General features: G+C 38.9%; 1 protein-coding gene across 5 annotated transcripts; it reads left to right on the top strand.

Moving 5' to 3' along the window:
• The first annotated feature begins 48,413 nt into the window (after window positions 1-48,413).
• Window positions 48,414-137,630, top strand: LOC100564704 (transducin-like enhancer protein 1). 5 transcript variants are annotated; one of them, XM_003216470.3, is made up of 20 exons: window positions 48,414-49,210; window positions 52,521-52,621; window positions 54,566-54,629; window positions 54,980-55,024; window positions 72,642-72,704; window positions 73,837-73,941; window positions 90,196-90,400; window positions 91,199-91,215; window positions 109,852-109,968; window positions 111,727-111,780; window positions 113,159-113,311; window positions 114,281-114,425; window positions 116,537-116,727; window positions 118,734-118,810; window positions 122,915-123,164; window positions 126,850-127,097; window positions 134,784-134,931; window positions 135,662-135,812; window positions 136,660-136,736; window positions 137,015-137,630. In XM_003216470.3, the coding sequence occupies exons 1-20, from the start codon at window positions 49,187-49,189 to the stop codon at window positions 137,120-137,122; spliced, it is 2,343 nt and encodes a 780-aa protein (XP_003216518.1). In that variant the 5' UTR covers window positions 48,414-49,186; the 3' UTR covers window positions 137,123-137,630. The 5 variants fall into 5 exon arrangements, with proteins under 5 accessions (XP_003216518.1, XP_008101474.1, XP_008101472.1 ...); XM_008103267.2 differs by having other exon boundaries at window positions 48,414-49,258; window positions 73,837-73,911; XM_008103265.2 differs by having other exon boundaries at window positions 48,414-49,258.
• Window positions 137,631-144,179: the final 6,549 nt, after the last annotated feature.

Below are 144,179 nucleotides of genomic sequence, written 5' to 3'. Positions count from 1 at the left end.
CATCCATCCATCTTGATGATTAAAGACAGACAAGATAGTGATAATTCACTTTTGACTTTTATCAATCATGGCTCTCTTGTCATTCAATAAAAGGTATTCTACGAAAGAACCAAATAAATGTATAAAAGTTTTTAATATGTAAGGTAGAATGTCATTTAAAGAGAATAGTGGTTAATGTTCTTAGGCATTCCAATTTGTCAACCAGCAGAGAGAAGCTTATAAAAACTGATTATGATACATAATTGATTATACAATAGCAAAAATCCTTTCTGATTCAACAAAATGTTATGCAATCATGTTTACATTTTTAATTAATCCTTTGATAGAAAATGTGAGTTGGCAAAACTGGTTAGCAAAAACAAATTGGGCTCTTAAAACATTAGAAATCCTGAAATTTTGCAAAGCCCAGTGCAAGAATATAGGCTCCCCCTGGATGGATTGTCACCTTGTTGTGGTGAGGGGGCTTGCATGTTCCAATTAACCTGTGGGCATAACCACCAGAGTCGTGCATTTCGGGGGGGGGGGGGGCAGGAGAGGTTTCAGACTGAACACAATCCAAAGACCTCAACAGCAGATCAGGTGGATGATAATATGGTACATGTTACAATGGCTGTGAAGGCAGAAGAAAGCTGCAACAGATTGAGAAGCCACCATCGTCGTGTTAACCAGGCCACTGGTTGGGATCCTCACTCTGTAAAGACTGTGTGTTGATCAGCTGTGCACCGACCTCCACACATTAAAAAACTGACACACAAACTTCTTCCAAGAATTTGGAAGGCCATCATACTCGGACGAGGGATCGCCTAAGTAAAGTATAGGCTTGTAAAAACTAAATAAGGAACCTCTAACAAGACAGTCTTATATAGTGAGATTAATTCCATGTTAAGTATGTTTGGTTTTGCAATTTACAAAATAAAAGTGTAAATATCGATGATACATCCTGACACTGGTTTACATTAAAATAAGTTTATGGATTCTACGGGTTTGTGGCTTTTGAAAATGTAGATCTCATTAATTAGGTGTTTATTTGTGGCCTTAGATTTGATTCATTAAAAAAACAGCATCATGTCAGCATTTGAGTGTTCACAATCTGTGACACTGAAAGAAAAGGTCATTAGATTTCTCTCTGATGGCAAAGCACATAGTTAGGATGTGGTATCTATAAAATTCTTCAAATCCACCATGCATGGATGGGGCCTATCTTTGGTCATTTTCTTTTTTATAAGTAGTGATCAGTTTATGGCCCTTCAGATGTTATTTGATTACAAATTCCATCAGCCTTATCCTGAAGGACCCATAATAAAGGGTGATGGGAGTTCCAATCTAGCTATATCTGGAATGCTACAAGTTGCCTACTTCAACTTGGATATATAATACAGATAAATAGCTAAAAAGATGAGAGTGAAATTTGATTGCAATTAGTGGTGAAAATGGTGGTAAAGAAGAATAGAAAGTGCAGAATGTGAAGATCCAGAAATCCTGGGTGGAGATGCTTGGTAATTCTCTTTAATTTCTGTATGAATCATATCATTGAACACCTTCAGAATGCAAACTGTTTCCTAACATTTTTGGAAGTTTTTAACATTTGGAAATTTTAAGAAAACTGTCCAGGCACATTTAATACTATAAAATATGGATCTTTCCAATTAAAACCTAATTCATAAATCAGTCACAATGTCTTGAATCAAACTAGCAGATGATCATCTAAAAAATGCAATACTTTTCATCAGCCTTTGAGCATTTTAATAGTATTACTTCCAAAACTACTATTTATAAAGTAATAACGTGTCAAATTGTCTACTGCTATCCTTAACATGTGGGAAATTTTCCTTTATTTTTTATTAAAATTATTTTTTTGGACAGACCTTATCTTTTGTGCAATTATATTATAATTACTTTGCCCTTTGCAGTGACGTTTTATTGTCAGGATGCTTATATAAGGATGAAATAATAATGACAAATTTGATTTATCTATGCAATGTGAACATCCAGTGCTTAATTATGATTTCTGTGATGAAGACAACTGACTGTGAGACAAATAATGGATGAAAAGTGGAATGTCTAATAATGATATTCTCATTCAATATGAAATTTTGCAAACTACTCAACATGCATCATTTTTTCTATGATATAGATCTTAGCTAGTAAAACTGTGGGGCTGCAGAGGTTGCTGGGCTACTGCATTTGTTGCCCTTCATCATCGGCTGGGTTGGCTGTGATGGGAACTGGAGCCCAATATATGCAGAACCATTCATTTTTCCATCCTGGTATAATTCCTTTGTGCATATATTTCTGAAGTTATCTCAAATGCCACATTTCACTTACGGAAAGAGTCTTTTCAGTTTGGATGCCAAATTCCTCAGTCTATTTTAATGCAAAACAATAATATTCTGGTCAATCTTATTTCTCTGTATGTGTCTCTAAAATGTTTTGGGGATTACATTTTGCATGGATTTTACATGTTTCTCTTCATTCGCAGTTTTATAACACGTATCCTACTATGTCCAATCTGAGAGGCATTTGTAATTTTCTTAATCATCAGAATAAATGGGACACCATTCTTTGTAATATCTCCATTAAATGTATTGCAATCTGGACACAGAACTGAAAAGTTTCTATTCTGCAGTTTGGGATATTATTTCTTATCCAAGCTTCCATTTAATTTAATTTATTTATACCTATTTTATTGTGAACCTGGCTAGCGCATGTTTTTGATTAGCATATCATGGACTACCTTGGATCTCACTTTGAAAGAAAGCTGGGACACATTAAATAAATAAATAAATAAATAAATAAAATGGGCCCAGATCCAGCCAACCCTTCAGAATCATATTTTTCAACTCCTTGCCAGGAAGGTATTAAGTAATAGGCATGGACATTTCCTGTGGAATTTTCCTGCCACCTGGAAGTAAAGCAGCATCTTATATCAAAGAGTTGGTCATGACTCAGTTTCCTGTAGCCCATTGTCCCTTAAAAGGAGCCCCAAACTGGGTATGATAGGTATGCACAGATCTTGTTTTTTTTCAAACTGGATCAGGCCTCTGTGGCAAAATAACCTCAAGATATGAGAAATTAAGAACGATAACAAGAACTGCATAAATAAGCCTGATATAACATAACATCAGCCCGGTAGCACAAAAAAATATTTAAAACCAGTGCTTTATGATTTCTTGTATTTATGCTATTGACTTAGGCAGTCTGGTGAGTTCAAGCAAAAAAATGATGATGAGCATCCTATCTCTTCTCAGTGAATCCTGTTTCAGTGATTATTCAGTAAGAGATGGTACTATGTTAACATAGCTCAAGATTTTATCTACATAACCTTGAAATAAATCATTATATCTAGCTTTATCCCACTCTTTTTTGGAAATAGATAGAAGACATATCATCTCTCCCTTCTCCTCCTCCTCCTCCTCCCCCTCCTCCTCCTCCTCCTCCTCCTTCTTCCCATAGAAAGGAAGCAGAACGTATTATCCAAAAGACGAGTTCACACATTATTTTCCCACATGATAATTGCTGCTGACACTTCATAATTTCAACAAGAGAAACTGTTACCCCGAATTGCTGATCACAGATCCTTCTCTCTTCTGTCAGGACATTACTTTCCAATAAGTTTAAAACTGGAGGTGATGACAAACCTCTTTCTTCATGCTGTCACTGCAACAGGAAGTGCAAACACACACTTCCCTGTTGTTTTCAGTATCTGAACACTGAATATGCCCCCTAGGTCTGCCAACTGAATAGCTTATTTTAAGGAATGCTTCCTTACTGAGGAATTCTCCTTCTCCATTTACTAAATAAGGAATTATTTCTTGCAGTGAGGAATGACTTGCTGGGAAGTCTCATGTCAAGAGAACTGAAAGGTTCATGGATATCTTCTTTGTTGAGCTTCTAAAATAGAGGTGGGGACCACTGCCCTTTGGATAAGCTTCATGTCACACATGCCTGTAAGATGAGGGAGCAGAAATAGTGGGGCAAACTATATAGTGTCATGGTTGACTGGTGGTCAGTAAGAGCTGCTGAAAGGGCTTCTTTGTGCTCAGTTGCATCTGGTAGCTTCCATGTAGTAGAGTGGTTAATTGCAATGAACTTCACAGGAGTTTTTCAAGGTACTGAGCTTACTTGGGGTTAAGAATCAACATCTTGGATATCACCTTTAAACTCTGACTAATTCCAGAACATATACAATACTCCATAGCAGGACATTTATGTCACAATGCTGGAAGCTGTACGACGTCTGGAAACACAGGAGTGGACTTTATCTGCTGTGGCAACCCAGTTGTGGGACATCATTCCCTTGGAGGCCTATTAGTTGCTATTATTGTGAAGACATCTTAAAACTTGCAGGAAGAAGGAAGGATTTATCACCTCTTCTCTAGTAGCTGTTGGCTCTTCCTGGGTCATCGTGGCTTTAAATAATTCCAATTATTTTCTTTTTGCCTAATAGATTCTATCTCATTGTCTTATGTGCGTGTGTGCACAAACCTGTCTGTCTATCTGCCTCTCTTGGTGGTTTAGCCTTCCATATATTTTCTGATTTCCTTCTTGCTGTGCTTTCCTCTCAATATTCCAGTTTTCCGGTCTCTTTAGTCACCTTGGGTGGGAGACTGCTAATGAATAGTAGGTGCTGTGGGTGCTATAGTCCAGAGGAAAGAACTGGCAAAACTACCTCTTAGTATCCCTTACCTAGGAAAATTCTATGAAGTGCATAGTGTTGTCATTAATTTAAAAGTCATTTGAAACATGCACCTGCACACACATACACATGTATTTATACTTGCTTCAATCATGTATCACTATTCCATTTTCTTCAGACAGATGCCTCCACTTGAATACCAGCCTGCAATTAATTCCTCTATGGAGCATGTTTCCCAGGTTCTACCTATAGCTTCCCGCAGGATCTGACCCAAATTTTTACTCCAGTTGCAGTTGCAGTGTTGATAGGATATGTAGTTTTAGGCCAGCAGTCCCCTTTCTTTGCTCCCTAAATCCTGACAGTATCTGAGGGTGTGCTAAATTAGTTAACAGACTGGCTGAAAGAGAATCCAGCGCCTGTGCTCAGTGTAATCCTCTTCAGAAGGCTGTTCACTGCTACTGTAATCAATGTCAGAGTGTCAGTTCAGGTTTTTGATTATCCATGGCTTTATGTTTCATCTCATGCCTAATAATAACTTGATGGATTATAAATCAAGATTATTACTTTATAAAATGAGCTGGCATTCATGTTTAAAGTGCACACACTCATGCAAGCACTTTATTATTTGCCCTTCTGTTCTGCTTGCTAATATTGCTATACATTGGGTACTTGGGTAAGGGCAGCAAACAAGCTCCAAAGGACAGGCTCAAATTTAACCACTCTTAGATCCCACTGATTACATGATTTAACCTTTGTCACTAAAGTCAATGGGAGTTTTAGGTGTTTCACTTTGGCTACAGAGGGTTTTTAATAATCTATCCCGTTTTTATTATGATTTTACCATTTATGTGTTTTAAATGCAATTTTTTATCCTGTATTTTGTTTTAATTGATATATTGTATTACTGTTTTATCTTTTTATAGTGTGATTTGTATTATGTTGCCTATGTTTTGTTCTATGTTGTTTGGGCCTCTGCCCCATGTAAGCCGCCCCGAGTCCCCGTGGGGAGATGGTGGCGGGGTATAAAAAAAGTTTTATTATTATTATTATTACATTGTGATCTCAGAATCTAGTTTGTAGGACAGTAGGGTTGTAGGCTCTACAACTCTGACTCATTTGTTACTAACATAGTACAACTTCAACTGAAAAGATACCAGATTTCTGTGGTTGGCTCCAGATTCCAGCTTCAGACAGTATTACATGGTTTACTCAGCTCAAGTGGCTATTCATTCCCCACATAAGTGGTGTAGTGGTGAACAATGAGTTACACAATAACAAGAAGGCAATAGTGCATAATGGTTTATTGGTACAGTAGAGTCTCACTTATCCAACACTCGCTTATCCAACGTTCTGGATTATCCAACGCATTTTTGTAGTCAATGTTTTCAATACATTGTGATATTTTGGTGCTAAATTCGTAAATACAGTAATTACTACGTAGCATTACTGCATATTGAACTACTTTTTCTGTCAAATTTGTTGTATAACATGATGTTTTGGTGCTTAATTTGTAAATCATAACCTAATTTGATGTTTAATAGGCTTTTTCTTAATCCCTCCTTATTATCCAACATATTTGCTTATCCAACGTTCTGCCGGCCCATTTATGTTGGATAAGTGAGACTCTACTGTATTCAAATACTACTTATTATTATATTCTCCAAATTTTCATATTATGCATTTTTCAGATGACAGTTATGTAATAATACCACCATGATGACTATCACCAAAAACAATGATTTAATAATTACAATGTGCAAGCGTCAGCATAACAATCAGTAGAATGTGACAAGTAATATTACATTTTAAGTATGAAAAAAACCACATTACTGGGCTTGCACATTTTACCTGAGTTAAGGTTTCTTCCAAAGCTCTATTAATTTAAGTGGCCCGTATAACATAAGGATTTCCTTTCAGCAATTCATCATGTTAGAAAGCCAACACAGTGGGTCAGGGACTCTATCATACTGTATCATTATAAGCACTATGGATTTACTTAACTGTCATAGTTGCCTCCTATGAAATCCTTTGATTGGCAGGATTTGTTCAAAAGAGAGTTTGCTTGTGACTTTCTCTGAAACAGAGAGTGTGACATGCCCAAAGTCACCCGGTGGGTTTCAATGGCTGAGCAGGGGTTCAAACCCTGGTCTACAGAGTCCTAGTCCAATGCTCAAACATCATAGCAAACTGGGTCTCTATCCACAACTACTCAATTTGCCATCATATTGGCCTTCACCACTACTAGCTATGTCACCCAAATCCAGCCACCCAGTCCGAAAAATGTCTTCCTAGGTGCCAACAAGAGGCAAAACAGATTCAGTGTCTGCAACAGGGAAGGGCCTCACATTCAATGGACTATCCCCACAGCTCCTCAAACTAAATAAGTTACCCACCCTTGTTTTAGGGACATAGGTAATCTCACACAGATTAAGTTACCTCCATCTCAGTGTAAACACACCATGACCCATGAATTACTACTGTGGTATGGCTTGGAAAGGATCAAATGTTTCCATGAATCAAGCAGTTAGCTAAAACATTAGGATAGACTAGACAGGGCCAACATGCATGGTTCCATGTTCCTAAAATTAATTGACTGGTTCCTAAAATGATTTCAGGTTGCCTGATGAGGGCTTAAGTATCTCTTGGTTTTCATATAATTTTTCGCAGTGGCTGATGATATCATTAGACAACGTGTTAGCTTCTTTAGAAAGGAAAACATTGTTAACTGGACAGTTCCATAGAAACCATAAGGATTGCTGTATTTGATCAGCCAAAAGATATATCTACTAGTTTAGCATTCTGTTTGTGCAAAGGACAGACAAGAGGACATGAAGACAGTAGCATTTATTTAAAATTCCAGAACATCCAATGCCTTTGGTTACATCTGATTAGGAAAGATGAGAGTCGGAGACTGACATCTGGGGGTGCATGACACATTCCTCATCCTAATGTAACTCTGCATCATTGAAAAATGCTGCTACAGTTTAATGTTTTAAGGTTAGGGTTGCACTTGTATGTCAGGATTTACTAGGAATCTTATAGATGGAAAATTGTTCCCAGCAATTATGAGATTTAAAATCTAATTGTCATTTCATTATTCCGGTGTGATAACTTTCTGCTTGAAATCCCACTGTTACACTTAAGTACTGCAAATAATTTTAGTTCCAGGATGGTAATTGAAAAGGCATGTTTTTTTCTAATTAATGTTGCATCAATAAATATAGCCTAATTGAAATTGCAGCATAATAAATTTAACCCGGTAAAAGCAAAACATTGTGAGATAACATTCAAATTATGAGACAACGTTAAAATTATTATTCAATAAGCCATGAACAAGTGTTTGCATGCATGTGTATAGATATACGCATGTGTATATGTGCATTTAAAGTAGTATGCAAAGCTACATATTCATTCATGACTATTTAAATATATTTCACACTCTTTTGAAACAACTTCCTGTTCTATAATCTTCATAAGTAAACATATAAGCAAGAGAAGCACATCATTGCCCCAAGGAGGTTATAATATTTTTTGGACAGCCGTGTCACAATCCTTGCAGGTGGCCAACCCTAGAATCCATGTGTCCTCTGCAAATCATGTGAGTTCCATAGATCCATTTTATATCCAGCATTTGATAGATGTGGCATCATAGTCCTCAATAATACCCTTTCTAAAGTTTTTCCAAGTTACCTGCCTGTTCACGAATGTGTTGTATTCCTTAAAACCCTGCACACACATAAAGTGAATTTAATATGACATCAAGGCCAGTTCTATACCTTAAAAAAGAAAATATCCAGTGGAGCCAGCATGGTTGAGTGGTTTCAGCATTGGACTATGACTCTAGAGACAGATTCTGATCCCTGTTCAGCCACTGAAACCTCTTGTGTGACCTTGGACAAGTAGTATCCTCTCGACCTCAGAGGAAGGCAAACCAATTTTAAATAAATATCACCAATAAATTCCTATAATAGGTTTGTCTTAGAGGCACCTTAAGTCAAAAACAAAAAACAATCAGAAATCTCTTGAACACAGTCCTATCATAATAATAGTTTGCCTCCACAGAATCATAGAATCATAGAATTGTAGAGTTGGAAGAGACCTCGCGGGCCAGCCAGTTCAACCCCCTGCAAGAAGCAGGAAAATCTCATTCAACCCCCAACAGATGGCCATCCAGCCTCTGCTTAAAAGCCTCCAAAGAAGGAGCCTCCAACACAGTCCAGGGGAGAGAGTTCCACTGTTGAACAGCTCTCACAGTGAGGAAGTTCTTCCTGATGTTCAGGTGGAATCTCCTTTCCTGTAGTTTGAAGCCATTGTTCCGCGTCCTAGTCTGCAGGGCAGCAGAAAACAAGCTTGCTCCCTCCTCCCTATGACTTCCCCTCACATATTTGTACATGGCTATCATGTCTCCTCTCAACCTTCTCTTCTGCAGGCTAAACATACCCAGTTCTTCAAGCTGCTCCTCGTAGGGCTTGTTCTCCAGACCCTTGATCATTTTAGTTGCCCTCCTCTGGACGCTTTCCAGCTTGTCAATATCTCCCTTCAATTGCGGTGCCTAGAATTGGACACAGTATTCCAGGTGTGGCCTGACCAAGGCAAAATAGAGGGGTAGCATGACTTCCCTGGATCTAGACGCTATACCCCTATTTATGCAGGCCAGAATCCCTTTGGGTTTCTTAGCAGCCGCATCACATTGTAGGCTCATGTTTAACTTGTTGTCCACAAGGACTCCAAGGTCTTTTTCACACATACTGCTGTCGAGCCAGGCATCGTCCCCCATTCTGAATCTTTGCATTTCATTTTTTTCTGCCTAAGTGAAGTATCTAGCATTTGTCCCTGTTGAACTTCATTTTGTTAGTTTCGGCCCATTTCTCTAATCTGTCAAGATCGTTTTGAATTCTATTCCTGTCTTCTGGAGTGTTAGCTATCCCTCCCAGTTTGGTGTCATCTGCAAACTTGATGATTGTGCCTTCTAACCCTTTGTCTAAGTCGTTAATAAAGATGTTGAACAGGACCGGGCCCAGGACAGAACCCTGCGGCACTCCACTCGTGACTTCTTTCCAAGATGAAGAAGATGCATTGGTGAGCACCCTTTGCATTCATTTGCTTAACCAATTACAGATCCACCTAACCGTAGTTTTACCTAGCCCACATTTGACTAGCTCGTTTGTCAGAAGGTCATGGGGGACCTTGTCGAAGGCCTTACTGAAATCCAGATAGGCTACATCCACGGCATTCCCTGCATCTAGCCAGCTTTTAACTCTATCGAAAAAAGAGATCAGATTAGTCTGGCGTGATTTGTTTTTGGTAAATCCATGTTGACTATTAGCAATGACCGCATTTGTTTCTAAGTGTTTGCAGACCACTTCCTTAATGATCTTTTCCAGAATCTTGCCTGGTATCAACGTGAGGTTAACCCGGTGGTAATTGTTTGGGTCGTCCTTTTTCCCTTCTTGAAGATAGGGACCACATTTGCCCTCCTCTAATCTGCTGGGTCTTCTCCCGTTCTCCAAGAACTCTAAAAATGATTGCCAGTGGTTCAGAAATAACTTCCGCTAGTTCCTTCAATACTCTTGGGTGTAGTTGATCCGGACCTGGAGACTTAAATTCATTTAGAGCAGCCAGGTTTTCCTGGATGACTTCTTTCCCTATTTGGGGTTGGATTTCCACCAATCCTTCATCCACTCCATGTTGCTGAGGTTGAGACTGGCTTTCTTTTTGTGAGAAGATTGAGGCAAAGAAGGCATTAAGTAGTTGTGCCTTTTCCCTATCCCCTGTTAGAATTTCCCCATCTTCTCCTCGCAGAGGCCCTATCGCCTCCTTGTTCTTTCTTTTCCTACTGACGTAAGCAAAGAAGCCCTTTTTACTTACATACATGCTAGTTTTCTGTCCATACTAGCTTACTACAAAGTTCTTTCTATGTTTCGTCATGTTTAGTAGTATTTTTCCATTGGGACCAGAGAGCTCTCAGTAGGTGTACCCAAGCCCTGACTCTTTGATTCAACAGCAATTCAGCTTACCATTTGTTAATACAGTGAAGACTTCGCTTTTTAGAAAAGCTTGTGTAGATCTAGGCATAGGTAGAAAACTGCAGTAGCTCTGTTAAGAATTACTCTTAGAGGTTGCTCTTACCTTTCCTGCTCTTAGCTTTGTTGTTGACTCTATTTTTATATGTTCACTCTAATGTTGGGTCACTTTTCTATTGTTTTAGCCACTTTGGAATGAAAAAAGGAGTTTAAAATTATATAAATAGGTATAGTTTCATTTTACTCAAAACAGAGATCAAATACACATATTTTTAAAGATAAGCATTTTAAAGAACAGAGCTTCTTTTATTAATGGAGACTCTCTGCACTGTCAGGAACCATTTAATGTCATGGTTTTTGACCACATGGAGAGGCTCTAGATCCTCTCATCTTCAAACTGATGTTGTACAGTGAATGATAATGGAGGGGCCATGGTCTACTCATATTATTTACTGAAACTAGATAACATAATGATTGAAAAGTTTAGAATAAAAAGGGTGCATCAAGCATGCTAATGTACCTCTCAAATCTGACTGAATACCAATCATACTGCTATCTTTTATGACCCCATCTAATCCTTTTCTCTTATATAGCTAAGTTACAGTATTCACTTTTGAGGCTATTGTTAGGAAGGAATACCTCCAGTCAAGCATGTATTATATTAACTACTAGTCTGTCTGGTGATATTGTGCATTCATTCCATTTCTGTTTGTTCATCTGCAACAACACAAAGAGCTCTTATCCACCACATGCAGATCCCAACCAGAAAGATACTTTCTTTTCTGTGCATTAGTGAGATGCCACTTGACATGAAATGAAAAATCCTCTAAAAAGCATATTTTAAAAACAAAACAAAACAAAACATTTTGAGTACTCAAACTGTGGATTTTGTTCTTTCAGCATACCAACAAAGTGCATTCCTATGAGTCAGACTGCTCTTCTAGCCTTGATTGATGGCTCCAGCCTTTCCCAATCTGGTGTCATCTTCATGTATTGCATAACAATGCCCCACTAGCCGATGGAAGCTATAGTTCAACATATCTAGAGGGCAGCCAATTGTAGAAAGCTGGTCATCTTGAATAACTGCCAACTTCCACAAGCCAGTGGCAGTGGTGATTCTGATATTATTAGAATGGAGAATTTGCTCTGGATTTTATTCTGAACTTTATAGGAGTTTCCAAAGGTATTTACCAATATCCTCAAAATCTCAAGCAAAGGTTTAGACTGACTCTCAACTTTGCTACCTGAAAATATTTTAGCTGGAGCTGCCAAAGTTTAAAACTTGACTTTCTATGTGTTCTTCATTGAGATATTGCCCTTTTTCTTGGCATATCACAGTGCTGCATTTCAGACCTTTTCAGGGATCTCTTTCTGAGCTCTAAAGTATATTTTCTGACTTTGGATTTTGATCAACTGCCATCTCTCTTTCTATACTGCTTCTCAAAATTATGGGGAAGGTAAATGGGCTAAGAATAAGATACCATATTACATGTTGGGGAGAAATGTGCTAAGGAAATTAAAAATAATACGCTTCTGTAATGTTATTGTCATTTTGGCAAAAATTTACCAGATTGCCATATGTTACCAGTAAATAAAACTTCAGTGGATAACCACTGTCCCAAAAAACACAGACAAACACGTCTTACATTTTCTCTAATTAAGTCAGTAGCACACATATTGTGAAACATACTGGCCAATTAGCTAAACGAAGTTTCCTTAGCCAAGTTGTCAGTATTTGGCAGGTTGTTGACATCTCCATCAACACATGCATTATAAAGAGAAGATAAATGACAAAAATATCTCTGCTTTTCATAGAATAAATGTGATTTGCTGAGCCCTGGGAAGTGTTGCAAAGCTATGTCCTGATGTTAGATGCCTCCAGCACTGGATTCTCTCTCTATACCAACTTCAACTTGCTAGAGCAAATCATGTACAATAGCAGGAATACAATAGTATAAGTTGACATTGCTTCTTCTTTTAAAAAAGGACATAAGTACAACATATAAGTCTGTATAGCTTAGTGACAGCCAGAGACTTTCTGTTCCCCTTGGATATTCCTTATGTTTCTTGTGTATGATATATAGACTTACATTTATTATTATTATTATTATTATTATTATTATTATTATTATTATTATTATTTCCCATTCTCTTCTCTTAAAAGAGACTCAAAGCAGCATTCACCATCTCCATGTTTCAACATTTTTGGTTCAGCTAACTCTTTTTGGCATTTTATATGGTTTTAATGTTAATTGATTTATATGTGTTTTAATTGCTTATATATTTAGGTTGTTTATATATTTCTAAATAGTTTTATTGAAAGTTTTCCAGTAAAATGAAGTAAAAAAGAAATAAAGAAACAAAGAAAAAAGAAAAATGGGGCAGAGGGGATGGATATTGCAAGGATGCAGGGAGAGAGAAATATGGATAAAAATAAAAGAGACAGGGATTTGGGGGAATTCGGCGGGGGAGACAAGAATTTGTTGACCTCCAATCTCTTTCATCAAGATTTCACAGTCTTTAGTGGTAGTTTATTCTTCTTTGTTTCAAAACACCCATTCCTTTTTTTTCTCCACATGTGAGTCAATCTCCCACATGTTTTCCTTGTAGTTAAATCATTCTTTTCATTTTTTTCTTGTTTCATGTATTCTTTGACTAATGTCCAGTCTGTTGGGGTTTGTTTTTTTTTGGAACCCCCTGGATATTTTTAAATTGTTGTGTTAAGTTGTCCATGTTCATGATATCTAATATTTTTAGTAGCCAATCTTGGAATTGGTGGAATTTCTTTCAGTTTCCAATTTAGGTTGTTTATATTTTGATGAAATGTGATTTATTATTTACCTGTGCAGCATTGAATTTTTGCCAGATTTTTAAGCTGCCTTAAGTCCCCTCCGGGGTCACAAAAGGCGGGGTAAAAATGAAGTAAACAAGTAAATAAATAAATAAATAAATAAATAAATTCTTCTACTCAGGACAATTGATTCCAGCAACCTCTAGAGGGGAAAGATAGGCTTGGCTCAGCTGAAAAAGGCTACAGCAAATTACGAAGGCAGTTCCTCACTGTCTGCTGAATTAATGTGACCTCAGAGGGTTCATGAGTGATAGCCTCATTGGAGTCTTTCATTATGTGTTTACGTGGACACATGGCCATCTTTCAGGGGTACTTTGATTGTGCTTTTTCTGCATAGCAGGGGGTTGGACTAGATGGCCCATGTTGTCTCTTCCAACACTATAATTCTATGATTCTATGTCAAACAGCCCTAAAATGACAATGCGATCTAAATGCTAGTCAGCAAATAGTGACACGCCATACATTGAAATATTCACTTTGAAATGCCAATAGAAGCATTGTTCTGCATGAATTACAATTTACCATGCTCTGAACTTTTAAAACAGAACACTGGATGACAGGTGGCTAATCATGACTACCAGGCCAATGGTATGAATATGTACATGTGAATAATCCTTGAAAAGCACCTCGGGAGATGCCAGTCTTTTTGTAGATAAACCAACAGTCGCATAAGTGGTCACAAATGATTAAGCATACATTCCTACAATGACAAAGAACATCTTAATGAGGGCATTTGTGACCTGATCTTCAAACAGTACCAGGAATATAATGATGTGACTTCAAGCCAAAGGAAAACGGAATAGGGGACATTTTCACTGACTCAGAAATGTGTCATGTTAAATTACAAGTTGTTATAATGCAAATAGATGGTTCATAATTTTAAACTGATGTGCCCTGGCACAAGGTATATAGCACTCTGCGACACATTTGTTCATTTATACTTTTAGAAACTTAGGGAAAGTCTTTTCCCCCATTAAGATATTGATTGCAGAGATATTTCTATTTATATACCTTTTCCCCAAAAGCAAATATCAAAGACATATGCATCAAAGAGAGGGTGAGTCTGTTACAAATCACACCTAGCCTATAACTATCTTTATGGGAGAGGATAAATAGTACAAATTAGGGATGCATGAATCTCATCACATTCTGAGAAATTTTACTGATCTTGTACAATAACCCAATGGGGGAATGGAATCGATAGCAGAGAAAGGTTTTTTTCTTCTAAATCCTCCTGATATGCATTGGCCACAGCAAAGTGTGGGATGGAGATACCTCCCCTGTGGTCTTTTTTAAAAAAAATATCCTTGCATTGGACACAGTCCCCTTTCCATGGGAAAGTACATGTTAACATTTCAATTTTGTCCCATCTTTCTGAGAACCATGCTAAGAACAATGACTGATTCAAGAAGTGTAGATTTTGTCCTTCACTGAAAAACAGTTTCTCCATAGAACTCCAGTCTTTCCTTAGGGTGACAAACAATGCTGGGATGCTGTGGAGGGACTTAGACATGAATCTTGGACATAGTCTTCAGGAGTTCATCAGGAGCTCATCCATACCTTGCAGATTATTAGTCCAGTGTAAATCTGGCCCAGAGCAGTCCCAGATCCAGCACATATCTGAATCCATGGCTGTTGTCCAGATTGCTCAGGATAGCATATCCCATGTGGGCTGTCACCTCCTCCATGTCACAATTGTTCTCAGATTACCACAAAGCTCTTGACTGTCATGGCCACCTCTGCTGATATCTGAATACCTGCACAAGCAGCAACAAGGACAGGGAGATAGGGAAAAGCTCCAATTGAGATAGGGCTGCCAGCCACAAGAAAGAACTGAACAGGATTTTGTGAAGCTTTGAATGATTAAACAATTCAGGGGTTAATATGTAATCTAGTTCTGTTTTTATAAATATCTATTTAATTATTCTTTTTTTTACAACTGTCTGACTATTCCTATTCAGTTTTGAAAGGGAGTCTGGCCACACTTAACATAGTGGGCTCATACAACAATACAGTCATTCATTTATTTAGGGATCACAGCAATCTTTCAAGAACTTGACTTCTGAGCTATGTGGGGATTCATGCACTAATACTAACACGGTAACACCTCAAATTCCCTCCCTAGTCCCAGTTTTTAGTTTGAGATAAATGGATAAAACTGCCTGGATTTTTGAAAACCCAATGAAAGGGAATGAGTGAGACTAAAATAGATATAGGTGGAAGAAAAGGTTATTAAAGACTTTTCTTAGAGAAGTGGGATCAAGAGAAGTTAAATTAAATTCTAAATTAATACTCCAAACAATAAACAATAGTTATAAGCCAAGTAACAATTGTCGACCAAAATCCCAAGAGACACCTCTACAACACCTGAAAATCAGCAGATGCCTACAGCCACAATGATCTAGTTCTACACCCATCAATAGAATACAGGTGGATTCTTCAAGGGCTAAGTGTTTAAAAAGGCAACAATTGTGTTGCATCAGCAAAATTGGTATGCAGAGAGTGGGGGCGGGGGAGAGAAATCCTACCATTTGGATTCAAGACAAAACCAATGTGCTGCCCAAAATGGGAGCAGATATTCCAAAACATGGAAGAGAAGGATGGGTAGGATGGTGTGGATAAAAATGTAAAAAACTAAATTAACAAATAGAACAGCTGGGTTAAAGCAGCTAACGGGTGCCAAAAGGGAATCCAAAAGACAATATCCAGAGAGAGGCTGAGGAACAACCAAAGGCTGGCCAACAAAAAACTGATTGGTGGTCATAATGAAAATGCTTACTTTTAGCAAGAAAATTCACTGGGAGGAGAGCCAAAAAGTGAGCCCAGACAGTGCATTATGGGTTTCTTCTTCCTCCTCCTTTCTCATTTTAGTTGCTTCTGTCTATCACACTTTTTGTTGCGCAAAAATATCAGAAAGAGCATGAGGGACAGGGAAGATGGGAAGACAAAACGCAGTGGCTACTCCAGACCATCTTCTGGAAAGAGCCATAAAAATACAATAATCAACACTGCGAAGATACCTGCTTTATGCTTATGCTTTAAGGTTTTTGTTTGAAGTGAGCTTCAATAATATCAATACATGAGTTCCATTTTCATATTAGAAACCCTTCCATATGTTTGGGTAACAAGATGCTCTCAAAGATGTATGGACACAGACAAATCGAGCCATTCTTCTAGGTCCTCTTTGTCTACATCAATGATAGGTAACTGTAACCTCCAATATGTTGTTGAACACCCTTTATTACTCATCACTGGCTAGGTTTGTTAGGGCTGTTGGGAGCTGCAGCGGAAAGATGTCTGGAAACCCACAAGCGGCCCACCTCTGACCTATATATCTGCTATTTTTTTCTCCCTCTCCCTCACTTTAGAAATGAGCAAAATAGTTGAAAAAATAATCGCATACATGAAAAGCCACCTGAAGGTCAGGGCAAAAAGCCACCATCTGGCAATCTTGATGCAGCATAACAGCAGAATAGTTTTAAAAGAAAACAGTTCATTTCACTTACTAATGATTTCCCTCATGTGTATAATTATGCTATTAAAAATGTCCTTAATTTTTGCCAGTTTTCAGTGACTTACTGATAATTTTACACAAGAAAGCTATCAAAAGACCAAGTAAAGGGCAGGAAGCCATGGATAAACTATGAAAATTCTTTAAATGTTCCTTTCAATTAAGAAAAGAATCTGTCAACCCATGAGATTTAGAAAGAAAACCGACAAGTAGGAACAATTCAGTGCAGATGTCAGTATATGTTGGCTCAGAACTATTCACTGTGCTGAACAGTAAGCAGTGTATATAAGACACCCCATGCACTGACATATAAACAAGAGGCCAGTTAATGAAGTCTTATACGCATTGGCTAAGGGTGAATGGTCTTGAAACGATATGGTTCAACAACAGACATTTAATGTTTTACAACTTCTTCGAGTAGAAATAAGGGAGGGGGTACCTGTCACCGGGCATAAATCCAACAGTTTTTGGTCAGAATTGAAAAGAGAGGGTTGTGAATACACATGCTCGCCACATCAGAGCTTCTAGACTGCAGGACTAATACTATGGCTTCACAGAATGGACTGTCATGAGGTAGGCGACAGCATCATCCAGATGTTTTGGTATACAAGCCCCATTATCCTGTACAACTGGTCATCCTGGCTGGGTGTTTTTATACCACAATATGCAGGGAATGCCACAACAGTAGACTACATTACAACAAACAACTTGGTGCATCATTATAAACATACATTGATCCAACATTAACATCAGTTGAGTTCATTGAACTCAATGGGATTCAAAGCATGACTCACCTGTCTCGCTGATTTAAGTGGGAAATAAGTTCAGCTAATTCAGTTTGAAGCCAAGTTACATCTGCTTAGACACATATACAGTATAGGCAGGGAAATAACTAACAATAGGTGCGTATATACAGTAGAATTAATGCAGTTTAGCACCAATTGAACTGTCATGACTTGATGCTATAGAAGCCTGGGAACTGAGGTCTGACAAGGTCTACTCTTTAGTATTTTCTGCTGGTGCCTCACCAAACTACAGCTCATGGGATTCCACTGCAATGACCTGTGGCAGTTCAAATATTGTCACACTGCATTAATTTTAAGGTCTTTTCATTTTGTATCATTCTGTATTTTCTGGTTGTGGGTATTTGGTGGAACACTACTGATTCTGCATACACTAACACTTCTTCAAACAAGGATTAAAAAAAAAACAAAAAAAATTCCAGGATAGACTGGGATTCTTACTGAGGATAAAAAACACCACTCAATTCTTGCAAGATATCTCTTATCCCAGTGTGTGAGAGTTAAAATAACTGAAGTGAGAAGAAAGCAGGCCTGTTCCATCTGGAACAGCAAAAAAGTGGTTCCAGTCAGCTATTCTTTCCTTTAATGGAATAATCTCTTATTGAGTTATTTTAAAAATGAATGGATAAATCAATATATAAATAATTCTACTTCACTTTTGAGTGGCTTTTGGGGTTTCAGACCTTTGCTGTATGTTCTTGCCCTTTGGACTTCTGTGTTCAGAACCATGGTTTATTTTAGTATGAATTTGAAAAAAAGGACTTCTGTGTTCTACTGCTAACAGGGTGTGCCTGTGTTGTTTCAACATGATTTTGTTTGGGCAACATTGGTTTATAGTCTGCCCCAACAGCCAGAGCTTGGAGAAACATTGCCAGCCCGTAATGCATTCACAGAGGTCAAATATCCCTTTGTGGAAAGGAAACATGTCAAAAGGGATACAATTCGTAGTTTCCCTGACTAATACAGGACTTGGGACGTTGTCTTGCATCAGACATATTTTTATGCCATAATGTTAGCCCGTAAAATGGGTGGTTGAAAGTTACGGGTGAGCAATTGCTTGTGAAGCATAACGTGAATTACCACCTTGTTGCCAAATGAGTGTACATTTCACACAAACTGTAAAAAAATGTCATGCAGGGGGGTGAAGTCTGAGATGAAAAAGATAAAAACATCACATTGTTGGCATTACAAGTAAGGCTGGAAAGCAAGTGACAATAGCACTGTGTGTTACTATAAGACCTATAAAACATAATCACATTCTTCATGTATAAAGAGAAAATAAGGGGATTAGGAAGAGTTACACCATACCTGTCATCACAGGACTACAGAAATGAAATGTGAAGTATTTTTTTAATAAAAAAATAGCTACCCATGGGCCAAAAAAATGGAGAGAGGGAGAGATCTGAGATTGCTATATACAATTACTATAGCCCTATTTGGGCATACCAATTTCCCCCATATGGTTACAGTTATTCGAAAGGTAATGGTAGCATTATGTTAGCCTCACCCACTCCTTTGCTATTCTTATTTCCCTCTTAGAACTAGCTGTATGGATGGAAGAGATGACTGATTCAATATGGGCATATATCTTCATACAAAGATTCATCCCATAGTGGCCAAATATATTTCTTCTATGGGAAGACTGGAAGCAGGATGTGGACTTTGGAGATCCATTTTCAAGTCTCCACTAAGCTCTCTTACATAAATGTTGCTGTGAAGATAATATGGGGAGAGCAAAAGCCATATACATGGCTATAAGTGCATTAAAAGAAAGGCAAGATATAAATCTAATCATAAATAAACTAATAGTAGATAATATCTGTTGAGGATCCTCACAAGATTTAGAAATTAAGTTTTTTAATTTAATGGGAATCTATGCAAGCAGAGTAGGTTTCCCATTACTTGCCAACTCATGAAACTACATAGTGAAGGGTGTGTCTTGAGGGTTAGAACTGATAAGTTCATCTTCATTCTTTTTCATGCTGTTGGTGATTTCAAATGCCTGAAAGATAAAATTAAATGTTGTCATACCTCCTAAGCAATAGGACTGAAGGTTAGGAAGGAGGACAAAGAAAAAGTATTCTGAATCCTCTCTCCTTCTGATTGGGCTGGAATCCCATCTGCACTCCCATAGCAGTTTCAGAATGGTGTTTAACCGCATTTAACTGCATTATATGGCAGTATAGACCATATAATGTAGTTCAATGCAGTTCAAACTGCATGATATTGGTCTACACTGACCATATAATGCAATTCAAACTGCATTATTTGGCAGTATCGATCCAGTTTAAGATTACCTAGGAAGGAATCCCACTGGACCACTGCAGCATACCAAAATATTTGGGAATTATCCTAGACTCTGCTCTGACTTACAAGAAGCACTGCCTGACTATCAAAACAAAAGGTGGGTACTAGAAATAATATCATATGAAAGCAGACTGCCACATCCTGGGGATCACAACCAGACACAGTGAAGACATCTGCCCTTGCGCTTTGCTACTCTGCTGCTGAGTTCGCATGCCCAGTGTGGAACACATCTCACCACGTTAAAACAGTGGATGTGGCTCTTAATGAGACATGCTGTATCATCACAGGCTGTCTACACCCTACACCACTGGACAAATTATACTGTTTAGCAGTATTGCACCACCTGACATCTGCCGGGAAGTAGCAGCCAGCAATGTAAGGACCAAGGTAATGATATCTCTGTCCCTTCCCCTGTTCGTACATCAGCCAGCATGCCAATGCCTTAAATCAAGAAATAGTATTCTAAGATCTACAGAGATGCTTGCAGGAACACCTCAGCAAGCAAGAGTCCAAAAGTGGCAGTCTAAAACCCAGAACCTCAAGCCATGACTGATACCAAATGAGAGACTCCCTCCTGGGCACACAGAAGACTGGGTGACTTGGAAGGCACTGAACACCATGAGGTGCAGAGCCAACCTTAAGAAATGGGGCCACAAAGTGGAGTCCATGATATGCGAGTGTAGAGAAGAGCAAACCACAGACCACCTATTACAGTTCTCAACCTGGAGTCCCCAGATGTTTTTGGCTTTCAACTCCCAGAAATCCTAACAGCTGGTAAACTGGCTGGGATTTCTGGAAGTTGTAGGCCAAAAACATCTGGGGACTCCAGGTTGAGAACCACTGACCTATTACAATGCAGTCTGAGCCCTGCCACATACACAGTGGAGGGTCTTCTTATAGCAACACCAAAGGCACTCCAAATGGCCAGCTACTGGTCAAAAGACATTTAATATAATACCAAGTTTTAAAACGTTGTTTGTGTTTTTAAATACACTACAACTGTACCCTTGGTTCACTTCTGACATGATAGATAAATAAATAAATAAATAAATAACTGCTATGGCTTAGTGCTATGGAATCCTGACATTTGTAATTTGGCGATCTACAGAGCACTTTGACTGAGAATGCTAAAGATCTTGTGAAACTACACTGGCCATGATTCCGTAACATTGAGCCATGGTAGTTAAAGTGATGTCAAACTACATTCATCCTACAGTGTAGATGTACCCTATGAGAATCTTATGGTCCTTTACAAGGCCAGGAATTTTATGCTTCCATCGCATCCAGTTACTGAGCAAATGGCAGAAGGATGCTAGAGGTATTACATTTTGGAGACCAAACGTCTATTCAGAATAGATGACAATATAAAATGGTACTTGCATTCTGTGGGCCTCTGGAAACTACTATCATTAATCTTCACAACAGGAAAATGGAACATTGTTGCACTGTAATAAATAGGCTTCAAAATACATTTATTTTGCTTATTTTGTGACATATAGCAATGACATTGAAAACAAACTCTGTTATGCAATAGTTGAAGCCAGCATGGTGAAGCATGAACTGGGCACCTTTTTGATCCATGCCAAATCTTGCAGGGGAAGAGGAGAGTTGTAACTGCTGGCATTAGATATAGCACAATGAATCTAGTGTGGGATTTCATCTTTAAAGGCACTACCTATGAGGTTGAATCCAAACTCCCAAATAGGATTAGCATGTTGGATATCTCCCTTAATATATGGCCTAAAATCCAGAGCAGATTCACAAATCTCACTGGTATGGGAGTCCCAGCCACCATTCCTTTGAGTTTTGCATGTAACAGCAAAATGTCTTGGGATAGTAATGCTTAAATCGCTAAACTTAATGGGCCTCATTTGGCAGAACAAGGAAAAATTACAATTCCCAGAATAAATATCAGTAATTAATATATCCCAGTAAAGTCCCAAAGTCTCAATTGGCTCAGGATATTAGGTAGGGTTCCACCCATTTTTAAAGGACTGTCCCCCCCTCCCCCTCCCCCCACCTCACAAGAGCCTAGAAAAATTATTCTGGGAAGACTATACTTTCTGGGAAATATTTTTTTTTGCAAAGAAACTTTCACTGGCTCTTTTCATAATTTGCAAATTGTTTAGGAAAGTTTATTTCCAATGCTTCCCATAATTCACTGAAATTCTCACCCATCACTATTTATTGTTACCTTAGGGTGTGACAGATTTCCATCCATCAATTCATTTATATATAATGTTTCCTCTTGGAATTAAGGGCTGTGTCGACCATAAAACAGCATTAATATTTGATATCCTTGTACAACAGGTTTAAGGATATCTTTGAACATGTCCTGGGGCAGCCTGAAGATTATTTTTTAAAATTCCACTCCAGCACTAGAAGCAAATGTCATGCAGTTGACTCCAACCAACATGTCAATTTCAAAAAATAGCCTTGTTCTATTTCAATGCAACACAACATTGCATTTTGGGAAATTAAAATGGTAGCAGACCCAATACTCCCATTTCTAACATCAGTATTGTGGATGAGAAGGAAGGGGGCCCCATTAGGAATTACTTTACTTAAGGCTTCCTTAGGCCTTGGCTGAATCTACACTGCCATATAATGCAGTATGAACTGCATTATATGGTCAGTATAGGCTAGGCATAGTCAAACTATGGCCCTCCAGGTGTTTTGGACTTCAACTTCTACCAGCTGTTAGGAATTGTGGGAGCTGAAGTCCAAAACACCCGGAGGGCCTAACTTGGCCCATGCCTGGTATAGACTCATATAACACAGTTCAATGCAGTTAGCATGCATTATATGAGTCAATATTGGCTATATATTGCAGTTTCATTGTAGGAAGTTTCAAAGAAGGCATCTTGCCATGAATCATTGTGGTGGAAGGTTCTTCCACCATGATGATTCAGTATAATTTATTTTGCTTACACGAATTACATGATCTAGAACAGGGGTGGACAAAGTGCATCTGTGGGACCACATGTGACCTCTAGGCCTGTTTATCCACTCCTTCAGCCTCACAGATATTTTTGGATGGCCCCTTTCTGGCCAAAATTCAGAGTGATTTGCCTCTCTTGGACTGGATCTATACTGCCATATAATCCAGTTCAGTACAGTTAATCTGCATTCAGAAACTGGATTATATGGCAGTGTAGATGGGGCCTTGGGAACATACAAAAAGGGACTTTTAAATATACTGTATAACTTACATATCACCCCACGCATTAATTTTTTTTGGAGGGGGGCATTCCTTTCTTTGCAAGTCCATAAATGTGGGCTACAATGACTACTGGGTTCGTGATGGCTGTGGAGTAGAATCGGCTTTAAAAGATACCTGAATTTCACACCTTGATGGTTTTCTCTGTGCTACTGGTTTACCACACAATTGCCGAGCTGAGGGCTCAGGAAACTGTCTGGACGTGTCCTAACTCTGTGGTGAAAGCTTGGCATGAGACTTTAAGAAAGGGCTCTTTTTTTTTTTTTTTTTTACATTTTGGGGTTTTGGTTTGTTTTTAGAAAAAAGAGGACTGAGAACACAAATTCATTCTCCCCTGTTTGTGGTCTAAAGCCAGACATACTTCTTTTGACCCCATTTGTTAGTTAGAAACCACAAACAGTGTATTTATGGCCAGTGTAAATCATAAGCATTTTCTCCATATGAAACCCTTAATTTTTTTTTTTTTGGTGTACTTTTCTGCACGTGTGAACTTTTATATACAATTTACATATTTCTCCCCCAGAGATTCTTTCTGCATAGAAAATGATGAAACTTTGAAGTGTCTCTTAGGTTTTTAATATTTATTTTTATGGCTTGTTTTATTTATTAATTTTATTTCCCCCTATGATGTACTTCATTGCCTATTCAAGATGGAATACATCATGTTAAATGGAATAACTATGAACAGGAAAAGCAAACCAAGAAGCATAGCCTTTGAAAGGTCTGGAAAAACAAATAGGTTTTCCCAGTTGCCTAAGACATAACAAGTCAAGTATCTGGCAAATTCCCGTACAGAAGGAATGACGCAGGTGACAAAACCCAGCTCTATGTTTGTCATCTGTCTTATCTTCACAATAAAAAAAGACATCAGCACATCATCATTTTAAATTGCCAGGCTGATGTCATTGGAACAGGTGTTCACTTTTCAGCCTTTGTCCAAAGCCATGTAGGACTTTATGTGAATGCACAAACATCTCAGATTCAGTTTGGAAATCATCCGACAGCAAGTTCATTTATTTCAGCAATTGCAAGGTATGTTCTTAACAGGCAGAATAGGTATATCCAATAGTACCTGTAGTTTCTGCCCCATTCTCAAAGACAACTCCTCGTGGAGCATGCCTTAGTTGACAAAGCATATGTTCCTTAATAGAAGATTGCTTCCTTAATAGAAGATTTCATACCAGATGTACAAACAGCATGGAAAGAATAAGGATGGGTTCCTGTATCACAAAAAGAAGAAGAGCATTGAATGTTCAGACTTTTTTCTTGAGTACTAAGAATATGGCTATGTCAGCTCAGGTACACCTTTGTATAATATCCTTGTACAATATTTTGGAAGATACTTGTGGTGGTATCTTCCAAAATGCTTTCAGGATGACCTTTTCATTAACAACAATCCACTTTTCTTATTATTTCCATTTTGTTGGCTAAACATAAAGACTGTTGGCTTTATTTTACATTCTGGGGAAGCTTATCTGCCACTCTTTTCTCATAGAATCATAGAATAGTAGAGTTGGAAGAGACCTCATGGGTCATCCAGTCCAACTCCCTGCCAAGAAGCAGGAAATCGCATTTAAAGCACCCCTGACAGATGGCCATCCATTCTCTCTCTTTTGTTGTTTATAAATGCTCAATGGTGAAGTTTGTACACAGGCACATACAGTAGATTCAACTGGAATAAAATCTCATTATTTACCATATGAACTTTTGTTAAATGCATTGCTTATTGCAGACACCTTGTTGCAACCCGGTGCCAAAAATCTATGTTTCTCCTTCATAGAACCATAGAAACATAGAGTTGGAAGAGACCACATGGGTCATCCAATCCAACCCCCGTCATGCAGGAAAGCACAAAGTACAGTTGGCCATCCATTCACTATCTTTTCAAGGCAGATACTATTAAAAACATCCAGTTAGTCAGAGGACAAGGAGAAAAAAAGAGCTGGACTTGTTTTAAAAAGCCTTTGTAAAAAGGAGCTTCACAGTCAGAAGATTTGTTAAATGAGGTATGCCTGTATAGGTCAACCCACAGGAGGTTTTCAGAATGTTAAATGGCAATGATCTGCACCAAAATAAGCACCAATTGGCTTTTTCCAGCATGTATTTGCAATCTAATTTCAATATGACATTGTTATTTGCCAAACTAGCTCAGTACTTGGCAACATAGAGAATGAGCTATGCAAAAAGGCTCTGATTGTGAAGAGCAATCGTATGTACTAGTATTTTATCCATATACTTTTTAAAAACTGTATGCCAGCAATAGCCCCATTTCACCCCAAAGTGCATCCACTAGCAGAGTCAGAATTAAATGAATAATCTGCAACCAAATTATGCATAGATCAGTTATGGGGGAAAGTGCAGAGTATGTGCCACATGTAATCTGACTGGCCCATTTTGTTTGGCCCCTGAAGTCCTTGGAGCTCACTTGAGCAAAGCATAAACTCAGGACTGAGAGAAAACACAGTTTACCAATGGCAACTGGTGCCAAGCTGTGACAAATGTTCTTGCTTCCTTTTTCTGTACCGTAGATCAATGCCATCCTTTGTTGATACTGCAAACAACACCTTATCCCAATTCACAAGGGCTAATTACAACAAAAGACCACTAAGCTTTGTCAGCATGGCCAGAACCTGATGCTAAATAAAACATGTTATGCAAGCAATTGTGTTTTCCTAAAGGATGCACAAAAGTAGTTCCGCCTTCCTGACCTTCACAAAGAAATTAAAAACATGGATGAGGGACCAAGCCTTTGAACAATAATGCAGTGCAATAAGTAAAGATAGAATCATAGAGTTGGAAGAGACTTTGTGGGACATCAGGTCCAATCCCCTGCCAAGAAGTAGGAAAATCACATTCAAAGCACCCCCGGCAGATGGCCATCCAGCCTCTGCTTAAAAGCCTCCAAGGAAGGAGCCTACACCACAGTCTGCAGCAGTGAGTTCCACTGCCAAACAGCTCTCACAGGTGGAATAATAATAATAATAATAATAATAATAATAATAATAATAATAATAATAAAAAAACTTTATTTATACCCCGCCACCATCTCCCCAACGGGGACTCGGGGCGGCTTACATGGGGCCATGCCCAAAACAATACAATATAAACAGCATATAAAAGAACAGCACATCACAATACAATAAGCAAGACAATAAATAATAATATCTATTACAAAATAATCTCCTTTCCTGTAGTTTGAAGCCATTGTTCTGCGTCCTAATCTCCAGGGCAGCAGAAAACAAGCTTGCTCCCTCCTCCCTATGACTTCCCCTCACATATTTATACATGGCCATCATGTCTCCTCTCAGCTTTCTCTTCTCATGGCTAAACATCCCCATCTATTTAAGTCACTCCTCATAGGGCTTGTTCTCCAGACCCTTGATCATTTTAGTTGCCCTCCTCTGGACACATTCCAGCTTGTCAACATCTTCCTTCAATTGCAGTGCCCAGAATTGGATGAAGTCTTTCAGGTGTGGTCTGACCAAGGCAGAATAGAGGGGGAGCATGACTTCCCTGGATCTAGACACTATACTCATATTTATGCAGACCAAAATCCCAATGTCGCATTGCATTGTTGATTGATGTTTAACTTGTTGTCCACGAAGACTCCAAGATCCTTTTCACACATACTTATGTCGAGCCAGGTGTCCCCCATTCTGTGTCTTTTCATTTCTTTTTTCTGCCTAAGTGGAGTATCTTGCATATGTCCCTATTGAACTTTATTTTGTTAGTTATGAGCAATCATGACTGGAACTGCTCCTAGACCACGATTTCAGATTGTGTGGTTTTTAATAATTGGTTTAAATGTTTATATATATATATATATATATATATATATATATATATATACATACACACACACACACACACACACACATACATACACATATATATGACAAGTTTAATTTATTATATGTCTGTTTTATGTGGTATTGGATTATTGACTATTGTAAGGTCACTCTGAGTCCCCTTTGGGGTGAGAAGGGCAAAATATAAATACAGTAAATAAAATAAATAAATAAATAAATGAATGAATAGTGTAGTCCAATCTTTATGCAAGATCTCCTAAACTTTAGACTAGTGGCCTCAATTGTTTGCACAACTGTGGCGTGCAGGCTAATCCCATTATTGCTTATTTATGTTACACTGCAAGTGTACAGAAGCTCTGTTTGTTTGTTTGTTTGATAACCCAACATATTCCTTGGTAACCCAAGGAATCGCACTATTTGAATTATATACAATTAAAACATGGGAAAGTATGAAATAAAAAAACAAATTAAGCAAAAATCATACTAAAACAAGGATCTCAAATATTCCCAAAACATAAGATCCCATCTGATCTTGAAAGCTAAGCTAGGGCCATCCCTGGTAAGTACCTGAATGGGAGATCACCTGTGAATACCATATGTTGCAGGCTATATTTTAGAGGAAGGAACTTTGAAAACCACATGAGTATTCTCAGATCTTGCACTGAGTTGCAAGACCTGAGAAACAGGGTGACTGTCAGGATCAAGAGCAGGAGTGGAAAGAGTGCATCTATGAGACCACACATAGCCTCCAAGCCTGTTTTTCTACTCCCTGTTCTGCTAATCATGTAGCATACTTTGTGTACATAGATTTTGAGCACTCCCATCTAATCAATTAGGTATATGGGAGGATCAGAAGGAGAGGCACTGGCAGTCATTGTAAATTGCATACATACCTTACTCCAGAATGCTGGTATAAGCCAGCTTCTTATGTCCCACAAATGAATCAGTATTGGAAAAGTTTATCATTCTTAAATACACAAGCTGCATATTTTTATTTGTTTATATAACTTGACCTTTCCCACCAATTTAGCCTCTTTCATCTATGGACCTACCTGGTGGTTGAAAAGGTACATCTGAAATATGTTTACATGATTCACTTCCCAAATTTGCTTCATAAAAGATGTGTGTTGACATTTTCATAGGCAGGCAGTAAATGCAAATTTCATCTTCTTTTGATCTCTGCTATTCAGACTCATGCACCACACCCATTGTAATTATATCACGAGTATTCATCAGTAGTTTATTAAAAGGTGACATCTTTCCACCTGAATGCTGAAAAGAATATATAGATATTTTACAACATTGATGTTTAGGTATATAGCATTGCACCCATTCACTTACAGCAGAAAAGAAACTCAAAGAGACACCAAATGGATGTGGGATGGTCTCCACTACTTAAAAATTTCCTTAAGTTGACACATCCCAACTAACATAGACTGTTAGAACACACAGGGAAATTCAGTTGTATCATGAGAAAGAAATAAATTAGGCTCAGTTTGGCATAACTATGCAGATATAATATTCAACATACCAACGAACAGACTGAGGCAAATGCTTTTGGCGAAAGATACCAGGGGCCAAAGTGACAAGTATCCCCCCTGAGTCCCCTGACCATTATGCTTTATTGCAAGCTAGGGCTTTATGTGTCATATGTGTACCCCCTAAACTAGACTTTTGCCCTCATGATTATCGAACTGAAGTTGCACTGCAAACTAGTCAAATGTGGACTAGGAAATGCTACTATTAGATAGATCTATAATTAAGTGGCTGAACCCAAAGGGTGCTTACCAATAGTTCTCATCTTCATCCTGGAAAGAAGTTACTAGTGGAGTGTCACAGGGTTCGATCCTGGGTCCACTACTGTTTAACATCATTATGAATGGCTTGGATGAAGGTTTAGAGCATATGCTTATCAAGTTTGCAGATGACATCAAACTGGGAGGGATAGGTAATAATAATAATAATAATAATAATAATAATAATAATAATAATAATAAACTTTATTTATACCCCGCCACCATCTCCCCAATGGGGACTCAGGGCGGCTTACATGGGGCCATGCCCAGAACAATACAATATAACAAAATATAATAGAACAACAAATCATAACACATTAAACAACACAATAAAAGAAAATATACACTACATTAAACAAGATCAAAAGAACAATAAAACCAAGGGCGGGCCACATGAACACTAGGTTAAAACTCGGGGTGAGAAAGGAAGTAGGAGTAAAAACCACAGAGGACAGGGTCATAAAGTGGCGGTGCAATCTGGAGGACAAATATTGAAGGAGAGCAGCAAAAGGGATGTATGTAGTGATTACTCTCCAAAGGCACAATGGAAGAGCCATGTTTTCAGGTCTTTCTTAAAGGCTGCTAATGTGGGGGCTTGCCTAATCTCACCGAGCAGTGAGTTCCACAATTGGGGGGCCACAGCAGAGAAGGCCCTCTCCCTTGTTCCCACAAGGCGGGCCTGAGATATCGGCAGTGGCGACAGGAGAGCCTCCCCTGACGATCGAAGGGATTGGGCAGGTTTATATTCCAGAGAACATGATCAGAATTCAAAATGACCTTAACAGATTAGAACGCTGGGCCAAAACTAACAAAATGAATTTCAACAAGGACAAATGTAAGCTACTATACTTTGGAAGAAATGAAATGCAAAGATACAGAATGAGTGATTCCTGACTCAACAACAGTCCGTGTGAAAAAGATCTTGGAGTCTTCGTAGACAACAAGTTGAACACGAGCCAAGAATGTGATGGAGCAGCAAAAAAAAAAAAAAGCCAATGGGATTTTGGGCTACATCAAAAGGAGTATAATGTCTAGTTCGATAAACGTCACGGTGCCTTTCTATTGTGCTTTGCTTAGATCTCACCTGGAATAGCGTGTCCAATTCTGGGCAGCAATTCAAGAGGGATATTGAGAAGCTGGAAGGTGTCCAGAGGAGGGTGACTAAAATGATCAGCAGTCTGGAGACCATGCAGTATGAGGAGTAACTTAATGAGCTGGGAATGTTTAGCTTGCAGAAGAGAAGGCTGAGAGGAGACATGATAGTCATTTATAAATATTTGAAAGGATGTCATAAGGAAGAAGGAACAGGGTTGTTTTCTGCTGCCCTTCTAGAGACTAGGATTTAGAGCAATGGGTTCAAATTACAGGAAAGGACATTCCTCCCAAACATCAGGAAGAACTTCCTGACTGTAAGAGGTGTTCAACAGTGGAATTCACTGCCTTGGAGGGTGGTAGAAGCTCCTTCTTGGAGGCTTTTAAACAGGGGCTGGATGGCCCTCTACCAGGGATGCTTTCCTGCACGGCAGGGGGTTGGATTAGATGGCCCATGTCGTCTCTTCCAACTTTATAATAATATGATTCTATACACAGCCTTACACTGCACTGTAGTACTGTAAACACCTCCAAATTCATGTTCTTTCAAGGAACCTATTTATAAATAAGTTTGGAAGCCAAATAAGTTATAACACACTGTTAACACTTGAATAATATCTCTTTTTTTTTGTTCTAAGTGTCATCATCTAAATGCTAAGCTCCACAATGTAGCCCATTCTAAGTGTGACCTCTCAGTCAAAGGCTTGGTGGGTCATGAGAAAGTAGCTATTATTTAAAAGTTAACCTACCCCACTCCACAAAAATGGAACAGTCTTCCGAGAGGATCTCATTTGATGATTTCTGTTTTGTTATTTTAGTGCTAGGCAAAGATGTTTCTATTGTCTTGATATGAATTGGACAACCATGCTAGTATGTTTTAGCATTAAAAAGACATAAGGAAACCAGGAAAACTGAAAAAAAGAATTTCTAGCACAAGCTTTCAGGGACACAGCTTGATGAAAGCATCAGATCAAGTGGATTTTGTGCTAAAATGTCTCTTTCCAAATACTTATTTCTTAATTGTGCTAGTAGATTTCTTCATATTTTTCAATCTAGCCATTTCAATACAGTCAGACCTAGGTTAGTGGGTTCTGGACTGCCATTAATGTGAGGGGAAATCAATAAAAACCCTATTTTTTACTTGAGAGGACATGTCTATAGGAATCTCTAGATCCTCCACCATAACGCTATGTGCAACATCTGTGAATGATTAGATCACAGAAGTTAAGCTGTAAATGTGGAAGGCCAACTGTATTTGATTTTTTAAAATTTCTGGTAGCATAGTTCGATGGTCTGTTTAAATTGTTCTAAATGTTTCAACTCTATAAATTACAGCTGAACAACTAAGAAGCATAATACAGAATGTTTCCTGCACATAGTCTGCTGGAAATGGATATAATAAATTATTTTTAAATGAATATTTGGTTGGATTTTGACCTTTCTGCCAGCTGATATCTACAGATTGTGACAAATGACGGAAATGTGTATGCTTTTTAAAAAATATCAGAAATGACCTGTGATGGAAATGTTATATTATTATGACTGTTTAGATTAGTTTTGGCATACAAAAGCAATGAGGTGGTTCTGCTAAAGTAGCAAAAGAAATATGATGAACACAGGGCACATGTTCAAAAAGGGAGCATTTGTAAAAGTTTCTGCTGCCAAAATAAGCAGCTATACATATTTATTCCAAAAATAAAATATGTATAAATTATTTTGGTTGTGGTGTAGTGCCAGATTTTTAACAATAAATGCTTTCTTTATTTTTATGCACAACTCTCTCTCAAACACCCTGGAACTTATTATGCGAATACATTTGCAAGTAAGCATGGTTTACTTCTGAGTAGAATTATTTAAGATCACCAATTGAGCACAGAACCACAAAATCTTGGTTTCAAATCTTGGCATAACTGTGGTTGGGTTCCTCAACATCATACCACATTTACACAGTAGGAACAATAATACTTTGTACCAAAGAGAATTGTTGTAAAGATTGATGATACCTTGAACATAAAACACTTTTGGATGCTTGGCAGCACTATATAAATGTTAAGTATTGCCATTTCTAGCTATTACAAGAGGGCAAATGACCACAGGAAAGGATATTACATTTTCCCAAGAAATATCAGTACAAATACCTCATACGAAGCCCACAATATCACAGTTTTCACATTTAGTTACACTGAATGAGTGTATGGAGGAAGGGAATCCATGTGAGTTTCAAATATTATGTGGGGCTTCGGCAAGATAATCTTCCTAACTGGGCCCAGTATCTCCTCACTCTGTCCATCTTCTGAGCCCAATCAGGATAATCCAAAAGAGGAAAGGTTCAGAGCAAGTTAAGAATGTTCTTCCATTTTCTCACTTGTGCCACCATCTGCATTGTCAGATGGCTAGATTGATAAAATGGCTTCAAACTACAGGAAAGGAGATTCCACCTGAACATCAGGAAGAACTTCCTCACTGTGAGGGCTGTTCGGCAGTGGAACTCTCTCCCCCGGACTGTGGTGGAAGCTCCTTCTTTGGAGGCTTTTAAACAGAGGCTGGATGGCCATCTGTCGGGGGTGCTTTGAATGCGATTTCCTGCTTCTTGGCAGGGGGCTGGACTGGATGGCCCATGAGGTCTCTTCCAACTCTACTATTCTATGATTCTAGGATTCTAGGAGAGGACAAGAGGCAATGGCTGTAAGGAAAGAAGAACAACCCAAAAGGTGGGGAGAAAGCAATAGCGGCTACAGCCTCCAGATTTTGGGAGCAGGATAGGGAGATGGGAGACAATAGACCATGCCCTCTTCCATTCCATACTCAAAATACTGTATAACTGAACAGGCAGTTGAATCTTACTGTGACAGTTATGAAGGAACAGCATCCTTCACTGTACTTAATGAAAGCTGGTATATCATGCTGCACAATACTTACAAGCCTGTCTCTCAGTAATTCTTGTCCCTATTCCTTGTACCACAGGGCCATAGTCAGAAAAAATGGGGGATCAATTTAGAAATAGGCTCCATCAATAAACTTCAGTGGATACTCTTGGGGATTTGGTTAATCATTTAAAATTCATTAGTAAACCAGGTTTTTTTTTTTTAAAAAAACTGAAATGGGGGGGGGGGGTTGAACCCATACCCTCCCCCCTTGGCTACAGCCCTGTTGTACCCCTACCCTGATATTTTGTCAAACTGGAGGGACAACATGTAGAGATGACGATGCTGGTCCCTGATAGCAAATGCTGGTCCCTGATGTTATTCCTGGATTGATTCCACATATAGACTTACAAAATGTCCAAGATGTTTGGAAGGCACAAGATTGGAGAATGCTAAGATAAGGTTTCTAGTATTTCTGACTGGTCATTACTTTGCAAATTGCGACCAATTCAAGTTGCTCAGGAAGAAAGACAGATCCAGTTTTAAATATTTGGCTTTATATTTCATATACATAAACATTTTTCCATGGACAACATAAACATAAAAACTGAAAAATACCAATCAGTATCAGCAAACCATAAAAAAATTGTGAAGTTTGGTACTGTGAACAGAATGTTGTAGAACTTTCTTGGCCAGTTCTAGATCACATCACGCGAACACCATTCTACTAGTACTATTACAATTCTGGAATTAAAATAAAATCCAACTAGAAAGTAAGGCAGACAGTTTTATTTGGTCAAATCCAATTTGTATTGTTTTCAGCAAGGCTGAAGCATGGATAACCTTCTCTGTGTTACTGGATTTCAACTTTTGCTCTCCCTTACCATTGACCAGCCTGGCTAGGATTAATGGTTGATGCTGTTCAACAGCATTTGCGGGGGGGGGGGGGGGGGACACAGCTGTATCTGGTGTCTCCCTTTCTGAGAGAATGAGGGCCCTTCCACAGCCTTATATCCCAGAATATCCAGCCAGAAAATCCCACAATATCTGCTTTGAACTGGGTTATCTGAGTCCACACTCAGATAATGTGGGGTTTTTTGCCTTGATATTCTGGGATATAGGCTGTGTGGAAGGGTTCTGGGAGATCCCATTGAGTTTTAGTCTGAACTTTAAATCTGCTTTCAAAAATGCTGAAACATTTTCCCCAAAACACCTCCTAGATAGCTCTTTGAGGAAAAATCCCAACCAGTTTCACTGCCCCAATATCCCACATTTTAGCTTTCCAAACTCTGGGGGCCATTCCACACAGCCCTATATCCCAGAATATCAAGGCAGAAAATCCCACATTATCTGAGTGTGCACTCAGATAACCCAATTCAAAGCAGATATTGTGGGATTTTCTGCTTTGATATTCTGGGATATAGGGCTGTGTGGAAGAGCCCTGGGCATCTCAAATGATTCCTTTTTACTGGGTTGTTGTGAGTTTTTTGGGCTATGTTCCAGTAACATTTTCTCCTGATGTTTCACCTACATCTGTGGCAAGCATTCCCAGAAGTTTGTTCAGAGGTCTGTTGGAAATGAGGCAAGTGGGTTGTATCTATCTATCTATCTATCTATCTATCTATCTATCTATCTATCTATCTATCTATCTATCTATCTATCTATCTGTGGAATGTCCAGGGTGGGAGAAACAACCCTTACCTATTTGAAGTGTGACTGTTGCAATTGGCAAGCTTGATTGCAGTTGCAAAGTAAATCAGCGAGGATATCTGTTGGCTGTTGTTGCCTAGAGGCATTCTTTGTTTGGGAGGTGTTAACTGACACTTGATTGTTTGCTGTCTGGAGTTCCCCTGTATCTGAGCCTTCGACAACACATTGATCCCTTTTTATCTGGTAAGGATATCTAGACATACTATTAAAATCTTCACTTTATTTAAACTAAACATATTGTGATAATAGCCCTTTGTATATTTGCATGCAGATCTTATTTTGAATCTCATATTTTGCTTTGGAAAAACTGTACCTGGATTGGTGCAGAGTGTATCACGGATATCCAGTAGACCAGGGGTCCTCAAACTTTTAAAGCAAATGGCCGGGTCCACAATCCTTCAGACTGTTGAGGGGCTGAATTATCATTTGAAAAAAAATCCTATGCGCACTGCACATGTCTTATTTGTAGTGCAAAACAACAACAACAACAACAATGAAAGAACAATACAATATTTAAAAATGAAAACAATTTTAACCAACATAAACTCATCAGGATTTCAATGGGAATTGTGAGCTTGCTTCTCACCAATGATATAGTCAAGTTAATTAGGATTGTTGTTGTTATTGTGTGCCTTCAAGTCATTTCAGACTTTGGGTGAGCCTAAGTCTAAAATTACAGTAGAGTCTCACTGATCCAAGCTAAACGGGCCGGCAGAAGCTTGGATAAGCGAATATCTTGGATTATGAGGACTGATCAAGGAAAAACCTATTAAACATCAAATTAGATTATGATTTTACAAATTAAGCACCAAAACTTCATGTTATACAACAAATTTGACAGAAAAAGTAGTTCAATATGCAGTAATGTTATGTTGTAATTATTGTATTTATGAATTTAGCACCAAAATATCACGAAATATTGGAAACATTGACTACAAAAATGGCTTGGATTATCCAGAGGCTTGGATAAGCGAGGCTTGGATTAGTGAGACTCTACTGTATTTATTTATTCATTTACTGCATTTATTTACTACATTTATATCCTGCCCTTTTCATCCAAAAAGGGACTCAGAGCAGCTGTATGTACATACAATATATTATGTTATTAGAATAGCACAATTTTAGCATTATATATATTGAACTATACCACTATACTGTAATATTATATGTAATATATAACATATAATTAATATTATTATATGGTATTATTATTAGTATTATATTGTATAACATGATAATATTATTATCAACATTATATGTATATTCAATATATTATATTATTAAAATTGATATAAAAGTATTATATTATAAAACTGAGGGCAGGGGCCAGGTAAATGACCTTGGAGTGTCGCATCTGGCCCCCGGGCCTTAACTTGGGGACCCCTACAATAGACAAATGGCAAGTAACCATGTCGGTCTGTGAGAAGTGGGGAATGAAAAATAACAGAAGCATTCACTACATTTATTAAACAGTAGGAAATAATTCCTTTAGTAGGACTAATTAAAATGTCTTGAAGAAGTGAGCAAGCTTCCAAATTCCCCTAAGGCACATCTCCAGGCTGATGTTGAGTAAAACAACAACAAGGGGGAAATACCCAAGTAAACAAGCAAAAGCATCAAAAGAAGAGTGCGTGTGAGGCAGGGTGGAAACATAAATGTTACAGGCGTTTAGCAGCAGCCTTTTACTCAACTCAGGCAGATACCAGGGGAGAAAGAAAAGGATACATTGCCAGGTGGTCTTTATTACACAAATTACTCACTGTGTCAAGTATCTTCGGAAGGTGATGTTGCATGTAAAAGGTTATCAGTTTGGAGCCATGGAGTCTAAAACAATTTCTTTGGCAACACCATGATAGTTAATATCTCTGACACCTTTCTCAATGTTATTTATTTCATTTTTATTCTAAAACATCTATTCCCCACTATAATTTCTAGGGCTTTCATATGGCAAAGCAGACTCACATAGGAGGGGAAATCCTCTCCAAAGTCTAAGATTCTGTTCATCTTTTTGTCTTTTTAAATCTTTTGCATCTCAAAAAAAACCTCTCTATTCCTCTCTCTTTAAAAATGGTTTTTAAGTACTTTCGAAAGGTACTGAAGTTGTAAAGGAGCTGCTTTAATTATAAGTGCTACAGTAATGAATTCAAGTATACTAATTTATCATAAATGACTTCCCCATCTGTCTCTAAAGTATGCTCCAAAATTATGTGAATGTGATAATATTATGGTTCAAAGTTTACCACACTTTTCTTGTCATACATACAACACATGTTAGGATTTTTTTTTAAAGAATTATTATTACAGGAGTGAGTATCTGCATATGTGTGTGGTCTGTTCCTAATTTATTTGCACTTCAACCTATTAGGATCAAACGTCAGTTCCTGCAGTCAAAAAAAAAAAAAAAAAGACTAGGGAAAGGGACACATATTTTCACCCAGACACACAAAGGAGAGCAACCTCTGAACTACTAGGACTTCTTCATCTCTTTTGGACCACTGTACGAATTGTTCACAAACATGGAAGGCTTCCAAAAGACGTAATTAGCAACTAACTGCAAACATTTTTTGCATTAGCTAATGATCCAGCTACACTTGTAAGTAAACAGTCCCAACATATCTAATCAATGTCAGGGAAGAGAAGGGGGGGAAAGAATGAAAAAAAAGCCAACAGAATGCCTATTAAACATCTGGATGTAATTTTCCAGTTTGGCTTAGAACAAAATGAAAACATATGCAGCCTCTTTTGATCTATGCCTCAACAAAGAAATTGTTGGATTTTTTTTAAAGGGGGGGGGGGGGAGAGAGAAAATACCACACTGGCCAGTCAATGTGTCATTTTCACAAAACCAGGTCGTTTTTCTTCAAGTGTTCCCAATTTAATTCTCTTGGTTTCCTGCAATCTCTAATTTTACCATATTGTGTGAAACCAGAAGAGAGCCTTTGGATCTGATCTTATTTATGTTTTAAGTGCTTGTGATCCCTGCTACTGTTTCCTTCTCTCTCACTCTGACTCCTCTCTTTCTTTCCTTTTTCTTCCTTCCTATACCCATATCTCCCCCCACACACTTTTTCCTGAGATCAAAACATCGAGGTTGCATTGAGATGCACAATGGTTGACTAATGCTGCTAAAACAAAAGAACCAGGGGGTGAGAATGTGCTTTAAGGAACTAGCAGCACATGGCTTTTCATAGCAGTGTTTCATCTGGACTGTCACATGTGGTAATCTTGTTAGACTTTGGTCTGCCTTTTGGATTAGACTAGGCCATCATAGACACTGAAATGGTTCTATGTTAATAAAGCAAACAAACAAGAAAGAAAAGACTGAGAAGCATGACAGAAACAAGACAGAAGTTAGGCAAATGTCCTAGCTAACCTACTTTCCAGAACAGTTCTGAGAATAAAATGAACACTGGGGACTGTGGAACATCTTGGAAAATAGTTAAAATACAAATAGAATTAATAATGATTTTAAAAATGCAAATAGCACTGTCTTTCACAGGTTAACACAGGTCACAATTTATTTGCTAATCCTCCCATGTAAACTAGATTGAAATAAATTTACTGTGCTCTATTGTACTTCCCTTCACAGAACAACATACTGATTTGCTTCTATCCAAATTTATGACGTCTAGCCATGAACCAATTCATTGCTTTTAAAGTAATTTAAGGGCCCTTCCACATAGCTATATAACCCAGAATATCGAGGCAGAAAATCCCACAATATCTGCTTTGAACTGGGATATATGGCAGTGTGGACTCAGATAACCTAGTTCAAAGCAGATATTGTGGGTTATTCTACCTTGATATTCCGGGTTATATGGCTGAATGGAAGGGCCCAAAGATGGCCACTCCATTCTTATTTCTGGTAGAGGGTGCATCTACGCTGGAGAATTAAAGCAATTTGACGTCACTTTAACTGCCATGGCTCAGTGTTATGGGATCACGGAAGTTGTCGTTTTTACAAGTTTAGCCTTCTCTGCCAAGTAGTGCTGGTGCCTCATTAAACTAAAATTTCAAGAATTCCATCGCATTGAGACATGACAGTTAAGGTGATGCTGAAGTGTGTCAATTCTATGTTGTGGATGCAGCCACAGACCAAAGTACTGTAAAAATGGATTATAAAAAATGCTAATCTACTATTACTACCATTTTCTTTTCTTTTTAGTGGTAACAAAGTAGAAGATGAGAGAAAAAAACAAAAACAGGGAAGAAACAAAAGGTCATATAAATAATATGACAGTAATAAAAAAACAGGAGAGTGGAGAATCTACCATTAAAGATCCAACTTAAAAAATCCAAGTAAAATTACCACTAACTATAACCACAGATTATTACATTGTGAGATTTCTTATAGCTCAAAAAAATCCATAAACAGTTTCCTGTTTATTTACACAAAAGATTCAATGAGATTATTTATACTCAAGTCTGTAGTTACTGGTATGTCTCCCTCTCTCCCCCTCTCTCTCTCCCCGCCTTTTGAAATAATTGTGTGAAAATGTTGTGTGCTGCAATTATCCTGGCAGGGGAATCACGGAGAAGGTATGACCTTAAACTACATGACGTTTCAAATTATGTCCTTCATTAGTGTTCCTCCAGGCACCACAAAATCAGCCCAAGCAAGTTACAACCTTGTTAAATCAGAAAGTATTTGTGTGTTTATAAAATTGTAACAACTTTTGATTTAGGCCCAAGTAGTCACTCTGGAAAAACAGGCCAGTTGGCTGTAGCAGCTAATCGCAGTCATCGTGTTCATGAATAACCAAGTGGTTTTTGAGCAGACAGAAATAAACAAATCTGCATCAGGACATTCAGAAAAGAGAATAAAAATGTCTTTTGTCTCAAAAGTGTTTTTTCTTCAGGATTGATTCCATTAATCCTACATCTAATGTGGAAAAGAGTTTTTTTCAGACTTAAGTATTAACCTCATAAAATTGTATTTAAATCAAATATTTGATTTTAGATTTTGGATTTGTACATGCATTTCTGAAGATGTCAACATCTCAACATGCACTCAAAGATTCCCAGATGGGACTCAGAATCAAGAATAAATCTTGTCACACCAATTTATTTACAAATGCCTATGTAGAAAATACATCATACTCATTCTAATAAGCTATTAACATCTGAAAGCAACTATTACAAGAGCATTAAATCATGAAATCTGTACATATTTGCCAGCATGACATATACAGTATTGCCATTGGTCATTTCAAGCAACTGCATAGTAATAATTCAAGTTACTGTATTTTAAAGGAAGAGTAACCATTTTTTCCCCAGAAAGCCAGTCTGAAATCCAATACTCATTGTACTGTTGCCATCAATTCAGTTTTTGCCTTATCACAACCCTATGTTAGAAAGTCCTCCATGAGCACCTATCACCAAACTCAGAGCTGTGGTTTCTTTTATTTATATCAATCCTTCTGTAACTTGGACTTCCTGGGTGTAAAGCCCACTGATTAATGGAAAGGATGGCCACTTGAATTCTGGGTGAATGTATATAATATTTCACTGTCTGCCATTCTTAAAAGAGACTCTGTTCCATATAATGTAGAAATAGAGAAGTACATATTTTTTGTTCTCTGGGAATTATACTAACATGCCATTTAGACATTTTCATTTAAGTTATAGTCTATTGAGATTAGAAAAAATTCTCTATAGCATTTTTACATAATAGCGGCAACCATTATATAACTGTCAGACTATTCATACTTCAAGATGTAGCTAATTTGGTACAAAGACAAATAAAGGCTCACTGTATATATCTTTTAGCTCATAAGTGCAAAGTTACGTTATTTGCAATATCAGTATTAGATAGTGCTTTTAATTCACTAGACAAAATGACTATAATCAGTCTGTAGGTTGAATTGTTGACTGCCTACAAGTGCATGTATCTATAGATTTCCAACCTACAGAAAGTGGATTGAGATAGAATTTTAAATGTACCATAATTTGGTCAATTCCATATATTAAGATCAACCTATGTTCAAAATGCATGAATTCATTATATGGGAATGGGGTTTCTTTGTGAGAAGATTATTCCACTTTGGTTAATGGTTTGGTGTGGCTTCCATAATGCCAACATTAGTGCTGAATGATCACTTCTTTTCCCAAGGCAGCATCTAAGCTCAGCTTTTGAACAATAGACTCTTTTTTCAAAAATGGTCACAGTCTGAGCTTTACAATCCTGGTCGGTAGAATATTAATTATGCAAATGTAGAAAATGTAAATATTTGTCCTGCCATAATATGCAAATATAAGGTGCTTGGTTTTGAGAATAATTCAGTGTCCTTTCCCATCCATAAGAGGAACGCTGTTACTGTAGAACTGAGAATGATATAAAACTGGGATATCTGAAAGGCTCCAGTATGCAATAGACTTCATGGTCAAAACAGTGTGCTGTGTATTTAATCATATGCACAACCTATTTCCATATGTATATATCTGTTGTGTGGGTGGGATACACACAGGAACTTAACAGGACATTTAGCAGTGGTAGAAAAATGTATTGTCTAAATCCACTCATGGGTGAGATAACAACTGAAAGCATCTTGGAAAGTGCGTATGTGTGTGTGTGCGTGCGTGCTGTAGCAATGCTTTTATACTCCTTAATCGGTCACAGTAAAGCTGTCCCCAATTTAATGTGTGAATCAATATAATAAAGAACACATTTTTTACCAACCAACCATCAAATTATGTTGAACAAGAATAATTTGTTAAATATGTAAATGAGCCAGCATTTATGGCTTGAAATATCCCACTGTCACTTCAACAGCAGAAAATTGGATGCGGAGAAATGCTTTCTGGTATCAAAAATCTCAAGTAGCTCAAAGCATGTGTTTGGAGGAACACGACCAACAGGATATGCCATTAGGATGTGTTAGAACATGCCCTGCTAAAATTACACTCCATCAATAATTTCATCAAATTACATTTTGATTAATGACATAGCACCCCGAGAAGTATGAGCAAGTCTGGGGTGCGGAAGGGAGAAACCTCATCTTTATATTGCAAAATATGTTATTTGAATGATCTGTTGAGTTCATACTAGCAACGTGTGCCAGCAGGTTAAATGCTAACCCCAACTGAAACGTCACTATCATAACTCTACACTGAAACTGGTTCTTCATTCATAGGACTTCATTGCACAGAGATGGCAATCGGCACAGGAGCCTTTGATGACGGTCCCTATCACATGATTTTGTGAGAAACCCTTTGTCGGTCTGCCACCTCCCTGCAATGAAGTCATTTGGGTTATTGGTGGGAAAAGCCTGTCAATTGCCTCTGATTTTACCTCCCACATTAGGTCCAGATGCTTCTGTGGCAGCACTCATTTCTTCACACCAGAAGCGACTTGTTCGCAAGTTGTTCCTGAGACAAAAAAAAACCCCATTTGAAAAATGTTTATTTATTTCTCTATTCAATTTTAGCCAGCACTTTGCTATAAAAACAATTTAAAGATTTGTGTGTGGGATAGTGGGGGGACTAGTTATGGCACCCACTTGGAAGTGCTGCTTCGTACTTTTGAGGCCACGCAGTCAGCTATGTGATATCTCCCATCATCATAACGGCTAGTAGCCACTATCCCACATTATAGGAACACCACTGGATAGTTGCAAGCTTGTGCAAGTAAGAAGTAAGCCCAATTTATCTTAATTAGTCATGGCAAAAGTATATACGACTGAAGACCTAAGCATGTACTTACTCTTCTACCTGTTATGAAGGAGTCACAGGCTTGAATCCTATTGCCACTCCCAGCTAGAACAGACTAACTGAATGAATAGGATATATGCCTAAATGTCTAATTCCATTTAAGACTTGTGTTAGTGGGCCTTTAATTGGAACTGCAGTAGAGTCTCACTTATCCAAGCTAAACGGGCCGGCAGAAGCTTGGATAAGCGAATATCTTGGATTATAAGGACTGATCAAGGAAAAGCCTATTAAACATCAAATTAGGTTATGATTTTACAAATTAAGCACCAAAACATCATGTTATACAACAAATTTGACAGAAAAAGTAGTTCAATACGCAGTAATGTTATGTTGTAATTACTGTATTTACAAATTTGGCACCAAAATATCACGATATATTGAAAACATTGACTACAAAAATGGCTTGGATTATCCAGAGGCTTGGAGAAGCGAGGCTTGGATTAGTGAGACTCTACTGTATATGTAGGATTCATGTCAGCATTCACAGCCGAGCATTGGTAAAAAATAGCAGAGTGCTTTACATTCTTCATTTGGTACAACATGCAACATAATTGCATATAATATACAGTGCTTTCCCTCCTCAAACATCTGACTCTGTGATTCCAAACACAAATTTCTGTCTATTCTCTAAATGTTCAATGTCGTTTGTTGTATATCTCCTTCAGAACATTCTAGTTTTGCTGTGATGCTGTAGAATCATAAGACCATAGAGTTGGAAAAGACCATAGGAACCATGCATTCCAACTCCTGCTATTCAGGAGCCCACAATCAAAGCCCTCCTGATAGATGACAATCTATCCTATCTTTAAAAACCCCCAGAGAAGGAAATTCCACCATACTTCAAACTAGCACATTCCATTGTCAAACAGCTCTTGCCTTCAGGAAGTTTTTCCTAATGTTTAGTTCGTGGGATTTATTATTCTGCAATTAGAATCAATTGCTCCCAGTCTCTGCCTCCTCCTCAATGTGACATTCTCGCAGATATTTAAACATGCCTATCACATCCTCTCTCCGTTTTCTTTTCTCCAAGCTAAACATACCCAGCCAGTTCTCATAGGCTTCTAGAACTTTGATCATTTTGGCCGCTTTTCTCTGGGAATGTTCCATTTTATCAATATCCTTCCTGAATTGTGGTACTCAGAATTTGACACAGAGCCCTTTCAGACAGGCAGTGTAGACCCACATAATCCGGTTCAAAGCAGATAATGTGGATTATCTGCTTTGATAATAGGGATTACATGGCAGTGTAGAAGGGACCTAAGACCCCTAAATCCCCTAACATATTTTGGACTACAACCACCATAATCCTTTATTTTGACTGGCAAATGAATTTCAAAACAAACTCGAGGTCAAGGTTTCTTCAATCCTTTTCTGGCCAAGTCATATAAAGTACTTACCAGGCCTATTGGAGCTTATCATTGCATCGGATACACCTTGGAGCAAACTCAGCATTCCTTGCTATTGAAGATCAGCAGTGTTTGGTGCCAAGGAGTCTTTCAAAGAAATGTGTCTATTACCTCATTATGAAATCCCTGATAAGCTTCTGAGAAACCCACAACATAACTTGAAAACCACTGATTATAGTGATAAGCTTTAAAATGACTCAGCTGAGCTTTGTATGACTTGTTAAGACTAGTAAATATATTTTCCTTCACCGAGGTGTATGTGACAGAAATATGCAGCTTTCTATACTCTTTTGAATTAAAAGTGCCCTCTCTTTGCATCCCATACAGAGAATGTGGATGACTTTCTGCTTCTCCGTTTGGTCTGCATCTTTTTGGCAACACTTAGAGGCTGTTGCATGGGAACACTCCAAAGTGTCAAGTGTAGTGTCACCACCGTGACTCATTGTGTAAAATTAAACTCATACTAACCCCACTTGAGCATAGGGTGAAATGTTACCACAATACTGCTTTTTTCGAGTGGGGTTTTAAAGAAAAATGATTATTGAATGTGTCAATAACAAATTCAGCAAAAATGGTATAATTAGAACACCTTTGGGAAGGAATGGAATTTATACTAAGTGTAAATAAATAGGCGTGTGTTTTGGAGATTATGAAGAAAGATCCATGGAATACAATGGGATTTATTTCTGAGTAAATATCAAATGGAATTATATCTTGACCTCACTGCAGCATATGTGAAATTTGCCATTTACACTCATAAATGATTATATTTCTAAGACAATATTCAAATACTTTTCATCAACTTAGTTCCAAAGTAGTTTTTGTCCTCCTCCCAAAAATGAGTGTGATTAAGGCCCCTTCTACACTGTCCTTATATCCCAGGATCTGACCCCAGTTTATCTGCTTTGAACTGGATTATATGAATGTCCACTGCCATATAATCTGGGATAAGAAGATAATCTGGGATCAGATCCTGGAATATAAAGACAGAGTAGAAGGGGCCTTACTGGTAAAATCAGTATTTTTTAAAAAGAGTAAGACATTAATACAGCCAAATGAACATAGATCCAAAAACGGTGCCTTCTACACTCCCAGTTCAATCCAGTTCAAATCAGACATTTGGGTATAAATGTGTAGGCTCTCATTGGTGAATTTCTGGTTTTGAGAAAATAAAACTGACATTGATGCACTCTGCACACAATAGCCCTTTGGACATTGTTCTATGTAATAGTTTAAATATAAATTAGGCAAAAAGAACCACCAATATGTCCTTCAGCATTGGGCTTTATTTCTGCTTATGTGCTACACTTCTCTGAATAAAGTAAAGATGTTGGAACTTTCCTATCAAAAGCATCCTGTTATACTCATTAAAAGGTAGGTTGGTTTTTTTCTTTATTTTATACTGCCTCCTTCATGGAAGTTCACCAGATGAGAAGGTCTTCACTTGTTGGCCCTTCTGCACTTTACCCATTGTTTCTTCCATCACTGTGCTGGCAGGACTGATGACTTGAAAGTTAGGTTTCTGACCTGAAGGTTGCCGGTTTGAATTCAACCTGGGGAGAGCACGGATGAGCTCCCTCTATCAGTTCCAGCTCCCCATGAGGGGGCATGAGAGAAGCCTCCCACAAGGATGGCAAAAACATCAAAACATCCGGGCGTCCCCTGGACAATGTCCTTGCAGACGGCCAATTCTCTCACACCAGAAGTGACTTGCAGTTTCTCTAGTCACTCCTGACACACACACACACACACACACACACAAACCAAAACCATGAAATGATCCTTCTGGATGGCTCCCCAGCTTGGTCGAGCAATTCCAACTTCTTTTGTACTTTTTTACAATATTTTTGGAAGCCTTAATGAAGTGCAGGGACTGGAATGTGGTGGCTTGATGGCACCATAACAAGTCTTTTCTGAAAGGGGAGGACAGGATTCCAACAGTGATTACAGCGCAGCTTCCAGCATTCCCATTGCAGGCAAAGGAGGATGGGAGCTGTGGTGAGTGGTGCCATTCCTGCCCCTGGCTTATCTAATTTGTAGAATTAATACAGTTTAACAAGCACTGTTCAATGTTATGAAATCTTGGGATATGTAGTTTGGTGAGGTACCAGCATTTGTTGGCAGAGGTTAAAGGCCTTGTAAAACTACAACTCTCATCACTGCACAGCACTAAACCATGGCAGTTAATGTGGAGTCAAACTGCATTCGTTCTATATCAAACTGCATTCATTCTACAGTATAGACATGCCCTAAGACTTTGTTTACTTTTGCAAGTTCTTCAAGGGGTGGGAGGATCAACACAGCGCCTGGACAGGGAAGCTTACAAAGGATGAGTCAGTCTGCACTGAGATTTAATTTTAATCCCTTAAAAGATAGTCTCTTAAAAGATAATCCCTTTATAAAAAAAAACAAGGCCACGGACTAGTTAAGAATCTCTGACGAGGTCGTTAGCCTGAATATTCGAGAAATATAATTTTACAAGCAAGGAGGCCCCATACACACACACAGTGGACTCTCTGTCAACCAGGATCCATGGGGATTGGTAGAGGCCAGACAACTATAGTTTCTGGTTGCTTGAGAGTTATTATTAAAATAGGCCTAATTCTATATGCCTACCGTAAACTCTGTATTGATTATATTAATATTGAAATACAGCAATTAAAAATAAATTAAGGCAAATACAGTACAGACAAACTGAATGTTAATACACTTTTCCTGTAATATACATGCTTTTAATGTTTATTTAAAGTGTGATTTCTTCTATTTTTACCACTTGTATTTGCCTGGTTTTTACATTTTAGTGGGTTTTGTCATGTTATCGTGAGCCGCCTTGCATCCCTATGGGAAGAAAGGCAGGACAGAATTAGATAATAATAATAATAATAATAATAATAATAATAATAAAAAAATATGTGTGTTTCTGTGTGTCTATGTATGTATATTTTAAAATTGTTATTCATATTTGTATTTTCCTTGTTTTTTTATTTGAGTGCAGTGTGTCATGTTATTGTTAGCTGCCTTGAGTCCATATGGAAAGAAAGGCAGGATAGAAATATTATTATTATTATTATTATTATTAATAATAATAGTGTGTGTGTATATATCTGAGAGTATATATGTGTATATACGAGTGTGTATCCATATATGTATGTGTGAGTATATACATATAGAAATATACATCTATATGTGTGTAAGTGTGCACGTGCACAAATTGGGGCCTCATTCCTCTTGGTGGCCTCCTTGGTCGTCTGGCTCGTTCTGACAAATGAAAGGGGAATCTCTTCTCCTTTATCTCTTCTAAAATCAGGACAGTGAATAAAGAACAACACTCTGAAAACAGGGGAATTCCACACAGGAAACAATCAGGGCCAGCTAACACCTCCCAACAAAAAATTCCCCCAGGGAGGAAGCAGCCAGGTTTTGAGGCTGCAAGGCCATTTAATGCTAATCAAGCTGGTCAGTTGCACCATTCACTCTTCCTTCAAGCAGACAAGAGTTCTTTCTCCCATCCTGGACATTCCACAGATATATAAACCCCACTTGCTTAGTTTTCCAACAGACCTCACAACCTCTGAGGATGCCTGCCCTAGATGTGGGCGAAACGTCAGGAGAAAATGCTTCTGGAACATGGCCATGCAGCCCGGAAAATTCACAGCAACCCAGTAATTCTGGCCTATGAAAGCCTTCGACAACACAGGATAGAAATAGATGATGATGATAATAATAATAATAATAGTGTGTGGTTTTTTTGTTATTCATGTATATATTTGCCTCATTTTTAAATCTGAGTGGCACGTGTCATGTTAGGTGCCTTGAAAGGGAGAATAGAAATATAATAATAATAATAATAATAATAATAATAATAATAATAATAATGAATGTGTGTGTCACACAGAAATATACCAGGCATGGGCCAACTTGGGCCCTCCAGGTGTTTTGGACTTCAACTCCCAGCATTCCTGGAGGGCCCAAGTTGACCCATGCCTGGTATATACATACATATACATGTACATCTCTCTATGTAAATAGGGGCCTTCTTCCTCTTGGTGTCCCCCCTGGCCCTCCGGCTCCTTCTGCCCAATGAAAGCGGGGAATCCCTCCTCCCAGCCCTTCCAGGCCCTTGTCCTTCCATCCGCTTAAACAGAGAAACCTCCATCTGGCTCCCGAGCCCTTGCCTGTCCTGGACCAGGGATGCATTATTTATCTCCCTGTGTTATATTCACAGATTTCGAGAGAGAGAGGGAAGGAGAGAGAGGGAGCGGGGCAAGGTAAAGGAATAATAATAATAATAAAAGAGAAAGCGGGGCGGAGGTGGGGAGGAGAGCCCCATATAGTCATCTCTCTCTCTCTCTCTCTCTCTCTCTCTCTCTCTCTCTCTCTCTCTCTCTCTCTCTCCCTGCCCCACGTTACTTTGATTGACACCTCCGCCTCGCCACTCTCCTTCTCCCCGACCTTCCCCTGTCTGAGCGTTCCACCGCCTCCCATTGGCTCGCTCGGAGGGGTCCTGCCGCTCAGCCTCGAAAGAAGAGTCCGGGAGAAGGGGCGGTGTTTGCTTGCCGAAGCGGCTTCTCATTGGCTTTTCGTCACAGCCCCACGTTGGTTTCCGAGGATCCTATTGGTTCCCATCCCCTCTCGGGGCGGGGCTGAGATCCTGGTTAGCTCGAGGAGTGTGAAACCGCGTGTTAATGTAACCAGCGCGGGCGGAGGAGACGTTGGTTGGGTGCCGTTTATTGAGTTGCGTTGTCCCGCGGAGTTCTGTTTTTTTTTGGGGGGAAGGATCTATTTCGTCGATCTCTTCCTCGGGCCTGGTTTGGATGTGTTGTTTTCGAAGGATCCTGGCACGAAGTTGAGGGAGAGAAAGGCGGAAGGAAGGAAGGGAGAGATTGGAGCGGCCCGACGGGGATGAGGCGGCGGCTGCTGCTGCTGCTCCTTCAAAGGCGGCCTTTGCGTCTACTCTTGGGAAAAGGGAACCAAAGTGTGGCCTGGCCTGTGCGCGAGGCTTTTGTTTTGCTTTGATACCTCAGCCTCGCCGCTCGCGCGCTCCCTGAGCGTTCCGCCGCCTCCCATTGGCTCTCTTGCTCTCTCGGAAGGGTCCTGCCGCTGAGGAAAACAAGCCTCCCTTTCGTCCCGTTCTTGGCGCGGGCCTGACTTTTAAGTTGGAGCCGAAGGAAAGCTGCTTCGCCGCGTCTCCCAGGGCTCGGAGCCCGCTCGGGGCCTCTCTTTCCGCCCGAGAGGAGCGCAGAGGCCGCCCGCTTCTCTCTCTGTCTCTCTCCCTTATCCCGCTTGAGGGGAGCTTCCCGGCGAACAAAGGCCGCCAAGAGGATGCGCCTGCCGCCCCGGAGCCGCAGGAGCTCAGCTTGAGGGCTTCGCTTCGGGCCTGAAAACTTCGGAGGAGGAAGCAGGAGGAGGACTCCGGGGCTTGCTTTTGCCCCTTTCCCCCCCCGAGCCATGTTCCCCCAGAGCCGGCATCCCGTAAGTGGCCCCCGCTCTCCCCACCAACACGCGTGTCTTCTCTATAATGTAACGTATATCCTAACTAACTACCCTTTTACGTCTGCTTCTTCTGGGATGATGGTTGTTGGCGATCGTTAACTATTTGACGGGCGTAGAAAAATGTCTAGGCGCGCAACTCCCCCCCCCCCCCCCCCCCGGGTCGAAGGGTCCTTCCACACGGCCAAGATAACATAATTTGAATCCCTGTTCAGTCATGAAACCCAGGGCCCTTCCACGCAGCTTTATATCCCAGAATATCAAGGCAGAAAAACCCACAATATCGGCTTTGAATTGGGTTATCTGAGGGCCCTTCCACGTAGCCCTATATCCCAGGATATCCAGGTAGAAAATCCCACAATATCTGCTTTGAACTGGGGGCCCTTCCAGACAGGCCCTATATCCCAGGATCTGATCCCATGTATTCTGTTTATCGCAGATCATCTGGCAGTGGGGACTCATATAATCCAGTTCAAAGCAGAAAACCTGGGATCAGATACTAGGATATAGGGCCTGTCTGGAAGGCCCCCCAGTTCAAAGCACATATTATGGGATTTTCTGCCTCGATATTCTGGGATATAGGGCTGTGTGGAAGGGCCCAAAGATGATTATGAACCCGAGGAACTTGGAAACTTCCATCCCTTTGAAACATTATACACGTGGAATTGGAGCGGGTCACTCGGGTGAAATCTCTGCCCCCCCCCCCCCCCATGCCGACTGTTTAATGCGGTTCGAAGCGCAGCTCGCTCAGGGCCCTCCCACAAAACCATATAACCCAGAATATCAGGGCAGAAAATCCCACAGTATCTGCTTTGAACTGGATTATTTGAGTCCATGCAGCCATATATGCCAGTTCAAAGCAGATAATGTGGGATTTTATTCAGCTGTGTGGAAGGGGCCTCAGAAGAAAGGAAGCCCTTCGTTCAGGCATGGGCAAACTTTGGCCCTCCAAGTGTTTAGGAATTCAACTCCCACAATTCCTAACAGCCATCATTATCCAATATTATCTAGCTGGTAGGCTGTTAGGAATTGTGGGAGTTGAAGTCCAAAACACTTGGAGGGCCAAGGTTTGCCCATGCCTGTGTTAATTTGTACTCAGCACATTACCCCTGGCCCTGGCACTATAATCAGCTTTTTTGCACAAGTCCTTGCCCAGCCCTCTAATTCTGATTATGTCCACCATATCCCTGGTTACTGGTTGTTGAGGTTTGGCTTTGATACTTTTTAATGATGTTTTTATACCCTGCTGTTTTTAATTGTTTAATTAAATTGTTATATGTATTATGTTTTTAACTGCATTTTAGTTGATACATTTTGTTGTATGCTCTGGACTTGGTCCCACATGTACACCGTTCCAAGATGGTTGCAAGGTACAAAATAAAGTTAATAATAATAATAATAATAATAATAATAATAAGTCAGGCGTGGGCAAACTTGGGCCCTCCAGGTGTCTTGGACTTCAACTCCCACAATTCCTAACAGCCAGACTTCTAACTGGAGCTGGTTATAGGGAGCACACAATGCCACTATTAAAGAAGCTCCATTGGCTGCCAATAAGTTTCCGGTCTCAATTCAAAGTGCAGGTTATTACCTATAAATCCCTAAATGGTTCAGGCTCTGCCTATCTTCGTGATCACATCCCCCCCTATGTACCTGCTCCAGCGTTGAGATCTGCCGGGGAGGCCCTCCTCTTGGTCCCACCACCATCCCCAATGGTCTGCAATCAGTGGCAGCTTTGCACTTTCATCTCATGTTCCTTAGCTACATTTTGCACTATCCCACTCCCTTGTCTTGTTTACACTTTGGCCATGTTTTACAGCAGTTGTCACCATAGGTCATTGGGTGTTGCTCTGAGTTTTACATTGTTGTTTTTATATGCTATAGTTTTTTTATTTTATTGTATTGTACTGTGTGTTTATTTTTTTGCTTTGTGCCATATGTAAGCTGCCCCGAGTCCCTTCAGGGAGATGGAGGCAGGGTATAAGAATAAAGTTATTATTATTAAAGTTATTAAGTGCATCCATCATCCCCACCCGGGTCTCAAGCCTGGTTCCAAGATTTTCGATGTAAGCATCTGCAGACTTTCTTCAAGGCTATTTTGAAACTGCATTAAATGGTCAATAGAGACAAGGCCTATTATGCATCCTTTTAACAGTGAATGCTCAATATATACTTGGGATTTTGAAACATTGGCCTGAAGGATCTTGGAGATGTGACCCAAGTCTGAACATGAAATTAATTGCTGTTCCATACATATATACTTCATGCATCTAGTGTGAAGGTACTTTTCTATACAATCTTTTGTATTAAAAAATTGAACTAATTTTCCATACAATATTTTAAATTGTTTTGTGCATGGAATAAAGTTTGGGTATGCCGAGGCACCTGGAACGAGGGTGTCACTCATACATGGGATATATTTGGAGTTTGGAGCATTTCAGATTTCCTAACAAGAGATCCTCAATCTATATAACATTTACTCTTCCGTATCATGCATTTACTTTGCCTTCAAATAAGTACTGTAGCTGCTATTTGTTGTTAAAAATGTATATTTCTTTGTGGGTCAGGCTGAGTGTCTCAGTGTCTTGGTCTCCGTCTGGCTTGTGGTGAGCCCTGTGTTAACAAAACTGAACCAAAAGTGCCCCACAGGCACACATGGAAGAGAGGGAAGGGAGGCAAAGGCCTGGGAAACTTCTGGGAATTACTGCTGGTCCGCCCCCACCTTTCCTGGGGGCTCATTTGGAAAACCTCAAATGCCTTTTTTGGCCACCTCTCCTAGAAGTGTGTGTGTGGGGGGGGGGGGGGAGGGGGCTGGAGAGTCTTCTTTGTTTACTCCCAGACTTGTTTGTCTACCACCCTGTAATGACAGGGGAGGGGCTGGCCCCTTCTCCGCCCTCATGCCCAGAGGGTAGACATTGGAGAAGGATCGTGGTGGCAGCAGCCAGTGATCCCCAGACCCTCCCTCTACCCAAAAATCTGATAGATGAAATGAAGATGCCACAACTGTTTGGTGAAGGGGTATCGAGGTGTTTGGGAGCAGGCCTCTTAGCGGAATATTCTGAGCTTGTGTTTAAAGAAAGGGAAACAAACATCAAGTGCTCAAATCCCTAAAGGGATATTTGATGCCACCTTGGCCTCTTGGCTGCTTTGTGCCCTTAGGTCATGCTGAGTGGTTGCCTTCTGTCTTTCCTGTAGGGTAACCAGGGTCATGGGATTAAAGGATCGCATTCGTCTCCTTACAAGTTGACTCCTTTCTCTCTTTTTCTCTCCCTCATGGCACTCTGGACTTCAGACGCCACACCAGGCAGCAGGACAGTCCTTTAAGTTCACTATCCCGGAATCTCTAGACCGAATCAAAGAAGAATTCCAGTTCCTCCAAGCTCAGTATCACAGGTGGGTGCGGTCTGGGCAGTTTATCGAGACCCTTGTGCTCCTTTGCTCTTGCTTTGGGATTCCAGGTTGCTCTGCCTCATGGTTGTTCAGTGGGGTGTGTTGAGGTTCTTTGAAATGTACTTAATGTTTGTGCCCAGGTGGTGGCGTGTGGAGTCAGTTTAAGGCCTGTCACTCAGTGTTGGAGAAGGGAGGAAAAATTGTGAACCATTGTTTTTATTTGTAGGAGTTTCGGCATTTCAGGTGTACACTCCCTCCCCCTCCCCGGTGTGCTTTCAGAGCTTCACAGGAACTGTCAATATTTGCTTTGGAAGCCTTTGAAAGAGTCTGAGTTGACATTTGATCACTCAGTGTTCCTGTCCTTGTATTCCAGTATTCCACCACTAAATGTTTGAAAAATCAACTTAAAATGTTGTTCTAAATGTAGGGGAGGATACTGTTATGCCCTCAGTTCTAGTAAAGGAGTCGTTTTCCTGGTTGTTTTCAAAATGGTATTTGAATACTTGAATATCTTGACTTCAAACAATCTGACCCCGAGTGCATCCTTTCATAAGGGACATTCTACATTCAGTGAGATTTACTCCCAAATAAATGTTCATCACGTTATAGCAGAGTGGGCAGATATGGAGCTTGCACCCATAAAAATGGGCTTTAGATTTCACCAATAGTTATGGTTAATTGTTAACATGTCCAAGAGAAATTACTTCAAAGTAAACATGCCTTACAATCAGTTTTAAGAATGCTTTATGGCTCTCCATGTATTGTCTTAGTTTGTAACAACACAAAAAAACTGAAATCAAGTGTTTCACAGCTTGAGCACTCTGTGTACACAGGCTTGACTCAAAGATCAAGACCATTCAGATAAGTAATGATCAAACAGAAGTTTTAAGATGGTGTGAGCAGATCAGGTATTACAGTATATGACTGCAAATACCTTTTAATCATAGCAGCAAAACTTGGGTACTTGAATTTTATAAAGGATTTGTCATAATGGCCTTCAGGCAGCTATTTTGAGCAAGAGCACTTCAGTTGTAATCTCCGTTGTGAGAGTTTTACAAGTAAATTTCTATTGATGTTTATTCTGTGTAAAAGTGTTTGAGGTTGAACAACCACTGCAAAGTCAATGTTCTGTGTCTATTGAGGCATACTAATGAATAAAGTGCACATTGGATTGCAGCTGACCAGCATCAAACTATGTATATTTACTCAGAAATAAGTCTCATATAAAGTTCACTGGGAGACTTTGTCCTAAGTTAATGTTTATGGATTCCTAAGATACATTTCATTTACTTTCAACTGAAAAGCATACATGGCTAATGGAGGAGTTTAAAGCAAGTAATCATATGTATAAAGTACATATCTTAATGGTATCACTAAAATTATACTGCAGTAGTCATTATTAAAGGATTTTTTTAGAAGTTATTTTGATAAGGACAAGTACCTAGTGATTATTTATGGTCTGTTGCGAGGTACACATACAAATAGATCGTTGCTTTCTCTGTTGAAAAACCCAGCTCCACAAGGTTATGCTAAACAAAAATGTACTTTTGAGTTCTAAAATATGCAATTTCAGAGTTTCAGAGTAACTGCCCAAAGAACAGCTCTTTTATTCTGGAATAAGTGTTTTATTTTCGTAGTGGGGTGGCTATCTTCCTGAATATCACACAAGCAAGAATGTTGAAATTGTATTTCAAGCAACCATGCTTTCCCATTAAGTGCATGTTTTCTGTCAGTGTGGGCCTGTGTATGCAATTTGATCTGAATATATATTATGTACTTTTGTGTATTCAGGCTTAGTGTTCTACGTGAAAACAGTGTGCTAAAGCTTCTGTATATTTACACTGTATGTACTATGATTGTTTCCCAAACTAGTTTTCTTTTCAAAATGCAAATAGAAGCAAATGCCTGAACTGACATAGCTAAGAATGCCTGTTTTCCCCTTTCTAGCCTTAAACTGGAATGTGAGAAGCTGGCAAGTGAAAAGACAGAAATGCAAAGACACTATGTGATGGTAAGTATGACCTTGGCTACTTTTTTCTTTTATTATAGAATAAATTGCAATATGAGAAGCACTTTGGAGGCTGCCTAGTGCAACTCCTCTGCTCAGAGCAGGATCTAGCTTAAATGCACTGACAGATGGCTGTCTAACTTTTGCAGAGATATCTCAAGCAAAAGAGATCCCAATGCCTCTCGAGGCAAATTATTCTAACTGCCCGAAAGACTCAGTATGTTAATGTTTAGCTGAAATCTATTTTCCTGATTGCTCTTCGAGTGATACAGGACAGTTGTTCCATTTTGTGCATGACAGTGTTGCTATTCTGGATCTTATGTCTAACAGAGTTTTCTCTTCCTTCTTTACAGTATTATGAAATGTCGTACGGATTAAATATTGAAATGCACAAACAGGTAAGAAATGGCTAAAAAATTCATTTGGTAGTGTTTTTTTAAAACAAGAGATTCCATGCTTATAATTAAAACTGACCCTGTAATAGATGTGGGGATGATTTAGGTAAAACACAGCTTTTCTATAAGCTGCTTGTTGGCTGTATGAGCACTGTAGGAAACAATTAGCATTGCTGTAGTACTATCCACTGCTTCAATGACACTTAAAGTTAAATGCTTTCAAGGAAATGGATTTCTAGGAGGAAATTCCATTTTGGTGCAACCTTGGATCTGCTTCCCTAGTCTTTTATGTCCGTGCAGCATATGGTGATGGCTGCTCAAATCCTAGCAATTTAAAAGCATGAAAAGATTAGTGACTTGGAAAGCTCTAGTTATGACTGAGTTTGCAAGTTCCCATAAAATTCACACTTATGGCCACTATAATGGTGAATAAAAAGCGTATTGAACTGGAACAAGGCACTAAGGACCTCATAAGAGAAGAAAAGCTAAATGATTGCCCAGCCCAAAGGACCTTCAATTGAGTAGTTATTGTCTGCCAAAGAAAGCATTAATGGCAGGGTGTAAGTATTCTGTAGATATGCTGACATCCACTTTTTCATCAAGATGCTGGTACAATAAGTCTTTCAGAAATCGATGGCCTCTTTAAAAAATTATCATTAGATGAAGTTGCACAGTTGGACACATTTCAAAGTGCAACAATACAATTCTTTCTTGATGTATATGTGCTATTTCATCTAAAACTCTTGTTTCATTAAATTAAAGAGCATGGCTGACCGGCTAGGGCACAGCGAAGAAATTGATTAGTTCAGGCTTCACATCTTCAGTATATTCAAAGGCTTCCATTAAGCAAGTGTGTTTCAGTTCTGAATTCTGCTTTTGTAACTCTGAACTCTTTGATTTTTGCAGGGTGGGTGCAGTGGAGCTATAAAGTCTGTCATATTTGAAAATATTGTTTTTGGTAAAGCAAAGTTACCACAGCACACTATGTCATTTATTATAATTGCTTCTTTGGTATGGGCAATGCACTTGATAGCATATTGAATACCTATATCTTGTAGTCTATGGATTTGTGGCTGGATTTAGGAAGAAGAAACTCTTAATTCTCTTTTCACTCATAGTATTCTACCTACATGCATCCTAATTTTGAAAATATATTAGTCATTTATACATAAAATACTATTTTTTCTCTTGGTAGAAGAAAATATCCAAGTTATTTACGCACACTTGTTACTAAATGGGGGTTTATGCGTAGCATGTTGTTACATCTTTTTCTAGTGGAATTATTTGTTTTTCTAAAAGATTTTGATTAATCTTCTAATATAATTGAAGTAAATGGTAATTTGGAGCAAGAGAATCAACACTGAGTTTACTTTTAAAGATTAAACCAAAAAAAATTAAATTGTGGTCTTTGCTTTTAGCCTTCATGTGTGAGTTTATTGAACCAGTTTCTTTTCTTCTATTTTAGCAATTTGTAGGCAGTGTTCAAGTAGGAATTTCCATGTTCATTATATTGTATAAAGTAGTAGATAAAGTTTGACTTTAATACACAAACTAGTATTGTATAGTTGCTTTCATTTGCACAGAATTAAGTAAATCTCTTGTTACCTGAGCAATATCTTTCCAAGGGTGGATTGTTAGGGGATTTTTCTGTCTTGATAAGCTTAGACTTTAAGAAAAGGAGGTGGGTGAGTGGGTGGTTAGAATAAACTTTCCTGACTTTAAACGTGGACAGTATGTTCCTAAGCATTTGGTAGAGAGTAATCGTAATTCTTATTAAAACTGGTGATGTGTAGCCCCGAGGGTGTAGCCAGGCTCAAATTGATGCTTTTTGCTGGCTGATCACCAGCCTGGCCTAAGTGCTCATTATGTTGTAGAGAGAAGGGCTTCAGAGCTCTCATTACGTTTGACAGGAATTCTCTCTAGAGGGAAACTGGGCATTAGCTAGACTCCTGACAGGCTGAAATTATTCCTGCTTTATGGCTTATAACCAAATGCTTAGCAAGGCATCATCAGGGGACACAAAAGTTGTCATATCTGACAACATCTTTTTTTGAAAAAAAAAAAAACTGGAAACTGCTGCGATGTGAAAAGTTTTCACTGAGCTTTAGTGTTAACGAAGCCTGCTTCTCTATGTGTGTCCCTATCTATGTATGAATGATTGTTGAGATCTCCCTGTGGCCTTGTTTCTCAAAACTTTGACAAAGTAAACATTGCAGTTGCTTTGCTAACATGGTTAAGCAATTTATCTTGGCTGATGACTCAAGGAGAAAATTATTTATTGCTTCTGTAGTGGGGCTCTTCCATATTTGAACTGTCCTTCTAATGTCTAATCTTGGCTTTGTGACCTCAAAACATGTAAATAAAAGTTGTTTGTGAGTATGGACTTATATTCTGTTCTTTTCCCCTGTTACACCCATCTCCATTCAGAAGACACACAACATGGAGATAGTTTCTGATGTACAGATCAGTAGTGAAGAACTCTTAAACTACTTAAGTAGTATTGAAAAAGTATGTAGCTTCTGGAGGAGGTTTGGCCAAAGACAGTGATGACTGATTGGTTAATCCTATCCTTTATGTGTGCCTTCAAGTCATCTGTCATGTTGTTGTTGTTGTTGTTGTTGTTGTTGTTGTTATTTACTTTAATTATATTCCCCCTTTCTCCTTGTGGGGACTCAAGTTGGCTAACAATCTCACACTTAGATACTAGTTGAAAAAAAGCATTGCAAAAATTAAAGAATGCAGTGTGGATTAAGGTAAAAATGGAATAATAATAATAATAATAATAATAATAATAATAATAATAAATACACTTAAAATAGCCTTTAATCTCCCCTTCCCCAAATCCCACACACATGCCCCCAGCAGCATACCTAAAATGCTGCTGGCAGAGGAAGGTCTTGACCTGCTTATGGAAGTTATGGTGAACCCATGGATTTCATAGGGTCTTTTAAGGCAAGGCATATTCAGATGTGGTTTTGCTAATTCCTTCCTCTAAACCAGTGTTTCTCAAACTCCAGATGTTTTGGACTTCAGCTCTTGCAGTCCCTAGCACAGTGGTTCTCAACCTATGGGTCCCCAGGTGTTTTGGCCTTCAACTTCCAGAATTCCCAGCGAGTTTACGAGCTGTTAGGATTTCAGGGGGTTGAAGGCCAAAACATCTGGAGACACACAGGTTGAGAAACATTGCCCTAGCAGCTGGTAAGCTGGGTGGGATTTCTGAGAGCTGCCATCCAAAACACTGCTCTAGGCTACAGCACCTGCTATTCATTGAGAGTTCCCTGTCCAAGTTTTAACCAGAGCTGATCTTGCTTAGCTTCTAAGATCAGGTGGAATCTGGTATTTAGGTCTGTCCTAATGTAATCAACATGTATATCCCAGGATCCTGACTATTGAATTGCTTTTTAGAGAAAAGGGAAAAAGTTGTGAAATAACTGTTCAAATTTGGGATTGTCAATTAATGAATTTTTCAAATTTGGTTGTTTAAGGCTTGTTGTCTCTTTATTACGTATATATCTTGTGATGTGTGGGAGGGAATTTCTGGACCAGAATGTTTAGAAATCAGCCATGGCGAAATAGTGTTGTTTTCTGGGGTTTAGAGTGTACGACTCTCAACTCACCTAATGGGTTTCCATGGCCAAGTGGGGATTCAAAACCTGGTTTCCAGAATCAGTCCAACACTCAAGCCATTAACCACTGGCTGAAAGATTAATACCACAGTAAATGAGAGATTGGCAATATGAGTCAATATTTTTTCAAGAATATTTCTTGCTCCAAAATGACTTCTTAAAAAACATTTCTACCATGTTTGTAGGGAAGCTCGATCAAAATAGGTTTTGGCAAATACACACACACACACACACACAAACATTCTCTTTGGTCTCCAAATGCTCTCTAGGGAATCAGGAAGGCGCCTGTCCTCCTGGATATTATTTGGAAGAAAGTCTTTACTTTTTGTGTCTCTGTGTATTGAAAGCAGGTGCATTCTGTGTGTGTGTGGTGGGGGGAGCACCACTGTAAGCATTACTGTAAGGTTAATGTAGCCTGCTAGCCCAGATATGTAAATATAAGCAGATGTCTCCCTATTGCGGTATGTATAACAGTTTAACTTGCTTCTTGAGTTTATAAAACTGGTTTTGTTGCAATGGAATATCCTACATGGGATTTTCCATTTTTTAACCTGCTTTCCCTTGTCCTGGATTGTTTTGGGGTGTTCTCTGTCCTGCTGAAACAGATCTTTATGGCTCTTCAAGCAGAATGAAGAGTTGGCAAAAATTGTCTTCAGCCCTTCTTCAAATGGACTTTTCTTCTTGAGAAATCAATTTTCAGCAAAGCCAGAAGAAATTAGAATTACTACTTAAATATAAGTAATCTTATTTTTCCATCCAATTTAACATGGATATTCCATATTATGTTTAACGGTATTTTTGGAATATAGAATAACGTCCTAGTTTGTAGTGTTTTCAGTTATCTGCACAGTTTTGTATAGGTGAGGGCAGGAGTGGCATTTAACAGCTAGGTTCTTTTCTAGGTAGCATTCTTGAAACAAAATTAATCATTGATCTAAACCTGGTGTAAATCATTCCAGGCAACTGCTATAAAGGTTATGAGTTTTAAGCCAATATTTCATTTTTAACAGACTTACTCATTATGGCAGTCAGAATTAGCAGGCATTACTGTGGCAAATGTGATGCCAAGACACAGTTTCTTGGATCTTTGTAGCTGCATGAGAAGCCTTCTGTCCATCATTCTCACTAGTCATTTCTGTTGGCCAGCAGAATAAACCAGAAGGTAAACCTTCTTGTGTGTTAAAACCCCAAATTGTTTAGGTGTAAGATTAGCCTTTGTTCAGTGGCAGCCAGCCAAAGAAAGATTGATCACTGTTGAACTCACTGACAGACTATATAAACTACTACAGTGTTTGAGTCCCTGCCATCCTAAAAGTGACAGGTGGGCCTTTGTCTGCTTTGAGTAGATTGCTATGATCTTTCTGACCTGCCTTCAGGCAAGCTTGTCACTCTGCCCTTCTACGTTTTTCTATTTGGTTTCCTGCCTTCTCCCTTCCAAATAATTGCAGCTTCAAAAGCAGTGCACACCACTAACAGTGCTAATCTTCTCTTTTAAGGAACCACTCATGTATTCAAGATACTCCCTCCCCCTGCCACAGATGCTCATTGCATCATCAGTAGTGGATGACCACAGTAGTGGGTTAAACACAGTGTGAATTAATAGATCTCCATGGTTTTCCAAAGCTATTTCAAAAGGAATGAAAGTATTGGCCCAGTCCTCACCGAGGTGATAAACTTGAACTGGTCAGCATTAATTGACCCTTCAGGGAGAGTTTATAATGCTTGAATTTTCTATCACGCTAAACTAGATGTTAAGAAGACAGGGTTCTAGCTACCTAGATTTACATAAAGATAGTTTTGTGTGGAGAAGTCTTGTCATTTCCTGTCTGTAGCTTAAAGACATATAGGCTACATACAGATTTGCTATCTCAGTGAAAAGTAAGCTATTGTTGAAACAGATTTGAAGATAATGCTTCTATTGCTTACAATTTAATTATTGATATTAATGGGTTTCTGGATTTTTTGAACATCTTGATTCTTTGTTATGAAGTTATTAATGGGTTAATTTTTAACACTGAACTACTGATTATTGTGGGATCTGTCAACAAAACCAGACATTGTGCGGTTGACAGGCTGGAACAATGTTTGCAATGTAAATATTTTTATTTATTTTCCATCATTTCTATCCCGCCCTTCTCACCCGAAGGGACTCAGGGCGGCTCACAATCCAGCAGAATTCGATGCCAATATACAGTACAAAAGATTAAAACATGAACAATTAAAACAGTTAAACAGATTAACAATATACAATAAATAAATTTAAAACAATACAATGCAAAGTATGCTAGTTATGCTAATGTAAATACTTTTTGGGAATGTTGCGCAAGAACATATCCTTTACTACTTTGTGTAATATTTCTTCCTGTGTTGCATAATGGTAGTCAGATGGCATCAGATGCACTCTATTCTCCCAGTGTAAACAACCAAACATCTGAGAGAACAATGGGAGAATTCTATTGCACATTGCTCTCCCTCCTGAATCTCTAGCACTACTCTGCTTTATGCTCCGTGGGTTAAATAGGCACTTGACCAATAGGAGAATAAATTTATAGTCCAGTTGAGGGACCACTATAGATCTTCTAGATCAGTGTTTCTCAGAAGGGTCTCCAAAGACCATCAGAAAACAAATATTTCTGATGGTCTTAGGAACCCCTTTGGCAAAGAAGGTTGAATGTAGGTGAACTACAACTCCAAAACTCAAGGTCAGTGCCCACCAAACCTTCCAGTATTTTCTGTTGGTCATGAGAGTTCTGTGTGCCAAGTTTGGGTCAATTCCATCATTGGTGGAGTTCAGAATGCTCTTTGATTGTCGGTGAAATATATATCCCAGCAACTACAAATGACAAAATCAATTCCCCCCCAACCCCACCAGTATTTAAATTTGGATATTTGTGCCAAATTTGGCGCAGTGAATGAAAATACACCCTGCATATCAGACATTTACATTATGATTCATAACAGTAGCAAAATTACAGTCATGAAGTAGCAAAAATAATTTTATAGTTTGGGGGGGGGGGTCACCACAACTGTATTAAAGAGTTTCGGCATTAGGAAGGTTGAGAACCCACCCGATCGCTGAGATCTTCCGGGAAGGCCCTTCTCTCACTTCCACCCTCTTCACAATTGCATTTGGTGGGGACGAGAGAGAGGGCCTTCTCGGCCATGGCTCCCCGACTCTGGAACTCCCTCCCCAGGGTGATTAGGTTGGCTCCCTCTCTACCTTCCTTCAGGAATCAACTGAAGACTTGGATGTTTCGGCAGGCCTTTAGAGATACAGTCATTAATTAATCAGCCCCAGAGAGTTTTTAATAATCTATCCTGTATTTATTATGATTTTACCATTTATGTTTTAAATGCAATTTTTTATCCTGTATTTTTGTTTTAATTGATATATTGTATTACTGTTTTTTTTTAATAGTGTGATTTGTATTATGTTGCCTATATTTTGTCCTATGTTGTTTGGGCCTCTGCCCCATGTAAGCCGCCCCGAGTCCCCGTGGGGAGATGGTGGCGGGGTATAAATAAAGTTTTATTATTATTATTATTCCCACTGCTGCGTTACAGCATCATGGGTAGACATTCTGAGGCATGAAAAAACATAAAAAGGAATGTGCTTCTACAATCAATCTGCTACATTTGTTTTGAGATGTTACAATCATAGGACAGGATCATATCAGATGCTCCTCCCTGAAGTTTGAGTTGGATCCAAATTGATAGGGATAATATGTTATCTACAATGGGAGCATAGTCGTGGTTGGCTATGCCCTTCAGCAGAATGGAGAGCAATGATCTCTTTTGCTGAGTGTACTTATCTACAGTCTTACCTTGGTTAATCAAGGCACTCTAAACAATTAAACTGATTGGAAATGATTAAAGTTAGAGCATGACTTATCTGTCAGGTGTCATGTCTCTTCTGGGTTGGTGAAAGAAATTGTTGGCTAAATGTCAGCCCTATGTGGTAATGCTTTCAAAAATTACTGGATAGAAAATCAAGCCAATGTTGTTATTGGAGATTTTTTTTGGTTCTGTTTTTCAGCCTTTTGATATCTTGAGTAAACAGTCGGTCAAAGCTGCTTATGAAGTAAGGTGACCAGTCAGTGTATTGACAAGAAGAGACACAATAGAATACTGCATTAGCAGGCAAGCCATTGGGATTTGCAGTAAATATATTACAGAACACAAGCGAATTGCCAATACTGCTTGTTTAGCAGTTTGCAAGGGCAATGGCAGTATGGATTTTTGAATTAGAAGGGAAGGACTGTTCTTTCTCTGTGCTGGAACATCTAGTGGATGGCTGAGAGGAAAATTGATTTAAGGAACAAAATGCTGCAACCTCTGTTTTGTGCCATGTGAAAAGCTTCTATGGATTAGTGAGCGAAAACACAAAGGTAGCTTTCAGTTTTGTAGAAGGCGAGCAAAGCAAAAGGGGTCTTTGTTTGCTGGCTGGTCAAGATGGCATTCAGCTAAGCCTAAAAGATGTGGGGTGAGGCATACTCCCCCTTCCCCCAGGCTATTACAAGGCCTTTTTTAGTTTATTCCGCTTGGATTGAAAGTGCCTGAAACAAACTGAGTGTGTGAGTGTTGCAGTGAGCACTGTCACCATTTTGTGATTGTGGTGGAAAGTTCAGCCCCACATTGACAATAAACAAAGGGCTAAGCAACACCAAAGTAGTTGTGAGAATAGGCTCACAGAATTGACTCTTCTGGCAATGCTTCTCTTATCCATTTGTACACTTTTTAACGTATGGCCTGATTGTACCTACTCAGGTTTAGGTTCTGTTGGGTTTTTATTGGTTTGCTACCAAACAGTTTGACACAAGATTTTGCTTCTAGTGGAAGGTAACAGATCTTGTTTGTAACATGTTCACTGTGAGGAGATGTACCAAGTCAGATATTAAGAAACTATGTGAAGCATGACTAGAGTGATTGATATGTTTATCATCCCTGATTTGGTTTAATTCCCTTTTAAAGCTGGCCAAGTTGGTGCTACCTCTTACGGTAGTAAATGCCACAGTTTCATAATACACTGTGTGAAGAAACATTTTCCACCCACCAGGAATATCTGAATGCTCATCTTCACTGGATGATCCTGAGTTACCATTTTGTTTTACCTTGCTCCAACTTTTGTATTCTTAAGCAAAGGTTATATATTCATCTGAATGGCATGAATGATAAATCACTCTCTGTGTATATCAGTCCTCAGAGTGGAAGAAAATATCCCTGAGAGTTAGCTAGAAGAAATGTTGTCATTCTTGTGAAACTCCTGTTTAAGGGAAATCATGATCAATATTGCCTGACAGGATGATTATTAGGAGAAGGACTGGGATCTGTGTTAGTTCCCACTTTGACTGGGACTTGCATAGGAGATCTACCAGCCCACCAATGACTTTAACAGGGGTAGTATTATTTACTTCTGCTGAATATATAGTAAAATATAAGGAAGCTTATTTGGAGTTTCAAAGAGATACCACACTGACTTGTTGTGCACTATATAAAAAAAGAAATGCAGGCTTCATATATTTCCTATGCATATATTTCTTCATGGGAGGACCTGCATATGGCTTGCATATACCCATGGGACAAGCACAGAAATGTGTGCATAGAAAAAAAACAACAAAAGCACACACGTGTTGGGAATCCCTAGTTGACCTGGAGAAATGTTAAAAGGGGTTTGTCTGGGCTCCCAACATGTGACTTTACCCACAATTTCCTGCATGGAAGAGGTTCCATTGTCAGAAACTGATCATGCATGAAGTAGCCCTGACAGAGAGCAGAAAGCACAGAGCTCATAGACTGAAAAGAAATGAAAAGGTGAACAATTAACAGTCTCATCCACTAACCAGTTAAGAGAATTAAATCTGCTTCAATCAAATTACTCTGGTTTCCACTGACTTGTGAATCAGACTGTGAATGACTTATTGAGACAGACAAGAAGAGCATAATGCAGTTTGGATTCCTCTTTGAGTTCAGCATCTACTCATATTCACATACTCTAAACTGCATGGAGACATTCATAAAAATGGAAGGACATAGGCATATTTGCATTCTTAGCTGGGGTGAGGAATATATGCAATATTGAATTCATAATATGTGAAGGCACAGCTATTATATTGGGTGTGAGAAGCTTGGGAGATTTGAAGTGATGTGCTGTTGTTGCCAATCCATTTGGACAGCCACTGATCAAAGCTCATTTGAAATGGGTATATGTGTCTGTTTATCAGTTTGAGTTTAATCTATTTAGATTACGTTTTTCCACCCCTTTCTGTTGATGACAATATTGATGACAGCGCTGATAACTTGAAATATAGGTGAAGGCCACCTTCTATGACTTTTTGTGTAATGGTTAATATGGCTGTAAATAGGAGATGAATGTGGGTACTTTTCTAAGTCTATTACTCAGGAGGCCTGTAAACTTGATTGGCTGTTACAATTCTAGCAGAATCATTCGATTTGAGAGCAATAGAGAGATAAGATATCCAATTACCCAAATGATTTGCAGGGCTAGCCAATGTTGTCATGGAGACGTGAGTTGGAACAAATTAAATTTTACGCAATAAAAATAATCTTAAAGCACGTCTGGGAACAAGAACATTTGGCAGTGGCACTTACCTGAATTGAATCTTCATTTGACATGCTGTTGTTTGACATTGATATACTGTGGGGGCTTAAACAATTTGAAATGGCACATTGTATCTTAACGTGTTGCTGTCACTGCCAAAATGAGATGCTAGCATATTTAGTTTTAAATAAAAGGTTATAAATAATGCATGTTTATCGGGGGTGTCATGGGGGAGTGGGGCAGCAAAAATACATTTAATAATGGTTGTGTACAGTAGAATATTTTTTGAATCAATATCTTGTTTTATCTATTTGTGTTGAATATTGCTCTCACTTTCCTACTAAAGATTGCTCACAAAAATCACTAAAATAAGGAACAATCAAAAACAAATGAAATTGCATCAATTAAAGAAACCCATAAACTAATCAAAACATTTAAAAGTCCAGTTTTAAGAGATGTGGCCTCAGAAAACAATGAAGATAGGAGCTGAACACAACTCCTAAATGTAGAGTGAGTTAGCATTGATTGCAGCTGTAGTCCTGGTTGGGCATTTACCTGTGCACATGTAGAGCTAATGCTGGGGATGGAGATGAGGGTGGATGGATAAAATTGATCCCAGCACCCGCATGTCAGCTGGACCTTTGCACAGTGAATGCCAAGGATTGTAAATGCTTTTGGTTGGCCTTGCCAAAGTTCCCATTCATCAAAACATTGCAACCATGTTCAGGCAAATGGGATTACAGAGCCCCTTTCGGACATATGCACACATAACCTTCCAGTCCTTGTGTGATACTCACGTTCCCACTTCTAGATGTAGCTCACCTGTATCTTCTTGTGAATTCCCAAATAGATCTAGTGAGGAGAATGCATTTTGCAACTGAGAAGCAAAAGAGCAGAAAGACCACTTCAGCATGTCTGTCAAATAGACCTCTGTAGCTGTTGGTATTCTTAAGATGACCACCTGAAGATCTTAACATCTTGACAGGTTCATAACAAGACAGGGACTCCCTTAGCTATTTTGTTTAGCTTCCTAAAAGTAAATTGGCTCCAGATATGATTAGGATGACTAGATAGTAGTGTGAATATACTGTAAGAACCTACAAACTAACGTGCTGTCTAACCTTCTTTTCACCCAATGGCCAGCCAGTTGACTATGGAAAGAAGGACATGTCTGCAACTTCACCACTTTTATCTCACATTTTTAAACTACTGATATATAGGTAAATGTAAATGTTTCCCCTGATGTTAAGTCCAGTCATGTCTGACTCTGGGGGTTGGTGCTCATATCCATTTCTAAGCCGAAAAGCTGGCGTCATCTGTAGACACCTCCAAGATCATGTGGCCGGCATGACTGCATGGAGCGCTGTTACCTTCCCGCCGGATTGGTACCTATTGATCTACTAACATTTTCATGTTTTTGAACTGCTAGGTTGGCAGAAGAACTGATATATAGAGACATGTTATTCCTAGATTCTGTGAGTTTTAAGTTTTCTTCTAAAACTCTCCTTCAGCTTGAGTGTTTTGGTTTGGGTAGATGATATTTCTTGTGAGCCCAAAATACCTTTTAAAACACAATAGTTCAGATCAAAAGATCATATTGAAAAAGCCTGTTTCCATTGGGAAGGCTACAAGTCTCCAGTGTTTTCCCTTACGGTCTTTTTAGAAGACTTTCTTGCTTCCCCATTTGTGGGAAGTGGCAGTTGTAGGAATTCATATAACCTCTGTCTTTGTTTCTCTTTCCACACACCCACCAATTACCACTGCACCAAAAGGAAACATATTCCTCTGTTACAGTGAGATCATTGAATCCAAATTGTTGTATATAAACAACTTTTAAAAGTTAGGAGAGTAGACTTCAAAGAGAAGGGAATATTTTAGGTGATAAAGAATAATAATCTGAGTGTATTTTTGTGGTAGAAAAGCTTACTTTCTCTGATTAATGTTATATTGAGCTGATTCCTGGCTTGCAACATGTTTGTTTTTGTTTTTTTTAAAAAAACCCCACCAAGAACACCCTATAAAGAGCTTTTATCCTCATGTCTGTTAGACAGATGGAGACAAAAATTGGTCTGAGGTCAAGCCATTTGCTGCATAGTCGCAGCCTTCGATTTTCCTCACCACAGATCATCTCAAATGATTCAGTAATGACCAAAAGTGCAGCCTTGACCTTTATTCCCTGGTGGATTACTGTTACACAGTATAAATGACAAGAAGAACATTTTGTTCATTCGGATGGAGTTTTCATCTCTATTTTGCTGTGCCTTCTACTGCACAACTCCAGAGCATTAAACTCACTGGCTTGCTGATTCTGTGGCAAGGCTAAATGGATCATTTCAATTTCAATTAGGCGATCATATCTACATCCCCCTCTTTCTTACAAAGATGATTTCACAGTACCCTAGGGAGTAATTAATTTTTTAAAAAATTGCCTGTATTTAGGGATTTTATTTTTAATTGTGAGCAAACACCTCATAGTCCTGCAGAAGCCAGAGTTATAATTGTAGTTATTAGGCATTTATGAAATATCACTATCTCTTCTGTACTCCCCTTTCTCCCCACAACAGTGTTTCTTTTCTTTTTGGAGCCAGCACATTGTTTAGCATATGGATTTGTTTTTAATCAACCCTTTTATAGTCTATTAAAGTGGCTGATTATGGAGGGGTTAGAAGGCTGCATTTCCTGTATAAGCAGCCAGGCCCTAGCCTTTTAAAAATGACATACTTGGAAATCTTCTATGGCTCATCGTCAGGGAGATAAAATAATGACTTTTGGCAAACATATTTTTGGGGATTATAACTCCCTCTTTCTATGATAAGGGACAGGCAACTTTACACCCCCACGAGTAAGCCTTAATCATGAATATAGCATGTATATATGATGAATGAGTGAGATCTAATAGCTGTCAAGCCTATGTAAAATAATTAGTCCAGAGGTTATGGAAGTTACATCTGCACCTGGTACCTCTGCCAGGAAGTGGGAGGAAAGATTGTAAACTTCTGGGGCAGCTTTGAACTTGAAAGATCAGAGAATACAGGAAACACAAGTGACTTATGCCTGAGGAGTGTGTTGCTTCTGTGTCACTGGTAAGAGGTAAAACTTCCACCCACATGCTTGTAGCCTATTGTGTAGGAGAGGACCACACCTATAGTGTTGCCTGGCTCAGTTCAACCTCTTCCCCACCATAGTTTTCTGGATTGGTAATACATGAATTGGACTTTTCATGGTGAATTAATTGTGGAATGATCTACTCTGAAACAGATTCCAGTTGGTTGTTTTGGTTTCTTGACTAGGCAATCTCTCAAAATGGATGCTATAAGTAGATTAACCTTTCTAGAAAGCTGCTTAGTAATTGTTAGCATCATTACTATATTCTGTTCATTTATAAGATATGTGTTTTGCAACATTTAGAATTCTAATAAGCAAGAATTAGTAAAATATGCCCTGCACAAAAAGACTGGGTCAGCTCTAATTTGCATCTTTTAGCTATTTGTAAGTACCAAAAGTTGAGTCCAGGGTAAATGAGGAATTCATAATACAGTAGAGTCTCACTTATCCAAGCTAAACGGGCCGGCAGAAGCTTGGATAAGTGAATAACTTGGATAATAAGGAGGGATTAAGGAAAAGCCTATTAAACATCAAATTAGGTTATGATTTTACAAATTAAGCACCAAAACATCCTGTTATACAACAAATTGGACAGAAAAGGTAGTTCAATATGCAGTAATGTTATGTTGTAATTACTGTATTTACGAATTTAGCACCAAAATATCACGATATATTGAAAACATTGACAAAAAAAATGGCTTGGATTATCCAGAGGCTTGGATAAGCGAGGCTTGGATTAGTGAGACTCTACTGTACTCCTTTCACACAGAGGCTATCAAGTATATCTCATCTTCAGCCAATAATTACGCTACATAGAAAAATTATACATGTACTCTGAAATACATTACAACATTTTTAACATCATCTAAAATGTGGTCTGGAGTTTCGTTTCAGTTGTGTACACACCCCTACACAGGTATGTGTGCGCTTTGGTGGATGGAGACCGTCATGAAAGTGGTACACAAAAGTTTGTCATTGATTGAGACAGTGATCATTAATCAAAAGGAGTTAGGTGGAAATAGAGAAGTTATATCAAAGAAGCAGATTGTCACATACTTTGTGATGAAAAACCTCTGTCTTCTTCAGCTTACAAGAGATAGGTTTGTAACTAATGTAAGTTATTTAGAAAAAAATTGGTTAATTAAAAGAAAAAAAGCCACAATTTTAAATAATATTTAATCTTATCAACCTCCTGCAGAAAATATGAGAAAAATCGTACATATAAAATCATTTATTTGAGTAAGATTTCTCATGAGCTTATTTACAGCTGTTGTGAGCTCTTTTTTGTCCCCTCACTTCAGTAGTGAACTTTTGACAAAAGGCAGTGGCCCTTCCAGGTGGCTCCACTTTAGGTGAAAATACTTGATGTTAATACAAAGACACCCACACACGAAGACACCCCCCCCCACACACACACACACTCATAAATGAGGGACATTCTTCACTGTCACGTTCATTTTGTAAAATGTATCTGAATTCCTTCATGTTAATTTTCATGATGGTTCAAAACAAGGGGAGGAGCAGCACTCAAATCTGAGGCCCCAGGAAGGTTGTCATTTACAAATAAATCAAAAGGCCATCCTTGCTGATAGCAAAGACTAATGACTGGCATTGCTGTGTATTCTTGGATAGGCCCCACACTCAAGCCTGCTATTAAAAATGAATGCGTTTCAGAGGCCTTGCATTAAGAACATAAACAATTAAGGCCACTTGAGTTACTCCACAGAAAGCTGCCATACAAACAGAAGGGCTTTCACGTGACGCCCCGGCCCCAGCAGTCTGTTTTGCTAGCAAGCCACAGAGATGTGAGCAATTAATGTTGATGTATCTTCTATCTGCAAGGACTTGTTTCTTTTGTCCCTCAGTGTTTTAACTGTCCTCTTTATATTTGCAGATCAGAAATCTTAACGATAAGCTATGTCAATCTGGTGACAGCTCAGAAAGTCATGAATACTGCATGAACTTTTGAGACTGTGACAGGCATTTCACAGATTTAATGCTGTCTATATTATATGGCATGTCTCTAAACCGTGACTTATATTTTGATTGGCTGACCTGCTGGGACTCATTCATTCTTTTTCTTTTATAGGTTGAATTTCAGCCTGTTGAGTGTTTCTGGAACAGTGCTTGTTTTGTTTTTGTTTTTGAAAAGAAATTCTGTGAGCTTGTCTTAGTTCTGTAACTGAAGCTTTCATTTACTAGCAGCTAGAGATTTTAACCCACTCATAATCTTGGGTTGTGACAGATAGGGAAAGAAATGAAGTATATTCATATGTATGTGTTGAGTTAAAATTGGTGCTAATTTTTCTGACTCTTGAATGGAATAAGTTACAGGCATTGAGCCAGTGTCTTTGTAACCAAATACTGTTAGATTAACAAATTATTTTTGCTGTAGCCCTACAGCTGAACGCTGACAGTTCATTATATTTGCCAAGAAAAATGAGAAAATGTTGTAAACATGTGAATCACGCACCAGATATTGCCACCAATTTTGGGTAGTTTAGCACCAGTGAAAACCCACATGGAGATAAGAAGTGGGGGCAAGATTGTTTCTGGACACTAGGGCTACTTCTCATAGCAGGCCTGTGCCCATTTTGGAAAAGTTACTGGTAGGCGCAGCATGACCCAGGGAATATGCTAGCCATAGGCCCCATCTACACTGCCATATAATGCAGGTTCTTATTGCATTGAATTGTGTTATATGAGTGCCATATAATGCAGTTAAACTGCATTGTGAATCTGCATTATATGGCAGTGTAGATAAGACTGTGCTCTACTTTTTTCTCTTTCCTGGGAGCCTCTTGTAAACAAAAGCGGCAGTGAAATAGCTGGTTGCCCAGCTCTCCAAGGAGGTACAATGATGGGCCTATCATGTACTGCAATACTATTGCAATACTAAGGGAGCAGGAATATTGCCCCTCCCATGGCATACCCAGTGCAAATTGCAGAATTTTATGGCTGCAAAATGAATTGTTTCCTCTATTCACCCAAATTTTTGGGAGTAGAATTTGCAATTTCCAGTCCTGTCAATGTACTTCCTAAAGATGTTATGCATTTTTCCTCTTCCATAGTTTTTCCTCAAAGGAGGTCAGGATTGTTTGTAGCTTCATAGACATGTTGGACAGAAGACACACATAGTAGAAAGAAATGAAATGACAGGTTTACATAATGCTTAGTATTAAATGTAAGTAGAATAAACAATAGTATATACTGGCTTTGACATCCCGGTTCTTATTATAAATGCTATGGTAAACTGTCCTCATATCTGGAAAACCATGAATGAACACTCTTCAAGTTTAGATAAACTATAGTAAGCTGTGAGACATAAAAATAATTTCTGTCAGGTGAATATGTGATGAATATATGAAAGTTGCTGTGTTTTGATTTCTAGTCCTCTAAAAAACAATGCTTGTGAAGCAATTAGACATTGAGAGATAGTAGATGACTAGAAGTCTTTTAGTTGAATGTAGTGAATAGTTTTGAAAAGTTTCATGACACCTGGACTTGGATCAGATGTCATAATTTTAAATTCAGTGTGCCATCCTAATCCATTTATTTCACTCAAAATTCCAGGCAAACTTGATTTATTCTTTCTAAACAGTGTTCTACTGTCATAGGTTCACTCACTACAGCACATTGCCACAGAGTTGCATACAAAGTGAGTTGAGAGGGCTAGTGCTCACAGTTTTCCTGGATTATGAACCGGTTTATAACTGATCTAAAATAATTCTGTTAAAATTAAGACATAATATATAACCTACTGTAGTTTAAATAAACCCTGAATTTGTATTAAGTTTGGTGCATTGTCTTCTAGATTATGAATCCAATTTGTTTGGGACAGAAATAACAATACAGTATAACACTGTTATACGAACAAAGAAGTTAGTTAGGTGCATCAGACTAGCAAAACCTGCCTATTTTAAGGATGCATTTTATTGGTATGCTTTTGTTTATGTAAAAGTTTCATTTGCTCAGATGCTTTATCTTCCAACTTCTGTTGCAGTGTTATGAAGACACCTTTGTCTTCATAACAAATGATTTCATACAGTGGCCTAATCTCATGAAAAGCAATAGATTTGTCCATTTAAACGTCTTTCATTCATGCTTTACTTGCTAATGAGGTATTTAATGAAGAATAGATTTGTGCCCTCTTATATGGGGAGATGAAGGGATGGAGGCATAACAGATGTTCTTGATCAGATTGAACCCTGTTCTGATTAACTATACAATAATCTATAGGCACAGTTTATAATGTGGGGCTGCTTTAATTTTTTAAAATAATATTAATAGATTTAATGTTTCAATCAAAATATTTACTTTTCCTCTATAGACAGAAATTGCCAAGAGATTGAATACAATCTGTGCACAAGTCATCCCGTTTTTGTCTCAAGAAGTAAGTACAAATCTTCAGCTGTTTAAAGTGAAATTTTGTTGCATCTTTGTTTGTAAAGTAGTTAATTTTTAAAGATGTTAATTTTATTAAAATTCACAAGAGTGAGGAACATCTGTTGTAACTGAAGTATGCAGGCCCCCTGTTAATTTGGTCTAGCAGATGAAATGAGATACACCAACTGTATAACTGGTGAAATAGCTCAACCACAAAATTATTCTTTCCAACACAGGAGGAGGCAGTCTTTAAAAGATTATCAAGATTTTTTAATGCCAATGTTATCTTGGCAGCTGCTAGTCTAGCCATTTGTTAAATTCTATGTAAATAAAAATGCCGACATTTAATAGCAGCTTTCTAAAGCTTGAGTGGTATTTGTAAAGTATGATTTCTAGAAAAATCAAATACAATATAAAATAAGAATGCTGAGACCATATTGATGCATAATTTTAATGGAGACACAAGAGGGAGGATCATGTTTCAGCGGTTTTGTTGAATTGCTGTTACATAAAAAATAATATTACCATGTCTCTAGCCCACAGGCTTTTGCGATTTTAAAAACCTTGACACTTCAGAAGCTGAATTAACATGGTTCTATGCTACTAGAGTTGTGGGCACCCCTGAAAATACATGTCATATATGTGATAACAGTTTTAGTACAGTATCTAGAAAAATCCAACCATGCCATCTGTGAGGCGGAGAAGCAAGCAAAGAACAAATTTTGACTTATTTCTCTGGGTTGTTGGGCAAGAAACAGATTCAAGTTCTGCTAGTTGTAGGCACTGCAGGAGCAAACCGAAGGACTGAAAGCATTTTGTTTGTTTAGCCTCTCCTGTTGCAAGGGAAACAACTTGGCATCCTATGCTCTGGATTTTGGCTTTTCACAACATGAAAACCTACCAATTTATTAATTTTATAGTGAATACAGGAGATAAAGTATCTATATCAGATGGGACATCTTTACTTGTAGAAGAGTTGCATTTTTTAAAGCTATGAAATTGTAACTGTTAAATGGCAAGTCACATCCTGTCCCCTCTTCCACCACAGAGAACTATATACAGTACTAGTTTGCAGTTTAAGAATAATCCTTTCCTATTTTAAATACCTTTGTTGCAATAATTCATGTTTGTCTTTCCAGCATCAACAGCAAGTGGCTCAAGCTGTAGAACGTGCCAAACAAGTGACCATGGCTGAGCTGAATGCCATCATCGGGGTACGTGGCCTTCCAGGTCTACCTCCTACAGTGTGTATAACCAGCTTTCCTTTCTTACTGCTTTGGTATTTTTAATGTGTTAATGTTTGATATATAATAACTGCTTTGATACATAAGACTAATTCTTAAAAATAATTGATTTTGGTGCCCGCACAACTTTCAAATTGATAGAAATATTTAAAACACATTTTGTAAGATGATACAGGTTGAGAATCCTTTCTCTGGAATTCTGGACTCCAAAATACTCTAAAATCGGTCATGTACGTGACTGAGATAGTGATACCTTTGCTTTCTGATGAACTTGAGTCCCATTTCCAAGATACCCAATTATGTACATACAAGTATTCTAAAATGTGAAATTCTTAACACCTTTGGTCCCAATCATTTTGAATAAAGGATACTTGACTTGTATTACCTGATTGGACCTGTATATTCTCATCATATCTTTATTTAATTTGCTTTTTTAATTTATGTTTTTAGACTTGCAATTTTGTTCTATTTTGTGCCTTTGCATTTGAGATTGCCAAATTATTTTCATTGCATTTGATGGCCTGGTGGTTCTCCCCCTTCCTCCCCCTTCCTTTGGTACATCTCAACTTTCTGAAACAATTAGGGATGTTTATTTGCTTTTCTTAGCTTGAAAGGAGTGGTTGTGAAGTTTTTGGTTTCACTTAACCACAGTTGATCATGTTTTCTGGACCAATAAACTGTGGTTAATTTCAAAGCATTGTTTTTGAAGCTGGGATTTTAAAAATGACCACAGTTATTGGCAAACAGAAATATATGCCTAAGTGGAAATGAGTATTTCCAAACTCCTTCTGATGATATGGGAGTAGAGGGGAAAGTTTAAAGCCCAGAGAGTTTATGTCATGTTAATTTATAGTTTATTGTTATGTGTGAATACTGTCCTAGTGTATAGTTGTGAGTGATTGCTAATCCCAAGTAACTAATTTGTCTTGCCCTACTGAATTTCATAAACACTATATCTACTGAGTCAGTTCACTTCCCAAGTCCTGTTGCTGTGCCCAAGAACAATAAATCCAGTTTCTTGTCTTTCCAGAGTAAGCAAAAGGAGCTGAAACAAGAAGTGCTTCTCCTCCTTCTGATTTTATTCATATGCAAGTGCCTTGAGCAGATTCAAATTATTCATTTATCAATTTATGTTAATTGCTTGTGAGAAGATGCCCTGCTGGTCTTTATAGTTGCCTCAGACACTTTGTAATGATAATTAGACATGCTGCTGTATGGATTAACAGTGCCATAGTCCAATGACGTCTGCAGACAATGGGACCAGTTAATCCATCTGTGCTTAAAATTACATCCCAACTGGAGATGGAAAAAAAAGCCCCATAAGAGCGAGGGAGGATTAAAAGAATGAGCCTCAGCTTGAAAACTCTCCTTTTATCAGTTTCTCAATTGTAGATCTGCTGTTGCTTTGCCTGTGGTAAGCTATTGGCAGTCAATTAGGTGAAATAAACTGGAAGGGTGACCTTCATTTCCTTTTAATAGCTATTCCTCCCTGCAATGGGGAGTGTCAGTGGATTTTCAGCTTAAATTTTATTCAAGCTGCTTTATTACACTTGACAGATTAGCTCTGCATAAACATCCCCAGCTTTCAAACCAGGTCCTTGTTTCTCTCCCTTCCCTCTCCAATCATGTACTTTAAAAAATAGTAATTAAGTCTCTGTTTGCCTTCTGTCTTTGCAACCTTCACTTGTCTGATAAGTTCTTGACATGGAAGTTCTGCTCAAAAGCTCTCCATTCACCAAGCACCTCTGGATAATGGGCATAATGTAAGAATAAATCTCTGCTTCAGCTACAGAAACAAAACAGTGGAAATACATTTTAAAAAAAGAAAATGAAGTTTTGCACTTGGGCTGTGACACTTTTGTGACATCCATGGCTGGTTTATATTTGCTCTAAAGTGATCCATCTTTTCTGGGAAGAAGATGCAGTCCCTGACCCAAAAGAACAATACTCTGATTCTTATTCTTTTGCAAATTCTATTCACAGTGCCCTGGCTTGCTGCCTCTGCCGTTCCCTGTCAATAGTATATTTTAAAAAGAATCAGACTGTCATTCATTGACCTAAATCCAGTTGTTAGTCTCAACCAAAGAAGACCCATTGAATCAGTTTTACACGATTGTTGACTTAGCATCTAGCAATTGATTCACTGAGGCTGTTTTACTTGAGGCTAGCAATTGGATATCAGCCATTAGCTTTCATAAGCAAGTTGTATTTTAATCTGATCTGAAAACCTGTAATTGTTCAATTAGGACAGCTTTTACTAGGTGCTGTTTTTGCCTCATTCGATGCAACTCTCTGCAAATTTACTCAGAAGATAATTTCCTTGTTCTCTTAGGTTAATTCCTTGGTAAATGTATAAAGGATTGCAGCCTTACAGTGCTTGAGAAATTGATGTGTCACTTGCCAGTAGAAATATACTTCAGTTTTCATTGAGTGTTCATAAATGCTACATGCAATCCTGTCTAACCTAAACTACCCTAGTCTATCCCTTCTCCCTCATCAGCACAGCTGATTTGACAATTCTATTACAGCCTGAGGAATAATCTTGTGCATTGTGAAGCTCACTACTACTGCTACAGCTTGCTTTCTTTTTAAAAACATCCCCACCAAGTTGGTCCAATAAGGGATTCTCTCTCTGTCTCGTTCTTCTCTGCACATTTGTATATATCAATAATTATCCTAGTCTGCACAATAAGTTTCATGCTCTGACATATGCTTGATTTGTTTGAAAGGGATTGTGTGCACACTGGAAAATTGGAGTAGCATAAAATTGGGCTGACAATTCAATGGACCTTTGCTCCTCTTCATTGAACATGCACTGTGTCAGCCTGTCTCCCCAGAGGGGAGGAGGCATCAGGAGCCTGTCTGTTCCTACAAGCAGCAGCTGCACTGAAAGTAAACTACAGCCCAGTTTGATAGCAGCTGTCAGTATTGTTCAGGGACCCAACTTAGTGTAAAGAACAATTGCGGGGGCCATGCTCTTAAACTGCAGTGTCTTTCAAGCTAATAAAAGAAATAGCAATTTAACGGTTTAGACGTTTATTGTGAGCGTGAAAGGTTGTGAAAGGCTTCTTTTGAAAATGCAAATAGGCTGGTGCATTCTCCAACATTAGAAACACAATCAAGTAGCCATTGGCTTAATGCTGCTAAAAGATATTTCTGTTCCATGAAAGTAAGGGCAAGCAGAAAGGGCAGGGGAGCAGAAAAATTGCATTGGAGGATGACGGTTCAACACATCCCCAATAGATGTAGAGAATTGCAATAAGAGTTATGTTGATTTTTTTAAAAGCTAGGCTTCCTGGCACAGCACACTGATTCCAAATAATTGTTGCTAAATTCTTCCTCTGCCCCATTAGTTGAGAATAATCTACTATAGAGGCAAAGGCTGCATTTTTGTTTTCACTTGGCACATGGATTAGGAGGCAAGATGACTGTTTGTATATGTATGTGTGCAGGGAGAACAACCTCCAGTTAGCAAAAATGCGAAGTTGTTGAAAAATGGACATGTTTTGAAATAAAAGAAACATAAGTACAGTAAGTAAATGCAATGTAAAGAACAAATAAATGTTTTTGTGGTGGGGGAAAGGGAGGACCAAAAGGAGCTCTCTCTAACAGTATCTATAAAAAGACATCTATCTCCAATATTGATTTTATCCAAATAGTACCATTTGCAGAGTTATGCAACTTGGTAGTTATTGCTATGGAGGGAAAGCTGAAAGTAGGGTATGTGGGAACAAATTGCATTGGAGTAGAGATAGGAAAGAATGTGCATCCCACTCTTTTTGCAGGCAGTTATGTTCATCTTTGATGGATATGGAGAAAATGTCTCCAGTTATTTAAAAAAGTAAGTGAGGTAGTGACTTGGCAAGCTGTGCACTTAAATGCTTTAGTGTGGCCCCCTTTCTGCTTCTGTTATGTTTGGGCATGGCAGTAGATTTTCCTTTGAGTGGAGAGAATCTAGATTATGGCATGAAGGCTTTAAGTGGATTATCTTGGTAGAATTTGAAGGGATTGGAGAAAGACGGAGGAAGATGGTTAAGCAACAGGCAGGAAAATTAAAAGTTGTGCATGCCAAGAAATGTGAATGACAGTTGTAATTAGACCACACTGTTTGCCAATAAAATCACCATATACAGTTTGTGCAGATTGTCAGGCCTCTTTTTTTTAAAGCAACTTGATGAATTGTGAAAACATTTCTAAGTGTTGAACACAAGAATGAGGCAGCCTGTGAGGGCATTTCGGTTTAGCTTCTTCAAAAAGAATTTGATACTTGAGAGGTGTCAGGTTTCCCCTTGCCCCCCTTTGAGGTGCGCTGTTAATGGTTCTGTGAAATGTATCTCTTGGACTGACAGTACTTGTGAGACAGATTGAGTTGTCGGCCTCCAAACAGCTTTCCATCATTGCATGAGGTGATTGACTAAAGGATTAGCACGATGCTGGATTATTTTTCCTCTACTTGGCAGTGGTTGCCAGCTATCTCTGAGATTGTAGTGTGTGAAGCTTAAGAGGATGAGGTTAACCTCTTGAGGGTTTATTATGAGCATGCAGTTAATCTTTAGAAAGCCTATAAATAACTGGGGTGCATGTTTTGTTGTAAAATAGAAATATGGATGCAAAGAGAAGTGAAAGCAAAGAAGCAATGCTGCAACTGCTTAGTTCTTGCCTTGCATGGTTTCTGGGATCCTTGGCAGCAGTCGGTATTTAATGTCAAAAGCAATCCATGGTCTGAGTGTTGTTATTCTTGTTTTAAAGACAATGGGAGTTGGTAGGAGGACAAAATAACATCAGGTACCTGCTAGAGGATATGTGGGACAAAAGGCTTAAATCTTAGTGTATTTAGGGAATGCTGCTCTGGTTGAGACATATAGGAGAAGATATTGAATGAAATTTTTGGGAGACCAAATATCTCAAGCATATAAAAGACCTAAGCTGGATAATGTGTTTCTGCAATCCTCTACTATGATCCTCTACTTCTTTCTCTAACATTCCTACCATGTTTAAATATGAAACTAAATTTGTGCTGCAAAGTGAAACTGCCTGGTAATGGTAATATAATACAGAAACAGACATCCAGCCACGTTTTTGCCTTTCCTGAAGTTCCCTAGCCCGTTCATATGGAACCTAAGATAAAATAAATTTGTTTGGCCAGTGAAAAAGTAGAGCTTGGAAAGTTACTGTTTTGGACTACATCTCACAGATTCTTGCTTGGGGATTCTGGAAAAAGTGGTAAAAAGAACAAGAGCAGCTAAGTGATATTTCCAAGCTCTGCTAAAAAAACATGAATTCTATTCAACTTTTATTACTTATCTTTTCTAATGTTGTTTTCAGATTGTGATGTTGCTGTGTTTCGATTCTCTGTTCTAGCATTTAAGAAAATTCATTTGCATTGGTTGTTGTAAATGTTGTAAATCTGGTTTGCTAAACATACTTTGCTGTGTATACAAAGTTCAGGTTTCCTCCTTGGTTTTACTCCTCCCCTATTCCTTTCTTCCACAGAAGTGAACTTGAAAAAAAGATTTAAGTCCTGGACTATACTAGAAAACATTCCAGTGCAATGAAAAGCAAACATTGCATTACTTCAGTTATGAGTGTTTAATTTTGTTACCACTTTTTAATTTCAAACTGAAGAACTGAGCTTTTTTCAATTCTGTCTTGTGTCTGCCCATGACTGCATGCAGGGAGAGACATAGTAACTAGCGCATGGCCCTTCTTCCCTTTTTTGTTTTAGTAGGCTGGGCTTGAAGCATATTGAAACATTTGTCTGGACATCTCTTCAAAAGTTATGGTGGTATCTTGTGAACTCTTGATAAGTAATTTAAAAGTCACACAAGCAAATTCAACTGACAAATTTGATGGTGAATTATTCCTACATTAATTACTTCCTTGAATTGCATTTTAGTCTTCTCTGGTTGTAGTGCAATGTTTGTAAGAACAAATCTGCACACCTTTCTTATAGTACCTGTTTAGTGAGCCTATCGCTAGGAGGAGGATATGGAAAATGTGGTGGAATTGTTGTCCGCATTTGTTTGCTGTCCAGTAATAATCCCCTCCTTCCACAGTATGATTGACTGTAATTGAATGCAATATACAGTTAGGCTTGATGAAAAAAAAACATATAAATTCAGGTTGAGCATCCTTTATCCTGGAATTCCAAAATGCAAACTGCTCCAAAATTGTCCCCATGGATGACCATTTGTTTTCTGATGGCTCAGTGTATACAAATGTGGTAATCAAGAACAAAAATTATTAAACATCTATCTATATATATAACTAGCTGTGCCCAGCCACGCGTTGCTGTGGCGAAGTCTGGTGTTATGGGAAATAAAAGTATTGAGGAATTGGTGGTAGTTAAGGTAAAGGTTTTGCCCTGACATTAAGTTCAGTCGTGTCTGACTCTGGGGGTTGGTGGTTATCTCTATTTGTAAGCTGAAGAGCCTGCGTTGTCCGTAGACTCCTCCAAGGTCATGTGGTATGACTTCATAGAGCACCGTTACCTTTCCGCTGGAGTGGTACCTATTCATCTACAAGCATTTGAATGTTTTTGAAGTTTAGGGTTGGGAGAAGCTGGGGCTAACGGTGGGGACTCTGTCAGTTCCTCGAATCCAAACCTGCGGCTTTTCAGTCCAGAAGTTTAGCAGCTCAGCGCTTTAACATGCTGCACCATCAGGGGATATAATTTCCTAAAGGTTGTGAATATACAAAATTTTTGATTGTTTTTGTCTGTTGGAGGCAAGTATGAATGCTGGAATGAGCAAAAATGATTAGCATGTAATGGCCTTGTAGCTTTAAAGCCTGGCTGTTTCCTCCCTGAGTGAATTTTTTGTTGGGAGGTGTTAGCTGGCCCTGATTGTTTCCCGTGTGGAATTCTCTTGTTTTCAGAGAGGTGTTGTTTGCGATATTTGATGTGCTTCTACTGTCTGTGGTCCTGAGAAAACAGAGGATTTGCCAGACTTTGATGATGGGAATACTTTGTTGGGAGGTGTTAGCTGGGCCTGATTGTTTCCTGTCTGGAATTCCCTTGTTTTCAGAGAGGTGTTGTTTGTGATATTTTATGTGCTTCTAGTGTCTGTGGACGTCAGAGAACAGAGGATTTGCCAGACTTTGATGATGGGAATACTTTGTTGGGAGGTGTTAGCTGGCCCTGATTGTTTCCTGTCTGGAATTCCCTTGTTTTCAGAGAGATGTTGTTTATGATATTTTATGTGCTTCTACTGTCTGTGGTCCTGAGAAAACAGAGGATTTGCCAGACTTTGATGATGGGAATACTTTGTTGGGAGGTGTTAGCTGGCCCTGATTGTTTCCTGTCTGGAATTCCCTTGTTTTCAGAGAGGTGTTGTTTATGATATTTTATGTGCTTCTAGTGTCTGTGGGCGTCAGAAAACAGAGGATTTGGCAGACTTTGATGATGGGAATACTTTGTTGGGAGGTGTTAGCTGGCCCTGATTGTTTCCTGTCTGGAATTCCCTTGTTTTCAGAGTGGTGGTGTTTATGATATTTTATGTGCTTCTAGTGTCTGTGGGCGTCAGAAAACAGAGGATTTGGCAGACTTTGGTGATGGGTATACTTTGTTGGGAGGTGTTAGCTGCCCCTGATTGTTTCCTGTGTAGAATTTCCCTGTTTTCAGAGTGTTGTTCTTTATTAAGTGTTCTGATTTTAGAGATTAAATTGTTGTGTATTATTGTACCACAGTAATTATTTCATCTTACAGTAGAATCTCAGTTATCCAACATTTGGTAATCCAATGTTCTGGATTATCCAACGTAGTGTGCGTTTTAGTAGTCAATTTTTTTGTAGTCAGTGTTTTAAATTGTGATACTTTTTCTGTCAAATTTGTTGTATAACATGATGTTTTGGTGGCTAATTTGTATAACGATTACCTAATTTGATGTTTAATTGGGTTTTTCCTGAATCTGTTCTTATTATCCAACAGATTCAGTTATGCAATGTTGTGCAGGGATGTTTATGTTGGATAAGTGAGATTCTACTGTATATTTATAATTTTGTAAGGAAGGCGTTTGCGTCATCCCCCGGGCACTGGAAAAGGGTAAATAAATAAGAGAAGAGGAGAAGAAGGCGCTCTGTACCTGCTCAGGGGCCAGGCGGGAGGCGTGGTGGGATAAGGTCTGCCCTTCTCCTTTGCCCTTCCATCCCGGCCCTCCCTCTCCTACCGAAGGCAGCGCTGGTGTGGTCGTGGGTTGGCAGGCCTGGTAGGCCAGGAAAGAGCGGGCTCTGGTGGAGGCGCAGGCCCGGGGCGTAGCGGCTTCCTCCCCACCTCGCGCTTCCCGGTGCCGGCCTCCATGTTCTTCCCGCGGAGGAGGAGGAGGACAGGAGGAGGCCTGAGCAGCGGCGAGGAGGAGGAGGAGGGGGAGAACGGGGCCGGGAAGGCGGGCGATGGGGCGCTTGTCCGCCGCTGCAGGGCCGAGAGAAAGGAAAAGGAGTGGGAAAGGAACCTCCACACACACAGAGAGAGGCAGGACTCGCTTTCCCAGAAGCGCCTCACGCGGAGGTAACATTGTTGGCGCGAAACACCGGGAAGGTACTGAGGGAGGGGGAAAGTAGCCTTTTTTGTTTCCCAGGTGAGATGTGAGGCCAGGGACGGGCCAGCATAGGCCCTCCGGGTGTTTTGGAGTGGAACTCCCAATTCGAGGATGGGGAGCTCAGCCTCGTGAGGCGGAGATGTGCCTTCTCCTGGCGAGTCCCTGGCTTCAGCGGTGGAGGCGGCGATAGAGGGTGAGGGAGGAGGGACGGTTCTGTCTGTGTGTGTGGGCGCGCGCGGGGGAAGAGTTGGGAGGATTGTGTTTGTGCGCATGCGCACATCGCCTGTTGTGTTTTTTTGGTGTTGTGATTGTGTTTTTGTTTGTTTGTGTTGTATCTTACTGGAGGCGGGGATGATGGATTGTGTGGGTAATTTTAGAGTTTGAGGGATGTTGGGTTTTGTTGTTCTGTGCATCGCCACGATGCCAAAAGCCTTTTATATATATAGAAAGGATAAAGTTGTTTGCACAGTGACTATAACAACAAAACTAAACGTCCCAGAAATACGAAACTTGGCAACACAACACAAAAGCTTTGCCTCCTGGTTATAACAACACAACCACACCACAAAACCACAATCCGGACCCACAAAACTCACAACAACGCATCATGACTATAACAACACAACTAAACGCCCCAGAAATACGAAACCTGACAACAAATGCAAAAGCCTTGCCTCCCGGTTGTAACAACACAACCACACCACAAAACCACAATCCGGACGCACAAAACTCACAACAACGCATCGTGACTATAACAACACAACTAAACACCCCAGAAATACAAAACTTGGCACACAACTAAACGCCCCAGAAATACAAAACTTGACAACACAATGCAAAAGCCTTGCCTCCCGGTTATAACAACACAACCACACCACAAAACCACAATCCGGACCCACAAAACTCACAACAACGCATTGTAACTATAGCAACACAACTAAACCGGATGGCCATCTGTCTGAGGGGTTTGGGTGGGATCTTCCTCCATGACAAAAAGAAAGAAAGGGGTTGGACTGGATGCAAACTACAAATCCCAGCACCCCATGGCATGGAGTCCATGCATTTCAATTAGAGGCCTCTTCCTTCTCCCTTTCCCTGCCATCCACTGACCCAGTTCCACGGATAGAACGAAGGAAGGAGGGAGGGGAGGGAAGCAAAGGAACCCCAAGGACAAAAGCCCTCCCTCTCTGCCCGGAAGGCCAAGAGCAAAAGGGAGAGAAAGACCATTGATCCAGTTATATTTACCCTCCTTCTGGCCAGTGTGTTCTTATCAGCGAGCTCAGGATCGGAGCAGCGAAAGGGAACAGTATAGGAATAAAGGAAACAAGTAGAGCACCCACTCTATCCATCCACTCATCTATCCATCCACTCACCCACTAATAATAAACACCTACACAGGTAAGAATCAGCCATGCACTGAGGCTACAAGGTCATTCAGTGCTCATCCACCTCCCCAATCCCTACATTCATACTTGGCCTCCAAAAAAAATAATAACAATGACAACAACAAAAATAAGAATCAACCTCATCACAGGCAAGAAGCAGCCAGGCACTGAGGCTGAGAGGCCAGTCAGTGCTACTCTGGGCCTCCAAAAAAACAATACAGTAGCATCTAACTTATCCAACCTTCATGACCACTACAACAACAACAATAAGAATAAACACCTACACAGGCAAAACAAAAAAAAGACTATTGTACCACAATAAAAATATAAACTACACTCTGCAGAATCAGACATCGTGATTAACAACAAACCAAAGACAACAGGGATCTCAAGCAATTATCAATCAACACAAAAATTGAAGAAGGTAACAGACTTCAAATACTACTACTAATGTGAGTATAAAGAAGGTTGGATGTCATAGCATAAATACAACCTAATGTAGACTGACCAACACCACCAGACTAAGCCACAGCAACGCGTGGCTGGGCACAGCTAGTATTTTATATAATTATGGTACCTTCAGACTATATGTATAATATCTATATGAAGCCCAAATGATTTTCATGTTTAGATTTGGGTCCCATCTCCAAGTTATCTCTTTATCTACATAAAGAGCCTAAATGGTTCTGGCCCAGCTTACCTGTCTCAACGTTTCTCCCTCTATGAATCATCTAAGATCTTCTGGGAAGGCCCTGCTCTCTGTCCCACCTCCTTTGCAGGCGCAAATGGCAGGAACGAGAGACAGGGCCTTCTCAGAGGTGGCGCCTTAGCTGTGGAATTCTCTCCTCAGGGAGATTAGATCAGCCCTCTCCCACCTGACTTTTTGTAAGAAAGTGAAAACACGGCTTTTTGAATAAGCCTTTGGAGAACTGGTGCAACAAATAGATACAGAATGATGTGCAATGACTATTAGAACAGCCCAGACTACATTTTTGGATCACATGATTAATTGTGATGTTATTGTTTAGAATGTTTTTAATTGTTTTAATTGTACTTTATAATTCCATTTAAAATGTTTATTTTATTGTACACTGTTTTTAAAGGCATCAAATAGTTGCCTATGTGTAGAGCCGTTGTGAGTCCCCTTCAGGGTTTGAGAAAGGCGGGGTAGAAGTGTCTTAAATAAATTCATAAATAAATGCAAATGAAGTATTTCAAACTGCAAATAAAATAAAAATTTAAAAATCTAGAACATTTCTGGTTTGGATAAGGGATGCTCATCATATATATATATATATATATTTACTGTGCAGGCAGCAGGATGGAATATTTTAATTCCCCAGAATCATAGTTTTGTTTAGAAGCTGCACAGAGCTGAACCTGTAATAGACATTTTTCATTGTCATCTGAAAGCTGTACCTTATTCTTTCCCTCTAGTTTTTGAGCCACAGCCATGATACCTCCCTTCTTTTAATGGCAGTGTGACCCAAGGATTTTTTTATGTAAGACAGGAGATTCTTGTAATCCATCTCTTCATTTGTGGTGAACATATGTTACAGTCTGTATTACTGCTTATGATAATTTTTGTATGGCAGTAATTACAATTAATGCTGTTGATAGTAAATCTGGTTGGTAGTCCCAACTAGAATTCAAATCGCTGAATTACTGTCTGAACATTAAGTCAAAATGTGTATAAACTCCCGTTGATTCAACAGAGCTACCCTGTTAGCAAGTGAATTTAGGCAGGATAAGCAACTCCAGGCTTAAAGATACTTTTGGCATATAACTCCCAGAACATTTAGCCACGACAGTGGTTCCCAACCTTTGGTCCTCCAGGTGTCCCACAATTCCTAACAGTTGGTAAGCTGGCTGGGATTTCTGGGGGTTGAAGTCCAGAACACTTGGAAGACCAAAGGTTGGGAACCACTGCTTTAGACAGACTCTTGTTCTGAAGCTATTGGACATAGTTTCTTAGTTTGTATAAAACATACATATTTGTCAGTCAGAAGACTTCGAGATTACTCATCTTTCTTATGCTAAAAGCTCATTAATCTCATAATTAGGATAGAATATGAACATCTGACTCTGACCTTGTGTACTAATTATGGATAAGAAGGCTATCTCATCTGTATGTGATGATGAACATTTAAAATACTGTAATTTTAGTTTTCTGAATTGCTTAAATGTTGTATAATTTATGCCTAAATATTTTGACCCAAGATTCAAATGTGATTTACACTATAATTCAAAGAGACCGAGGGCTCAAGTCACTATTTCTGCAAAGAAAACTTTACAAAAAGCTTTTGCTGCAAATATCTGTTGGACAGCTATTTGTATGTAGACTCCCATATAGACTTTTACATTTGCAACAGAAATTAAGAACACGTAGTACATATTTTATTTTGTGTATTAAAAATGTGGTCTTTCAGTTATTTTCTGTGGGTTGAAAGTTGGATTTTTTTTAAAGGTAACATTGTAACTCTTAATGAACATACTTAATTATCTTATGAAAAGGAGCATACTATGAATAAACAAATGACTAATATAATAAGAACATTCTGCACTGGTTTGAATGATAAAAATTTTGTCAGTGGAAATTAAACTTTTGCCTTTGTGCGTTATTTTTTTGACCAAAGTGTTGGCACAGTTGATGAGTTAGGACATCTGTAATTAACCTCTTATTTAATCCAGTGGAGTAGTGGGTTAAAGCCTTGTGACTTGAAGGTTGGGTTGCTGACCTGAAGGCTGCTAGGTTCGAATCCCACCTGGGGAGAGCACGGATAAGCTCCCTCTATCAGCTCCAGCTCCTTGCGGGGACATGAGAGAAGCCTCCCACAAGGATTGGTAAAAAACATCAAAAACATCCGGGTGTCCCCTGGGCAACGTCCTTGTAGACTGCCAATTCTCTCATTCCAGAAGCGACTTGCAGTTTTTCAAGTCGCTCCTGACACGAAAAAACAAAAGCAAAACAAAACTACAGTCAACCACCTTCATAATAGGTCACAATTTTAAACCATAGTTTTTGATCCATGGCATTGTTTTGAAGCTGGTAACAGTTTTCTCGTGTGGATGAAGCAAGAAACTTAATTAAAAGTTTTCTGCAGTATCAAGTGTTCCATGAAGGGGGTGTGTGATAAGTAGACAGGGCTTCTTTTTTCTCTTGAAGATACTGAAAGTATATTCACATGAAACACTGAAGTCGGGATCCAAGTAATCTATCTTTGAGTGGAAAGCACTTTTATTTACAGGTAATGGCCTTTCTTTTCTAAAAAAAAAAGGAATACAGTACAATAGACTGAAATTAATTCTAGAGGGTCTCCCAGTCTTGTGTCAGCTAATTGTTGGCACCAGCTCGCACAAGGAGGTAATTGGAAAAGCATGTAGATACTGAGTGCTTTGCCAAGAATTTCATGTCTTACTGAAAAGCATCAACAAGTAATCAGCAATAAAGATACTTAGGTATTAATTATAGACATGTAGTTGAATTGTGAATGAAAAGAAGGAAAAGGTGATGTTATGAAGACTGCCAGTAATTTTTAGGAGTGAGAGATAGTCAGTGGCCAATGACCTCTAATTGTTGAAAAAATGGTTGAGCATGGGGAGGGTTGTCCTGTTCTTTGGGGTAGATCTGACCCTGTTGCTAATAATCAGAGGGGCCAAACTTGCAGTCTTCCACCTCTGCTTTGGACTCAGTGTGGGTACAGATGTTAACAGAGGTCCTCCAGGCAAGATGGGCCTAGCCTAATCAGGAAGTTTCCATGCATGAAGGAGTTTGATGACCACACACACACACACATGTGAGTTCCTACTCACATGGCTGAAATGTACAGGCGATGGAATGTGTGATTGCTGAGTGGTTCTGCAGTCACGTTTTCCGCAATATACCCACACAAACTGGTCATACACTTTTGCAGCTCATCCCCCATTCTGTCATGTAGACAATTTGCTGTTAGAAACTTCCCAAGATTAAAGTTGGAACATTCCACACTCCAATTTGTTTTAATTGCTGTGTATACTTATGTATACATGGACCTTTTATATACATTTTGGGGCCAAAATTAAGGATTTTGATATGACCCATGCACAAGTTGGGGATAAAAGTTTGAGGCTGTGCACAAGGCTCCTTGGATCCATTCCATTGAGAGGAGAAAGTGGCAGCACAGCCTCAAGGGACGGCTGCCCCTGTCCACTGTCAGTTCCCTACTGTAGCACTGCTTCTGACCTTTTTGAATCCCTGGACCAATAGAAAAGAATGTTTTTTTTTTCTTTTCTTACAGTAGGCTCCCCCAGATGGACTCTTTGCCACCTGCCCACTCTCAGTTATCTGCAGCTGACCTACTTGTCTCTGTCTCCTTGTCTCCACATTCTCTGAGGATACAAGTGATACAATCCTATAGACTATCATATAAATAAATAATACAAAAGAGGTACTTCTAAATATGTAGTGTGCTGCGTCTGTTAGAAAGCTCATACAATGCAAGTAGGATTTTTGCTCACACAAAAATGTACTGTAAATAGGAAATCCCTTATACCTTTTGTCTTCATAATAATTTTGTGGATTGAGTTAATTTTTTAATTATAGGAAATGCAGTTGAGTTCATGACTTGATCAAAGCTACCTAATGAGATTGTGACTGAGAAAGGTTTTAAATTCAGATCTCTCCAAGTTGCCATGTACTAGATTTCACTGACTGTCCAAATGACTAGTTTCCAGAATTATGTTGATAACAGGTGGCCAATTTGAACCTGAAAAGTAAGGTTGCTTAGTCTTAAGTATCTGCAGGGGAAAGAAATTTAAATTTTCCTTTTAGTCTCCCCAAATTTTTGTTTCCTTTAAAAAGCATCTTCCTGTTGAAACAATAAAACAGACAGTTCTATTCCTTTTAAATAAATAAGTTAAACAACATGCTCATCTGTAACAGATGTGTTAACTGAAATGGTGTGAATCAAGCTGTATTTAACACAGCACCTTGTTCTAATCACTCTTGAGAGTTGCAGCTTGGTTGAAGTCATGAAAGTAGAAAGTCTTCCTTAGAAACATAAGAAATTTGGTCAAATTTGGGGATAAGAAAAAGAGACAATTGGATGAGCCTTTTGGGTGACCATTAGATATCAGTGTCATACAGTATTTCCTTGGGAGTATATCTCATGAAACTCAGAACGGCTGAATAAATATGTAAAAGATTGAAACTTCAGTGTAGTTTAAGTGTCTCACATTGTCCTTATGTTTGTACTCAGTCACAGTTGTTGTTCCAACCCTCTGCTCACATTCATTTCATTTTCAATTGGGTTGGGTTATGCTTAAATGTGTCTTATCATTTATATAATCTCTAAGGTCTGAAAAAATGCTTTCACATAGCATAAGAAGCATAATACGACAGTTCTGGTATATTGTGAATGCGTAGTTACCTTGGTTTTGTACTTAAAGTAGATGATTTGTTGTGACCTGTGAATCAGGAGTTCTAGCTTGTCTCTCCTTGCTCAGACAGTTATAAAGCAAGAACGTTTTTAGATTTTGGCTTGTCTTGTGTGCCATTTCTACTTGTAAGAGTATCCAAATGGGAACAATTGGGCAGCATGCACTGGCATTCTATCTCATTTAATAATCAGTCTTTAGAATTTAGGCTTTTCATGCCCTACAAAGGTAGCCATTGTGAACTGAATCTCAAATATATATTTTGGGTAACAATAAACAAGGTGAAGTTTCCATCAAATCTGCCATCTGTCCAGTTTCTGGCAGTACTCATGGGGGATATACATTAAGAAAGTAAGGGATTTGGGAACATTTATAAATGTTAGGTCCCAAAATAAAGTTGTAAGGTAAGGGCTTACAGCTGACTGTTGAACATGACAAATATTCCTACTGGAAATTGCTGCAGTCCCTTATTTTAGACATAACCTTCCAACCCATTGTTTCTATCTTTATTCAAAGCAGTTGTGAAAATAAGCTTTTTGGGGGAGGGGAGGGAGGGGGATATGGGCCAGCAGTCTTTGCATATACACTAATTCTGTTAATATAGAGGTGGATTTGGAGAGGTGCCAGATGTCTTTACGAGTCTAGACGGCACAAATCTCCTGTTAGTCGGGCTGTAGATTAAATTACATGGCTTAGTCCTGTAATACAAAAGAGGATCAATATCTGAGGAAATATTCAAGCAGTTGTGAATTCTAGTATGGGGTGATTAGCTGGAGCAGGCTGGAGTGGGGGGTAGGCTTTAAAACAGGAAGTAGTATTGAGTTCACTTGGCTAACCAGTCCTCCTCCTTTTTTTTCCTATCTTCAAAACTCCCTACTGCGTGGGCTGCTTCTACCTGGAAATGCCTCCATAAATAACAGCAGCAACAGTTGCAAGCTCAGCACCTCTCACATGGCCATGGACCTCCAGTGCCTCTAACCCCACACCCGTCAGGACTTCAGCCTCCAGGAATCCCTCCACTTGGGAGCAGTGCTGGCCTTCTTGCCCTCTCAAGTGCTCTGGGTGGGCAGTCTCACTTGGCAATAAAAGATGACAAGAAGCACCACGATGCAGACCACCACAGAGGTGAGAGGCATGGGAAGCCTGATTAGAAGCCTTGTCAAATGAATACTTGCACGTTGCTGCAAATTGTGGGAATCTAAATGAAAGTGAGAGCTGTGTAGAATGAAAGCGAAGAACAAACTGATTGCCAAACATTAAACCAATAGTTCTACGTTTATAAGATCGCTAAAACAAAAAATTCAGCTTGAAGGTTTTCAGCATTTGAGCTTGGAGATCATTAAGGATCTCCTGTTTTTGTGAAGTGCAGGGCATTTTGACATCTAAAACCAATGCTTAGTTGTAACCTCAGTGGCCTGCACAATATTGTGGAAAGTTGTTGAGACAGAATAAGTGGGTATTATTTCATATGTTTCCCCTTTTTATTGTTATTGTTATTATTATTATTAAACAAAATAATCTTTAATGCAAAGGGAGTGGGTGAGCAGTGGACAGAGTCAAATTTTTAGGTGAATGTGTTGAAATGAAAGGTTTCAAGCATTGCATCTGTTTTGTAGGTTTGTTTGGGAAACATTTAAATATTGGACAAAATTGCACTTGAATAATTTTCGAAGAAAAAAAGTAATTTATTCTGTCATGGAAAGAACTAGGCTTTGTGTATGGTTAAAACTGTAAATCATGTTTACAAAAAATGTAATTTTCAGGAAATCACTGTATTAGGAATGTGCAATGACTTATATAAATAAAAGCCATTTTAAAACTGTTCGCGGCTTGTGTTCTAATTTTCCCCCCTTTTTTATTTCTGTTCTTGCCTCTGTGTCTGAACGGGCATGTCTGTGCATTTCTTGGTTACTACGGGAACAGACAGAGATCCGGGCACAGTAAGTACCAATATTCCTGCTAATGTTAACATTTTCAATTACTAAGTAGTTGATAGCCCAGATAGTTTTATTTCCTTCCCAGTAGGCTTCCATGCTGTATCACCCCTAGTTTAGATAATGGGCATGATGCCTCTTCTTTCAGCACAGCAGTGCTTTCATGGAAGGATTAAAAATTATATATATCTTGAACATCATTTTTCGTTACTATAATAAATTCCCTGTAAACTAATCTAAATTATATCTATGTACTTTAAAAACAGGTGAGTTTATTAAAAGCAAAAAATAGACACTCTTATATTTTAGTTATTGGAGGTTAGATTTCTTAAATCTTCACATATACTTGCCTTAAGTATGTGATTACTGTGATAGATGTTTCCTATCTAATCTGCAATCAATTTTTTAATACTCAAATGCATTATTAAAGACAAAAACTATGTTTTAAAAAAATCTCTTATTATGTTTGGGCTATCATAATCGAAATGTTCCATTAAAAACACTTCTAAAACGTTACTATATATTCTGGTGTAGTCACCTGTTTGTAGTGCTTAGTAGTCATGAGGCAAAACTGTTCATTGATGTCAGAAATCACAATATGTCTTTGCCTTGTGCTTTTGAGGCAATAGTTTTGTTGCGATAGTCTAGTCACTATCATAATATTAAATAGTGTTGTATATAGTGCTTCTAATTTGATTTTTTTGGATGCTTCATATAATTCCTAGTGTTGCAGTTGAAAATGCAGAAATACAGTTTAGTTAATTTTGGGGGGAGACAAAATTACCCAAGAGAGCAAATGTAACTGTTTGAAGTGTGAAAAGTTTCCAGCGTTCTCTACAAATGCAATTCAATAACTTTAAACTTCCCTTGGGATTTCAAGGCCATTTACAGCTCACAGAAAGTGGGGCTGCTTCTTCAACCCACCCCATTCAAAGGGCAAGGGCATTTTTAGAGGCTTCAGACTCTAGCAAGAAGAGGAGAGGATGTGAATGTCAGTTTTGGTTCACTCTGCTCCTCCACCACTAGGCAGAGATCTTAGATGAAAGTAAGAGGCAATTTTTGCTGATTTTCTTATTTTCTTGCAGCCCCTTGTGCCTCCACAAAAAAGGCGGTATTGCCCAAACCTATGTCTTCTCTTTCTCTCTTCTGAATCCAAAGCCAGATCATAAACTGTTCGGTTCACAAAAAGCCACATTTGGAATCCAAGTCTACATTACAGATTGCTCATGTTGACCTGTTGCAGATAATTTAGTACAGTCATGCCCTTTAAAAAGAAACCAGCTAGTTTATATAAGGTTATTTGGTTAAAAGTGACATGTGCTATAAATTTAAAAGTATTGTAGATCTCTGGCTTTCATGGTGCTTTTTTCTATTTGTTTGCTTGTCAGTATAATAAACTGACACTGGTAGAGAGCATGGTACTATGATGGGAATCTCTGTCCTGTAAAGCACTTCTGTTCTCTTAGGCCAGTTCATTGAACTTTTCTTCCCTAAAGTCCCTCAGTAAAGAACAATGGAACAGGGACTGATTCACCACCTCAAGCCACAGTTCAGTTAGGCCGCTCCCCTCTCTTTTCCTATATTAGCAAAGTGGACAAGGAGCAAAGTCAGCTAAGTCCCAATGCTGAGGCTTATCTGCTTCCTAAAGAGCCAGATGGATCTGAGCCACATCTTTGTTGTCTTTTCTTCAAAGCCAGCTCCTCAAAGCAGTGAGTGAAGCCTCTTCACTTCAACAACAACATATTTATGCCCCACTTTTTCTCCACCAAAGGAGACCTAAAATGTCTAACACTAAGAGCTACAAAAATTTATTAAATTACATGAAACACAGCACTTCCTGTCTTGGTCTTACAAACACTCTTCTTTAAACATCTGCCTGAATACAATGGTTTTAGCCTGCCACCGGAAGGACAGCAGGGGATTTTGGCTTCCCTAGGCAGGGAGTTCCAGAGTTGGGAAAGGCAATGGAGGAACAAAGCCATATTGATCAAGGTGCCAGCTGTTCATTGTTTCCAGTCTGTTCTTCTGTGAGTGACATGTTTCTTCTCAATGCATGGCGTTGTCTGAATGGTGAAACTTGATTCCTGACTGAGGTGGTAATAGGAGCAAGAAATAGAAGCACAGCTCTGCCCCGAATATCATCCAGTCCTATGTTCTGCTCAACACATAATCTAGAACTTCCCAGCTTCCTGGATGATTGCGAAATCAGAATACTATCTTTGGCTTTTAGTTTAAGTGTAAAACAACTTCCATGATTTGAAAATACATTCTTATGGAAGAGCACCTCTTGGATTCTGCCCAATATACTGAATATGTTAAACCTTGACATTTTAGAATGTGGTTGGATGGAAGACCACCAGTGAATACCAGGTGCTGTAGGCTGTATTTCAGAGGAACGAGCTGGCAAAACCACATCTGAGTATTTCTTGCTTAAGAAAACCCTATCAAATTCATGGGATTGCCATAGGTTGACAGAAAATCTATAATAGAATGGACACATATTTGGCTAAGTTACTATTAAAAATGCCAGTGAACAAAACAATACCTGCACTACACACATAAGCAAAAATAAACAAACAAATAAACAGCTAAGCTCAAGTAATTTAAAGAATGTTCAGAAATGTACCTAATACATGCAGTCCCGAAGTTACAAACAAGATAGATTCTGCAGATTTGTTCTTAAGTTAAATTGGTATGTAAGTTGTAACAGATACATTTTAAGTGTAGCTCCAGCCATATATCTATCTAGTATAGGGAAGGGTTAACACCCCTATGGTGTTTTTCTGTCTGTGTCCCTGTTCAGAAGAAGTTTACCTCACTTTCTGTCCCTGTGATATTTGGATTTTTAAAAATATGGCTTCTTGTGGAAACAAGGATTGGTGAGAAAGCTTCAGTGGAGACACATTTTTCCCATGATAAATCTTCCAGGAGTGAATTTCCCTTCATAGGGGTAGATTTCTCTCACTTCTAGTTGACTCACCTCTGTTCTTAACTAGGAGTCATATGTAAGTCAGATGTTTGTAACTTGGGGACTGCCTATCCTTTGAAGAAAAGAGTTAATGTTATATGCCATAAGAGATTTAATCCAAGTCAGTAGGTTTATTTGAGTTCCATGTTAACTAATTTTTTCATGTCACTCTTGAGACAGCTTTCAGTAAAAAAAACCTAATACACACCTTCAATACAGACAATGTGACATTATTTTTGGTGTGTTGGAAGCATATAAATGGACTCGCCCCCCAATTCATCAAGAGGCTGTGCGGGTGAAAATTGGATCCCCTCCCTGCACAGCTGCCCCCTCTGGAGTTTCCCCTTTGAGGTATGCCAAGATGGGATGCTATTCTATATCAAATTCAGAGGGATAAAAAGTTTAGCCCTTTTCGAAATCCCTTATTTTTGCCTATGTATAATGCATGCTAACTTTTGGTTCAGTTAGGCTTTCATCCTTTGCTATGTCAAAGAACATGCTAGCCAGTGCTACACTAGTTCTGATCTTGTAAAACTGGGCTGTCCTATCTAGACCTCATCAATTTATGAGGCCTGCCAATGAGGTACTAATAAAACTAGCAAAAACATTTCCATAGAGAGAACATATTTTGATTTGTAAATTATTTCTCCACAGGAAGTAGCTGCATATGGAGAAAAATTCACAAGAGGGCATCAAATAGTCAACTTAATAGCAACTAATGTCGCTGCAAGTCCAACAAGTAATATGAAAGACTGACTTGTACCTTTCCACACACACTGGGCCCATTAGGAAGAGGCTGACGCACCTGTCTCTGTAGTGGGAGCTGAATGTTAAGGGTGATCTCTAATTTTGAGTTTAACACATAGGGTTTAATAAAAAAAACACAGTGGAGTCTTGTAATACCGCCTGTATCAAGCAGGATAGAGGAGACCATTTACCAACTGTTATAGTCTCATGTGATAAATAAGCTGTGAGAGAACTTAGGCCCCTTCTACACTGCCCTATTTCCTGGTATCTGATCTCAGATTATCTGATTACCCCAGATTATATGGCAGTGGAGATTCATATAATCTAGTTCAAAGTAGATAACCTGGGATCAGATCCTGGGATATATGGACAGTGTGGAAGGGGCCTGATAATAGCCTCCACAAAAATCTTGTGTGGGATATTGTGTTTTTTGTTCCTCTGAGAGAAGAGAGCAGTGATTAGAGGGGCATTTAACTAAGGCCTCTTCTACACTGCCATATAAAATCCAGATTATTTGTTTTGAACAAATGAGTGTAGACTCATATAATCCAGTTCAAAGCAGATAATGTGCTTTAATAATCTCGATTATATTGCAGTGTAGAAGAGGCCAAAGTCTACCAGGTTTGCTCCATCTCTCCATATGAGTCCCAAGTCTCTTTTGGGAGATGGTGACAGGGTAGAAATAAAGTTTTATTTTTATTATTATGCAGACCTTATTGCCCTTAAATACATGGCATGCATAGACACTGGGATGTCTATGTGTATACAATGAAAATAAATCATAGGAAATTTCTCAGCGTATGTTAAATAAAATAGAATCGGGGATTTTTGCCAAGATGATGATCATTGTATCATCATATACTTCCTAGGGAAAGCATAGGTGGATTTTGTAAAGATGGTGAAACTGCTGACTCAGATAGGTTTCATCATCATTTGGAAAAAGGAGTCCTGTAAACCCAAGGTAAATCCTACAATCTCTGTGTGTGATCTAGGACACAACATTCCTATATCCTGACAGAGAAGAAAAACGCTTATCTCATACATAACGTTAGAGCTGACATTTCTGCTCAGATATATAACCCTAGAATCAGTGCCTTTTGGTCAACTTTTCCTTCCCTTGTATTGAATTCTGCCAGAAGGCCACACTTTGCCCCACATCAAGACATTTTTATAAAGTGCACTGGCTGAAAAAGAAGTTGCATCTTCTTTTTCAGACTGTGAATTCCATAATCTAGTAGGAAAATTATAGACACTGCCTCAGACAAATGTAGACACTGCCTCTCCCCTTCTCCCTCACATAACAAGGGATCCCAGTCTGATTATAAAATCTGCCTCATACTCACAATGAATATGTTGTGCAATGTGTATGAACTAAACATTCATGTGTTAAGAGCTTTGAGAAATATCCATGTTATTTGCACATGCAATGTGTATATATAGTTGTGTTGATATAAGACCATTCTTTTAATGTGATTAAACAACACAACTATCAATAAACTTTTAAAAAAGGAAATGTGAAATACTATATGCTCCTTTTAGCTTTTAAATATTTTTATGATATAACATGTAAATCACCTTGAACAACTTTTTTTGAGGGGAAAAGTAGGGGAGATATTTTCTGAATAAATAAATGACCATCAGTCAGAAGCCTTTGCAACTTACAAGCTAGCTATTGGTTTCTCAAAAAAAGAAACATTCAGAACAATATTTGGTATAAGTAGACTAGGAAATATCCTGAATATCTCTTTTCTTCAGAACTAAGATTCTATGTGCTTGTTGATTTTAATGATTGTTTTTATTGATGTTGATGTTTTTTACTGGGATAATTGTTTTATTGCTTTGTTACTGTTTTGTTTGTTTTATCGGGCCTGGCCCCATGTAAGCCGCCCCTGGTCCCTTTGGGGAGATGGGGCGGGGTATAAAAATAAAGTTATTATTATTATTATGTGATCTTGAGAAACATGGAACATTGGAGGAGATTGGCAGTGTAACCCTCTTGAACAGTGGTTCTCAACCTGTAGGTCCCCAAGTTTTTTTATTCTACAACTCCCAGAAATCCCAGCCAGTTTACCAGCTGTTAGGATTTCTGGGAGTTGAAGGCCAAAACATCTGGGGACCTACATGTTGAGAACCACTGCTCTTGAAGGTTTGATCTACGGTAGGATCAGAGTTTGCCACTCCTTTCAGTAGAACAGCTGATATATAGTGTGTGTTCAGCCTAGCACTGAAGAAGAAGAAATGCCATACTGTTACATCCAGGATGGGGTAAAGATAACATCAACAATCAATACTGTTTAAAAACTGGCAGGAGACAATCCACAACAGGTGATCAGAGTTGTTCATCAAGATAATGTTTTTCCCTCATGCTGTTGCCACAGCACCTTAGCACATGAGTTCTCTAGTGCATAGTTTCCAATAGATCACTTGTAGCCCTGCAGGGTTCAAGACTCAAAATGCAACAACAATAATTTTTATGCTATATGAACAGCACACAGTTGAAATTCAAGTTGTAACAGACTGTTCATATATTGCAGGGCTACTTCATATGTTCTTTAATACCCAGTGTTGCAAATGCAGCAACACTTTTCGAATAGCATGTTATCTAGAATTACATGTTATGAGAATGACAAATTGTATACACTGTTAAATGTCAAGCGTTTCCCTCTTGTTCCTTGGTGGAAATACTTGTGAATATTTCAGATTATCAGTTAAACAAGCAATTAATGTTGACAGTTATATAACAGGTATGGCTTTAACATTTATTGGAATGAATTGGTTATGTTGCGTGAGCCCTTGTAGATTTTAAAAGACCTATACAACATGGAGTCAGGGTATTTGAGAAACTGCAGCTTCCCCTACAAGCATGACTGCCTTTTAATATTTTTAGAATTAGCTCTTCTGTTGCTCCCAGCATCCTCAGAGGAATGTTTTGTAGGAATAATATTGAGATATTGAGATGGCCACCCAGGCTGTGGAAACCCTTATCATGCAAAGGTATGCTAGCCCCTTCTCTGTTTTCTGTCTGTAGCCACAAACAGATTTTAATTGGTTTAAGGTTGCAATGCTGAACATGGGATGGGGCACTTGCATATTTAATTATTAACTGATCCTGGATCAGGAAAGTAGTACTGTAAAGTTCCATCAGGCAGAACAATGCCCTGTCTCTTTCCCCATCCCCAAATCCTACCTTTCCGTTGTGGCAGTGCATGCCTGGTGGAAGGCAAAGGAGGTGCAGAGAAGGCTACAGCTCATCTCCTGACTCACAGCACTGAAGCTGTGTAGCACCATAGAAACTTAGAGAACAGAATTTGTAGCATAATCTTTCATCGACTAGTTCTACTTAATCAGATAGGTGCCTAGGGACAAACCTTTATAGGAAGGTTTTGTGTGAATGGTCAAAGAAATGCAAAATGTATGGGTATGGTGATAAGGTGGCAAGTTCAGTTTTAATTATGGTCATTGCAGAGCAAAGGCAGGAGGAAAGATGTTGCCTAGAGACAATATGAGTGGATAACCATATCAGTGATGGAGATAACATTGGAATGTAGTGTTTCGCTGGCTGGAAACCAGAAAGGAGATGTGATAAACTGGTTGAGAGGATCCCCATGAGACTGGATGGAAGTTGTTGAAATTCTGGTGAAACACCTTGAGTCTTCTCCATGAGTCAAAATTATGGATATCTTCAATGTACCAAAGGTAGAAGATTGCCTTCCTGAGTTAAGGAACGGTTCTAAAGTCAGCCATGAAGACATTGGCATATTGTGGTGCCATATGTGTGACTATAGCGATATCATTAACTTGCAGCTATATATTATTAATAAAAGTAAAGAACAAAATGCTTTCGTGGCTAAATGTGCTATGGTCCCATCTGCAGTGGTGTTTCTGACTGCCTGTAGTTCATTCTTGTGTGGAATGTTGGTGTATAGGGATTCCATACCCATAGTGACTAAGGGCCCTTCCAGACAGACCTTATATCCCAGGATCTGATCCCAGGTTTTCTGTTTATCCCAGATTATCTGGCAGTGCGGACTCATATAATCCAGTTTAAAGCAGCAAATCTTCCAGGGAACACCATCTTAGGGCCCTTCCAGACAGGCCGTATAGCCTAGGATCTGATGTTGGGATATAGGGCCTGTCTGGAAGGGCCCTAAAATGGTGTTCCCTGGAAGATTGTGGACTCTAATCTCTGCAGGAAATCAGTATTGTTCTTCACATAGTTGTGAGTTCTGATGGCATATCATGTAAGGCTATTACTCATATCTTCAAAGGTACCAACTGTGAGTTTTCCAGTGCTTGAGATTATGGGCCATTCAGAGTTGCTCAGTTCATGTATTTTGGGTAATAGATGGAATATGCCCTGTCGAAACTTTTGGGGTGTATACATTTGGATTTGATTCTCCACTTCCAAGGGAAATTCCTCGACTAGTATATGTAATTCCTTCCAGTAGACATCCCTGGGATTACTCTGTAAAATGCAGTGGTTGCCTACCATTGCTACCAACTTTGTTCTCACAGTTTCAAAGGTGTTACCAGATATTACAGACTAACATGCCTTTAAATCCTAAACCTTGAAGTTGACATTTTTGCTCTGCTTCCAGCTATAGTAACAGAACTGGAAACTTCTTTTCCCCTCCCCACTGCATCCCTAGGTCTGTTAATGATTAAAGATAAAGAGTCCGCATTTAATCTCATGACCCTCATTCAGGCACTGAATGTCATTCTTTGGTGGAAAATGTGGAATATAAATAGAAATGGAAATTGCGAGTAGGAGCCCCATGGAAAAAGAAACATTTTTGTTGTCGCAGGTACCATAGATATCCTTAAATCTTTCCAATAAGAATATATATTCCAAAAAAGCATGTGACAATTATAGTACCTAGAGAGTTGTCATACATTTAGTCCTAATTCTGTGAGGAAACAAAAGAGTTTGATAACATTAAACTGAAATGAAACCTAGTCATAAATAAAGTAGACCCATTGAATCAATGAATACTTGGTAAGCTAACATTTATGTAAATTTCAATAATTCAATGAGCCTACTCTAGTGGGGATTGGTGATTGAATTTAGGCTAATGTGTCTTAGAACAGGATAAGAATTCTTAAGCCTATCACTTAATCTAATCGTGTGGGTGAAGACTCTTTATAAGGTAGCTACTTGTGACACTGAACATAATCTTATTTCCTCCAAGTAGCCAAAGAAAATCATATGAAACTTATCACTGTAAGACATCAGGTGTCTTGAAGGCACGTACACACACATTCCCTCTTGAAAAACAAATTTTAGACTTTACCCAGCTATCTGACTGGCCTAATAAGAAATAGTGATCTCCCTCAGCTTTTTTGACAATAATAACAAGCACAGAACTTTACAAAGACATCTCTTTTTCACTGATAGTTTATGAAACATTTAATCTACTCTTTGTCTTTTCTGAATATTTCTTATTCCTGGTGCAAGTGCCTAATAAATGGTATTTCAGCTCATGTTGTGTGTAACATGTTAAGACAGAGGAAGAAGCTGTAAAGTATAATAACTGATAATGAGAAATAGAGTTTGTCACACAGGATATGTTTTGGCTTGAAATTATGGTGCAAAGTTCTTGGGGATAATGACAAATTGAAGACTGGCACTGGTATAGGAATAAGTAAATACAGCAGTTGAGTTCATTATTATTAATCTCATTATGTATCTAAAAATCTCAGGGCAGGGCATAGACAATGAAATAACATTAAATAATGAAGAAATAATTTGCAAGTGATTGTAAGAGAGCCAGTGTAGTATAGGGATTTAAGCATTGGACTGCAACTCTGGAGAACAGGATTCAAATGTCTGCTCAACCATGGACCTTGGGTAAGTCAAATTCTAAAAGAAAAGATAACTCCCTCTGAACAAAACTTGCCAAGAAAACCCCTTAGGCTTGTCATTAGTCAGAAATGACTTCAAGGCACAGAACAAAAGATCTTAAAAGATTAAGTGAAATACAGCAACATACAGAAATCTATGTATTTTTAACTAGTTGCTCTAAATAATGTGTTGTGTTGTATGTGTATTGTTTAAATATCTATCAAATTTTGTGAATGGCCATTAGTGGTAGAGGGGAATGCCTATTAGTTTTAACCTATTTTTCAAAGTATATTTGGGTTCCCAAAACGTTTTTTAAACACTGCGTTAAAATTTTTAAAAAATATACCTGCTGTGCATCATCTAGGGAAATCTGCTGGACCGAGAGGTAACAAACATATTATTACTAAAAATCTCTTTATATAAAAATGTTCTGTTAGTTTCTGCTTTAAGGTAAACAACAAAACTAAACAACCAAAACCCACAAAACTTGGCCACAAAAGACATGGCCATCCGGAATGTGTTTAGACATAAAAAAACAAGAAAAATAAAGTCCTAATGAGAGAGAGAGGAATAATTGTTTTTTCCCCATTGCTGCCAGTTAGAAGGCTAAGCTCTGCCCACTTTGTCTCCTAGCAAACCACTCAGCCATTTAATGGCACCCAGGGCCTCTTCAACCAGGCCTCTTCCACACTGCCTATAAAATACAGATTATTTTATTTGAACTGGATTATATGGCAGTGTAGACTCAACGCCCTTCCACACAGTTATATCTATCTATCTATCTATCTATATCTATATCTATATCTATATCTATATCTATATCTATATCTATATATATATATATATATATATATATATAAGAGTGATGGAATCCCCGCGACCGACAAAACTACAGGCCCCCCAACCTCGAAATTTGACAACACAACCCATCATCCATGCCTCTAGGTTGATACAACAAAAAGAAAAGAAAAATAAAGTCCTAATTAGAGGGAGAGGAATAATTGTTTTTATCCAATTGCTGCCAGTTACAAGGCTAAACTCTGCCCACTTGGTCTCCTAGCAACCCACTCAGCCCAGGGGACAGGCAGAGTTAGACCTCACTTAGGCCTCTTCCACACAGCTTTATAACCCATTTATAATCTTACGTTATCTGCTTTGCACTTGAGTCCACACTGCCATATAATCCACTTCAGTGTGCATTTTATACAGCTGTGAAGAAGGGGCCTCATATAATCCAGTTCTATGCAGATAATATAAGATTATCTGTATACAGTAGAGTCTCACTTATCCAACATAAACAGGCCGGCAGAACGTTGGATAAGTGAAAATGTTGGATAAGAAGGGATTCAGGAAAAGCCGATTAAACATCAAATTAGGTAATCATTATACAAATTAAGCACCAAAACATCATGTTATACAACAAATTTGACAGAAGTAGTTCCATGCACAGTAATGCTATGTAGTAATTACTGTATTTACGAATTTAGCACCAAACATCACAATGCATTGAAAACATTGACTACAAAAAACATTGACTACTAAAAGGCCGACTGCGTTGAATAATCCAGAATGTTGGATGTGAGATTCTGTCGTAATATGACAGGTTTACTGTGGTATAATAATACAGAACAATATAATCTCTAAAACCAGGACAGTAAATAAAGAGCGACACTCTGAAAGCAGGGAAATTGGGAATTCCAGAAAGGAAACAATCAGGGCCAGCTAACACTTTCCAACAAAGGATTCTCCCAGGCAGGAAGCAAACAGGCTTTGAAGCGGCAAGGCCATTAAATGCTAATCAAGGTGGCTAATTGCAGCATTCATACCTGCCACACTGAGACTATTAATTGCTATTCAAACTGGCCAACGAAGGATTCCGCAAGGTAGAAAGCGGCCAGGCTTCCAAGCAGCAAGTCTATTCAGTGCTATTCAACCTGGCCAACCAAGATTTCCCCTAGATAGAAAACCCCCAAGTTCTGAAGCCACGAGGCTACTCCGTCCCATACAACCAGGCCTAGAAAGGATGCCCTATGTAAAAAGCGGCCAGGGTTTTAAGCTGCAAGACTATTCAGTGCAATTCAAGCTGACCAAACAAGGATTTCCCTGCTAAGGAAGTAGCCAGGCTTTAAAGCGGCTCTTTAATTGAGGGTGCTATTCCAGCTACTCCAGAAAATGGCCAGGCTTTAAGGCTGCAAGGCTATTCACTGCTATTCGACCTGGCCAACAAATTATTCCCATAAGCCACAGCAACGCGTGGCTGGGCAAAGCTAGTAATATATAAATCAGTAAATAATGCTATACCTATTTGAACTATGGGAGTTCCCGTTCGGCCAAGTAAGCAGGAAGAAAGTCAGTTGAATAACCCACCTTCCAAAATGGCAGAAGGGAATCTTTGAATACAAAGTGACGAGGTGAGTTTTATCACTTAGGCCAGTCTGCATAAATAATTTAGGCGTCATATTTTTAATCCTTGATAAATTGGGTTCTAAAAACAGGATGCTTTGAAAAGTGAAGATTATCTTCAGTTAATGTATCGGGTTGAAATTAAAACAATCTGGTAATTTGTTTCTCTTATCATAAGAAAAAAGATAATTTTACAAGCATAAAATCAGATTAATTAAAACTGTGAAATTCAATGAAAATATTATTTTGGTCAAAGTAAAGCATTTCATTCAGTTGCAAACTGGAAATCAAGCTTTCCACCTTTTTGGATAGTATGCATTCTTAATAGACAAAACATTTAAAATGACATTAAAAAGTGTATGTACGTGTGTGTGTATATATACAAGGGCTATCCAGAAAGTAGATTACGTTTTGGAATTAAAAATGAACAAAGTATAGGAGAAAACATTTACTATATGCAGTTGAAAGCCATACCCAAATACCACTTCTCAACATAGTCGCCATTGAAATCTAGGCACTTATCATAACAATAAATGACCTTGGAAACCCTTTCCCCACCAAACTTTGCGGCTTGGCTTGCGTCCTCAACCAGGCGGGCATCCTCGCAGCTGCGCATGTGCATGCTCTCAGCTTTCCCCCACACTCGTCCTGGATCGCTCTTCTAAGGTTTTGCAATAAGCACACCTTTGCTGTCCCAAAAAAAGGTTGCCATAACCTTCCTTGCAAGCACATGAGCAGCTGCTGGAAGGGATGCCTGCCTGGTTTGGTGGGGAAAGGGTTTCCAAGGTCATTTATTGCTATGATAAGTGCCTAGATTTCAATGGAGACTATGTTGAGAAGTGGTATTTGGGTCTGGCTTTCAGCTGCATATAGTAAATGTTTTCTCCTATACTTTGTTCATTTTTAATTCCAAAACGTAATCTACTTTCTGGATATCCCTCATGTGTGTGTGTGTGTATGTGTGTATGTATGTATGTGTATGTATATATGTGTGTGTGTGTGTGTGTGTGTGTGTATATATATATATATATATATATATATACACACACACACACACACACACACATACACACACATACACACACTCTTTTAAAATGTCATTTTATACACACACACACATCTGTAGTTAGTTGGCTTCAATACCCTAAGGGCACCAGATCCCATCAAATCTTGGAGGGTAAGTAGGGTCACCCCTGATTAATATTTGAATAAGAGACTGCCAACAAATGCCAGATGATGTAGGCTATATTTCAGGGGTAGGAATTAACAAAACTGCAGAGCTTTACTCTGAGGCTGAGAGAGTGTGACTTTCCCATGGCCAAGTGGGTATTCAAAACCCTGGTCTCCAGAATTCTAGTCCAGCCCCCAAACCACTACACAACACTGGCACTCTGGACCTATATACTGTGCACAGATGGAGTTTTGTAGCAGCATTAGAAGCAGGAAGAGTTGTTTCTCAGTTTTGCTTTTGTTTGCTGTCATTACTCACTTCATTGTGTTGCAAGCCACTAGGAACTTGAGTGCCTCTAAAGATCTTTGCCTGTCTGCCTACAAGATAAGGATAAGGGTTTCTGTGAATACTCTTGCTTTCTTCATGATCAAATATCTCTAGTGGGCATTTCAAAATTGCATGTATTTTTGCTTTGTTTTCCCTTTTGTTAGGTCTCACCCTCCATTATATTCAAGATGTATGCAAATAACTACTGTGTAAGTTGATGTCTGGTCTGCCTCTCACATACTATTCTGGCATATTTGGCTTTGTTAAACATCAGAAAATGATCCCACTTTCTGATCAGTTTCACAATGTGCTGTATGTCCTTGATACTGGCATAGCCAAATACCTAACATCAAAAGCTAAAATTGGGCAGTGTTGCCTAAGCATTATGTGTATTTAATGTTCTTGATCTTTTAGGTTTCTCGGTGAAAGAGTCTTCTCTTTGTGAAAACATTTTAGAATGCAGAAGTATTGCACTTCTGTCTTTTAAATTACCCGCTTGTAATGAAAAATCTTACCAATCTAAACCTCACAAAATGAAAAGGCCACCTTCATAACATTCCTTGGCTACATCCAGTCATTAGTCCCAACTAGATTAAATCCACTGAATAAGGGGAGTTGTAGGTTAACACATGCAATCCTATTGAGTCACCATATCTACTCTAATTGGCTCTCATACATGGATTTAGTTCTTCGTCTTTAACACAGCAATTCAAAATTATTTAAAATGCAGAGTTTTGAGAGCATGTCACCATTAAAATTGTTGATTGTCCAGTGCCTTTCATAGGCAGAGGAACCTACACTTCATGGAAATGTCTAGAAACCTATAATTTTGGATGATTTTAAGCACTGGGTGGAAAGTTGTTGTCTTGTCTTAGATGTATTTCATTACAACACCAGCTGTCATACAGAAATAAACATAAGGGTGCACTTCAGATTTAAATGAATTCTATATTTAGAGTGTATTCCAGTCCAAACAAGTGTGGTTAGAATGTATAAGTTAAACAAAGTTAAATCAGAGCTGTCAAACTGAGGTGTGAGTACAATCTTGTGATACACCCCCAGACATCCACTGATCATCCAAGGAGTATATGGAGTATAGAGATAGATGATAGGGTCATCATACTATATTTCTTTAAAGAATCCTGGTTTTTAATCATCCAAGGCAACCCTGAAACCACTTAGGGCCAGAGGAAACTTCCTTTCACAAAGATGTATCAGCTGTCCATCTAGGTCAGCCTTGTTTATAGCTGTGGTTCCCAGCCTTTGGTTCTCTAGTTATTTAGAACTTCAGTTCCCAGAAGTTCTAGCCAGTTTGGCCAAAGTTTAGGAAACACTGGTCTACATGGTGTTCCTTATTGCTTCTTAGATTGTTTTTAAGATTGACATTATGGATGCAATGTAATTAAACTCCTCACTTATAATGGAAACTACAAGCGGAGGGTCTACATAAGAAAGGGGAACAAATCACTAGTACAAAGTATACAAGAACAACTAAATACACAACGTTCTAAAATCAAAATAATATACTACAAATTATTATTCGGGCCATAAAATCCTGGGTCATGCCGATTACTTGATATAGTGCTGGTGATTGAACAGAGATACACTAGATAGAAAGATCTGGAAAATTATGTGAGCAACCATGCTTTACATTCTCAAAGTGATATTAATGAACTATATCATGTAATATTGGTGGCTGTGAGTTTCTACAAGTTTCTATAAACTATTTGAAGAAAAGAAAAGATCCTTGAGTGTCAATACATCAGAGAAAGCAAAGAAAAATGTTGATATTTGTACATATAAAATATATTGAATACTGAAGAAATAAAGAATGTGAGAAATCACCTTGAACTCTGGCAAAACAGACCACTACATGATCAGCATGTTGAAAACAAACAAACAAAGAAGAAAAGAAAGATGAAAAGGGGAACACCTGTAAATGGTTACAGGACTGGATACGGAAAGAAGAAACCGAAGGACCTGTATTTATTCCTTAAGAAGATGCACTTCAAACGAATGACACCAAGGAAATACAAACAATAGAAACTGTGTGTGTGTGTGTGTGTGTGTGTGTGTGTGTGTGTATGACCAATGAATCAGCTTGTGCAGTAGGAATGTACAGCCTGGAAATAAGAAATGCCATAATAAAATGGCTGCCAGGATACACTGAAATCTATGCAAAAAATATGATTTATCAGCCCCAAATAACTGCTAGGAACATAAGTCAACAAAATTAGTAAAAAAAACCCTGAAAATCCGAGCAGACTTTAAGATGCAGACTAACAAGATGTTTACAGCATAATATATCAGACATAATGTGGCTGAATTATATTTATGGCAATCCTGGGGTACAGAAGAATTGAAGACAAAGAGAGGGAAATGAATATTGAGGCTTTCAAATCAAGAGGCAGAGCTTCCGGGGAAGGAAAACAACTATGTTTCCAGTACTGATAGATGCTTAGGGGCAATTTCAAAGGATCTGACAAGACAAGACATCTGAATGAATTCACCGGAGAGAGGATCACATTGATAACAAAAAGCAACATAGTTTAAAATGTGCCATATTATGTGGTGGTACCTTATTTATTTCAAAATGAAACCCAAAGTATTGATCGTCAGTAACACCTTGTAGACTAATAATAATAGTAATAATAATTTTATTTCTTACCCGCCTCTCCTTGTGTCTCAAAGCGGGTTACAAAATAATTAAAACACTTAAACATTGTAAAAATACCACAAATACACATATTAAAATGTATTTCTCTAAAAGATACATATTAAATGTATTTCTATAAAATACATTAAAATACACAAAACCGAGATTAAACAAAGGACATGAGTTTAAAATTCATGCTTAAAAACTGGCTGGGTAGGCTTGCCAGAAGAGATAGGTCTTTAGATGGTTTTTGAATTTTGATCTAGCTAATAATTATTAATAATAGTGGTATAGTATTATAAAAGTGGAGGGAAACTGGTTTTTAATTTTTCTTTATGATGAGAAGCACTGTTTCCCAATCCCTAGATCTCTTGCAAGCTCAGATTTTTCCAATTCGTATCTCACGTCAAAATGTATGTGGATTTAATATTAGAATCCAAATCCTCCTGTGCTGTTTTCCTAGTTTCCTTGTTTCTGATAGAAAGCGTTAAAAAATCCAACCCCATTTCAAATTAATGAGTTCACTGATCCAACAAATACACCTTTTCAGCCACAAAACACTGATAGAGACATGACTATTGGCCACTTTTTTATTTGATTTCATTAGCCCCCCTCTGCAGAAACCAATTGTATCTTGAGTTTGAATAATCAGATATCAAAGAGATTGAAACTTGCTTTTAAAGGGTAGTTCAGATTGCTTTACGTGTGTGTGTGTGTGTGTGTGTGTGTGTGTGTGTGTGTGTGTGTGTGCACTACTACCTTTTTTACTTGTGGTCCACGAGAACTACAAAGCTCCTAAAGCAGTTGTCCCCCATTCTTGTAAGAGCTGTTCCTATTACCTTTTTTGTTGTTTTACTTCTCAGATCTCAGTAATTTTGAATATGCATAGATGTGTTCTTTGAAGCAGTCTGGTGGTGGCAGGCAGATTTCTATATAAATTTTGAAAAGTGTGTTGGCATTATGCTTTCTTGTAAAGATGACTTTTAGAAAGGAGTCCTGTCAGGTCTTTTTTGAAAAGAGTCCCCCCCTCCCTCCTTCCCCACCCCTCTTCCATCCTTCATTCAGCATTGTTCATGGCATTAACACACCATTGAACAAATTGCCCTTCTTGCATATGCTAATCCTGAACTTAAAAGAGCCCATTGTGACATGTTTAATGCTTTAGCTGGAGGGAAGATGAGAATTGGAGGCATGTCAAATTATCATGTGACCCAGAAATATCTAAAATGCCTCTCTTCCCCTTTGGGTCAACAGTTTGTACATAGCATTATTGAAAAGAGAGTAGCCTGTAGATTGCGGATAAGATTAGTCTCTGCTCTCATCTTTTGGCCTTTATTTCGCATTATGAGTTTTATCTTTGGAAGTTTTGTGTTTCTAAAAAACAAGTGTGAGCAGTTAACTATGAGATCAATTATTAGCTTACATTTTCCGTTAAAGCAGAGCAATTTTTTCATTTTGCACTTGTGTTTCTTTGGTTTATGCTTTGTATATACAGTTAGATTATGCACAAGTTTCATTCTTTTAGGATCTGATACACATAACAATTTCTTAGATGTGTAAGTGGCTATGGGGTGGTATTCTATTGAAAACAGTTGCAAACAGTTGTATTGATCCAGACTCTTCAGCATTCAGTTGGGCGGGGGGGGGGGGGGGGGGGTTACTACATCAGCTCAGACCTCTGCTGCCCTTTCTTGTACATTTCCCCTCCTTTTCCTAGAGCTACATTTACTTAAAGGTTCATTAGCATATTGAAATTCAGGAAAGACAGATTACATCAGAATGTAAATAAACAAATGATTAAGAAATACAGTTACTTCTCATAAACACAAATGCTTTCTTGCTTGGTTAAAATGTATTTCAGGAATGCATAATGTAGTCTTGTTCTCACGCTACCTTCTTGCCTTTAAATAATACTTGATTACAGCAACTAGGATTTTTTAAATTAAGCAAACTTTTACAAACTTTACTATACTTTACGTGTCTTTATAGCATTGCTGCCTTGCAGAAATCATAACACATTGAAACTCTATATGTTGTGTTTGAAGCTCTTCTTATTGATATAAGCCATGAAATAGTTCACTGGGGTAAGGCAAAGCAACATCAGAGTGCAGTATAGATGGCAAAGGTTTTTAATGAGGAGGAACACAGAAACTAAGAGAGGCTGCAGCAGTTTGCTTTTGCCTGAGCCTGCTATGAACCCCTTCTTTTCCGCTCCCCTGTGCTAAGTTAACTGAGTGGAAACTGTTTTTGCATTTTCATCTCTTTGCAGCAACTAGAGTAAGCTGAGGACAAAAGTGGAAAGAAAATAGATTTGTTTGAAAGAAAGGTGATATATAAATTTAATAAATAAAAATAGAGTAACCGAGACAGTTGAAAATGGGGGACAACAAAGGATTAATTGCAGTTGAAACAACTGGAGGTTAGGCATTACAACAGTGTAGGAAGGCAGTTAATTAACATTGCAATGACCACAGGAATCTCATGTTTTCTAAAGGTAGATGACCTTGTTCTTGTATCTGTATTTGTAGAGTAATTCGCTCTTGGTCCCGGACAGCCTGCGGAACACTGATAAACGAAGGAATGGACCTGATTATTCCAATGACATGAAGAAGAGGAAAGTGGATGATAAGGATTCTAGCCACTATGTAAGCAACTCTGACAAAGTTATTAACTTACTGTGTAGGAATGGAGAAACGCTACAGGGTTTGTTACACGTAAGTGTGAACACTGATAGAAAATCAGCTTCATAAAGGGTACAAGGACCATATACCCTCCCCCTCCCCATTACAACAACTCCATTGGCTGCTATTTTATTTCTGGGCTGAAATCGAAGTGCCAATATTGCCCTACAAAGCCTTTTATGGCTTAGGCACAGTGTGTCTATCTGTCAGACTGACAGATCATAGCTCCCCATAGGAGTCTGATTTGGCTCTGAGATCCTCTCTTTCAGTAGCAGAAAAGGCTTTGGAGAATGGAGGCTTGTTTTTATTGTCATTTTCAAAAATGCTTTTAAAATGCTTGTTTTTAATACTGCTTTAATTTTGATTTTTTAAAACGTGTTTCAAGCTATATTGTGTGCATTTTAAATTGTAAATTGCCTTGAGTATCACGGCGCTTCCACACAGCCATATAACCTAGAATACCAAGGCAGATAATCCACAATATCTGCTTTGAACTGGATTATCTGAGTCCACACTACCATATACTCTAGTTCAATATGGATTTTATACAGCTGTGTGGAAGGGGCCCCAGTTTTGGGGGAAAGGCAGGTGTAAATAAAGGTGCTGATGGCGATAATGATAGTACCAGGTTTTAGGACAGGAGCAAGCAAAAGTTCTGGTTTGACTGTAAAGTAAAATAGGTAAGCCACAAATTTCTTGGTTTGTTTAGGTAAACGGGAATTGTTCAGTTATAGTAAGCCAGAATTCTCAGCAAAGTGCTGTGTACTGTGACTTCTGAACTAGGCCATTGGTTTTCTGGCTATTTCTTAAGAACCTAAGAAATGGAGAGAAGATATGACTGAACACATTGTATATTTTGTTTGAATTAATTTGCCAATTTCTGCTGACACTCTCATAAAAAATGAACTCTTTGTTCAGCATACAAGACAATGTTCTGCCACAGTGCACTTTTTCTTATATTTCAGGATTTCTGTACAGTGCCAAACAATTTTTTTTAAAAAAAAACAGATTCCCTCTTTTTTATGTATAAGTATTTTAAAACAGGAAACACTGTTGTTTAGAAAAGACCATAAAAGTGCAGGCATGGTTCAGTTAACATTGCCTATGACAAAGACATTCCTTTTTAGAAATACTTTTTTGCCATCCAACCTGTCCTCTTTTCCTCCTTGTCCTCTGTCTAGATGAAAGTTGTTCCTTTTTAAAACAATACTTGAATTGGTAGGATGGTGGAGGTGATGGACTGGAGAAGCATAGGTATTCAGTTGCTGATTTGTAATAGCATTTCTGCAGTAAACGACAACGATAAAGCTTGATCTGAGGAAAGAATGAGATGTTTCTCAGCTGATCCTAGTTTAGTTGAATAAGAAACTTCAGAAGGAAAGGAATGTTTGTGGGCCATTTGTTTCGTGGCAGTTTAAGTTATTAGTTTTCAAAATCATAACACGTTGAACTGCTTTTTTGTGGTATAGGAACCCATCCCTATGCTTTCTATGTTATTTCTTCCTCTAGTCACCAAATTATCTGTAAAGAATTAACATCCAGGAACACATCTAGGTATTACTTCATTTGTTAATTGAGGTATACCTATAGTCTCCTATAGAAATTGCCAAAGCTTTCCATGCACAATGAATTTGATCTGGATTTTTGACTTGCTTGATTATAAGTGATTGTAGCTGATGGTATTCCTGAATAAAATATTATGTATGTTTGTTTTTAATCTAGGACAGCGATGGGGACAAAAGCGATGACAACTTAGTTGTGGATGTATCTAATGAGGTACACTTTCTTTATGTGTGCATTCATTTGAGATGGAAAGGGCTCCAATTCATAATCTCTGGAAGTTGTGTATTGTTTTCTATGACTTGGGCTTATTTGGACAGGAGGAGCAAAGTAGGCAAGGCAGATCAGGAAAGTAGAAAGCAATGCTCTTGGGCATGTGAGCAGCACTGCATGTGCTTAAAGATTACAGTGTTCAAACATTTAATTATACTCATTTCGAATATTAGAAAGGTACACAATGCTGTTACTGTTGCTTTATGCTATATGCCATTACAAGATACCTTTTTCTAATTTGTTATTGTTGTTCCATGTTGTATGTCTTCCATGTTCTTTCCAGCTTATGAAAACCCAATATGAATCTATCATAGGATTTTCTTAGAGAGATTTGTTCAGAGGAGGGCTAAGAGGGGATTCAAACACTGGTCTCCCAGAGACCTAGTCCAGCATTGAAATTCCTCTAACACACTGATTCTATAATAATCCAAGGGTTCTGCATTCATGGATTCAACCATCCATGGCTTGAAAATATCCCCTGAAAAAGTTCCAAAAACTAACCTTGATTTTGCCAAGTTATATAAGGGACACCACTCTACTGTACCATAGTATATAATAGCATCCATGAATTTTGGGTAGCTATGGGTAGCACTATATACAAACCATTAAACCTTACCATTAATTATGGGGGAAAGGTCTGAAACCTACTCAAAATTTCCTTGCTGGTTTTAACTGGTCTTTTTCACGATAGAAACCATGGTATCTCTTCCGTCCTACCTCTCACTATTTTCTGGACCTTATAGTAAATGTCGGGAGCCCCTGGTGGCACAGCAGATTAAACTTCTGAGCTGCTGAACTTGCTGACTGAAAGGTCGACAGTTTGAATCTGGGGAGCGGGGTGAGCTCCCACTGTTAGGTCCAGCTTCAGGCAACCTAGTAGTTCGAAAACATGCTAATGTGAGTAGATCATTAGGTACCGCTCTGGCGGAAAGGTAATGGCGCTCCATGCAGCCATGCTAGCCACATGTCCTTGGAGGCATCTACGGACAATGCCAGCTCTTCGGCTTAGAAATGGAGATGAGCACCAACCCCCAGAGTAGGACATGACTAGACTTAATGTCAGGGGAAAACCTTTACCTTTTATAGTAAACGTCTCACAGTTTAACTCAGCCTAAGTGACGTGCAGACCTAAGTAGGTTGCAACCTATTCATCTCAGAGTACTTGAACAAATCAAGCTCTATCTTTGGTTTAGATTAAAATATTGCTGCCTTTTAACTCCAAAGCTGCTCCTGCACCTCTTACTCCCCTTCCCCCTTGTGGTGCTTCTCATGAGCATACAAATACAACAATTCACACCCTTGTTCCTGCTCATCTACGCAGGACCCTTCTTCTCCACGAGCAAGCCCTGCCCATTCACCACGAGAGAATGGCATAGATAAAACCCGCCTCATGAAGAAAGATGCCTCTAGTAGCCCAGCATCCACTGCCTCCTCAGGGAGTTCTGCGTCTATGAAATCCAAAGAAATAGGTTTGGTGAGTATTTCCCCCTACTAAGCAGTTTGTCTGTAGGCCTACATTTTGACAATCATCATCATTATTTATTCATATGTGGCTGAATGATTTTCAGACTTTGAATGAGTTGCTTGAAGGGATGAAGAGGGGAGGGGGCAGTTAAGTGTAAGAACCTCTTGTTCATTCATAATGTGAAGATCTTTCTTTTTTACTCAAATAATATTTCTTTTTCTTTTCTTTGTTTTGGAATGACTGCTAACCATCTTGAACAGATCACAAAATGCTAAGATTTCAGTTTTGATTTTCTTTGGAATATTCCTTTGGAGATCATTATCTGCTGTTTATGGCATTACTATCTGCCCACGTCTCATGAGAATGTAATTGATCAGAGTTGAAAAATCCTTTCTGCATGTCCTCAGTACATAGTCTAAAAAGCAGCTCCACAGCTAAGAAAATCTTGTAATGTTTGCAAACAAATAGTTTTATAATGAAACAATTGTTTAAATCCGAATGTGGAAAGTCCAGTAGGAATTTTGCCTTTTGGTTTCACTGTGATGTGGTTTGAAATACTCTAAAAAGAGTACACTAAAGAATTCTATGCTGTGGCTGTCAAATGCTCTCTATTCCTGTCTGCAGTCAGAAATATAACTACATACTGTAACATCAAACTGACAAATGTTTTGCCAACATGACCCTGGAGCATTTAATATTGAAGTAATTGCAACTGCTGCATTTAAATTAAAATAACTGATAAAAATTAAAGAATAATTACTTAATCAATACTAGCTCTTGCCAGTAAATAATACAATTGAGACATTTTACATGCCTTGCCTTTGCACAGAACTGAGGAAGGTCAATATGACTTAGATTTTTGGAAATTGGCCGAAGGGCAGTAGGTAGTGAGCACTTCACTATTAGCTATTGTCAAAACACTGTGTAATATATCCTGGATTAAAAAGGATACTAATTTCCTTTGTTCAATGATACCAGCATGAAAAAGCCAGCACCCCAGTTCTGAAATCCAGCACACCGACTCCACGAAGTGATGTGCCAACTCCAGGAACCAGTGCCACATCAGGGCTTCGTCCAGGCCTTGGCAAACCTCCAACAATGGATCCTCTGGTCAACCAAGCTGGTAACATGCTTTTTCTTTAAAGCCCTGATTAAATAATTATTGTTTACACTGTACATGCATATTTTGTCATTTACATGTTGAATTCGAAAATCCAATATGCTAAGGGCTCCCTTTCATAAAAGTTTCCTTGCATCCTTGTTTCTTTTTGACGTTTTAGCTCTCTGCAGGATTTTCCAATCTTCCCAGTTAATACCAACAGTAGAAGACCTCCCGATCATTGTTCTGAATGCAATTTTTAAAAAATATTTTCATATATTTGAAATTGTAGCAACTTTTAAAAAAGATGTCACCTTTGGCAGTTGAGTATTAGCTATTGTCAGTTACCAGCTTTATCTATCTTGTCCAGCCATGTAAGAAATAGGAAAAACAAAACAAAACCCATCTTCAGGGATTCAGCGTATATGTGTTTGAAAGGTGTGTGTGTAGTGGGAGGGAAGCTAACAGCATCGAAGATGGTGAGGAATGTAACCTACTTTTCATGAGTATTTTAACAGCTGCTCATTTGATGGGTAAATGCCTCTGTTAAAAGCTATCACATTCAATATTGTTGAAATTTCATCCCAGTCATATGTACACCCATAAAGAAAGGATATCTGAGAATGATTAATTGAGCAAAACAAAAATTACAGAACATACAGATTTCCGTTACAGAACATTCTTTATTTGATAAAATTAAACCTTAATTTGCTTCAGAGAAGGAAAGGATCTTCCTCTCTCTCTGTCCTATATCAACCAGGTTCAACTTCAGCAGCTATTTTTTCAGCCCTTTTAGGGGAGGACCTCTGAGCAGAGTTGCCCTAGAAAATCTTTACAGAGTGGGGGGAATTTACTCACTTTTGGGTTCCATGCATATATGGACATCAGTTTGCAATGGGAAGGAAGATTATTATTATTATTGACACAACAATATTGTATGACACAGCAAACAAGATAGATATGCTGGATTTTGTATCACAGAATCACAAGTCGAACACTTCCCAAGTGTCTAGGACTATGTGGTGTATTTTTGGATGATGCGCACAGATCCCAGTAGGGTGGCCTTTTGCAGTTGGCAGATCGTAATTTTGTCAATGTCTGTTGTTTCCAAATGCCGGCTGAGATCTTTTGGCACGGCACCCAATGTGCTGATCACCACCGGGACCACCTGTCCTGGTTTCTGCCAGAGTCTTTGAAGTTCAATCTTGAGGTCCTGATAACGGCTGAGTTTTTCCTGTTGTTTTTCGTCAATGCGACTGTCATCTGGTATGGCGACATCAATGATCCAAACCTTTTTCTTTTCCACAACTGTGATGTCTGGTGTGTTGTCTTCCAGAACTTTTCAGTCTGGATTCGGAAGTCCCACAGTATTTTTGTGTGCTCATTTTCTAATACTTTTGCAGGTTTGTGATCCCACCAGTTCTTTACTGCTGGGAGGTGGTACTTGAGGCATAAGTTCCAGTGAATCATTTGGGCCACATAGTTGTGTCTCTGTTTGTAGTCTGTCTATGCGATTTTCTTACAGCAGCTGAGGATATGATCAATGGTTTCGTTGGTTTCCTTGCACAGTATGCATTTTGGGTCATCAGCTGATTATTATTATTATTATTATTATTATTTTCTAAAAACCAGGAGGGATGGAGTCTGCATGATGTCACCAGGGATGAAGTTCCACAGCTGAGGGGCACCACTGAGAAGGCCCTGTCTCTCATCCCAACCAGTCACACTTGCAAAGAGGTTGGGACAGAGAGCAGGGCCTCCCCAGTCGATCTTAAAGCTCTTATAGACTCATATAGAGATATACATTCGGCCAGGTAAGTTGGACCAGAACCGTATAGAGCTTTATAGGCCAAGACCAGCACTTTGAATTGGGCTCGGTAGCAGACTGGCAGCCAGTGGAGCTGACGTAACAGAGGAGTAGTATGCTCCCTGTATGCTGCCCCAGTTAAAAATTTGGCTTCTGCCCATTGGATTAATTGAAGCTTCTGGGCCATCTTCAAAGGCAACTCCACATAGAGCGCTTCTTGAGTAGGTCTACTTGAGTACAGCCTGGACTATACGTTTGGCTCGATTGTATAAAGAGACTGGAAAGAAAGTTGTACTCAGCATAATTATGCCATTTCATTGTATTGTAGCTGCTGGCTTGAGGACACCTCTTGCTGTACCTGGACCATACCCAGGTCCATTTGGAATGGTACCTCATGCTGGCATGAATGGAGAACTAACCAGCCCAGGAGCTGCCTATGCCAGTCTTCACAACATGTCCCCCCAGATGAGTGCTGCCGCTGCTGCCGCTGCCGTAGTTGCCTATGGACGATCCCCTATGGTATATTTGCAGCCTAACTACTAAGGAGATATGATTCACTGGGAATCTTGTGTTCTATGCTGTGCATTGCCAGATTCCTGGCATATGACAATACTGTAGATTTTTAACTTCTTGCTATATAATATGCACTGATACATGTCAGAAAAGGACTCTGCTACTTGCCACCTTATTTCAAAAGGAAATGCCTCACTTTAATGTTTAAATATATTTTCTATTTTGGATAGCAGCTTGGGTGTTTTGGGTCATTAGAAGATAACTTAAAGCAGAACATTGTTTCACTGGTTCACTGAGCAGGTATTTGTTCTGCTGAGGAAGCATGTTTGTTTAGTGAATATCTTATATGGGTTTTGTACGATGTAAGTTTTTGTTTGGTAAAGTAGAAAAATTGAGCAGTGCATCCTTTGCTCTTTGATGTGTGGTCAGGTTTTCAAAACAACAATAAGGGGCAGTTGAGATTTATGAAGTGTTTTTGTTTTATCTAAATACTAAAATAAAAGTCCTCACATTTGTATCTTTATGATATATCCAAAACCCAAAATGAGGGATTTGGGAGGCTTCTTGTTAGGGTCTGTATAAAAGGAAAAGCTTTCCAAATAGGGGAGGTGTTTTATAATAAGGGACACCTTCCAGCTCAATAAGGGAAAAGATTATAATAAGGGACACCTGGCTATTTAGGTAACCATCTGTGGACATCTGACTTTTTATATCTAGTTTTCAAAATCTCTTAGCATAGGAATAGGGAACCTGGTACCTTCAGTGGATTTTTTGGCCTATACCATTCAAAGTCTCAGAGGACTGTTATTAATGGGAACTGTAGCCAAAAATACTGGAAGGTTGCCCAATTGCCTGCTCTTGTCTTAAAGTATGAGTACTTTTAATCATCTTTTCGATGATATTGTAGCTGCAGCCCCTGACTCACTTAGTGTTTGGTGAAGAAGAGTGTGTCAGCCTTCTCCTTCTCCATATTTTTTCTGGTCCAAGCACAAGGGGGAAATCTGAAACTTCTGATTTAGATTAGCTGAAACTTAGTATATTATCTGAACCTCAGACTCTAGTTTAGCAGGCCAAAGCTGTACACCGTTTATTATGGTTTGTACAACACAACATCCCGTGGTTAATCTAAATTGGTGGTAAATGTTTCCAAAAGCTTATTCATAACCATGCCAAGGGAATGGAAGAATATATTTGTTACCTCTGAGTTTGCTAGATTCCATTCTGGGCAACATGTCCTTTATTCATATTATGCTCACTGTGGCCTTTAAAATGAAACTATATGTCAAAAATGAGATTGTGGACATTTGTCTAGTTACTATTTTTGAATTTCTTGCATAATATTTATCAGGAAAGAAATCACAACTTCATCACCATTTTATCTCAGATGGAACCAGATGCAAAAATGAGTGCAAACTTCTGCAAAATGAAATAAATAAATCCTGTATATAACTTACACAATTACCACGTTTCTGTTATTTGGAACAATTTAACCACAGTTGCTGTTCCTTCTTTTAGTGTTTTTGTCTTTCCTCCTCCCAGGAAATAGGCTTCATCTGTTGTGGGCATGTAGCAGTAGTTTTGGACTTTGCATGCTCTCCCCACAGCCGTTTTCTAGATTATTAATGTGTTCAGTTGTGACCACAGCATATGCATCTGCGCATGTCCATTCTGGATATTTGGTCACCAAAAAAGGAAAACAAAGCTATTTCAAATTTTAGCATTCTGCAGAATTAAACATAAATGTGCTTGTTTAGAAACAATATCTGAATTTTCTGAGCTTTAAAAATGATTTTGTGTACAAATTCTTGTGTCTCAAATACAGTTGCTAGTGCTAATTAGAGTAGACCTAGTGAATCAACGAGAACTTGGGAAATTCATGCTTATGTAATTCAGTTAATGTTGTGAGTCAATTGTAATGGGTTTAGGTTTGGATCTTTGTTCATATTTGTCAGGTTAGTGAGCCAGAGAATTCTTTTCCAACTGATTGTTCTGAGATATATGTTTATTATCAGGTTGGGTTTGATCCTCCTCCACACATGAGAGTACCTGGAATCCCTCCAAATCTGGCTGGAATCCCTGGAGGAAAACCGTAAGTAACTTTGGATATTATGGTTTTTTAGTCTGAATCAGCCAGAGCACATTTTGTTTACCTCATATTAACTGATGAGAGTCCCAGAGGAAGAGCTACATAGGGTTTTTCCAGAAAGGGTAGACTGTTCTACTAATACTTTGATATAACAACAGTGCTGCACCGTGCTTTCATCTTGTTTATATAACCAGTACCTGCTATTTTTAGGTTTTAGAAAACCTAAGTGAATGTAGACTCACAATTACTTACCTTTTCATTAATACACCAGCTTCATAACTGGGAGGCAAGAACTTTTGAAAACGAAGCTTGAAAACCTACTTTTTATAATTGCCCAATGCTAGGATGATGTTCTGAGTTGTAGGAGTGGAGCATATTGATTTGATAAAGAAGAATGAATTACTAGTACCTTTCCAAGTTCTGCCAGAGAGTCTGTAATCAGCCACACACTCATGTCCTTCTGGGTGAACTGTTTGCTCTGTTTGGCATTGTTCTTAGTATATTCTAAATTATCAGGATTCAAATCTAGGTGATTGCTTTGATCAGGCATGAATTCTGAAGATGTTGAATTTCCACATGTGCAAAATGTAGTTAAAGATTGGCTTGAGCAGAAACCAGTCTTGGAAGCATTGTAGGATCCTGTACTTCTTAACTTCAGGCACACAGCATTGACAGACAGGGTTGGGTATTCCATGTTATTGTGCAGTATAATATCTGGCATGTTATAATGGATTTTGATATCTTCTCCAGAGATTCTACATTCTTGCTGTTTTCATTTTTTTAAAATAGTAATGTCATGACCTGTGTGGCTAATGGGCAGTTGTTTTATTTTAATTTGTATACCTGTGTAATGACAGAAGCCAAGAAAAATAACTAGTATCAGACAAGAGCTAAAGACTTAAGTGCATTGTACAGTTTCAGAACACATTTTCATAGTTCCTGTTCATTGACCCTTGTTTTTTAGACTTAATGTTTAACCCCCCCCCCCCTACTATCTACACAGGCACATGCACATACTTATTGCTTGCTTGGGAGCTCCTTCCATCTTAGCTTGTGTGTACTATATAAATAGACAAGATAAACTTTGAAAATCCTAGGTGCTGAGTTGATCTGCTTTCATTATTTGCCTTTGAAACTAGACTGACGCTACGCCTGATCACCCCAGGCAGCAGGATGCCTTCAGTTACCCATAGCAACTTTCTGATGGTATATCCTTATCTATGATAGATAAGTCTATTGAAAATTCCTAGTGTAGAAGTTCAGATAATGCGCCGTCTGTGGCAGATTCATATTGACAGCAGGAGAGTTTTCGGCCTCAGTTTGAAAGCTAGTTTCTTTCAACCACACAAATCAGGATGTCACATTGAATTTATTTTGTAAATGGGATGCAGCATTCTAGCTGTGCATCTTCTTCTTGGTAGAGGTGAGAGTTCCCATCCCTTCCTTTCCACTCCCCTAACAAATAACTGGAAGTGAAGCACCATGACTCAGTTGGTTACTATTTTATTGTTTCTGACATGGAGCAACATGCGGGTGTTGTGCTTTGTGTGTTCAATTGTTTTTAAAAAACTGTATGCAAAATGTCTGTCTTTCCAGAGAAATAGCATTTCTCTACAACAGAAAACAATTAGACTAGAACTGCCTGTTGTTGGGTCTTTAAAAAAAGAATTAATCAGCCTCTTAGGAGCACACTCTTGTTTTCCATTCTGCTGCTGATGAAAGGGCTCCCTCTGGACAACCTGTTTCTTCTCCAGCACCTGACACCATGCTAACAGAATCCCAAATCTAAGATTACTTAAAAATCTAGCCCTTGTTTAAGGCTTCCCATGTTTAAAATCCTGGGAATGACTTTGGCCAGTAATGATGTGTGCAAATATTAGAAGCATTGGGATGGTGCTTCCTGTACTTATGTGTATCATTAACATTCAAAGCTACCATGGGTTTCTCTCCTTTCCAAAATATACTTATATTAATGCTTGCATCACTATTGCTTGCCATTTTGTGTAGCCTGTAATTCTCTGGAGCTCTAGTACACTGAATGCACATCCTAACCAGCTATACACAATAATAGTCGTTTGATTATATGATAATAATAATAGCAACAACAACATCAACAATAACAATAATAATAACAACAGCATTTCTCACCCATCTCTCTTCAATATCATATCCTAGGGAATTCTAAGATTTATAGTTTGGTAATGTACACTAGTAATGTACCACAGTGATGCAGTGGGTTTAACTGCTAAGCTGCAGAAGTTGCTGACCAGAAGGTCAGCGGTTCGAATCCATGGGATGTGGTGAGTTCCTGTTGTTAGCCCCAGCTTCTGCCAACTTAGTTCGAAAACATGCCACCCCGACTCCCTTTGGGGAAATGGTGGCAGGGTAGAAATACAATTTGTTATTATTATTATTATTGTTATTGTTATTATTGTTATTATTAAATGTTAGTAGATCAATAGGTACCACTTCAGTGGGAAGGTAATGGCACTCCATGCAGTCATGCCAGCCACATGACCTAGGAAGTGTCTACAGACAACTCTGTCTCTTGAGCTTAGAAAAGGAAATGAGTACCACCCCTCAGAGTCGGACTCGACTAGACATAATGTCAAGGGGAAACGTTTACCTTTACGGTACACAGAATAATCTGTTCCTATCCAATTAAACAGAGGTTCTGGAATGTTGATCCTGCAGTTGTTTGAGACTTCAACACCCAGCTTTGCCATTGATCAGGGATCCTGGGAACTGAGATCTAAAGGGCCAAAAAATTAAATATCTCATTGTACTACAGACTCCAGCATTCTGAAGTATAGAACTATGCTAGTTAATGCAAAATATTGTTATGTGCCATTAGGCCATTTCCAATTCAGCAGGACTCCTAAGATGAATGTTTTACAACATTGTATAACTGAGACCAATTTGTGTTTCTTGGTTAATTAGCTACAAATACCATACAATCTGCATATATTTGTTGAGAGGAATTGACCTTTGTTTAAGGGGAAACTGATAACTACATGGCTTGGATTTCGCCTGTAATTTTTTTTAAGGAGACCAGACTAACAAAATTATATAATCACTATTTTAATCCCTGCAGAGATGAAAAGACTATAAGTAAATGCAAATACAGCAGGGATGTAAAGAGGAAGGAATAACTTTAGTTCTGCCTCCATTCCCTCTCACCCAGTTCACATCTGATAGATTTAGGGATTCTGATTGAGTAATTTTCATTGATTTATTTTTTCCTTGAATACCCATGCCTCAGGAATAAACTAGCAAGCTTTGCCATGAGTTGTGTGAATCCTTTTGCCACCAAATATTGTGGGTGGGGAGACTTCAGAGTCACGATAATTTATCTTGAACCAACTTACTTTCATGGGAACCTATACACAATAGTCCCATAATTCAGTGATAACTTAGCAAAGGGAAATAGGTGAAGTTTTAAAATGCCCAGTAGGATGCCTTATGATGAAGCAAAAATCAATTGACACAAAGTTCCACATCTCCTGAGAAGCAATTTGCTCATTACAAGTATTCATGTAATTCACTGAAAAATCAAGAGGACCTTTCCCAGATCAAAATTAGGCACAGATCCATCTTCATGTGTGTTCATGGAGCATGCCAGTGTCCCTGCAGCATAAAAACTTGGTCACAATTTTGTCAGATGGAACTAGCTTATGAACTTAATGTATAAGTCTAGAATTTTAGTCAAAAAATCCAAAAAATCTGAGTCAACATTCATGGGTTAATATGAATGCTGTACCCTAATGCTTATTGATATAGGAATTATCCCTTTCTCTAAGTAGAGTGGTGAAAAGCAAGAGCTTAGCCCATCCCAGAAAAACCTAAAAGAAGCACTGACCATGGGTCATATCAAAATCCATAATTTTGATCTCATACTCTGCCCTTGATTTAGATATGAAATCGATTTACATATGAATATATACGAGCCATTTACCAGGGATTAATTCTTTTTACCTTAGAATTATAACACCTTTACTGCTTTTCCCACTTCATTGCTTTTATAATACATAAAGTAGCCAGAGCTGTGATTCAGTACAATAATTAGGCCAAATATGTGACCTGTTCTTTTCTTCTCATCCCAAACAGGGCATATTCATTTCACGTTACTGCAGATGGTCAGATGCAGCCAGTTCCTTTCCCCCCAGATGCTCTCATTGGGCCAGGGATACCTCGGCATGCTCGCCAGATCAATACCTTGAACCACGGGGAAGTAGTGTGTGCAGTTACCATAAGCAACCCAACAAGACACGTGTATACTGGTGGGAAAGGGTGTGTCAAAGTCTGGGATATCAGCCAGCCTGGCAACAAGAGTCCTGTTTCTCAGCTGGACTGTTTGGTAAGTGAACATATCTTTTCTATGTAAAGAGATATTCCACTGGAAACCAGTACAGTATGAACCTTGGATACAGGGTCCCCCAATATCCTGTACCCACAGTTTCACCTACCTGCATCTGACAAAATATGTTCTTTCAAAGGATTTTCGAGGTCCTTCAGGTGATTCTATGGTATGCTTCTGCTAGAAGTTACCACGAGAGTTGCCCTAGAGAACCTAGCAAATTCCTTGAGAGGTTAAATCTAGAAATGTGCTAAGTCCTCCAGGATGACTTTGTGGCAACTTCTAGCAAAAGTCATTCATTTCAGTAGAATTTGCTATTACCCATGGTTTCCTGTTTCCATTGAAAATTCAGGATATGAGAGTCGAACGGTATTGAAACATAGTTACTTAAGTGTGTTACTTTATCTGTATGAGCATTGTACATATGCATATTTTGTATGTATGACAAAAATAATTCAGGAGCAAAAATAAAATAAGCATTGTAACCTGAAAGTAAAGGTTTAAAACCACAATGTAAGCTAAACAACACCGAATAAAGCATAATTATAATAATTCACTGAGCCAAGAAGCCGCTTAATTGGAATAGTAATTCATCTATCATAAGCAGATCACTGAGAGCAGGGGTCCCCAAACTAAGGCCCGCGGGCCACATGCGGCCCGCTGAAGCCATTTATCCGGCCCCCCGGGGGTTACTCGTTCTGGATGGGGGACGGGCAGCCAAGAGGAGGAAGGCTGCTGCTGCTGCTTCTGAAGGCTGTTGGCAGCGAGCGGGCAGGCAGGCGGGGGAGGGACTTCAGGAGCCCCCACGTGTACTTCTCTTTTTCCTTTCCTTCCTTCCTCTTTTCCGAAGTAGCAGGCAGGGAAAGGGCGTTAGGAGCCTGCGTGTCGTCCTTCTCCTCTTCCTCTCCTTCCCTCTCTTCCAAAGTGGTGGCGGCGGTAGCATGGCTGCAGGCTGGGTGGCATACTTTCCTCTCCTTCCTTCATTTCTTCCAAAGCAGTGCTTTCACCATGGCTTTGGATGAGGAAGAAGACGACGCACTGTCTCTTTTGCCAATTTGGAAGAGAAGGCAGGAGAGGAAAAACAAGAGACCGGTGATCGGGCTCCTAAATTCTCTCCCCCGTCCATGCTTTGGTAGAAGAGGAAGGAAGGAGAGGAAAAGGGCGAGCTGGGTCCTAAAGTCCCTCCCTCCGCGCTGCTTCTGTAATAAAGACATTGCTTTTGAAGGCTTTCATGCCTGGAATCACTGGGTTGCTGTGAGTTTTCCGGGCTGTATGGCTGTGCTCCAGAAGCATTCTCTCCTGACATTTCACCCACATCTGTGCCAGGCATCCTCAGAGGCTGTGAGGTCTGTTGGAAACTAGGCAAGTGAAAGCCTCTGGTGCCTGGGATTCCTTGGCAGACCTTTGGGGATTGATTGGGGAAGGGACTTTTTGGACTGCCATTCCCAAAATCCCCCAACCAGCTGTGCACCTTTTTGAGCAGTTCTAATCTGCAGCATTGAGGAAAAAGATCTGCATGCATGGACTTATGGCAGCCCTATATATTTCATAGGGTTCCTTAGGCTAGGAATCCCTTGTGTACAACGCAAACATTTCTCTTCTGAGTTGTGGAAGGCTTTCATGGCCAGAATCACTGGGTTGCTGTGAATTTTCCAGGCTGCATGGACATGTTCCAGAAGCATTCTCTCCTGACGTTCGCCCACATCTATGCCAGGCATCCTCAAAGGCTGTGAGGACTGTTGGAAACTAGGCAAGGGAGGTTTATATATCTGTAAAAGGTCCAGGGTGGGAGAAATAACTCTTCTCTGTTAGAGGCCAGTGAGAATGTTGCAATTAATCACCTTGATTAATATTGAAAAGCCTTGCAGCTTCAAGGCCTGGCTGCTTCCTCCCTGAGGGAACAAATATGGAACCAGACATTGAGCATCTTATTAGCCAAAAGCAGTGTCACAAGATATGTGCAGTGTGCATAGGAATTTATGTTTTTTTTAAAAAAACTATAGTCCGGCCCTCCAACGGTCTGAGGGACAGTGAACTGGCCCTCGGTTTAAAAAGTTTGGGGACCCCTGACTGAGAGTTTAGAGAATTACTTTAAAAAAGTAATTACCATTATTGTTCAAGGGTAGAGCTTCTCAACTAGGGTTCACTGGAATCTAGGGTTCTGCATGAGTTTGCTTGGGGTTCAGCATGTGAAGCAAGTGCTTTACCGCTTCTGCATGTAATGGCTCAAGATGCCTAGCTATAGGATGTGCTCTTCTTTATTACTATCCATGAAGTGTGAAATAAAAATACTACTATAACAAAAATAAACCCTTTTACAGTAAAGGAAGTGTAATACAGAAACATTACATAATTGCTTTCTCTACCAGTGCTGGACATTTTTTATTGGTTTTATCCTCTTGGCTGCTACAGAACTTTTACCACTCTAATGTGGCTTTTAAAAGTGAGAATTTTGCAACTGCTGCAATTATGGACTAAACCCTGTAATAACCAAGGCTGGAATGTTTTCCAGCCTTTGTTTGGTTTATTTTGTTTTTATTTTTCTCTCTCAACAAATATTATCAAACGTGAAACTGGGGGTATCAATTATTAAACTGTAAAATGAGTTTACATGGCCTGGCGAAAGCTGACTTGTTTTGTCAAAATGACCAGAACTTGGAAATGTTACATTCAAAAAACTACACCTCCCAGACTCCTCCAGCCCATATGGCCATTACTGATGCTGTTGGAGAGATTCTAACAGTTGTATTTCAAGGAATCAGTATTTCTAAGTTCTGTTGTTAACAGTGCATTGCACATTTTATACGATAACACACATATATGTACACACAACCTCCAGGTTCATCTTGATAGAGAGTGCATGCATAGTTAGCTACTATGATTAAAGGGCATTGACATTAATAGTGATATGTAACAAAATAAAAAATATAGGAACCCCATTAGAGCTAGGAAAGCTCTCTAAGAGTGCTTGGCTATACTAACCTAGAACAAAATAAGTTTTACGTTTGGAGCCGTCATAGAGCAGAGGTCAAATGATCCCTAAGAATATCATTCAAAGAGAGGTTAAGATAGGTTTATAAGACATGGAGTTGTTAGATCATTGAAACACTCATTAACCCTGTCAGTGTCGCTTTCTATAAGATACATCTAACTCTTTAAATGGCATTATTCCATTTTCAAAACATCTTGGCTCTGCTTCTTGTTGCTGAACTTACTCTGCAGTAAAATGAAAGAAGGCACATTCATCTCACTGAAAAAAGAAAGTAAAGAATCATGCTTCCAAGAGAGAGCTTAATTTGAATTACCTTAGCAGAAGGAATCATTATGTTGTTGTATCTTCAAGCTGGCTCTGCCTAATAGTAACTCTAATCAAGGGTTTTTCTGGCATGTTTCTTTTTTTTTTCAGAGTAGGATTGCCATTCCTGTCATCTAAGGCTGGGAAAATGTAAATTAATAAATAAGGACACCCAGTGGGTTTTCATAGCTGAGTCAGTATTTGAACCTAGGTCTTCCAGAGTCTGAATCTAACACTCAAGACTAGTCCACAGTAGATTGACAGGACCTTACGTTGCTGATGTTTTTTAAACATTCCAAAATTTAAAATCCAGGTGGGGCATAAAATATGTCATTATTCAGTATTTTAGAATGAGTATTAATGTGACTGAGGCGGTTGTGTTTCCTACAGAATAGAGATAACTACATTCGATCTTGTAAATTGCTCCCTGATGGATGCACTCTGATTGTCGGTGGGGAAGCCAGCACGCTATCCATTTGGGACCTGGCAGCACCGACTCCACGTATCAAAGCCGAGCTGACGTCGTCTGCCCCTGCCTGCTATGCCCTAGCAATCAGCCCAGATTCCAAGGTCTGCTTCTCTTGCTGCAGTGATGGGAACATAGCGGTGTGGGATCTGCACAATCAAACACTGGTCAGGTCAGTTGCTGATTTTAAAACCTATTTCATCTACAGAGTTGTACTGTGAAAGATTTTTTTGTCTAAAAAGTAGTTGGTTTTTCTCCAGCATCCATGTAGGTGTCTGGATAATCCCTACTGAAACCTCATTAGCCATAGAAGGGACTGGACAAGATTTCTAGCAATTGATGGTATGATTGGCATGCCCTGTCGCTATCAATATAATTAGACACATTTGTTGGGGTTTACTGTAGTCCAAGTGTAAGGGGGCCATGCCAAGGGATGGGGTGAGGCGTTCTCACCCCTCCATGTAGTCAAGCCAGTAAAAACTAAAAAATGGCAGAAGAAATTGTATCATTGGTTAATTTGGCTGATGTATTTTTTTTAAAAAAAAACACACACAAGGTTTTCTTGGGTTTGAAATTTTAAGTACCTTTGCTTCAAATTTTGCTTAGTTTTCAGCACCAATACAATTCCTTATATCCCCACATTCCACCACCTCACAAAAACCTCACACATTTCCAGCCTCATTTCCAAAACACAATGAGATAGGGTTGTGGCTTGCTGGATTTGTGTGCTCCAGTCACTGTGTATAGGATTAAAATGTTTGGGGATCCAGACAAATGCTCAAGAAAGTTTGTAGTAGCTTTAAAGAAGCTTTGTCATGCTTGTGAGAATGTCTGTAGATGACTGATCACACCAGGGTTGGATTTTGAAAAGGCTACCAGGTTTTCAACAGCCACTCCCTTTGCTTTGTTTTCGGGCCAATATTTATTTGCTAGTATGTGTACATAAACACCATCATTGACTTTAAAAAAAATTAACTGGCTGCTTGCCATCTTTGCTTCCCGAAAGCACAGCAGGTGTGCTCTGCAAACATCTCTGAAAATGCTGAGTGGCCAGAATATTAATAGCTCATTTTCAGGTTATCTGGTTGCCCTCAATTGCTTTTGGCATAGCATGCATCAGGGGAAAAGCATAAAGCAGAATAAAAACCCTTTGGTGTATTTGCAAATGAGAAGTTGAAGAGTTTCCCATTGGATTAGCTTTCACCAGGGACAGTTGACATTATGATAGCCAAATTATGGCAGTGTTTCTACATAATTAACCCCCATTTCTTTTATATGCAAATCATGGGCTTCTCTTCCATTGATGTTCCCTATCCATTCTTCTGTCACATACTTCAGTACATCTTCATCCTCCATCCTCACTTGGGACCCTACTACTTGTATCTCCAGTTTGCTTCATAATTATGCTTTCTTTTCCTTTATGTCTGGTACATAAAACCTTTTCTTCCTAATTCAGCTTCCAATTCGACTACTTTTTTTCTTCTTTGGTCCCCCTTTTTGATATATGCCACTTCTTCTGCTGTATTCCAAAGGGCAAAGAGCCAGAATGGTATTAGTGGTTTGAGCATTGGACTAGGAGACTGGGATACCTGGGTTTGAATCCTTGCTTAGTCATTGAAATCCATTAGGTGACCTTGGGCAAGTCACTCTCCTTCAGTCTCAGGAAGACAAGAGCAAACTCCTACTGAACAAATCTTGCCCAGAAACTTTCAAAAAAGTTTCACTTTAGGATTGCCAAATGTCAGAAAAGACTTGAAGGCCCACAACAGCTGCAACATTCTTAAGGGCAATATATACCAGCCTACTTCTTGTTAAACCAGTGCCAGTATCCCTGCATTGCATTCATTAAACACTCTCTGTATTCCGTCTTACATTCATGCCCTTTATTTCATGAGACACGGATTGGACACAGACAATAGGGTACAGTACAAATTTCTCTAATTTGGCCATAAGAGACATGTACTTTGGGGTTCAATTAAATTATGATTTTTGAATTCTGCTGTAATATCACTACGGCTATGCCTACATGCGAAAAGGATTATCTGTGATTCTTTTGGTTCAGAGTTTGGAAAACCTACCTCTTTTCACTACAACTCCCAGGATCTTCTAGCCTACATAGCAATGACCATAATGTCTGGGGGAATTTGGGGAGCTACACCCCCACTCTCATATGCTGTATACAATGGAATCTGCTAATTTCTGAGCATTTGCTATGTCTCAGCTCTGTTGTGTCTACATCACTTCTGAATTTTCCCAGAAGACCATTGCAGCTGCCCTGGTGCAGATTTTAGAAAGTATATTGACCAACTGGATATCGCCAAGCTATCAATTTCTGCTAACCTAAATTTAGAGGTTTTCAACTTCAGTCTCTTGGCATCAAGTACCCTGTCCTGGAACAGCCCAGTCTGTTTTATTATTTTTAAAATACTCAGTCGGTTATACTCAGTGTTAGATTATCCCAAAGCTTCTGGCAGCAAAGGTGCAAATCCATGAGACAGCTCTTAAATCTTTCACTTAGCTAAAGGACAAATAAAAGTAGAAATTAGCTCATTAATTTTGTGTGTTCTTTTTTCCTACTTCATTTCTGGCAGCTGATCAGATTCTCTTCTCTCCATCCTCCAGCTGAGTGACTTTTCTTTTTGTAGGGAGTATCTAGCACAGGTTGGTAAAGTAGAGAGTGTAGTTAACATAATGTCCCCATACCTAATTTTCTTTGAAGCCTTCTGGTTGAGCGGATGAATGTGTTAGTACACCTTGATGTGAATGTCTTGGCAAGGCGGCAATGCTGAATGGCCCAAAATAGCTCCGTAATATGACAGTGTTTGGTGGACCACAAGACCATACTTCACAACAAAACTGGCAGTAGCCCACAGTAAATCTCAGCAAGTGCAGTCGACATTTGCACCTGCCTTGGAAATGAGAAGCTATTTAAAGCTTCAAAGTTTGGGCACTTAAGCATTTCTGGACAGTTGCAGGCAGTGTGAGTCATCTTAATTATGCACAGGGCAGTGGGAGATCTGTAGTTATAGGAAACATCAAAACATTATACCAAGGTAGTCCAGAATACAAAGAGATCCAAATTTTGCAGCATGTTTCACTTCTATATATCAACATCCAGTAGATTTGCAGATCCCCATTTTGTTTAATTCATGTTGTTTCTGCTAGTAGCATAGAAGAACACAAATAATAATAATAATAATAATAATAATAATAATAATAATAATAATAAAAACTTTATTTATACCCCGCCACCATCTCCCCAACGGGGACTCGGGGCGGCTTACATGGGGCCATGCCCAGAACCATACAATATAACAAAATATAAAACAACACATCATAACACAATTTAACAATACAATAAATAATAACATACATTACAACCCAAAATTCAGAAAAAGCAATAAAAACCAGGGCGGGCCACATGAGCACTAGGTTAAAACTCGGTGAGAAAGGCATATGAATAAAACCACGGGGAGCAGGGACATAAAATAGTGGAACAGTCTGAAGGATAAATATCCCAGGGGAATAACCGAAGAAAGATATGACAGTTACTCTCCAAAGGCACACCGGAAGAGCCATGTTTTTAAGTCTTTCTTAAAGGCTAGCAAAGTGGGGGCCTGCCTAATCTCAATGGGCAGTGAATTCCACAGTCGGGGGGCCACAGCAGAAAAGGCCCTCTCCCTTGTTCCCACAAGACGGGCCTGAGATATAGGCAGTGGCAACAGGAGAGCCTCCCCTGACGATCGAAGAGATCGGGCGAGTTTATGATAGGAGATACGTTCACTAAGGTAGTAGGGTCCCAAACTGTTTAGGGCTTTATAGGTGATAATCTGCACCTTGAATTGGGACCGGAAAATGAATGGCAGCCAGTGGAGCTCCTTGAACAAGGGAGTAGATCTTTCCCTGTAGTTCGCCCCCGTTATTAATCTGGCCGCAGGCCGCTGGACCAATTGTAATTTCCGGGCCGTCTTCAAGGGAAGCCCCACGTAGAGCGCATTACAGTAGTCCAGTCTAGAGGTAACTAAGGCATGGACCACCGTGGTCAAGTCAGACTTCACGAGGTATGGTCGCAGTTGGCGCACAAGTTTGAGTTGTGCGAAAGCCCTCCCGGCCACCACTGACACCTGCACCTCAAGCGTCAACGCTGAATCCAGGAGGACTCCCAAACTGCGGACCTGTGATTTCAGGGGGAGTGCAACCCCATCCAGCACAGGCTGCCACCCAATACCCCGATCAGACGAGCGACTGACCAGGAGGGCCTCTGTCTTGTCAGGATTGATCCTCAGCTCTGTCAAGTCTGTCAAGGCAGTGAAACCTAATCTCCTGATCTCAGATGTCGATCATCTGACTTCTAATATTTGTATCATGTATTCTCTTGCTCAAGCCTAGATCCACAAATTTGTCCCATTTTTTAAAAGGTTGCACATCCAAGCATGTGTTTATATATGCACACTTCCCAAATGAAACAATACTTCCCTGGCATCTGATAACGTGGAAATCTAATGCTAAATGAAAGAGTTTATTGGTCTTTAGGGCAATACCAGACTCTGGCCCCTTCTACGCTGTCATATAAAATCCAGATTATCTGCCTTGGACTGGATTATATGGCAGTGCAGACTCATATAATCTAGTTCAAAGCTGATACTGTGGATTATCTTCTTTGATGACCTGGATTAAATGGCAGTGTAGAAGGGGCCTCAGTTATTCTTTTCTTCTATGCAAAAGTAACATGGCTACAATCCATACACTACTCTGATGAGTTTTTGCTTTTGTGATGCAGTATCATCTTGCAGAATGTAGATACTGGTCCATTTTTGCTATGCTGTTTATCAGATGCCCTTGAGACCCACAAGGGGACATTTTCTTGTCCAGCCACTGCTTTAGACAGGGCCAGTATTTACTCATGCCTACAGATAGGCTTGGGCCATATTCTTTTGCCATGATAATTAAAGCAGAAATACAGAAGGCATAGCACTGCAGGCACTGATGGACTTCAACTCCCGGAAGCCCTCACCAGTTTAGCTAGTAGTCAGGGATGATGAAAGCTTTAATCCAACAACAATCAGTGCATGGATTGCCATCTCAGATATAGTGGATCAGACTCTTTCAAAGTATTTAAACAATAGCCTTACTTACTGGAAGAAGAACAAATCATAGCAAATAATAGTGTTGTTTACAGACTGTAAAATGAAAGGTGTGTACTGCATTAATTATTACTATCCTAGAATTCAATGACAGACCAGTTATCAGACTCGAAATGTGGCAATTGTGTATATGTATATGTATACTTTTATCAATGTTTAATGTATTTAATTTTAACTGATTGAATTGTCTGTAATATTTTTATATTGTGTTTTATTGTAAGCCGCACTGAGTCCCCAATGGGTGAGAAGGGCGGGATACAAGTATTGTAATAAATAAATAAACAGACAAATAATAAAAATGAAGCGATTTGCAGAAAACAAGTACAATTAAATCAAGAACTTTAAAAAATGACACAATTAAAGATGTAAAACAAAAGTAAACTGACAACATTAGTAATCAAGTAAATGCCAGTGAGAACAAGAAGGAAACACCCAGTATTCCACTCTTGCGATTAATTGGTATTCTCTGGTAAAGCTTTGAGGATATTTTTTGCTTTCTAGAATAGTGAAAGGAATGTGAGATACAGCCTCCACCAATACCTATATCTTTATTATATGAATAGTCAAACAAGTATCTGCTGCCAATGTGACTTTTCTCATGCAAGCGGTGCAAATAATATTGGTTCAACCTTCTGGTTGGTGACATATTAGTTCTTTCAACTTACAACCTCTATTGGCTTAACTGTTTTACATATCAGTTCATTCTCAATATGCCAGTGCAGAAGGAACATAACACAGAGGTCAGGATTCTGTTGTTAATCACAGCTAAAGTAGACTCATTGAATCAATGAGATTGATTTATGTGTTGATTTGCCATTCAACAATAGACTCAATAGGTCTGCTCTAGTTCGGACTAAGCAATAGGATTCCAGCCATTATGTGCCGAACAATGTAAGAAGGCAACTGTGCCTGATGAGCAGCATAAAATACAAAAAGCTTTCTTCATCTTGGTTTTCCCATGTCAATATGGAATCATTTAATAAATGAGTAATATAGTAATATTAATATATTAAATATAATTACTACTGATAATATATAATATACTATTTTATTATTGTATATTTGTATATTTTAAGTTGTAATGTTTTTGATTGTGAGCCGCTTTGAATCTCTGTATGGAGAGATAAAGTGGGATAAGGTAAAGGTAAAGGTTTCCCCTGATAAGTCCAGTCATGTCTGACTCTGGGGGTTGGTGCTCATCTCCATTTCTAAGCCAAAGAGCCGGCGTTGTCTGTAGACACCTCCAAGGTCATGTGACCGGCATGACTGCATGGAGTGCCGTTACCTTCCCGCCGGAGCGGTACCTATTGATCTAATCAGATTTGCATGTTTTCGAACTGCTAGGTTGGCAGAAGCTGGAGCAACAGTGGGCGCTCACTCCGCTCCTGGGATTTGAACCTGGGACCTTTCGGTCTGCAAGTTCAGCAGCTCAGTGCTTTAATACACTTAGCCACCAGGGATATAAATGGGATATAAATATGTAAGTGGGATATAAATAAATAAAGTAATGTAAGGGAGCGGGTTCACATCTTATCACAAGATAAGAGAAATTAATATGGACAAAATTCTAATTGCCTAATCATTTATTAGTTGGATACAAGGCTATAGATAGTATTTTAGATATTTAAAAAAACATGGGAAGTGGGGGAATCAGCTCATTTGCCTTTTACCTGAAATGTAGGACTGTGTTAGAAAAGTGTGTGTGCTTCTCCAATTCCCCATAGCGGACTTGTAAGAGCAAGTTCTTCTGCTGATCCACTCCTTACATACTTAATGACTGTGGAGCAGTTGAGTTCTTGCCAAGTTTCCTGAGTAATAAGTATTGGTTGCCAATTTGTCGTGGTTCACTTCTTACTCTCACTTGGGTTAGTAAAAGTAGCAGAAAATAAAAGGAGTACGTGAACTGATAGCTCCTTGAATTTTCAGACCAATGACTCCAGACACGCCAGGGTGATTTATTGCTTGTCCCATGGAAGTCATTCTTCTCCTTTCCCCTTTTGCTTTAAATGCAAGGAGCTAATGCTAATTGTGGATGGAAAAAAGCAGGCACTCTGAACGCCCAGTTTAGGGATTAAAGAAGACTCAAACTGACTCTTTGTTACTGAGAGCATGGATTGCAGAACATTGAGATTTTTTTTAAAAAACATAAAACATAGTTGAATGATGATGACAGATCATGACCTTTTTACTACCAAGGGCATTGCTTTTGCAGACTCAGCCAACGCAAGTCAAAAGTGTAGGTTTTTGGCTCCCATCCTGCATGTGTTTATATAGCTGCATCTTTTAAAGTATTTTTTAAAAATGTTCTTGATTCACAGCTTTAGCAGAGACTATAAATAACTGGCTGCCTCTATGAAGGCAATTTGTCTTTTGTACTTGGAGTTTAATTTGGTTATCTGTTAAATTTTATTTCCAAGTGTCATCATGGTGCATTATTTTACAGCTCCTTAAATCATCTTACCTTTTACACATCTGAGCAAAGGAGTAGTTAGTTCTCATTTGCCAATCTATGGTATGCTTCATGCGCTTTGGCACCTGCAAAATAGCTTGGTCTGAAGGGTGGGAAAAGAGCAGGGTTGTTGTTTGCCCTACACCAGCCAACGTGGAGAGGATTTCACACACACACAAGCGCACAAGTCCAAAGCTAACAACACAACAGTGTTTACCTTGAGTTCTGGCAGGAAATCATTATTCAATCTGGTTTGTTTTATCAGGCAATTCCAGGGCCACACAGATGGAGCCAGCTGTATTGACATTTCTAATGATGGTACCAAGCTCTGGACAGGAGGTCTGGACAACACTGTAAGATCTTGGGACTTGAGAGAAGGAAGGCAGCTACAGCAGCATGACTTCACATCCCAGGTGTCTAGTATTTTCTTACCGCATCTGTGAAGGCACTGATTATTACAACACTTATATTGGGTACATTTACTAACTGTGGGGTGAAGTAAAAAACCTAAATAACAGTACTAAAACTTCCCTTAGCATTACAACTACTCTTCCTATTCACATGGAGGTGTTGGTATGTCCTTACATTGTTTTGAGGTAATGTTTACTATGAAGCACAATCATGTTTGTCAGTGAAGCACCCCATAGGTAAGAAGCATATCATTGTCTGTACCTTTTTTCCTATTAAAAATTGAATATGGAAATAAATTGGCATGTTTGCCTAAGCTTTGGTGTTGAAACAAAGGAGATACAATGAAACTGTGGAAGTTTGAATGTGTATCACTGCTACATGTTGCAGAATTAGTACAAGAAATACATTTGTATTTATATTTTTTTGTATACAACCATGGATACAGTCTCCACTGTTTCACTTACCCATGCTCAAAAATAGCACCACCAAAAGTATAATCAAACTATAGGGTTTGCTATTAATTCATGGTTAGAGATATCCACACGAATATGTGTGTGTGTGTGTGTGTGTAGTCATACTGTACTTATATTTGTACAAATGCAGATGTCCCAGCAATATCTTTTTGCTTCAATTGATTCTATGTCTTAAAAGGGGTTCAATGTGTGTGTGTGTGTGTGTTTATGTTTCCTTTATGTAAATCTCTTCTCTCTCTCTCTGTCTTTTTTTAAAAAGATATTTTCTCTTGGCTATTGTCCTACTGGTGAATGGCTGGCCGTGGGAATGGAAAGCAGTAATGTGGAAGTGCTGCATGTAAATAAACCTGACAAATACCAGCTTCATCTGCATGAAAGCTGTGTCCTGTCACTCAAGTTTGCGTACTGTGGTAAGTTGGAAGAGAAAAGATATAAGTCATCCATGTCTCCTATTCTAGTCTGAGTTGAATATCTTACAGCAAGGACACAATTATTTTCATTCCATTTTGCTTTAACAAATGAAAAATGAAAGGTAACACCTTTCTCCCAGAATAGGTGTGAGGGTTAGCTCATGTCTGCAAACTGACAACACCACTTTTGTGAATGGTGCTCATTGCTCACTCATTTAGGTATGCTTTTTTTGTTCAGGCTTTGTATTCCATATATTTTAAAGGTACCAGATCCTGTCTGACCTTGGAAGCTAAGCAGGGTTGGCCCTGTTTAGTATTGTATGGGAGACCACCAGCGAATACCAGGTGCTATATTTCAGAGAAAGGAACTGGCAAAACTACCTCTGAGTCTTCCTTGCCTAAGAAAACCCTATGGGATTCATGGGGCTACCACAAGTTGACAGGCGACTTGAAGGCACACAAGCACAGTCACTTTGTACAATTCACTTCACAATGGTGGATTTGTCATCAAAAGACCCTGGGGACACCCTGGGGCTGATTACCAACACAGTGTGCCGGTTGACCGTGTAGAAACACTTGTCAGAATGAGGGGTTGTCAAATGATGTAGGCAATTATATCAGTTTTGTATAGTGATAGTTGACAGTCTTTCACACCCTCTGTTCCCTAGCACTTTCTCTCTCCTCAACTCCTAGCAATTGTGCAATATACTGAGGAAATCTGAAAAGCAGTTTAGCCATATGAAAAAAGAAATGCTCCTTTAAGATAGAACACAGTTTGAAAAACTATATTATTTTACATGATAGTGTGAGGTGTTTAACTGCATTCTTGCTGTTGGTTTTATTTCAGGTAAATGGTTTGTAAGTACTGGAAAAGATAACCTTCTAAATGCCTGGCGGACTCCGTATGGTGCCAGTATATTCCAGGTGAGACAGTTTATTCATAAAGAGGATTTGGAGACTGATGCTCTAGTAGAGATAGGCAATGGAAAAAGGCCCCATAGCTATTTATATTTATATTTCACACTTGTAATGCAAATAAACAAGGATGAGATTATCACATTCAATTCTCAGAAGGTTTTGTACCAAATTGGGGCTATTACCTCTTAACCCAAATCAATTTTGTGAGAAAGAATAAACAAGTGTTCTTTCTGTCTTGCACATACACAAATATGTAACATATCTGTTTTCCCCCTCTCTTCTAGTCCAAAGAGTCGTCATCTGTGCTCAGCTGTGATATCTCCGTTGATGATAAATACATAGTTACTGGCTCTGGAGACAAGAAAGCAACTGTTTATGAAGTTATCTACTGAGAAGTTGCGTTGGAAAGAGCTGAACTGGGCCAAACGTTCTGAAATCGTAGATGTAGAAAGACATTACCTTTTTCTAATATAAAAGGGAAGAACTTGGTTTTCTGACGTCTTCACACAATGTTATTCAAGTTCTATGAAAACAGAAGGCAACTTTTGGCATTCAGTGACAATGTGAAAGAAGAAGGCAAACGTTGATAAATGTAGCATAGTTTTGATGGATTTTTTAAGAAGAAGGCTCTACTGAAGATGGTGGCAGCCTTTAGGGTTTTCTTTTTCTTTTTATGAACTCATAAAAAATCATGCTCATTGCTTGAATAAGTGGGATTATGTTCCAGCACTTGCAGTTCCACCCACATTCTGTCATGTGTAGAACAGTGGTATCTTGGATAAACTTGTCTCCTGGTTTTGACTCTCGGGATATGGGTTTTTGTATTTTTTTTGTTGAAGATCAAGCATTTGTATAAATTGTAAATATATTTGGTTTATTACAGTAAAGGCTTTAGTATCAGCTAATTGTCTCTTTCTTTTCTCCCAGTGTCCCTTAAATTATGTTTTAGAAACCCCTTTGTAACTGAAATATTTTAATAAGCCAAAATAGAACTGTAAAGCAGTGGCTAAGGTTTTATCCATTTGTACAATTATAAAGCCTGCATTGTACAGTTAATTTGCTGTGAATGTTTTGTATTCAGGATTCACCTTTGTACTGCAGAAAATTGAGAAACAAGAATTTTGTACATTTAGGAAAAAAGCAAAAATGTGAATTTTGAAGTATAGTTTACATAGAATTGACTGTAAATGAATTGTGGGGGAGTGTAGACTGATGTTTTGTAATCTATAGTTGATTTCCATGTTGCGTCAGGAAAACAAAGGTGTCTGCTTTTTACCTCTTTAGATCCATTTAATTGCCACTTAGCTGCAATGTAACAGTGCTTTCAAGCAAAGAAGAGCCAAGAGTTTTTGGAAGGACATTGGTGAAATGCTATTGCAAGCTGATGAATGCCTTTTTATACTGGTGATATACAGTATGTGAATTGTTGGATAGCAATGTGAGAATGAGTACAAATCGTTTATGCTCTTAAGATTTTTTGAGAAAAGAAAGATGTTTGGCACTTCTTTGCTGATAAGTTACAAGCTTAGTAAAGGTAAAGTCTAGTTGAGTCCGACCCTGGGGATTGGTGCTCATCTCCTTTTCTAAGATGAAGAGCCAGCGTTGTAAGTAGACATCTCCTAGTTCATGCGGTCGGCATGACTGTATGGAGTGCCATTACCTTCCTGCCGAAGCAGTACCTATTGATCTACTCAGATTTGCATGTTTTTGAACTGCTAGAATGGCAGAAGCTGAGCTAACAACAGGTGCTCACCCCACTTCGCGGATTCGAACTGCCAACCTCTCAGTCAGCAAGCTCTGCAGCTCAGTGGTTTAATCTGCTGCACCATTGCGGCCCCGTTATCTGGAGTAAATCAGAAGGATGTCAACTGGAAGCCAAAGTGACACATATCTGAGAACAACATTGGCTCAATTGCAGACAAGAGTTTTTCCTTTTAGTAACAAATGCCCTTTTGTTCCTGAAGAGTCTCTTCAGAAACTGAACACTTTCCAATATATATGTTAAGTCTACTGAATCCATTTTATAGCAGATTTGGATGGTAATAGCCCTAATACACACACACACACACACACACACACATATATTTATACACACATACACACACACTTATTTTACATTCCATATATATATATATATATGTGTGTGTGTGTGTGTGTGTGTGTGTGTGTGTGTGTGTGTGTGTAAAAACATGCAAATTAATACTGTTATTTTTCTATATATACTTGGGCATGCCTTAGATGTGCTTTTTAATGAATATAGACAAATGAACATTTCATATGCAGTTTGTGTGCAGTTTCTGTGGCAGCAGGTTCAGAGCTTGGAGAAGTTACTTTTCTGTGTTGCAGTTCCATATACACTTACCTGGGAACACGGTCTACTGAAATCAACAGATACCCTTAGTCCAGTGGTTCTCAACCTGTGGTTCCCCAGGTGTTTTGGCCTACAACTCCCAGAAATCCTAGTCAGTTTACCAGCTGTTAGGATTTCTGGGAATTGAAGGCCAAAAACTCTGGAACCCACAGGTTGAGAACCACTGCCTTAGGCTATTGTCTATGGATTTCATCTCCTGGAATGCTAGCATGCACTCTCTGGCTGTGCTGGCATAGGTATTCTGGGAATTCTAGTCCAAAAAGTAATTTCTCAGGCTGTAATTCAACTCGGTATTCTGCTTTTGGGCCTTTCACAAGAATTGCATCAAAAAAGTAGCTGGAAATGTTAAATCTACAGGGATAATTTTTTTAATTTATGACCTTCCTGTTTTAGAACTTGAGGAATCCTAATCGTGTCTCTAGTTGTTTACAGTACATTTGTAAATAGTGTGATTTAAAGACTCAGAAAAGCTTTTTTTTTTGTAAAAGTGGTGGCACTGCCTTTGTAGATAAATGAGAGTAAATTTATGCATTTGTGTTCAGTCCTCCCTCTAGGGATCAAGAATTGAAAAAACTGCTGGAAAGTGTCCTCCACTGCATCTACTTCAGTAAACACATGTGGGATTTAAGATAGGTGCCACATGAGATGTTTTTGTGCAAGTACCCTTAACGTCAGAGTCCTGAATGATCAATAATATGCTAAGACTTACATTTCAGCAATGCTTCATTTTGATGGACTGAGCCCCCCAAAAGAGGCCAATACCAAACTTAGCATAGTATGCAGCCATGGGGCAATCGGTCTTATATAACCTGCACTGTGGTGGATCTATTAGGGCTGTTCTGTCTATCAAGCTCTGATATGAGTTTGTGTACATGCTATCCGACCCTCCTGAAGGAGACAGCAACCAGTAATAGTTGACTCTAGGAGGCCAATCCTCTGTAATTTTCAGTTTAAGTCTCAAACTTATTTTTTTGGCAGTCTGAAGACTGTTGGTAGCACAGTATTTTGAACTATTTATACACTATTTATACCATGTTTCCAAGAGCAATTTGATTCAGCTTTTGGTCTTAACCTGTAAAGCCCTATATGACCTGTAGGAAGAACATATCAAAGTCTTCCTGCTTATAAACCTTCCTGACAGCATGACCTGCTTTGCACAGTCCCCAGTGTCTGGTGTACAGCAGGTTGGCACTAAAAAGAGGACCGGGGATGGAGGGATAGTGTTTGGTGATGCCCAGAGTTTGGAACCATCTCTGATCAAAGGTCTGCCTGGTTCTATTGTTTGTCATTGGAAAGCAATCATAGAGTTAGAAAGAAATTAATGACCATTTATTCCAAACTTGCATCATGCAGGGATACCTAACCAAAGCACCTCTGAAAAATGCCAACCCAACCTCTTTGCAAAGACCTCCAAAGAAGGAAGGTCCACCACCCTCCAAGGCAATCGTGTCTACTTTTGAATAAGACAGACTGAAATGGAGTCCTTTTTCAGGGTTATGGGTATATCCTGTTTTGTTTCTGATTTTGGGCAGCTGTTAGCTGCCTTGATTATTTATTTTTTTAAAGTCAGTTTCAGAATATTGGGAATAGAATAACAATCATGGTCAGAGCTATAGAGACTGTTAATTTCCAACCTGGTGGCATCATCTGTGATAGCATCAACCCAGTATTAGAAATCTGCTCATTAGTGGCGTGCATTTGTACAGAATCACTGTTTAGATTAGTTTCATTCATTTTATATCAGTTTTGTATTTGTATTAATATTATTTTAATTAACACCCATTAGTACATATCAGATGTCATGAGGAAGTAACCCTCTCTCAGACTGACCTTAGGGTCCCAGTATAACTATTGTTATTAATACTAATATTATTAACACCCATTGGTACACATCAGATGGCATGGGGAAGCAGCTCTCTCTCAGACTCAGCTTAGGGTCCCAGAATAACTATTGTTATTAATATTATTATTAACACCCATTGGTACACATCAGCTGTCATGAGGAAGTAGCCCTCTCTCAGACTGACCTTAGGGTCCCAGAATAACTATTGTTATTAATATTATTAACACTCATTAGTACACATCAGATATCATGGGGAAGCAGACCTCTCTCAGACTCACCTTAGGGTGCCAGAGTAACTATATATTAATATTATTAACACCCATTGATACACATCAGCTGTCATGAGGAAGCAGCCCTCTCTCAGACTGACCTTAGGGTCCCAGAATATTGTTATTAATATTAATATTAACACCCATTGGTACACATCAACTGTCATGAGGAGCAGCCCTCTCTCAGACTCAGCTTAGGGTCCCAGAGTAACTATCTTTATTTATATTAATATTATTAACACCCATTGGTACACATCAGCTGTCATGAGGAAGCAGCCCTCTCTCAGACTCAGCTTAGGGTCCCAGAGTAACTATCTTTATTTATATTAATATTATTAACACCCATTGGTATACATCAGCTGTCATGAGGAAGCAGCCCTCTCTCAGATTCAGCTTAGGGTCCCAGAATAACTATTATTAATATCAATATCAACACCCACTAGTACACATCAGATGTCATGGGGAAGCAGACCTCTCTCAGACTCAGCTTAGGGTACCAGAGTATTGTTATTTATATTAATATTATTAACATCAATTGGTACACATCAGCTGTCATGGGAAAGTAGCCCTCTGTCAGTACCTGCTTGTTGTTATGGAGCCGAAAGGAAAGGAAAACTAAAGCAAGCACAATGACTGCAGCTTTCATTTTCGTGTCGCCTCTCATTTCCTACAAAAATGTCATAATTTGTTTTGTGTAGCTGAACTGTTGAAATGAAGGCATGAAGGAAACGAAGAATACATATATCGCACACATCCCTATTGCTCATTCTTTTCTCCCTTCATCATAGCATAATTGTTACACATGTATGGTTCCTTACCTAGAAATGGAGACCATATGTACAACCCCGCCTTAGGGTTATGTTGAAGTAGCATTTGGCACTGCACAGATCCCATCTATATCAACTATATCTGATGCAGACACAGGTCTGCATGCAAAAGCAGATGGTCTTTGGTACATAAGTGTATAATCAGAGCTTATAAAAGTTTGGTCTACATCTCCCAAATTCCCTAGCTGCCTGTGCTGGCTTGGGATTTTGGAAATGTAGTCCCCATTCTAGGGGGAAAATGTGGTATAAATGGATCATAACAATTGTCCAAACCCAATTTGACTGAGTTCTGGGTACAATCATTGTCTCCCCATTTTTGTCAGGAACAAACATCAAAATTAACACCTCCTTTAACTACCAGATTTGAGCTTTAAACACACTCTTGGGGCTAGTCCATGCAAGAAAGATTACTTATAAAGACCTTGTTCCGATATAGGACAATAACATGAGAACGAAGCCACTTTGCTGTTTGTGAACTTTATAGCATATGAAGCATTCCTCACGGCAGGGGTTAGGTCTATGTGATTCTCCAGATGTTCTTGATTCATTTCCTATCAGCCCTTATCAGCATGAGGGATGATGGAAGTTACAATCCAATAACATCTGGAAGGCCACGGGTTCCTTCTTCCTACCCTACAGACGTGTAGGCTGACGATGGGAGCTTTGCGACTGGAAGTAATAAGCCCTTGTACTCCATGGATTATGCTTAATGACAAGAAAAAAAATTAGCAAGCAGGCTGAGAAGGTCACAGTGGGAAGTTAACCCATAACATGGAAAACTACAAAATCGCTTGTTACATCCCAGGGAGTGGGCTTAATTTGTTTAAAATCAAATCCATCTGTTCATTTCACACGCTTTGTTCCACTTCCTTGCAGCAATCCACAGTGGAGTACTCCTTTACTTTAAAAATTGGCTGCAATTATGATAAGCTAATAACTTATTTTGTGGTTAACTGCATCAAGATATTTTGGATCACTTCCAAGCTTCTCTTTAATTTTTTTGAATTATCCAAATCATCTCTTGGACCAAGTATGCACTGCAAAACTAGGTTTAAAATTAATGCACTCTTTTAATATTTATAAATTCTATATTAATCCCGTCACTCAATTACTCACTTCTAATGAATCAGCCATGTATTTTCGTTTAAAATGACAGTACCCTTAACGTTGGATTTGTATTTGCAAATGTATTGCATGTATTATTGAAGGAATTGCACATTAAGATTTTACTTGTCCATTTGAAATGCATATTTCTCTTCAAAGCCACTTGCTTCTATCCAGGTTAGTAGCTAGCTACCAATGCACTGGCGGGGTGTGTGTGATGGAAATAAGTGTAAATCAGGGTCACTCTAAATGTATTGACCTGTCATTTGCCTTTACTCAAAAGTAAGTACGTGGGAGACAAACAACCAGTCTTGGGGGAGGTATCCATACAAGATACTGGAATCAAACCCCACCAGATACCAAGGACCCATGTATGTGCCTTCAAATTGCCCATCAATTTATGGTGATCCCATAAACTGCATAGAATTTCGTCAAAAGGCTAATGTTCCACTTCCAAGTATTCTTTGAGATCCTGGGATGATTTGTAGTTTAGGGAGGGTTATTTAGAAATCTCAGCTGTAGTATTCTTGTACCTCATTAAACTACAAACCCCAAGATTTCATAGAATTAAACCAGATAAAGTGTACTCATAGTGCTATAATTGAAAGATCTTAATCTGCATTTAAGCTATTTCTAGCCCATTAGTTATTTCTTTCTGACCATTTAACCTTTGGCCCCCCTGCTGTACTATTTATCTTGATCGTTATCTTTACAGGACATGGTGAAAAATCCCCATTTTTTCCCCAATGGATCTATTTTTTTGCCATGCAAATTACAGAATGGTGGACCTCATTTGGATTGTGACTGCATCAGGGACAAAGGATTAGTGCCTGCTATTGGGCAGAATCTGGAATCAGTGCTACAAAAGGCCAAATCAAATGTTACTTATAATACATGGCAGCCAGACATGCCTAGTCCCTTTCCATCCCTCCAGATTTGGATGCCATGCCCTAGATTGCAAGGACTTCTAGTTAAGATAATGGAGTAGGCAATGCCATGCTTGCATGTCAAGGGGTATCCACTGAGGCTGGATTT

Source organism: Anolis carolinensis, chromosome 2 (assembly GCF_035594765.1).
Source record: "Anolis carolinensis isolate JA03-04 chromosome 2, rAnoCar3.1.pri, whole genome shotgun sequence".
NCBI lineage: Eukaryota > Metazoa > Chordata > Lepidosauria > Squamata > Dactyloidae > Anolis > Anolis carolinensis.
Note: the sequence above shows the minus strand (reverse complement) of the source record. Positions and strands in the feature narration are given on the sequence as shown.

Bases quoted from the DNA above. Each gene is read 5' to 3' on its own strand.
- LOC100564704 (XM_008103265.2), top strand. From the start codon at position 49,187: ATGTTCCCCCAGAGCCGGCATCCCGTAAGTGGCCCCCGCTCTCCCCAC. The intron at 109,969-111,726 runs GTAAGCAACTCT...TTTTTAATCTAG, and splicing joins ATAAGGATTCTAGCCACTAT to GACAGCGATGGGGACAAAAG. The intron at 116,728-118,733 runs GTATATTTGCAG...GTTTATTATCAG, and splicing joins CCTATGGACGATCCCCTATG to GTTGGGTTTGATCCTCCTCC.